Source organism: Pleurodeles waltl, chromosome 6 (assembly GCF_031143425.1).
Source record: "Pleurodeles waltl isolate 20211129_DDA chromosome 6, aPleWal1.hap1.20221129, whole genome shotgun sequence".
Classification (NCBI taxonomy): domain Eukaryota; kingdom Metazoa; phylum Chordata; class Amphibia; order Caudata; family Salamandridae; genus Pleurodeles; species Pleurodeles waltl.
In genome coordinates this window covers 1,668,690,930-1,668,835,108 of record NC_090445.1, presented here as the reverse complement: position 1 = coordinate 1,668,835,108, position 144,179 = coordinate 1,668,690,930, and the positions used below count along the sequence as shown (strand labels likewise).

The window sequence follows — 144,179 nt, the reverse complement described above, 5'->3', positions numbered from 1 at the left end:
TTCTCCTAACATTTCCCACTTTGCATGAATGCTGTACTGTACAGCACACATCCAAAGTTAGTCTAAGCATAGTATTTTTTACGGGAAGGGTGCCCTGAGACTGCAAACCCTACACTAGACTAACACAGATGACAACTTTGCACTATGGTCCAAATTGTGTGTGTGGCAGTCGGCAGCCTGATTGTGCACCATCGCTAGGGAAAAAGCTGGATACTACCGTATCTCTGTAGATATGGCACTTTCGTGCACGCTCCCTGTCATTCAATGCAGCACAGCAACTTTGCTTGCTTGTCTGTTTTGTGTGACAGTTTGGTAAATCTGGCCCTATGTTTGATGTTTTTTCCTCCCTCAATACCTACTTTTTAGGGACTTTTCATCCATAATGTTTTTCAGAGTTTGACAACTTTTTGGAGTTGTCAAGTTTTTGAAAAACTTTGCATAATTAACAACAGCCAGCTTTACAAATGTTTAACATATTTAGGTCCTCATTATGGGTGTCCTCATGGAAATCAGTTAGGGGATGCCGGTGGTTGCAACTGTGACCCCTGGCTTGCTTTATGTAACCCTTAACAATGTGCGTGTGACCCCTGGCCTCAGAATATTATAAAACACTTGCGAAATATATATTCTTGCAAGCAAAGCTAAAAAGATGTGCTAAAAAGATGTCCCTATTTCCCTGAGCATGAAAAAAGCAAGAAATACAGGTGAGAGAATCAGGGAGGAGAGGTTGTACAGGGGAGAGACGATGAGGGGAGGGACATGAGGGGAAAATGACAAATGAAGACCAGCAAGGAGACACTACAGAGAGAAGGGTGAGAGGTCAAGCCAGGTCTGTGTGGGCATGCGCGTGTGCATGTGTGTTTGTGTGTGATAGAGACAGACAGAGGTATTTAAGAGAATCAGAGACGGGTTGACAGGTGTGAGAAAGATACAGACAGCTGTATAAGAGAGTGAGACAGGTGACAGCGATAGTTGATAGGCACATAGACAAGTGAAAAAGAGACAGCTAAGAGTTAGGGAGATAGGAAGACTGGTGAGAGGACATAACATGAAGGATGTGATATAGATAGAGACAGATGAGAGGGAGATATCTAAGAGAGGAAGAGACAGAGACACAGGTAGGAGAAACTTGATGAAGAGACTGCTGGTGATAGACAACTGAGAGGCAGGGGGAGGTACGTTAGACTTGTGTGAAAGATACATCTCAGAGTGGGGAGACAGGTGAGGAGTGGAGGGACAACTGAGAAAGTCTATTCAAAGAGAAGGAGGGAAAGGGGTTGGGATGGACAGTGGAGAGTTGTGACAAAGACAATGATGCGAGAGTCAGCTCAGATAAAAGGGGAAGCGGGTGTGAGAGTGAGAAGTGTGATATAGAGATAGGTTAGAAGGACAGCTGAGAGATTTGGAGAGGTGGACACGTGAGAAAGTGACAGCTGAAACAGGGGAGACTATTGAGGAAGTGGTGATAAAGTGACAAAGCTGAATGGGAAACAGAGGGATTATAAAGTTTAGAGAAACAGAGACAGGTTAGGAACAAATGTTCTAATCTAAAAAATGGACAGAATTAAACCACTAGGCCAAGTTGGGTAATTGAGCCACGGCCCTGGTAAAAATGCTATTGCAGAAGCACAGGAGCACTGTGCACAAAGAGGACGTGAGCCCTTGTTGTATGTGTCCTGTCTAAGTTAGCGCTATTTTTACGGGCAAGCGCAAAGCGCTCTGTCCCGTGTTATAATCTCTCTTTGGGCTTCAAAACCACACCCATGTCAGGTCAGTTTCTTTCATTAGTTTGTGAGCTTGCCTTTTAAAATCTGCTTGCTTTCATCAGTAAAAGGCATGCAAACGTCATGCCTTTTCCGGTGTTTAGCCCTCCTCGAGCTCAGCGACCAAGTACTGAAAACATACGAGGCTCCATGTTTTTCATCTGGTTTCTGGACTACTTTTTCTCTTTATTCGCAGTGCGATCTTGCTGGGCAGAAGTTGATCGCTTTGCATGACATCGATCCTGTTACACAATTGCACTTTTGCCAGTTACGTAGATAATTGCGTAGATAATTGCACTTTTGCCAATAGGTTTCACTGCGAGTGAACTTTTATTTCCCTTTGGGTGTCTGCTTTGCACTGATGGTGGCTGTCAGCTCGCTTATGTGAAACTTTTACTTTTCAGTTTATGTGGCAAGAAAAGTCCGGTTAGGAGTTTGCAATGCTAATTGCTGTAGCTCAAGCAAACGCGAGACTGGTTGCATTGCAAATGCTTGTTTAAAGTGAAACCGTCCTCACGTACATACTGGGTGAGAGGACGCATTTCATGCTTAGAACAGCAAAATATGCCGGACTTGCATTTTGTATTATTTCCCATCATTGTTTTGACATTTTACATAATTTCCAGAAAGAAAATTGTGCAAATTTCGCCCACACTTAGTAGTGAGGGCCAAAAGAGACTATATAAGGTTTTGTATTGTAAGTAGTTATCTCCCTGCCAAACTCAATATTCCCCTGTCCCATTCACAGCAGGTGGCCAATGACAGGCAGCAGCCATTGGAGAGACGAAAGCCACCTTTCATTCATTGGGAGGCCTACTCTGTTTATGGAGCAGCCGGGGTCCGCCTCAGGAGGCAGCATGGTCCAGGAGAGGGTTAACCAAAAATGCCCACCACGTGCAGGGAATCAGCCACTTGCCCGTCATGATCACAGAATTTTAGTTTTTCAGAAACAAACTTCCACTTTGAAAGTTTTTTGAGACAAAAGAGGGTGTGAAAAACACCTGGCACCCGCTAGGCATTCACCTCTGTCGAAAGTGCTACCGCTGCACTACTGGGTGCACTTCTTCCACGGAGATCCCAGCGGTGCAACAGAAACTCCCACAGACCCCACAGTCCACGGAGCCCACATAACTTATAATTCACAGGCATTAAAATAAAAATAAAAATAACTGATATGTTGCTGTCGGTGACTGAGTCCTCTTTTTGATTCACACCAGATGCAGTGATTGAGGACCCTGTGACTAGTGCTCCTTGTAGCAGGGAAATGGATGAGGTACAGATGGAAGTACAGACGTCTGTTCCCTCAGGGGGGCACAGAATGAAGGGCTGTTGGAGCCTCCCTGCTTTCACTTTCATGTAAGTTGAAACACTGAGGGCCCAATTCACAAAGGTAAACTTAGACCAAAAGTCTAAACTTAGACCAAAAGTCTAGCTTTACTCGGAGTCCAAATTCAAAAAGGTAAACTTAGACCACATGTCTAAACTTAGACCAAAGCTCTAGCTTCACTACTAATATAGTTAGACTTTAGGTCTAAACTTAGCCTTTTGGTCTCAGTTCCCCTTTGTAAATGGGGCCCGAGGCTCTCCCTTTACTTCTCACATAGAAACCCTATGTGTTGCTCTTTCCTCCTTTGTAAGAAAGGATCGTCTTTGAGGAGGTGTGCTGGGTTACAGGCAAAGAGGAAGTTAGGAGGTGGGAGGAGTGTTTTGTTAATGTTATTAAAAAGTGCTGAATGAGACCGCTTGCGAAGCTTGACTGTGAGGCTTCAGGAGGCTGCACCATTCCAAAGATATCATTGAAGTTCTCTCAGTTTTTCTAACCTGCCCCTTGCAAAGAAACAAACACTGAGCTCGGCGCAGCTCTTGTAGCAGAGAGTAGTTTGTCTCCTGTTTCGGAAAAACAGCCATTTCCACACATTTTTCTGTTCTGGAAGTGCCAGAGACTTGTAGGTAAAAAAGCATTATTGCAAAACCCTCAGCATTCTTTTGAGACCTGCCAATTATACATCTGTTTGCTTTACGAAAAACTAAAGAATAATGTAGGCATCTCAAATACTTTTAAAGTGCTTTCTTTATGTTTTGCTGTTTTCGTTTTGCATTTCAACACTGGCAGAAACTGGATTTCACTGCTTTTCCTACCGTTTTTTCTGCCTGGACAAAAAAATGCAGGGCAGGCTAGTAAAGTTCTTCCCAGTTGGCAGCCCTGTTAGTGAGGTGCGCACTGAGAGTGAGCTGAGAGGTGCACTGACGTCTCACAGAGCCCCTCCACCCTGAGCTGCCTCATACAAAGCTGTCCTCGCAATGAGCCCTGAGCTGAGCTCTCATTCTGCACTTCTGTCCTGGCCTGTCCCATTTAAGGTTATCTTAAACATAGAGACGTGCACCAGGCTCTCACAATGAACCACCGTCCCCAGCTGCCCCTGCAACATTATTCTTGCAATGTGATATATCATGTGCTCTTGAAATCTACCTGTGTCCTGACCCACACTGTGGATAACCTGTCCAAATACACATCTATCCTGACCTACCCCATTCAAAGTTGTCCTATCATTGACATGCACCAAGCTTTCACAAAACGTCTGTCCTAGCCTGCCCCGTTCAAAGCTATCCTAGTAGTGAAATGAGGCCTGTCATGCACAAAGATGCCTCACAGTGCACCTTGTTTCTAGAATTGGCCATGCACAGCTATGGTAGCACCGAGGCACTGCTGTGCTCCCACAATGCACTTTTGTCCGGCCACCCCCTATTCAAAGCTGTCCTAACGTTAAGACGTGCAATGATCTTCTACGTTGCGGCCTGTCCTCACCCATCCATTGCAAAGCTAACTAGCCCCGAAACCTGCCCAAACCCCCATAATGCACTTCTATCCTGACCTGCCCCATGCAAAACCACCCTACCATGGAGACGAGCACCAAGCTCTCACTGCGCACATCTAATCCGACCTTCTCTGCGCAAAATTATTTTAGCACTGAAGTGTCCTCTGAGCGCTCCTGACCCATAAAAAAACTATCCTCACAGAGAAATATCCACAGAGCTGTCCAGAGGCAACGCTATCCTGAGCTGCTCATTGCAGGTAGCACAGGCCTTACAGAGCTCTCCACGTGCATCTAGTTACGCCTGTGGCATGCACAAATGTCTGTTTCCCTCCATCCACAGACATCTCACAATGCATCTCCATCAGAGGTCTGAGTTCTCCTGCATGTTACAGACTGCAGCCATTAATAGTTGGCCTACATGGTTAGTCTGTTTTCTACGGACATCTGTATAGCATCTGTAGACCATAGGGAGGAATTCAACAAGGTCAACACACCCTGTTATCCTTCTCTGGTTAATTTCTTTGCACCAGGTCATATTTAAAGCTATTTCAACACACCCAACATACAGACAGGATTCAGCCTAAGGGTATTTTAAAGAGTTTCTTCTTACTACTTTTCTGTAATTGATAAGGAGAAGCCTGTGTCTATTTAATCTGCCCCTCAACCTCCATCCCTCCAATTGGCAGCAATCTAAAGGATGCCTCCTAGCAATAGATAGCCTGAAGGAAGAAATAGTGGTTGGGGTGACTAAGTGAAAGAGACTCAAATCATCGGCTAGAATGTATTTTTGAAGAATGAGGTTTTAGGTTGGCCAAATAAGAGAAAATATATCCAAAATGCAGATCTAAAAATCAGGACTACCCCGTTTTAAAAAGGCAGCTGAGAAGTATGAACACATAGATATACATTTACCCATTTGAATACTAAGTACAGTGTTACTGACATGAGAAAACAATGTTATTTTCATACAAAAAAACACAGGCCGAAAGTGGTCTGGGCTGCTTGTGTTCCTGTTCAGAGGGGACTTGGCCTGGCAGTTTTGGCTACACTGAACCTACTTGAGCAGAACCGAGTTTAATGTGCATAAGGGTGGTCTGGAGTGCAGCCTGAGTAATTACCTATGGCTGAAATGAATTCAAGCATTCTCTCCATCACTTTTTTGCATTCTTCAGTACTGTATCACAGAATTCATATTATAATGACTTGACATGAAAATAACAACTTATTTGGTGTGATTTTTCTCACAATACATGGAATTAACCATTTGTGCTCTGATTCTAGATAAATACAGTTGTTTATAACTACTAAACAGACAAAGCAACACGCATTGAACCATACTTGCAGATGTGCGAAAATTAATATGCTGTTTATTATAAGTACAACTGCTGAGGGAGGGGAGGGGTATCATGACCCATATTAGCCATCTACTCTCAAGAGTGGTGGTCCCTTTGCACACTTAACAAAGGTGATAATAGAATATCACACTGATCGATAGAGATATATCTGTCTGTCTATCTATACCAAACCACACACGCATGGTCAGATAAACATATATTCATGAAACAACATCTTACAACTTGCTCACTCATGCACACAATTGACCATTTTGGTTCTCCTGCTGTAGAGGCATACCGAGCATCTTACAGTACTTGACAACTACCCACCGCTTCTGTTTGCCTCTCCCTGTCAAGGTCCTGAAAATGCAAGTCAATGTCCAACTTTCCTCCTACTTGGAAAGTCAAACTTTTCATGAGCATATGTACGCTGAATTTTGTCCTACCATGGTACTGAGACAAGGTGTGCACTTTCCCTTCATTTATACACACCTGACACCATGGTAAAAATTCTTTTAGATTTGAGAACCACTGTCTACAGTATAAATGAGGCAGACTTGTTTCCAGACTACAGGGGCTAGGAATTAGGTCCAAGGTCTTGACATGGTTTTTGTGGTTTCTTCAGAACCACTTTTAAGCTATGGCACTTAGGCCCATATTTATACTTTTTGACGCTAAACTGCGCTAACGCAGTTTAGCGTCAAAAAGTTTTGCGCCGGCTAACGCCATTCTGAAGCGCCATGCGGGCGCCGTATTTATTGAATGGCGTTAGCCGGCGCAAGCAGACCGGCGCTGCCTGGTGTGCGCGAGAAAAACCACGTACACCAGGCAGCGCCGGCGTAGGGGGAAAATGGCGCATGGGCGTCTTAAAATGGGGCAAGTCAGGTTACGTCGAAAAAATCGTCGTAACCCGACTTGCGCCATTTATTTTCGACGCCCATCCCCCATCAACATGACTCCTATCATTGTAAAGATAGGAGTCATGCCCCCTTGCCCAATGGCCATGCCCAGGGGACTTCTGTCCCCTGGGCATGGTCATTGGGCATAGTGGCATGTAGGGGGGCACAAATCAGGCCCCCCTATGCCAAAAAAAATTATTAAAAAAAAATAAAAAAATACTTACCTGAATGTCCCTGGGGTGGGTCCCTCCAGCCTTGGGTGTCCTCCTGGGGTGGGCAAGGGTGGCAGGGGGGGTCCCTGGGGGCAGGGGAGGGCACTCTGGGCTCATTTTGAGCCCACTTGTCCCTTAACGCCATGCCTGACCCAGGCGTTAAAAAGCGGCGCAAATGCGCCGTTTTTAGCCACGCCCACTCCCGGGCGTCTCTTTTGCCCGGGAGTATAAATACCACGTAAAGGCCTGGGAGTCATTTTTTAGACGGGAACGCCTCCCTTGCATATCATTAACGCAAGGAAGGGGTTCACGCTAAAAAATGACGCACATTCCGGGAACTTTGGCGCTATTCGCCTCTAACGCCATAGTATAAATATGGCGTTAGTTGGCGTTAGTTTAGCGTCGAATTTGCGTCGAAAAAAACGACGCAAATTCGGCGCAAACGGAGTATAAATACGGCCCTTACTCCCTGTCAATCTGCTGCTTGCCGACTTCACTGTGAGATCCCTCAGGACTTTTTCTCTCAGCCCTACTCTTTGTTAACATTTATGTTGCACATTTAGCGTCCTTTAATCTTACCTGCTGTTTTGTCTTCTATTACTGTGCAGATGTTACCTGGATTATATAGATAACTATTTATCAAGGATCAGTTCCACCTTCGTGTGACCTCCAGTGCTACATGGATGAGGAGCAACATTTTGAAGCTGAACTGTTTCTTTAACTGTGCAGGTGGTATAAGGCGCTGGCTATTTGTACTTGTATCTGACAGGGAGAGTACAAGCAGTTCCAGGCATGATTGCATTACTTCCAGTGAGAGAGTGGCAGCACGTCACAGTATGAAGCAGGCCCTCTCTGCATCTTTCTTTCTCTACATTTCAGAAACTGATGTCAGCACACACATGACTGAAGTTCCGGTCTTGCATGGCTTTGCATCAGTTTGGCCATTCACTTGGTGATCTAATGCTCTTGAAGTCCTCTTTAGACAACAGGCACAGTGATCAGTTTAGAGTCCTGATTGACAACTACATGCATTAAAGAATCTGGTTAACTCTGTGGTCTCACCTGCTGCCTTTAATTACGACTCTTGGAGCCTTAATGCTTGAGGCCATCTTCTCCTTCTGCCTGGATCATGCAGATGCTCTCTATCTTGTATCCCCAATTCTCCAATTGCCCGGCTCACTTTTGGCTTGGCTTGCAGAGCATTCCCATCTTCCTATCTTGCCACAGTGCAGTTGCTTTCAGATAAGAAGCTGGTCCTCTTTTAATCTCTGTGCATCTGTTGACCTGCCATCTAAGGCACTAGCACTGCTTTACTCTGATCAGATTTCTTGCCCTATGTTCGTAAGCACACTCTTCATTCATCATCGTTTCACTTACTTCATACTCCCCGGATCAACTGGGCCAAGGTTGGACTGATTTGCATATGGCTGGGTCCAAACTGGGGTGGCGTGGTGAGCAAAAGTATTGATGGATTAAACCCAGATCTGTGACTGTGGGTGAATGTTTGATTGGTTCCACATTCCGTCCATAATTTGTGTTTGTGTGCCAAGGCAAGCAGTCATTCTGTTTTCCACCAGGTACCTCAACTCTGAGAAGATCTTTCTCTTACCCTCCAAAGTGATATAGTCATGTTTGGGAACCTTCTCAAGAATGGACAGGTTCCATATAAATCACCTTTTGCTTGTACCCAGACATTAATTTGACTAGAACTAGGACACCCTTTCTATGTCATAAGCTCTACAAACAATGATCCTACACTAAATATACCTAATTACCTGTATTTTGTCAGGGTGAACACCCAGTAAAAGGCACAAACATGCTTTCCAGATGGTCGAGGGGGTTACAATGCCAAACTAACAGAAGTCATTTGCCAGAGGCGTGTCTGTCGTAAGGACAGGAGGGCTGGGCAAGTGTCCTATTTTTAGGATGACTGTATAAACTAGTTTCATTGGATTTACTCTATGCACATTTATCTTTTGTGGTTGTGCCAATGATACAGCATGAATTCACTCCTTCTGGACACACATTGGACACCCCTGGGGGTGGTTGGAAGTGTACTTACTACAGACCTACCCTTATAATATTACAGCTCAGTGCTGGGCGGTGCGGGAATGTCCCTGTGCAGAGAACAGCGTGGTGGATGCTTTCTTTATTTTCAGACGTACCTCACCCTACCATGATCCATGGCTGTCCCCTAGGGCGGGGATGCTCAGGCAGTCCTGCCACGTCTCTGAAGCGGCCTGGGCTGATGCTGGAGTCTGATTGTATAAAACAAGACTCACGTGTATGCAAAGGCCTTGTGGTGAGAAAATAATGTAGAATACTAGGTTTTCATTACATTATTTAATTGTGTTTAATACTATTGTTTTCCGTGAATTGTGGCATGTTGCTGGGTGGTGGGAAGGCTTTGTCCACAAGGGAATAAGGACCCCCCTCACCTTACCTTTCAGGGCCCCTCCACATAGGTTTTGTTGTGCCACTGTGAAATCCCACACTAAGCAGGCGAGGTGGCTAAATATGGTGGCTGGTTCTACAGTGATTCCAGGGCCTGGAGAGCACCTGGCACAATGTAAATGACCCTGATAGTTTTACACCCTGAAGTCCTTGAGCAGTTTTACCCCACCATAATTTCTGGAAGCATATGTGCATTCCAGGTCACTGTTACGTGAGCATTTGTCAAATAATTACACGTGGGTGGCACTGAAAGTGGAATCAAAGTGCTGTGAGCTTTTAAAGAAAGTCCGCAGTGACTTGCAATATCCTTAAACGTGTGTTGGGGTGGGGTGGGGTCTTTAACCCTCCAGAGGTTAATTGTACACATATTTGTATGTTATACAAAGTTATGTATCTACATACACATTCCAACTAATCAGTCACTGCTATCATAACTTACATATGTGTGTATTAAAACGGATTATAACTGTTCCACGTCCCTCCAGTTGCGTCCTTCTTGCCAAAAGATGTATGTACACATCACAGCACGCACCCCGGATCCTGCACGCAGGCCATGTGTCCCTCCTGCTACGTATAGCGCTGTGAGCCATCTTGGACCAGGTCACCGCTACATAATTATCCCCAATTTCAATTTTAAAAAATACTTTTCAAAACTGAACTCGAGCAAGTCACGTAAGACAACACAATGCCACATGGTATTCACCCTTCTTAACCAGTGCCCGGGCTGTTCACTACCCCCTCGCCTTCCCTTACTGAACTCCGAGCGGTGCTAAACTCTTCCGGGTTCATGTACAGCTGGAAACGGTAATGACGTTAGTGACCAAAACGGTTACAATACTCAGGTGCTGCAATAACATCACTTATTTGAATCTATGCATATGTGTGTGTATTTATGCTTTCTTACCGTCACAGCCCCCCCCCCCACACACACACTTCATTCATAATAATCTATATCCATCAGGACTGCCCCAATCTGCCCCAATCCTGCTCCAATTTATAAAAAAGCTGGACACAACCCTGAGTCTAAAACACCGCATCCTGGTGCAGTAAGGCCCACTTTTACAAACCAGCTACCCCTCCGATCACACGTCAACTCTGTCTTTGCTGTGATGTTCTTAATGGTATGCAAATGATGATCTGCATGCTTGTGTGTATATATGCACGTTATATATATATATATATATATATATATATATATATATATATATATATATATATATATATATATATATATATATACATATGTATATCTATAGAGAGAGAGAGGGAGAGACCTATTTATCTATCAATTTATGTATATATGCATTGTTATACTATGTAGATAGATAGATAGATAGATAGATAGATAGATAGATAGATAGATAAATAAATATATACTGTCTGTGTGTACTGTGAGAGTATTTGATTACACATGTGTATGGAATAAGCATTAACATCGTAAATCATACAATATATATAAATCGGCTCTGTTACCTGCATCGCAGAATCAGCAGTGGGGTATCACTGCGTGCCCTCAGGTCCTGAGAAGGCGCTCCGTCATTGCCTGCCACCGCAAGGACCACAGCCAGCTCTCCTTCGCCTCACCTTTCACAAGCCCAGCACAGGTAACAGGACCCACGCCGGTTGCTAAGAGCCTCTGTCTGAAGAAACACAACAAGTCATCCAAGGTTCTTCCATTATTGACATTTGTTGGTAAATAAATTATCATTTCTTATTCAGAACATGCAGTCAAGAGCTGGTGCTTTGCACCTCGCTGAGCACAAACAAGTAGGACATGGAGACATTGATGGTGAAACTGACTCCACAGATGTGAGCTTGGCAGGTCTTCACACATTTCTTATCATATTTTTTGAGTAAAGATAGATGTCAATAGATCAAATAATGGTTCTCATATGAAAAATCAAGCAGGTACGTAACATACCCTCCCGTTCCCCCCAAACGCACAGGTTGCCAAATGTTAGCACGTGCTTGCAGTGAAGTGGGTGAACAGCGATAAGTTCCTTTATTCACTAATGTGCAATTCGTCCATCTGCACCTCAAATAAAGTTCACTTATGACTTGGAGGAACGGGTCAGGTAATTTTAAGTCACAGAGGGATACAGATGGCATTTCAATATGCATCAACGCCAGAATTTGTGTCACCAAGATGCCAGGGGCATTGGCAGAGACATCAGAGGGCTGATCCTAGTTCTACCCTTTGCAAATCAAATGCCCCCAGTCAGGGCTGGACTGAGAAGCATAGCAGCGGTCCCTTCCGCGCCCCTCCGCCACATCCCCCTCAACCTCCCTCTCTTCCTCTCCCCTTCCCTTTCTTTTGCTCTCTCTCCTACCCCCCCCACTCTCCCATCTATCCATCCACCCATCACCCCATATGTCTCTCTCGTCCTTTTTTTCCAGTCTGCTCTCCCCACGTTCCCTTGACTCTCTGTTTCACCCTTGCCTCCTGTAATTAAACTCCAGAAGCTGGAGAAAGTCCTTAACAGCATCCTTTGGACTTCAGGGACCGGCTTCAGCCTACCATGGAAATGCCTAGTGGGGTGTGGCATGTGAATACCCAGTCCAAGATATCGTGAAACAATAATATTATGGACAAAATATTGAGGGACAACATATTGAAAGGTAAAAGCGTTGGATTTTTCTATACCTAAGTCCACATCTACTCACCTTGATGATACACATATCAAGGTTAAAAAATGTGGAATTAAGAAGAGTCTACCTGTAGTTCCTGGGTACACTTACCTTTCGATATTGTGTCCCTTAATATACTGTCCAATATATTAGTGAGCCACAATATTCTTGTACTTGGTATTCAAGAGTAGACATACCCAGTGGGATAAACGGCCAGTTCAGCCCTGCCTCCAGCTACAGGCTAAGGGAGTGAAAACTTTAAAAAGTACACTGGTCTCTGCAAGCTTGTGGTCAGTGCCTTTGGGGCCCCTAAAACCACGGGTAACAGTGCCAGGGTGTTGGAAAATGGGTTATTGGTAAGAGCAGGTAGGTACCTACACTTAGCAATAGGCCACTAACCTCCACTTAGGTCCAGTTAGGTCTCAGTAAATTAAACCCAGCTCAACCCTTGGTAGCTTGGCAACAAGCAACAAGGCTTAACTTAGGAGACAGAGTGTAAAGCATTCAAATATCACAAAACAGTAATTAAATAAAACACAGGAAACAGTTTAATAATCCAAAACCAATCTATAATAATAGATTATATTTTTATCTTTAAAATGACACAAAAACGAATAAAATCGGATAAGGGGAACCGGAGATATGAATTTTTAAAGAATGATTGTTTTCTAGAACCTAGAAACAAAATGCGCCAATCTGGTCACATGGTCGCACCTCGACTGGGGCAAAGTCAAAGTTTAAGGCCGACCTCGATGGAGCCCGGTTCGGCTACAGCCCGCCAGAGGCCTCGGTCAAAAGTTTACCTTCGCACTTAGTCGTTTTTCTGAAGATTTTCTACAGCGGGACGAAGCTGCCAGTCCAATCCGACCTCCTGGAACTCTTCTCCGGATACAAGTTGCGAGAGCTCTCGGTGGAGATTTTTACCTTCAGACTTAGTTGTTTTTTCGAGGTGAAAATCCTTCGACCGGGGCAAACCTGGATCGTGATCTGACGCCCTTGGAGCCCTCCTCGGATACGCTGGCTGGGAGGTCCCGGTCAACTTCCTACATTCAGACTTAGGCCCTCATTTCAACCTTGGCGGGCAGCAACCACTGCCCACCAAGTTGAAACCGCCGGGCGGCCGCCAATGCAGCCACACTCCCGCAGGGCCTATTTAGGGATCTAAGCTGGGCCGGCGGGCGGAAACCCGGGATCTCGGCCACAACACAGGAGCTGGATCCAAATGGAGCAGGCGGTGTTGCGGCTGTGCGATGGGTGCAGAGCAGACAGTGAAAAGCTGCATTGCACTGCCCATGCCAGTGGCATGGGCAGTGCAGGGGCCCCCAGGGGCCCCACAACTCCCCTTTCTGCCAGCCTTTTCATGGTGGTTCAAACTGCCATGAAAAGGCTGGTGGGAGGGGGACTCATAATCCCCTGGGCAGTGCTGCAAGCAGCTCTGCCCTGGGGGATTTAAACCGCCGGTACAAAAGTGGCGGGAAACTGCTGGTCCCGGCGGTGCGTCCCAAGGAAGCACCGCCAGCCTGTTGGCGGTACTTACGACAAAACAGCCCTGACGGTCAAAGACCGCCAGGGTTGTAATGACCCCCTCAGTCTCTTTTTTGGAGATTTTCATCACCGGGACGAACCTGCAAATCAGGCCAGGTTGCGGTTGAGGCAAGCCAGCTAGAGTTGCCGCGGCGGGTCGGTCCCTCTATGGAGCTTTTTTTCAAAAGTTCTCCATACTTCTCCAAACTTCTGTATCTTCTTCCAGATGTTCCTTAGAGGTTCTTTTGGGGACCACAGCTCACCCCAAGGTTCCAGAAGCTCTGAGATGATCCTTGGGGGTGTGGACTACAACTCCCATAATGCGCCTGGCGCAAACTCCTTTTTGGGCACTGTACAGTGGTCAGCTGGTTGAGTTCTTCAGGAGTTGGTGCAGGGGACTCTGGTTAACAATTTTTCACCTGTAGCAAACAGAGAGTCCCTCCATGAACCAGTTGAAGCCAGGCAAAGTCCTTCTTGTGATGAAGCCCAAGTGTGCAGCTGGTGCAGTCCTTCAGAGTGCAGGGTCCAGGTGCAGGCCAGGGGTCCAGCAGGGCAGTCCTTCTTCTCCTTTGGTTCTTCCTTGTTGGAATATGTTGGGTATCTGAGGTGTGGGTGCAGGTCTGCCAGTTTTATCATTGCTCCTGGGTGAAAAACAGGTGGGTCCTGATTCTCCAATCAGGGGCAGGGTTCTTCCCCCTGTGATGACCACTTCCTGAGAAGTGTGGCAAAAATCAATCCAAGGAGGCAACATTCCTCAAAAATCCATCATGGCTGAAAGTGATTTTTGGAGGTTACATCTGGCTGAGCCCACCCAGTGGTATGGCTAAAAATCATAAACACACCCCTCTCATGCCCTTTCCTAATCTAATCAAGGGGGCACCTAGTTGTCTGGGTTTGCAGGATGTGGGGGTGTTGCTGGGTTGCTCCAAATGCCCCTCTCTGCCTTTGAAGACCAGTTTGGCAACCCTCCCCCTTCCTGCCTCACCATCTGCTGAGGGGAGATCTCCTCCCACAGGCACATCTCTTTGTGTGAAGCCAGGCCACTTCACACCTCATCAAGGCAGCCTGGCCAGGCTGCCAGAGGCTGGCCAATCAGAGCACAGCAGCAAAAACAATGCAGGGCTGAAGTTGGCAACTTTTCAGGTAAAGTTTAAAACTCTTTACCTGAACAAGTTATATTAAATCCAACAATTGGAAGTTGTGGGATTTATTATAACAATTAATTTGATACCAAACTCTTTGTATCTGTCACTTAAGGGGACTTTTAAAATGTAAATAAAGTCTCCCCATTCTAGCCTATAAAGTCCATTCACTAATATGAAGGAAAAACGAATTGGGCTGCTTTTACCTCACCAGGGCTTATACAATTGTTTTTATAAGGTCCCTGCTTATAGTTACAAGGCACCCAGCCCTAGTGGCACATAGGGTACACCTTAGGGGTGACTTATATGTAAAAATAAGGTAGTTTAAGACTTTGGAACAACTTTTAATTCCAAAGTCGAATTTGCATATAACTTTAATTTAAAAGCAACCAGCAAGGCAGGCCTGACTTTAAAATGACACTGGGTACCTCAGCAGTGCACCTGTGGGTGCACTACCTATGCTGTGGTCCCTAAACCTACATGCCCTACAATATACTAGTGACTTATAGGTAGGTTGACTTAGCCAATTATAATTAGCCTAATTTGCATATCCACTTTACACAGAGCACTGGCCCTGGGACTGGTAAGCAGTACCCAGGGCACAGCCAAGAGTCAGTAACCACCAGTACCTGTCCAAAACGTGTATGGGTGACCAGGGCAAAAAGGAGGACTTTCCTACACAGGGGATTACAGCTGTTTCCCTAACACTTTGAGGGCTGCACAGAGCGATGATAAATTGTCAGCAGTTTTAAACTATTCTGTGCTATCCAATACATACCACAATGTTTAAACGTGTGCCCTCCTATAATACTTTGTACGTGATGAAGCCTGAGAGCCAAGCTGCAGCCTTGTCCTTTGATTTAAAGGGTCCATACATGGCGTTCACAATTAATGCAAAACATCAACTGACGTTATCAAACGAAGCAGCCATTGTAGATCAGTAAGGCCCACATTTATACTTTTTTTCAGCGCCGCATTTGCGTCATTTTTTTACCCTAAATTGGCGCAAACTTACAAAATACAATTTTATTTTGTAAGTTTGCGCCGCTTTTGTATTAAAAAACAGCGCAAATGCGGCGCAAAAAAAGTATAAATATGGGCCTTACTGTTGGTGATTGTTAGGGGTGCAGGGCTTGGGAAAGAGGCTGTTTTTTAAAAATTCTATGTCAGGACCGGAGGCTCAGATTATGCTTCTCTTTCCATGCTTTATTTTAACACCAGCCAATGAAAACATGGAAAAACTAAAAACTACATATCCCAACACTCGTAATATCACGTGATGACCAGAGAGGAGGAAGCCTATAAAGTGTTGAACCACACCCAGCCACTCCTCTTTCTTTGCTGCTTCGCAGCCAGTTAAGTGGTTTTTCCCTTTTTTCATATTTACGTATGTTTAATTATATTGTATATAGGAGCGGTTTTCCCTCCTTATAAAGCGTCCTTTTGGATCGCTTTTACTTCGGTGGAGTGGGAGCAGGGGAGCGAGGACTCACGTGTCTCAGCGCAGTCCTCTGTTTATAGCCGGTGTGGTGCCCGTTTTATTATTTATATTGTTTTATGACTCGCGCTCTGCGTGAGCGCGTTGCCCGGAGCTGTACAACACATGTGCACGCTCTCCGGAGCTTCATTCTGCCTCGGAGTCCCTGCGTAGCCGCGTGTTGCTCATCTCTGCCCCGGGGGCCTGAAATTCACTCGCGTCCCGAGCGCTTACAGCCGTGCCGAGTTCTAAGTGTTTCCTTTGCCCCAGGGAGTCCCCTGCATTAGCGCTCGCGGCGGAGCACGTGCCTGGAAATATTTAAGCCTTTTCAAGGCGATTTCTCGCTCGTTTGAGCGTTTATCCTCCAGAGTTTCCCCATTTGTTCTATTTAAGCGTGGGAGCGCTGTTAATTAATTTATTTCCGTTTCTTTCACCGGCTCAGCTCCCCACCTACACCCCAGTGCCTGTACACTGGGGTTGAAATAAATTGTTATTCAGGCTGGGCCTGCTACAAGATTATAATTAACTCTTTACAGGGCAGCTCCCTCCACATCCTAATTGTTTTGTATTTCTGCCCTGATTTTTTAACCTGTCTATACTGCTCCTTTGGAGCCCTTTCTGCTGTTCAACAGTATGGCTGGCTACGATGACCAAGCCGAGGAATTGTATTATCTAGATGACAATACTGGTTCTTTTGACCAAAATTTAGTGTATGCTCTTGACGCAGGAGTGCATCACTCAGTCAATCAGGCTTTAGCTCAAGCCATTCAACCCATCAAACACCATCTCTTGGGTTTGGTAGAACAACAGGGCTGGGTTGCCCCACCTGGCCCCCAACCCATTGGGGAATCTTCCCTTCCAACGAACACCCAGGCTTCTAAGCAGGTTACTAACCCGCATGCTGCAGACTTTGAATCCCTTCTAAGAAATATGGCAAGGGAGCATGACTATAATGCGGGATTGCAAAAGAAAGCTGTTGGTGACCCAGCTTCCTCTTCTTCTGAGTACTCATCCGAGCAGGGGGATGACCCCCCTCGTAAGCGCAAAAAGAAAGTTCATCACCAGGAGGCACCTGCCCCTAAGGTTCTGACATTCGAACCAGAGGACATTATCCACCCCAGATCTTCGCTTTGGTTACCACCCCCGGAGGTGGCGGATTATGTGGAAGCCCACATTAAACACAGCTTCGATAAGGATATTCACTCTAGGTTAAGGTCTGAGTGCCCCAGACCAGATTTTCCCTCCAAAGTTACAGAGACCCCCGAATTAGATCCTACTCTGGTCACTTTCCTCAAGAAATCCGCAAAGGACCCAAAGAAGGGTATAGATCGTGCCTGGCGCGGATGCCAAGATAAGCTGTTGGACATTTCCGGTCCCTTAACAAAAATCTTAGAGTTAGCCTTTCAGGCCACGGAGTCAGGTGAACCGATCAACCCGGAAATTTTAGTAGGTTGGGCTCAGAGAGCTCTTTGCTTCTTGGGCAATGCCAATTGCGCCATATCTTCTGAACGTCGCAGATCTGTGCTGAGGAAGCTAGACCCCAAGTTGGCAGACCTCGCTACATCTGAATCTGGCCCTGTGGCTCAGGGTTTACTGTTTGGGTCCCCCTTTATGAAAGAACTGACCTACGCCAGTTTGGACAAAGATCCATCAGGAGAGTGCTGCGTCCACTTTTTAGAGGGGCCGGACGCTACAGAAGGCGTGCCTTCGGCTGCTTCAACCAACAAGGCCCTCAACGTGGCTTCTACCAGCAAGGAAGAGGAGGTTTTCAGGAGTACGACTCCTCTTCTGCTACCTTTTACCCGTTGAGACCAAGATCTGGTCGAGGCAGATTCCGCAGGGGGAGATCCAAAGGCCATCAATCTTTCTCCCAGGAGTCGGGAGGCACAGGTGAGCTTGATTGTAAGTTCAGAGGTAATGTTGGGGGGCAGAACTCAGTTATTTTTGGAGGCTTGGTGCCTGATTTCTTCAGATGTTTGGGTCTTAGAGACTGTGCAGGGGTTCAAGCTAGAATTTTACGAGTCCCCGCACCAACAATGTCTTCCCAGGCAAGTATATTTTTCCCTTCAAGAACACAGTCACATTTCCGCAGAAATTTCAGCCCTAGTAAAGAAGGGCGCCGTTGTCAGGGTTCCTCGTCACCCTTCAGGTTTTGTCAGCCCAGTGTTCCTAGTGGACAAGAAAGGTGGCGGTTCTCGCCTGGTTCTAAACTTAAAAGACTTCAACGGTTTTTTACTATATCGTCATTTCAAGATGGAGGGTATCCATTTGCTGAGAGACGTTCTCCAAGAGAGAGACTGGCTGGTCCGCTTAGATCTAAAGGACGTTTACCTGACCATTCCTATTTTTCCTCCACACCGGAGATTTCTCCAGTTCTATTGGGAGACCGAGTATTACGAGTACAAAGTTCTCCCCTTTGGTCTGTCTTCTGCCCCTTGGTGTTTCACAAAGGTAATGCGTCCAGTCGTGGAATTCCTTTGCTCCCAAGGGGTCCGGTTAATAATTTATCTAGACGACATTCTGATCATGGCTCAAGATCGAGACCTTCTGTTGTCCCATCTGGAATGTTCAGTGTCTCTACTTCAGAGTCTGGGTTTTATAATCAATGCCCAAAAATCCATTCTTGTTCCCTCTCAACGGATAGACTTTCTGGGTTTCCAGATAGACTCGATACAATCTCTATTGATTCTTCCCCCCGGGAAGATTCATTCAATCAAGAGTGAGTTGAGGTCTCTATTATCCAAACAGACTGTATCACTGAGGGCAATTGCCCGCATGGTGGGCTTGCTTTCTTCTTCGATTCAGGCGATTTTTCCGGGTCCCTTGCATTACCGAGCCCTTCAACGTTTGAAGATATCTCATCTTCAGAAAGGTCTCAGTTATGCGGATCAGGTTCCCCTATCAGAGGAGTCTCGTGCAGAGATGAATTGGTGGTTGGATCATATCTAAGCCTGGAACGGCAGGGCCATCTTCAGCCCTTACCCAGACGTAGTGATAGAGTCCGACGCCAGTCGTTGGGGCTGGGGAGCCCGGTGCGGATCAGTGTCCACGGGAGGCAGATGGTCCAGCACGGAGTTAGTTCTGCACATCAATTGTTTGGAACTCCTAGCCGGCTCATTTGCAATCAAGAGTTTTTCTCACCATCAGGGCGAACTGCTGTATTCTCCTTCGCATGGACAATATCTCGGCGGTGAGATATGTCAACAAGTTGGGGGGAACTCGTTCCCTCATTTTAGCGGAGATAGCCAAGGAGTTTTGCCACTTTTGCCTTCAACACAGGATTTCAGTTGTGGCAGAATACCTTCTTGGAGCCAACAACTTGGTGGCGGACTGGAACTCTCGTCACCTGAGAGACTTCAGCGATTGGAGGTTACATCCCAGAGTTTTCAGAACTCTTTCTGCACAGTGGGGTCCTTTTTCCTTAGACCAGTTTGCGACTCGCCTCAACCGGCAGATAAAAAGTTTTTTCAGTTGGAGACCAGATCCAGAAGCATCGAAGACGGATGCCTTTCTTCAGGACTGGTCTCAAGAACAGAGTTACGCTTTTCCTCCCTTCTTAATGATACCCAGGGTCTTGGCTAAGATCAGACGTCAGCAAGCGGAGTTGGTCCTGGTGACTCCTCTTTGGAGGTCCCAGGCTTGGTTTCCGTTGGCAATGGAGTTGAGTTGGGATCATCCGATCCTTCTTCCCTTCCGGGAGAATCTTCTCCGGGACCCTCTGGGTCTGTGGCATCCATTAATCCTTTCGCGCCAGCTATCCCTGGTGGCTTGGCATCTTTCAGGGAAAGATGGAGCATCCCAGGGCTTTTGCAAGAGTCTTCCAAGTTCATTGCAGGTTCCTGGTCCTCCAGTACTCACAAGAGATATGCTTCGGCTTGGAAGCAATGGAGTTCTTGGTGTAGTTCTCGGAGTGCGGATCCTTCTTCAGCAGGTTGCTGTCTGGTCCTAAATCTCCTATCTTCTCTAGCGGCATCAGGTCTGGCTTATCGCTCTATTAATAATTATCGGTCTGCTATTTCGGCAGGCCATTCTCCAGTGGAGGGTAAACCCATTGGGAGTCTCCAATTGTGTGCAAATTAATGAGGGGTATCAAATTGGCTAACCCCCCTCGTCCTCATTATTCTTCCCTTTGGGATGTTAATATTGTACTTCAATTTTTAGAATCTTGGCCGTATAATAGATTTTTGTCTAGAAAACAGCTGTCTGCTAAACTCACTATGTTATTATGTTTAATTTCTTGCAAGAGATTCTCAGATGTCAGGGCTCTGGATTTGGCTGGGAGAGTTTTTTCCCCAGATGGGGTCTCCTTTTCTATTTCACGTAGAACTAAATGCAATCTGAAGACTGTTTCTTATCCCTGTTTTGTGGACAACCCCAATCTTTGTGTGGTGCAGTGCCTTAGAGCTTACGAGGTGAGTACAGAAGAGTTTTGTTCTGATATGGGAGGGCAATTGCTTATTTCATTAGTTAAACCTTATCATCCCGTTTTGTCAGCCACCCTCGCTAAATGGATGCGTTGGTTACTGAAGGAAGCAGGCATTGATATCTCTAGGTTTGGTGCTCACTCTGCCAGAGGCGCTATGGCTTCTAAGTCTTTAGCTTTGGGTTCTCGTTTAGAGGACATTTTAAAGGCAGCAGACTGGTCTTCTCCTTCGACTTTTAAAACGTTCTTCTTATTTTTTTTATTTTTTTTATTTGGAAAGGAATAATACAATGTACTCTTACATCACTTTATACTGCATGAAAGAAATTCAAACCAAAAAGACAAAAAACATTAGAAGAGAGGCACCACCTAAATCTATACTGGGAAGCACAGCAGCCCGACTAATCCAGACGGAGAGAGATTTCCCAAATGTTTAAATTGAGTTAAAATTGGGGGAGGATAATCTGGTTTCAGTTTAAACATTAATCATTATGAGCCAGGATCCAGTCCTGAAGTGACCCACAAATTGCCTTCCCTTTCCTTCTACCCCGTTTCCCCTTGCGTTCGTACAGTGCCATCTCCAAATAATATACAGAGAACAATCTAGCCAACCATTGCTGCCAGGACGGAGGTCGTACATTCAGCCACGCAGCTGATGTACATATTCGATACACTGCCATGGCCACAAAAATAAATGCTCTATGTGGACCCCCCACTTCTCCAGCGACTCCTAAAACCATAATCTCTGGGGTAAGGACCAGATCATATCCCAGAACACCTTTCAAGGCAGCTTGAATACCCTCCCTCAAAGCCATTAGTTCCCCACATGTAGCCATCATGTGTACAATGTCTGTTCCATGCATCCCACACCTTGGACAATTTATTCCTGACAAACTCCCCCATTTGACAAGATGAGCTGGGGTGTGGTACAGGTCAAATATGGTTTTATAATGTTGTGCTTGCAGGGACGAGGAAAGTAAAATAGTGTATCCCAGCTCTAATGACCTTATAAAATTATTACTTCCGTCCACAAGCTTCTTTCTCCACCTCTCCTTGTTCTTCTCTAAATCATCAGGCAGTTCTGCCAGCAGTAGCGCGTAAATTGATCTAATTGCTATAATGGGGTTAACCAGGATACCATTCAACAGTTGATTACTTCTAAATCCCTGCACACCTCCTGTTTTCTGTGTAAGAAAATCTCGTATCTGTAGGTATTTAAAGAAGTCCCTTCGTTCTAAACCATACTGCTCCTGTAGATCCCCAAACGATTTGACCCCAAAATTGTCAAAAAAAATCCCTAACCTCACTATACCTAGGGAGGCCCATCTTGCCATACACCTATCCTTAAATATTTCGGGGAGCAATGGATTCTTCTCAATCACGGTGTAATAATTATATCTTCCAAGTCCTTTCTTTTTATACCATAATCGCCAACACTTATAGGCCGCTTCCATTACCTTAAATCGGGTTTTCTTATAATATCCGGGCTCATGAAATGTTACCAAACACCCATTGGCTGCTGCTCCTATCTGCAACTCGTATATATTAGGGCAATCTTCTTCCGCGGTCCCCTCTCTCTTAGGACCCCAGAATGGACGCATATACTGAAAAGCTGCAGCCATTTGATATTATTTTATATTCGGTAGGGACCACCCCCCTCTTTCTTGAGGAAGAGACATAAATTTACTTGCTCTTCTACACTTACAGAAGCCCAGATAAATCTCATAACCAATCTATCTATCTCCTTGAATCTTAGATTTGTGAAACTCAGTGGTATAACACGAAACAGATACAACAGCTTAGGGAGGAAAATCATTTTCACCATATTACACCTCCCCATAATAGTCAGATGTAAATTATTCCATCTGCACATATCTTTTCTGGCTTTCGAAAGTATGGGATCCAGATTCAAACTAACAATTTCTCCTACTTTTGGTGTAAGATTTATACCCAGATATACTGCATGGTCCACCCTCCGCGTATCCTGGGTGCTTGTATATTGATTAGCCAGTAACTGCGTTTTAGCTCTATTTAGCAGATACCCTGAAAATCTTCCAAATTTCGTCAGCACCTCTTCAACCTCTCTCAATGACGAATCAGGGGTGGGAGTTAATAAAGCTATATCATCTGCATATGCTAGGACTTTTGTATCCCATCCCTGCCTGTGAATCGGCGGAATCTTGCAGTTCTCTTCCAACTGCCTAAGCAAGGGATCTATATATAAAGCAAACAGGAGCGGACAACATGGGCATCCCTGCCTAGTGCCTCTCCTGACCTGGATACACTCAGACTGTCCTCCCATTAGTTGTATTTTCACTACTGGTGATATATATAGCGCCCTTACTGCTACAATAAATGTCTTCCCTAACCCATAATACTCCATTACATACCACAGGTAGTTCCAGTTGACCCGGTCAAACGCCTTCTCTGCATCTAATAATGTGACTGCCATAGGTTCCTCTGCTACTTCCGTAGCATCAAAGAGTGCGAGAACTCTTTGAATATGATCAGTAGTATCCCTTCCCGGGACAAATCCCATGCTACCTAGGGGAAACTAGCTTCCTAATTACCAGAGATAATCGAGCAGCCAATATTTTCGAATATATTTTAACATCACTGTTAATTAATGTGATCGGCCGATAGGAGGCCGGGTTTAATGGGGGTTTCCCTTTTTTCAAAAACATTACCATATTGGCCATATCCCATGATGGGGGGGTTTCCCCTCCACTCTATACCTGGATAAATAGCTCTCTCATTACCGGGAATAATAATACTTTAAAAGTTTTATAAAACTCTAAGGGGATCGAGTCAGGGCCCGTGGCTTTTCCAGAGGCAAGATCACTCATTGCCTTGTCAATTTCCGAAATATCTATCTGTTCTCCCATATATAGATTATAGTGATAATATATCTACCCTTATGGGGTATAGAAATTCCGCCATTTCTCCCTCCGGATACACTGATGTATTGTTATATAGTTCCGTATAGTATCTGTGAAACACCTTCCTAATTCCATCCACTTCAGATACTATCTGTCCTTGCCAATCTCTAATCTCTCTAATGACCCCGGATGCTATCTTCTGACTTGCCCTTATTGCTAGCAAGCGCCCAGATTTTTCTCCATACTCATACCCTTGTGAGCGCTGCGCTAAATATTTCTCCGCTATTCTTTGAGCCATAGCCTCATTCATTGCTGCTTTGACTATAGCGACTTCTTCCTGAGCCCTCTTTACACCCACCTCAGTTTCTATAGCTATGACCAATTGTCTTTCTGCTACCCTCAGCTTCGTTTGGAAGTCTTTTATTCTGCCTTGGGAGTTTTTCTGCCTTCTAAAACTGAAACTCAAAGTTTCACCTCGAATTCCTGCTTTTAAGGTATCCCAGACTATCTCTACTGGAGCTGATCCCTGGTTAAACCCTAAGAATTCGACTATCCACTTTCTCATATATTCACAATATTCCGGGTCCTTAAGGAGCCCTCTTTCAAATGTCCATCTCCTGACTTTTGATTCAAGCCCATCCAATTCCAGATCGAATACCAGGGGATTATGATCTGATATAGCCTGTGGATATGACTCCATCCTACCCTGCTTTAACAGTACAGGAGATATAAAAAAATAATCAAGTCGTGCTAATTTCGCATGGGGGGCCGAATAGTAAGTATATCCATGGTCTGGCTTACATAGTTTCACCCAAGCGTCCACTAGTCCTAATTCTTTCTGAATGGCGACCATTGCCTTATATACCCGAGGTTTACGCCCCTGATATTTCTTAGATGTGGGTGCTAATAAATCCTGTAGTCCCTCCCAGGAGCCATTGAAGTTAAAATCACCACATAGAATATAAGGAGGGGCGCATCCTGTTAGCTCAATAGCGAGGGTATCTAAAACTATTTGGTCATCCGTGACTGCCCCATATAAAGAACATAATGTAAAGCTGCTATGGCCATAACTGCACTCTACAATTACCCATCTCCCACCTCTGTCCGCCTTCAGCCTGGTGAAATTTAATTTATTAGTCCAATCTAATATTGCCACCCCTTTAGTTCTAACCTCTTGTTCTGACCGGTCGATCACTTCCAACCCAAGCGAGGCAATAATTCCAGAATTTTTATATTCCACATGTGTCTCCTGTAGGCAATAAAAATCTGCCTTAAAAATCTTTAATTCTTCAACCACTCTCCTTCTTTTACGAGGGTCGTTTAGTCCGCATATGTTAATTGAGGCAATTCGAAGTCTAACCATTTACTATTTTTTTTCCCCCTTTCCCCCCCCTCCTGTTTTATTTATTTTCTCTTTCTGTTATCCAACTGCACACCCTCTTGAATTCTCTTCTCTATTTGTTCCCCTCTTCTATTCTTTCCATTTCCCTTGCTTCCCTTGATCCTTTCCTTTCCATTTTTTTCCCCTGTTTTCCTATCCCTTCCCTCCATATCCTACCCTTCTCCCCTATCCCACTCCTCCTCCCCTTCCCCTCCCCCCCTCCTCCACCCCAGACCAGTCTCCTCCATCCCCCTCCCATGCTTCCTCCCTCCCTGGGACTGGCCCCCCATCCTGTTGAGCAATCAGACCACCAATGGCCTGAATATTGGCGTCGTGTATATGTGCGAGCCCACCCACCCACCAGTCTCCCGAACACCTTTGCCTTCTATGTATCTCTGCCCTTTGCTGCTCGACCCCCATCAGGTATTCTTTTGCTTTAATTTCTGAAGTGAATACTTTTACTTTTCCATTCATTACTATTTAAATCGAGCAGGGGCCAACAGATACGCCTCCCCGCCTTTGTCTGAAAATGGTCTAATAAGCTGTCGAAGCCGCCATCTCCACTTGACAGTGGCATGACAAAAATCAGGGCGAGTGAAGAAGGTAACCCCATCCACGGTGCGAGGAGTGTTAGGACGAGCTTTATCAGATATCTCCTGTCGCAGTGAGTAATTTCCAAAATAAACTAGAATAGCTGTTGGGTATTTAGAATCTGCCCGTTGACCCCCATCTCGCCGGGTTACCGGAAACCTGTGAACTCGCTGCAGCTCATTCTCCCAGTCCCAATTCCCCAGTTCCGGGAAAGCCCCGCGCAGGAGGTTAACCATGTACATCCGTATATTACTTCCTTCTAGCCCTTCCGGTATACCCAAAAATCGAAGATTACTCCTTCTCTGCCTATTCTCAAAATCTTCCAATTTCCACATTACATTAGTCAATTGTTCGTCTCTCGTAGCACTCTGCTCTTTAAGAGTATCAACATCCTCCTCGACTGCCACTATCCTTTCTTCCATTGAACATAGCTTAGTCTCAATTTCCGTGCATGATTTTGCAACCTTGCGGACCGTTCCCTGCAATCTCTTTGTAGCGATTCTTGCACGTCGGCTTTCAATCCTAGTCTCTGTTTGCAGCTCTTTAATTGAACTATATATTGACTGCAGCATTCCTGCCTCGGTGCCCATCGTAGACGAATTATAAGTAGGGGGCCCTGTGTCTGTTTCCTTATTGCCATTAACTGGGCCCTGGTTGCTTATAGAGGGAGAGTCTGCTCATCCAATACCGGAATAGTCCCACTTTAGAGTCCTACCACCCGTGGATGTCAAGTTTTCAAGACCCTCCCGAGAGCAGGGTCGTGTTTTTACAGATTTCCGCTGTCGGCGCAGCTGCCGCACTGTGGGTTTGTTACTTGATGATTTATTTTCAGCCTCAGATGTCTCGCTATCATCAGATCCACCAAAGCTGTGATCGCCGCTACTGAGATCGGACTCTTGTGTCAAAGAGTAGAATTTATCGCTATTATCTTTGCCCCAATCCACAAATTGGGGGTCTTTTCCAGTTATTTTACCCCACCTTTTGGGGCTTGCTGAAGACTTATGTAGGATCTCTCCTTCCGTTGCAGGTCTTAATATACTTGTAGCTCCTTCCCCGCTCTGATGCTCGAGTTGCTCAAGCTGGTCAAATTGTTGTACTTGAGACTGCTTGTTCCCAGCAGGAGGGCTGAACTCCTTCTCTCTTGTCTCCCTATTATTGTCTTCGGTCTCTGACACAATCTCAGTGCCTTGTCTTCGATTAATAAAGGGCTCCTTGTTTTCAATACACACCTTCTTGATGCTGGTACTCGGGAGAGTAGGTTCTTTCCCTAGTATGTTAATTTCAGAGGGGGGGGGGTTATATGTGCAGACAGGCTGTCTTGCATCCCACCTGCAAGAAAAGTCTTAATAGTAGATTGACTTTTGCCTTTTACCTTAATGTCCAGCGGGGGAGTAGTAGTACTATCGCTCATCTTAGCATCTTTCCCCAAACTCAGCATGTTTTTCCCAGCTGGTTTGCCTGCTATTGACGTCAGGCGTTTGTTTACTCCCGCTAGCTCTCCTTTATCTCTACCAACACGCGTCAAATGATCAACATATTTAGGGAATTTGCCTATCTTGTACATACTTCCTAAAATCCACAAAAATGAAAGCAATCCTCCGGGACGCCCAATTGTATCCTCGTGTGGTAGTGTGATTGAAAATGTCTCTAAATATGTTGATCATTTCCTAAGGGAATTTGTTACCAATTTACCCTCGTATGTCCGTAGTACAAAGGACTTTTTAGGCAAATTGGAGGGTATTGTCTGGGAAGATGACTTTTTGTTGTTGACGTTGGATGTCAACTCGTTGTACACCATTATAGATCATGACAAAGGTATTACTGCATGTAAACATTTTCTGCGTGCTAGATCGTTGAAATATTTGGCCCATACTGAGATGATAGTAGATATGATCAAATACTGTCTAACTAACAATTTCTTTTTGTTTAATGGGATTTTGTATCAACAGACCCTTGGGACTGCTATGGGTACTTGCTTCGCTCCAAGTTTTGCTTGCCTTTTTCTTGGCTGGTGGGAGGAGACTATTTTTAGAAATGAAGAATTATACCCTGAAGCCAATCAGGCAATCCTTTGGCTTAGATATATTGATGACCTTTTCATTATTTGGAAAGGAACGAAAGAAGAGGCTACTCAGTTTGTGGACAAATTGAATAAAAATGATTTGAATATTGGTTTGACCTGAAATATGAGTAGTTCTTCCATCGAATTTTGGGATATTCTGATTAAGATTAAGGAACAGAATATCACAACTGAACTATTCCGGAAACATACAGCAGGTAATAGTTTATTACATGCCTCAAGTGGCCACCCAGATAGTTTAAAATGGAGTATCCCCTTTGGTGAATTATTGAGAGCAAAACGAATCAGTAGTACTGATGAAGCTTTTGAGGCTGAACAAAGGGAGATGACTATAAGGTTCAAACAGCTTAGTTATCCAGATTGGGTAATCAAAAGAGCAATTGACAAGACTAAGGGAATTAAAAGATCTGATACCCTTTTTGATAATACTATTAAACAAGAGGAAGATGATGACAATGATGTGACGAGATTTTTTATGACATATACTGAGGATACGAGACAGATTAACAACATTTTTTCAAAAAATTTGAATATCTTAAAAAGTGATCCTGTAATTGGGGGTACAATTCAGCAAAGACCCCGGATCACTTATAGAAGAGGACGAAGTTTACATAACTTTTTGAGGTCCAATGATATTGCTACAGTTCCCCAACTGAGACAAATCAATCTGCAAGGCTTCTTTCCCTGTGGCCATTGCAAAGCATGTCGTAATAGCATTATGCGGAAACAATATGTTTTACGTAGACCTGGGAAGACCAGATTGATCTCTCAATTTATAACATGCAGTACCCCCTTTGTGATCTATGTTTTAGAATGTCTCTGCTTGAGTTGGTATGTCGGAAGCACCAAACACAGTGTGAAGAAACGGATTTTAGAACACATGCGAGCTATTACATCCAATGATGAGCATTATCCGGTAGCAAGGCATTTCAAAGAAAAACATAACTCAGATTGTACTAAACTTTCCTATTTTGGTATTGAACATGTTCCTCCATACCATCGAGGAGGTAACAGAGAATTAATGTTAAGGAAAAAAGAGTCAATATATATTTTAGATTTGGAGACCAAGACCCCGACAGGTTTGAATATGGGGGAAGAACTAAATACTCACCTGTATGAGAATCATTAGGGTGTGGATAAAAATGCAGAATATGCCCAGGGATTTATTTTTTGAAGTCAAATTTTACTGTGGAGATGACTTTTTATGAAATGTGTACCGTGTATTGTGTTATGTGTTCTTTATTCAGTTAGCATTTATTAATTTGCTCTTTAAGCTTTTTGTGGTATTTATTTAATCTTGATATTCCTTTCAGATACTCTGGGTCGGATGAAGATCAATCAAACTCCATTCTACCTGTTTTTCTTCCATTCATTCTCCTTAATCTTTTCATAAAACACCGTTGGGTGAACCGCTTCACAATTGTTCAGATAAGAATTTCTAATAATTTATTATTGTAGATCAAAACATTTTTTTACCCTGATTGAGCCTTTGATGATATATTAGCAGTGTATATTTTTACTATCTAGTTGATTTTCTATTTTTCTAAAAACTTATAACAATATTTTATTATAGACATTATGTTTTAGAAAGAAATATGAATTCTATTATGTAATAACACTGTTCCCTGATGTGTTTGTTCCCCCTTTAACAGATTATAAAAGAATGAATTTATGGAAGAAAAGACAAAAAATATGTATTTAGGAAAAGTTGTGGAACTGCAAATGATGGTTTTTAATCATATAGTTTATATTTGGGGTACTAATGTATTATATTAATGTATTTATTATTAGTTTTGGTTGTATAATGGTAATTGCAAAGTAGTTGTGGTTTGGTACTTAATTCACAGGGTGATAGTCCTATTTTTATGTTTAATTTAGGAGGGTATTTAAATGTATCCTATTGGTGATACTTATCACATGACCAAGGCTGCTGTGTCAGTCGAAACGTGTTGTGTGTATGGATTAAACTGATTTTTCTTGCTCCTGATACCTGAGTGTGCGAATACTATTTTTCTCTGTTTGCTTCATTTATTACCGGTTTATATATATATATATATCTCAGAGGTCTACCTATAGTGTCTAGTGTCTTTGATTTACATCCAATCAATCATGCATTTGTATAGCACACTCTATCACCCCATGGAGTATCTGGGCGCTGTGCCTAGTCGAAGACCCAGGTCTTAAGCTTCTCCCTGAAGGGGATGTCCGGAGGTGGGGTAGCAGGTCGTTCCAGGCTCTTACAGTGATGTATGAGAAGGCCCGGCCGCCACCGTGGGTACGATGTATGCAGGGGTGTGTGCGAGGGCAAGAGAGGCTGAGCGGAGGTATCTGGAGGGTTGGTGGAATTTGAGACGTTGGTTAATGTAAAAGGGTCTGTGGTCGTGGAGGGCCTTGTAGGCAAGGTTGAGGATCTTGAATTGGCATCTCTTCTGGACGGGGAGCCAGTGGTGGTTCCTCAGGCTAGGGATGATGTCAGTACATCTAGGGAGGTCCAGGACGAGACGGGCTGCCGTGTTCTGGACGGTCTGCAGTCTTCCGAGTAGCTGGGTGGAGATGCCAGCATAGAGGTCATTGCAGTAGTCTAGGTGGCTGGTGACGAGGGCTTGAGTGATGGTCTTCCTGGTTTCAGTGTCGCAGAGGTCTTGGGAGGGATGAATGGTGTTCTATGTGGCTGTCGGTTTGGACAAATATTTGACTATCTTGAAAAGTTCCTTGGTGCGCTAGGCTGCTGAGTCGATGCGGGTAGCGAGGGCTGCTTTCTTGGCCTCTTTGATGTGCTGGTGGTAGGAGTGGAGGGATGCTTTGTAGGTGGCTCTGTCGCCATCACTTCTCAAGTTGGTAACATTTGTGCTTCGCAGTTAGGAGCTCTGTGGTGAACCAACTGGCTCGTTTGGAGGTCCTGTTGGTTTTTGCTGGTTTCAGTGGGCCACCTGTTGGTGCAGTCGGTGATCCATGAGATGAGGTTCTGCACTGCTTGGTTGAGGTCAGCAGTGGCTTCTGGGTGGGAGGAAGAGGGGGCCTACGTTCATTGTGTATCGGTGACCTTGGTCCATGTTCTGTGGGAGGGGATCTGTTGCTAGGAGGTGGTGTGCTGGGCTTCTGCGATGTTGAAGTACATGATGGCGTGGTCAGTCCAGGTGAGTTCGGTGGTGTGGCTGAACTTGATTCCGTCACTGGAGGTGAAGATGGTGTTGAATGTGTGTCTGGTGTTGTGAGTGGGTTCGGTGACCAGTTGGGTGAGGCCAATGTTATTGAGGCTTTCCAGAAGGGTGGTGGCATTGGTGTCACTGAGGTAGTCGATGTGGAGGTTGAGGTCGCCGAGTAGGATGTAGTGTTGGGAGTCGATGGCTAGGGGAACAATGAGGTTGGGGATGGTGTTCCAGAAGGTGGTGCTAGGTCCAGGAGGTCTGTATGGAAGGGTGCCTTTTATTGTGGTTTTTGGGTCAGGTTGGAGAAGGAAGTTGAGGTATTCCATGAGTAACGTGTGGTCCTTGTTAATGATGGAGCATCTGATGGTGTCTTTGAAAATTATGGCGATTCCTCCGCCCTGTTTGCTGGCGCGGTCATGGTGTATCATCTTGTAGCCATTGGGGGTTGTGGTGGCGATATCAGGGTTTTCAGATGGTTTGAGCCACGTTTTGGTGATGAAGGCGATGTCCATGGAGTGGCTTGTGATGGTGTCCCAGACTTCTAAGGTGTGTTTGCGAGGGAGCGGGCGTTGAGCAGGATGCAATGTAGCAGGTGCTTGGCTGTGTTGGGCTTCTTGATTGGAGTAGCAGGGAGCTTCTTGTTGGTGGTGTCGCAGGCGAAGAGACAGTGATGGCAGTAGAAAGGTCCTTTAGTGGAGCGTGGGGTGGCAGCGGTGCAGCTGCTGTGATGTCCGGGGACCAGGTCCAGGAGTTCCTTGGTGGAGTAATGGAGGCTTGTGGTGGGTCCAGAGGTCTGCCTGGAGGTGCGTCGGCGATGAAATCTTTGATTGTGACTCTTGCATGGTGTGTCAGCCTCCATGGAGGTTCTGAGTGGTTGCAGCACACGGCAGGCATCGTAAGGGAGAATACGGGCAGCGATGGGCAAGGGCGGGCCAGCATCATGCAGGAATGGCGCAGGGGTAAGGAGCAGCGCAGTGGCAGGGGAGGCGCAGGGACTGGGCAGGCACAGGGGCAGGGATCAATGCAGAGGCTGGGAGTGATGCAGGGGCTGGGAGTGACGGAGGGGCAAGGTTTGGCACAGGGGCAAGGAGCAATGCAGGGGCAAACAGTGACGCAGGGGCCTGGAGCGACACAGGGTCAGGGAGCAGCTCAGGGGCAAGGAGAGGTGCATGGTCGGTGCAGGGACAAGGAGTGACACAGGGGCAGGGAGCGGCTATGGGGCGGGGGTGATGCAGTGGCTGGGGAAGCGCAGCAGCAGGGGAGGCGCAGTAGCAGCAAGAGGGGAAATGCAGGGACAAAGAGCAACTCAGCAACAGGGGAGGCACAGGGGCAGGGCAGGCGCAGGGGCAAGGAGCGATGCAACAGCAGGGGAGGCGCAGCAGCAGGAGAGGTGGAGGGGAAAGGTCGGTGGAAGCACAGGGGTAAGGAGCGACACAGGGGCAAGGAACGAAACACAGGGCAGGGAGAGACTTTGGATCCAGGAGTGACGCAGAGGCCGGGAGCGACACAGGGGCAAGGAGCAGCACAGGGTCAAGGAGCGATGCAGGGGGTGCTGCAGGTGCAAGAAGTGATGTAGGCACAGGTGGGGCACAAGAGCAGGTAAGGCACAGGGACAAGGAGCGATGCAGGGCAAGAAGCAGCTGCAGGTCAGGGGGCAACGCAGGGGCAGAGAGTGACATAGTGGCCAAGGAGGCGCAGCAGCAGGGGAGGTGCAGAAGCAAGGAGCGAAGCCAGGGAGAGGAATGACGCAGGGCAGGTAAGGCACAGGGGTGGCGCAGGTAGCTGAGGGCAAGATAAAAGAGGGGTGGCCCAGCCTCCTCCGGGCTCCGATGGGGTGGATGGGCCCGCCCTTGGCTGTGCCCGGGCACATCTCATGCTGCAGGACCTTTCTGGTGGCTTTAAACTGTGGGAGGTGGGAGTGGCAAAAGTTGGCCCCTCTCCCAGTGGTGAAGGCTCCTGGGGGTTGTAGTCAGGAGGCTGGCAGCGGCGATGTCTGGAGGTCCTGGGAGGCGGTGCTCAGAGAGCAGTGAGAGGGTTTCCTGGGAATCCAGTCAGTTTTCTTAAAGGGTTGTAGCACTCTTTTATAATGAAACTGGAGAGCAAATAATAATGCATTGACATCATAATGCGTTAACATATGAACCTTTGAATTATGCCTCCCAAGTATGAATAAATGAATGTGAAATAACTATTATTGACATGTAGGAGGAAATGTACGAAGAATGCATCCTACTTAATAGTGATATGACTCTTGTTATAGTCCCAAAGGTCAACCAGAACATGAATGGCTTCAACATACACCAATCAACTGCGACGAGATGCACAAGTCAAATAAGTATTATACGCAAGAAAATCCTTTAGAATAAACACTAGCGTGCAAGGTACGTTAACCAGCAGCAGTTCAGAAGTAACTTAAGAATTCTTCCTTGTTGATTTTTATAGGTTAACCAGTGATGACAACTCCCAAGGGATGAGGATGCAGCAGAGAGTCCGGTACAGCAACACAAAGACTGAGGAATGCAGAAAACTCCTGACACAATGAATAATGCCGCTGGGGGATTCGAAGACATGAGGGGATCAGGTAGGTGAGGTGGGGGGGGGGGGGAGGGAGTGACGTGATGCCTTGAAGATGAAACTGAAAGACTAGACTGGCAAGCAGCTTCCTGTGGGGCGGCGCATGTCTTATGGACTGCATGTCCTGCTGCATGCAAAATCCCCAGCCAAGCGCATGCAAGCCCGCAGGGCATTGGCAAAGACTACTGGCTTCCAGGAATTGTCATATATGTCATATCCTTCCAAGCTGCCATATATTAAAGTTGCCCTTTATTATATAGTGAGTCTAAGATACCCTCTACTTCGTAATTAGGTGTTCCATCATCTAAGGTAGGGGTAGCAGTGACTGGAGAGGAGATAGCCTCCCTAACTGTTCAAATATAAAATACATGGTGAATCATCCAATGGCAAGACACTTTCTGCTCTAGTGCAGATCATCCTACCAATTTTACAGTAGGAAAGGGACCCACATATCTTGGAGGGTACTTGATATGTGACCCCAGAGCAGGCAAATAAGTGGCGGACCAAACCTTTTCTCCCACCTTGAATACTGACCCTGGACTATGCCTTTTATCTGCAAATATTCGGTACCTAGCCATTGCAGGTCCTTAATGCAATTAAGCTGAATTCTGAATATTGTGTATGTCTTAAGCAGTGATTGTACAGAAGGAACTGGGGAGAAGAAGAATGTAGGTGGCCAAATGTGATGAAGGGATCCAGATGAACAATGGGAAGGAGTGTGCCCCAAGGATGTGTTTAAAGTGTTGTTGTATGAAAATTCCACAACAGAAATCCATTGCACTGCTGATATTGACTGGTGTAGGTAATGGAATCTTGTGACAATTGTCGAAGTGTCAGAAACCCAGTACGCGCTATTGGATTTGTTTGTTTGCTTAAATAGATAGCTCTACATTGTTTAATAAATATTAGTTAGAAAACCAGGGACTCTGCTTTGATTAACCTTAAGGTAATTGCCAGGATAAAGCGCAAATACAATAAAGATAACCTTGGCCTGATCTGTGCCAAACTGTTGCGGTTTGCCCACAAAATGAAGTTTGCCCTAAAAGATTTAAACTGATATGGAACTCATTCCTGGAAGAGGTTCAGGTGGGGCTATTCCTTGTATGGCAAATATGTAAAAGGTATTTCCTGGTAAGGAATGTACCAATCTGACATCCTACGTGCTTGCAGTACAGTTGGAATGGGCTGGGAATATTCCCTGCTGCTATCTCTTTTTTTTAGTTAATTTTTTATTGAAGAATCAAAACAGTAAATCATAACATAAGCCAGTATGTAATACATGTCATACAGTCAATAACATATTACGATGTGACCAATATATCAAAATAAAGAGAAATAAAAAAAAAAATATTACCAAAATGACAATATACTGAGTTATATGATGATAGAAAAGAAGAAGGAAAGGTAAAAAAAAAGCAGAAGGAAAAAGAAGGGAGTGTAAAGAAGAAATTATGAAGGCTATCAAGTACAGATTGTGACAAAATTATAATATAGTAAAAGTCAGAAAAGTATGAAGCAGCATGTGCATCACAACACCAACAAGTATCTTATTAAATGAGTTTAGTTTAAAAAGAAAAACTGGAATGTAAAATAATTGATTATAGAAAAAAACAGAGTTTGTGTTACAGTAGAAGCAACTCCAAATCCCACAAAGCTTCATTAGGAAATGTAGGTCTGTCCATAATGGGTGGTTGTAGCAATTTGCATATGACAGCAGATTTTGAGAACAAATTCTTAGAAATATGACTATTTTACACAAGAGGAGCTGATAGGCTAGAAGAGTGAAATGTGGAGGAGACCTTTAAGCTCATTATAATGTGTACATATATTATTTGAGATATTTTTTGTGCTGGACAGTTTTAAAAAAGAACAATAGAGTCATCCTTTAATAATCGTGAAATGGTGAAAATTAACTTATCTGTCCACTTTTTCCAAATTTGGTTTCACAATTTTTCTTAATCTGATTTATTATATCAGATGGGACTGCTACCAAACTGATCAAAAGTCGATAAGTGTGAAACAATAGGTGATTTCAATAGGGAACGAGAGTGTGATACAGTAGTTGGCAACCAAAACCTAGTGGGATGAGACATATAAACAATATTTTTGTGAGAAAAAGGGAAAACCAAAGCCCACGCTAGATGGATGATAACTTGCCAATATTGCAGACGGGAACCTCTAAATGGACCTGAATTTGTTTGATTCCAAACTCCATGTGATCAGTGGAGAAACCCAGAAAATAACATCGCCAGACACTTTGTCATTTTTGCATCTATTTAGAGAAATTTTAGAATTCTTCCCATGCCAAAGAAACTTAGATAATTTGCTATGCAAGATAGGAAAAAACCTTTAAACACTTTTAACTGGCATCATCATAACAAAGTTTACAACGGGGGAATCATCCACTTGATTGTGTCAATGCGACCCCACTAAGATAAAAATAAAGGAGACCATTTTTTATTAAAGTGACAGACTTTAATAACTATTTAATCCATATTCATTTTAAGAATATCCCTAATATCCCCAAGCATTTGATATTAGTCATATTCCAGGATAAACCTGCTGCAACAAATGGCTATATCACGCAATATTCATTAAGAGGCATAACGTCTGATTTTTCTACATTAGGTTTATAACCTGAAACCTTGCAATAGAGTTTCAGTTCTGTGAGGATAGTTGGCATAGAGAATTCGAGCTTTTGACACAAACAAAAGAACATCATCTGCAGAACAATTCTCTGACTGTTTTAGCTGAAAAATAAATCACTCTAATGCTATAGTAAAGAGTAAAGGAGTCAGAGGACATTCCTGTCTAGTACCCCTATTAAAAGGAGAGAATAAGGGATTGGGCACCATTTAATATTACTGATGACTTCGGAGAAGCATACAGTAGTGGAATAAGCTCGAAAATTTTGGGAACTCAATCATGCCAATTCAGTGCTTCCATAAGAGACTGACAGTTAACTCTGTCAAAAGCTTTCTCTGCATTGATAGTAAGTACAGCAATAGGGATTGCTATTTTAAAAAGTATGAGAATTATCAAATATGTTTCTATTTTTAATAAAACCAGACTGTTCCAGACCGATTACATCTGGTATAAAATTGATTAGTCTAAAGGCCAGCACTTTGGCAAATATTTTACAATCAGTATTAATGAGAACAAGCATTTGCAATGCAATGGGTCTTGCGTTTGCTCGAGTTAGAGCTATTTGCGTTGGAAATTCCTAACTGGACTTTTCTTGCCATACAAACTGAAAATAAAAAGTAAAACAGTTGGCATAAGTGAGCCGATTCAAAGCACCACCGCCGCCATTAGTGAGAGAGACACAACAGAAAAATAAGTTTTCTTGCAGTCAGAGGTATCGGCAATAGTGCAATTATCCATGTAACAGGGTCGATGGCCAAGGCGGTAACAAAACCGCCCCAAGGAAGGACAAACGTAAAGCATTTACCAATAAAAACAAATATTTTTTTTAAAGGCAAGCCCGAAGTGATGTGATAGTGATAGGTGTGGTTAAAAGCCCAGATACATACCAACATGTCGGAAAAGCAACGCTTGCTCACTGCTATGCCTTGACCTGAAAATAGGTCTGTAGTTTTTGCAGAAAGAGAGATCTTGATTTTTTATTAGGTTAATACAAACCATAGCCACTGTAAAAGAACCCGCAGAACCATTCAAAGAAGAGAAGTGATTAATCAGTTTAAACAGCATAGGAAAAACAAGTTTTAAAATTTGCGAATAGAATTCTACTGTGAATCCGTCTGGACCAAGTGCTTTCATTGTTGGGAGAACTTTAACAGCAGAGTAGAACTATTCCATTTTTAACAAGTGTTCTAGAGGTGACAAATCTATATTATCTTTATTCCTTTGCTTTAGTCTACAGAAGTATGTATTAATGAGTTCCTCAGAAGGACTAGTCTCAGGAGAGCATAAATGTTGGTAGTAGTTAGCTTAGCAACCAGCAATATCAGAATCTATGAACATTTTCTCGACCAAGTCATTTACAATAATTTCACAACCGACTTCTCCCTTTTGCACTGCAGGTAATTAGCCAACAAAGAACCAACTAAATTCCTCCAAACATAATACCTAGCATTAATTTTAAGAAGAGAACCCAAAAGCTTTTTCATTAGTGTATTTGATAAACAGTATTTTAGCTTCCATTAACACATCCAGATCAGCTTTATTATGTTTTGAAGTATGGTATTTATGTTCTAACCTCTCACTGTTGTCAAGAATTCATGCAGCTTGCTTTTCAGCATTTTTCTGTTTGAATGAAAAATAACTAATTTTAAAATCTCTGGGGCGCTGCTTTAAATGCAACCCCGACAAAGTGGAAAGGAGTGTCCCCAGTATTATTTATTATTAAAATATTATTTGAAAAACGTTTTTGTAGGTCGCAATGAAAGTCTCATCTGAAAGCAGTGAATTATTAAATCTCCATTAGGATTTCCAATTATTGCTCTGCAAATTATCTATGCCTGTCTAAACCGGGGCATTGTCAAAAATCAGAACGGAGCCAATTTGCGAATGTTGAACCATACTTTTACTTTAAAAAAATAGTCAATTCTAGTTTAGTAATTATGAGTGATCGAGTATTGGGGTGGGCAAAATATTCAGTTCTGCCCATGGAATTGGTGGAACTTTGGCCACTCCGTGTTGCTCTTTAACATGGAGTTCTAGTCAAATTTCATCAACCGCCACATGGTGAAATTTTTCTCCTGCAAGGCTCCTGAATATGTGAGTGGGATCTGGCTCTCCCTAGGTTGATTTTGTAACACTGGCGGTCGCTGCCATTCATAAATGGTCATAGTCGGAGGTCTGCCGCTCAAGTAGATTTGCTGCTGCTCAAGTAGATTTTCTACTCGAGTGGCACCAAAATAAAATCCAATGGCCGCGCTCTCTTGCACAATGCATGGTGCTGTTTGCACTGATTTTCGACACTGCTCGCTCTACCAGGCTTAATTTGTAGCATGACTTACATATTTTCTGCCCATTAGTGGAGTTTAACTGAATTTCATAGAGTTTTTCGTAACTCCATGGAATTACGCAGTGTGAAACTCCACGTGTTCTGCCTACCCCTAGTCGAGTATAAAATGAACTCTTGAAGACATGGGTTAAACAATCCTCAGGGGTCAGATAGGGAGCTCGGTGAATTGATATTGTTAAATGCCTTATGAGCATTGTTAAGAACAAATCTAGCTGCTGAATGCCATTCAAGAAAGGGTTCTTTAATTGATTACAATTACAATCAGCACCTAGTAGGAAATACCCCCAGAATGCTCAAGTATTTTCTGTGAAATTAGTTCCCAAAAATGTGGATCTGGCCGAGCAGAGCCATTTACATTCATTATTGGAAGGATATTATCCTCTATTTTGAGTTTAACCAAAATCCACCATCCTTCAAAATCAGTTTCGTGTGAGATAAAAGAAATAGGCAAATTCTTAGTGAAAAAGTAGAGCCACACCACTCCCTTTAGAGATAGAGAAGGAGAAAAATACTTCATCGACCCATTACTTCTTTAGTTTAACAACCTGAATATCAGAAAATGTGTTTCTTGTAATAAAAATTAGCTGACGCCTGATCCTAACCAAATGTGAATCTTTGTTTCTTAATAGGGTTTTTAAACACCTTACATGCCTCGTAAGAATCCTAAGATTCATTACAAATAACGCGATTGACAAACACTTGACTTAATAAATGTATTTTATGTAACACTCCGAGAAAGAAAAGGAAGAAGAAAGATAAACAGGAAGGAGTAAATGGAAAGAAAGAAAACAGGAATGGAAATAATTGCCATAAGACTAACAAAGACATGAATGATGACAAAGAGTAAAAGAAAATTCCCTAGCCATAGTTGAAACAATACCAACATGAACTGAAACACCCGGAAGAATGTGACAGTGTTGTAACTCCTAAATGCAGACATGCAGATCGTGACTCCAATGGATGAAGAGAAAATAATATGAAAAAAAACCCAAATAAAATAAAAATATCAGGAAAAGCAAGGAAAGCTCAATAGTGAATAGTAGAAACATAGAAAACAACATATTGACAATTTTGTGAAAGTCTCTGAATTTACCAATAATGACATAACTATAGATCAGAAAGGGACCAGGAGATGGAAACAAAAGAAGGAACTATACAAAAATGCAGTCTGAGATATAACAAAATGAGACAGAGATTATGAATAGTCATACGATCACCTAAAACCAGGAAAGAAAAATGTTAGATGCAATCAAACATTTCTTAAGCTGACAAAAGAACAACAAAAAAATCATGAAGTAACAGAAGAACTCAGTTCTGTAGCTTCAGATCTGCGCTTTCTGATAAAATCTCTGAGCTTGTTGAGGTCATCAAATGTAAGAGTCTTATCTTTGTACATGACCTTCAAAAAGCAGGGAGGTAGAAAACCATACCACGCAAAATGCAAAAGTTGTTTCCTTCTAAGTGCTGCGGTGTTGGAGACATCTCTCCTGTTTCTGTTTTCCAAGTCTTCTGCCATTTTATAAGTTGTTTAATTTCCTTGACCATATGGGAAACATCTAATATGGAACATTCACATCACTCACTCTCTGTTCAATGGCAGATATTGTCTTATCCTGAAAAGAAAAATTTTCCTCAATTCTTTGAAGAGCTGCAATGGCTTCAACAGCAAAAGGTTTTAGAGTGCTAATCTGTTCAATGAGATCTTCCAAGGTCAAGGGTTAAGGTAATTTGGAAGTAATTTGCATCCTTTATGGGTCTTTTAACAGAGGCAGAGGTGCTAGGCGTTTGTGAAGCTGCCCTAGAAATGCTGGGAGAAGCAGGTCACCTTTGTGAAAATTCAGTTCCCTCCTCCATGCTTGCCCCAAGAAATATGTTACCAAGATCCTTCTGATGCTTTGTAGTCTCGATAAGGGATGGAGACTTGAAGGAAAAAAATGTAGGTTTTGTGCCAGCCTTCTCCCTTTGTGATCTCCCCACACAGTCACAGGAAAGAACAGCATCTACCAAACCACTCAAGCAATAACAGGCTAAGTGAGGCCAAAAAGATTCAAGGTAAGGGCTTCCAACCTGGATTTGATAACCACACCAATAGAAGAGACAGGATCTATGTTATGGAGGAGTGGTATCCAGCAACGTAGAGGGCCATCAATGACTGTGCAATCCAGAAATAAAACTGCAGCAAAGTAGGCACAAATATTCCTCAACCTGTTGCTGGTGGGTGAAGGAGCAAATAACCCCACACCCTGGTGAAAAAATTAAACCAGAGCATTAAAGAGAGTGCATGTCGAGCCAGGCCTGAGGAAAAACCACACAATTGCAAGAGCTTCATTGAAAATAATAAATAACCAAAAAATTCCCGAGGAGAAAAACAAACTAGCTACAATATTGTTTTCCCATGCATCAAATGTCCTTATCCAAAATATGCTGTAAACATAAATGTTCTTGTATTTTTCAGAATTTTTTCAGGGTGTTCCTGTAAATAATAGCATCTTCTGGTACCAGGAAAAGATCTTTACATTCATTTGAATCATTTAGCCGATGCACTGACTTGAAAGGGAGAGCAGTATTATTTTAAGTCATTATCATTCCTGTCTTGCTATACTGCAAGATTAAAACTGTGTTAAAAAAGCCTTTGACAGGAATAGAGGCAGAGTGTGAAAAGCTCGTAAATCACCTCAGCACATCTCTAAAAAGATGCCAGGCATGACACACTCATAAAAAGAAACACATGGCTTCTCCCCCAAATAATTAACACATTTATGTTCAATAGATAAACATACTCACCCTTTAATAAATCTGCCTCTACATGTTTCTTTTATTTGTCAAGTCATAAATCTCCTCTGCAGAACTTGAAAAACTGCCTGGATCAAAGTGTGTGCTGCTTATTAAAACAAACACAATTGTCTGTCTCTTATTACATGTCAACTGACAGACTGGCAAGAGAGAGAGAGAGAGAGAGACTGAGACTGAGACTGAGACTGAGACTGAGACTGGGACTGGGACTGGGATTGGGACTGGGACTAGTTCTAGCAGGATGAGTTGTGGGAGACCTGGACTGAACTCTGAGTTATGAGATGGCACCGCATCACAGAAGTGAGACATGGACCCAGCTTATCTGTAAAAAAAGAGGGACAGAAAACAGTAAGTCGCTGTTGATAAACAAGGGCCTCACACGTCATGGAGATTACTAATAAACACATTGACGACTTACCTGGTGAAGTGACTTAGCTTACAGGCACACCTGGAACACCGCTGGTGAACCATTGTAAATAACTTTTAAAACGTGTTCAGACCTCTGGTTTTGATTCCATCTAGTCTAATAAGTGAAGATCCCTGTTACTTTGGTCTATTTTGGTGTAATAATTTTGTAACTATAATGATGTGTCAGCTTTGTCTGGTTTACTCTTAGATTCACCTCAGTCCACCTCAGGTTTTCCTACCATAAATTGGTGGTTCTCTTGTAATATCCCCCAACTTGATTTTGTCCAAGGGTTTTTCTTTGTAGTTCTCGTAAACTTTGGCCTATATCACTGGAATAATAGTTTTATGTCTGAAAGTTTGTTTTGTAACACTGTTTGATTAACCCCTTAATTACATTGGGCCCTAATGCACATTTGTACATTTATTACTCACATGATACATTAAGAATCAGAACTTCACAGACAGCTGCAGCTTTATTTAAAAGAACAGGTCACAAGAGGCAGAAGAGAAGTTTGAGGCTGTGTCACGAGGGATACTTGTATGGAGTTGATGTATCAATGTAGTTTTTCTATAAATATGCCCTATGTCAAACCTGTTTGTGTTGACACAGACAGGATTTTATGACCGAAAAATTGGTATGGACTTGATCATTGTATCAAGCTTGAGATATTGTAAAGCAAGTTTCATGATTTATATTAGGTTTTGTTTTCACAATCTCGTCTGCCAGACTCTGAACAAATGTTCAAACCACTAAAATGCTGGGAGATCATTGGTGGACCAGACACAAAGAGAGGAACAGTAGGGTTCAGTTGATATGCAATAAAAGCGTGAAAACTACTGAAAGATTGGCTAAGGGCAACCCTCAGTTTTCAATTGCATCTCTCTTAAATTGTATGCAACATACCAAGATCAACTGGCACCACAACTACATTGCATTTATTCCACAAAAAAGTGGGATGACTGTTAGAATAGGGGATTTGATAGTAGCCATGATACTGAAACAAGGAAAGGACCTTTAAAAAAAGAACTAAGATTATTGACCCCTTTGAATGATGAACCCAGATTCTCTGTAAGACCATGACTAATATCAGATGGATAATGATCCATTGAACCTTATGTAATACAGGCTATACTAATCATAGTATCAGGAATTGCCACAGGAGTGTTGCTAGATGCTGCAGCAGGGGAACTAGAGAAGCCTGTCGCAGTGTTGTCACTGCACCTCCACTAGCATCTACACATTAGTGTTAATTCAATATATAATTAATTTAAATATATTACATTAAATTAAATTTATGTTTGAAAGATTTAATAAGAAAATCACACGTAAAGTAAGAATGTTTATATTTATTTGTTATATATTAAAAACTACAAAATGCTATGTTTAGAATTAATGTAATCATTTAAAAAATAGATAGATTTATTTTTAAATGTAAAAAATGTTATTAAAATATTTATCATAAAATAACATGCATTGCTTTAATCTGGTCTGCCTTAAAAGTGACAATACTACTGAAGTGACAGGTTCGATGACTGACAGAAGTGAGAGTGATGTGTGAGAGGGCAGCTCAAACGTGCAACAGGAAACTGATCCTCAGAGACTAGAAATATTTTGGGAGGAACTATGTATACCCCAACAAGAAATGAACTTACAAAGTTGGAAAATAGAGGAAAGAACAAAGGTAGGGGCAGAGGAAGAGGAGGAGAAGGACGAGGAAGAGGCAGAGGGAGAAAAGGACGAGGAGAAGAGGATACAAGCAGGACAGCAAATACCCCTGTGGGAATGAAAACAAGGGGTAAGGAGAAAGGATAATGATGTCAAGCAGTGTGGTAAATTTGTCTGATCAGCCCCTCAACCTTACGAAATTGAAGGTTCTAGGACTTTCCTTCTGCCCAACTGGTGAACTTAACTATGCTCAAATTAGGTTGGATTTTTTCCACTTTACCAGAAAATTGAAACTATTTTAGGCCACTGAAAGCTGTAATAGTGGCACGAGCGGCAGGTATTGTTCTTTTTAAATTTCTATTGACTTCTAAAACACTGTTGTTTTCTCATCTCAAAATTCGACAGACAGTGCCACCATGTGGTGGACTGTCACTAGAGCTGGTGCTGATAATTATGTGCCAGTGCTGAGCACAGGAAATCACCAGCTCAAATTAAGCACTGACCTAACCAAAAAGCAGCAGAGCGCTGTATATGGCCAAAGACAAGAAAAATACAATGTGTAATAGGAGAGGAAACTGAGTTACGGGTGGTTATAGGCAGTTAATACATTATGATTTAGTGTTCTATGTACTGTGACCACGTGGCATGGAGGCACATTCTGGCCAGTGACTGTAAAAGTTCAGGACAATGGGTCAAAATTCAGGTCAGAAATTTGGGACAAAAAGTCTGTTTTATAGACACATCAGAGTAGGTCAAAAAATTATATAAAAGGAAGTAAATAAATGAGCAACATAAGTACAGGTCAAAATAGATTCATGTTCTTTGGTTTGTATAACAAATAACAGTACAGAGCAAACACTCACATGTTCTTATTTAGAGTAAAAAACTGGCAGACGTATGCACACAAAAGAAGATTTGACAGCCACCATAACGTACAGTAGCATCTAGGTAATGGCCACTTACCACTATTGATGGTGCTGAAACAAAATAAATCAAACCATTTTTCCAATTGGTTTATACAACACTTCACAAACTTTACAAAATCAATCTGCATTCTTGTGCTTAAATGAGACTCCAGGGAAATAAGGTAAATCTGCATTGGAAAGCCAAAGAACTGGTTTTACGCTCTGTCCTTCAAATTAGTCCTCAATATTAAGAGGATTAAAAGAACCTGAGGGGTACTCAACTCATCCTTCTCAAGCTGTAAGATAGTGCTATTGCTCACCAAACTCTGCATTTCACAGTAAATTGCCTACTTCTTTCCTCTGTTAAATTCTGGCAGGACTGACCTGCTGAAATATAACTTCAGACACAAACACCATCTTTTCTGATGACTACTGGCTGAGGTCCACACTATTCAGAATTCCAAACCTTGCACAAACACAAAGATATCTGCAACCAATGCAGAAATTCACTGAGCTGTTTTAATAAAATACAAATGTATGACTCGCATGTTATGCTTTCTGCTTTGTAGTAGGCACATTACCTCTATGCTTGATGAGCCAAACCTGTAATCAAAATGAGCATTGCACACAAATTACTCCAGCAAATGCATTAACAAAAGAATTTTTGTACCCTGAAACATTTGCGATATACAATGATCTCTCCAGCAGGTGCATTACCCATCCTAAGATGGGCAGCAATGCATTTCTGTTCACACAAAAGCAGGGGCAGCTTGTGCTTTAAAAGCCCCAAGGACCATGATGACTGTGTGCATTGGTGACCTTGGGGCCTCTGAGACACTAAACCGTTCAGCAGCAAATGAAAGCACCCTGCACTTCAACACACCTAAAATTCTTGATGAGCTGTCACTTGAACTGAATCTGAAACCACAATTAATCCAGAGTGGCATGCTTCTACAACAGAGGCTTGCCAGAAGGGATCAAGGCATGGACACATCCAGGAAAGCTTTAAAATGATGGACAATTGCTGCAAATTATAAAAACAACTATGGACAATGTGCATTTGTCCAAAATAAGGGAAGGTCCATGAAATTATTGAACCGGAGATGAGTCTTCACTGATTTCCTAAATTGGAGATGCACTGGGACAGTCCTGATGGATATGGGTGCGTACATGATGGCCTGCTCCCTTGTTTTTTGTTTTCTACACTTTTTAGTCTGCAGTCTGATGGTGTCTGGCTACGGGTGTACCAGATGTGGTGAGCTTGTTTACATGCTTAGCAGGGGTGCAGGTGATAATGGCTTTTTAAACAATGCAGCTAGTTTTGAGGATGGTATGGGCTGTTACAAATGGTAAACTACAGAGAAAAGTAAACAGGATGTATTAAACATGGGAAAAAATGTAAAAAATATTTTTATGTTAAAATATTTAAGTATATTAATGTTATGTATTATTTTAACTGTAGAATAAAATTAAAAAAAGACTAAAGCACTATTAAATTAATTTTTATTTTATTTGACATTATTTCCTATTGAGTTCTAAGTCCCTTCCTCCATTATTTTCTACAGGAGCGTGTTGCAGTATTTCAGCATTAGTGATTGATCATGCGTGGTCCTGGACGAACTCCTGCTTCTTTATGGCAGTAATTTATTGCACTCATAACTTTGGCTCCACCCCTTTTCAAGGGGTGGAAATGTGTATGTCTACACTTTTGAGTACTTTTATGCTCATAAATGATTAATAGCAAAAGTATCAACGTAATCAAAGTAAAGCCTGGGCGAACTCGCTATGCATATGTGACAGATTTTTGTTTTCTCTTCTGTTTTTCTATTGCCAGAAAATCCATATAATTTGTTTTGAAAAAATCTTACTTAAAAATGTAAAAGTAAACTTACATCTGTAAAATACTCGTAGGTGTAAATTACCTTTATGAATAGTCAAGGTAGTTCCTAAAATTATGAGTTAAAACCATCGGAATGTGAAAAAAAATCTGTGGGGAATCGAAATCATCAACTGAAATGCTGTACATTATTCCCTTTTCTGTGAATGTTTAACCCACACATTTAGCGTGTTCGGGTAGTCGATGTAAGGCAGATGTGGGGTGATGGGGATTGTATGGGAGGAAGGAATGTTGGATGTCAGCAGGAGCACTACAGGCTGCTCTACACCTTATCTAAAGGTTTGCTGGGGGTCAGGGAATGTGAACAGGCTGCAAAGCATCCCTTTCTAAATGTGATTTTATCAGCAGGTTTTTACCGCATGTGAAATAGGATCAGGTGTTCCTGAATCCGTCAAATTTGCATTCAGAAACATTATCCCACCCATGCGTGAGTGAATTTGGTCCTTATTAATATACCAGCCTCTTCATGCTTATGTTAAAGACCTCAGAAAGTTAACAAGCCCCATGTTTACAAGCCCCTTGCGCTACCGTAGCATCAGTATTTTTAAGCAGCAGTGGCACAAGGCAGTCCCCTCCAGTGCGTCACATTTACAAACTGGCACAATGGGACCATTGCACCAGTTTGTAAAGCCTTGCGCCACATTATACCCGCAATAGGTATAATGTATGCAAGGTGGGCATTCCCCTGTTAAAAGCCAGGCATAACTGGTGCAGTGAAATTTACAAGACTTCATTGAGGTATTCTGCGACTTCACTGTGTCAAACATTTAACACCTGTTCAGAGCAGGCACTAAACTGATGCAGGGCATTTGTCTATGGGGGCCTCCTCTCATTGCTGGAGTAGTGTCATATAATTTTATGCTAGTCCAGGTATGCATGACTTTAGCGCCACAGATGCGTCAAAAAGTCTGACGCATCTGTGGAAATGTGTGCCATGGAGCTCTGTATTGTAGAAACAGCGCATCCATAGCTTTGTTAGGGGGCGCAGGGCAACGTAAGAAATCCGCTGCATCGAAGCAGATGCATCAGATTCTTGTAAATGAGACCCTCAGTTTTTGTTGTTGCGAGTCAAACCAATACTTTGTGAGTCACACATTCATCTTTGCAGCAAGTGACTGGGCTACCTTATCCAGCAGTAGTCACAGTAATATATCAAACATATTGATCATTTTCATTTGTTTCTTTTGGACATAACACAAATGTGGGTTATATTGCTGTCTGCATGCTAATATGACACCCTGGCTTGAGCCCATTAGCATGAGGTGGGTGTAAGGTTGTACCAGTCATTGTGCAGCTCTGTTTTGAGGCTTGCCTGTGGGCTCTAAAAATAAAAAAAGTACTCACTATCTTACAAGTGCTTCCATCTTCTCTTCACTGGTGACGAGCGGTTTCTACCAGACCCGGACTGCATGTTTTTTAGGTCTGGCAGTAGCCAAGACCTTGTCATTTAAAAAAAAATATATGTCCAGCATACTTACTTAAAGGGGCTTTCAGCCAGCTTTCTTTATTCATTGGTATATCGGTGTATCATTCATGCTTTTCTCCCGCCCACAAAAGCAGACAGCATGGGGTAAGGGATCAGCCCACTTCAGCCACTGGATAAATTCACTTTAAGTGACTGCATTTTCCTCTTTCAGAAGGAGCACATTCACACACAAGCTTATTCCCTTTTGTGCCTGTTAGAAATGGGGTCATTGGTTGACAGTCAGGTTATCCCCTGTTCAAGCAAGGACCCTCACTCCAGTCAGGGTAAAAGAGAATCACCCTCAGCTAACCCCGCTTGGTAGCTTGGCAGAGCAGTAGGCCTAACTTCAGAGTGCTAGGTGTAAAGTATTTGTACCAACACACAGAGTAACTTAATGAAAACACTACAAAATGTCACAACACCAGGTTAGAAAAATAGGAAATATTTATCTAAACAACACAAGACCAAAATGACAAAAATCCGACATACACAAGTCAAGTTATGAATTTTTAAAGATTAAACTCAAAAATAGCGTTTAGAAACACAAAATGCTTCGATGAGGGGTTAACAAGGCGTCATGACGGAGTCAATCCCAATAATCCGACACCAGTGGCGCCGGCCACGGAGTCACTTAGACCCCCAGGTACAGTACCTTGGTGAAGAATGGAAACAAGCCGATGTGCGAAGTCAGGGATTGCGGCGTCTGTGCGAAACGTTGAATTCGCGCACTTCGAGCGGCATCGGTCACGACGTGGTGTGGCGACTTCCACAGAGTGGCGTATTTCGGCCGGGCTACAGCGATGTCGGGCCTGCGAAGGTCGTCGCATTCCAGCAATGATCACAGAGTCGGTTGCAGGCGCATCACCTGATTCAGCAGCGGCGTCGGTCCGGAGGGCACCACTTGCCAGGGCAGGAGTCTCAGCAGAGAGTCCAGGTGCTGGTAAGGTAAGTCTTTGATGGCCCTGGGACTTCAGAACAGGGGGCAAGCTCAGTCCAAGCCCTTGGAGAGTCGTTCTCAAGCAGGCACATACCACAAAGTCCAGTATTTGTCCCCTTGCACAGGCAGAAGCAGCTACTGCAGGATAGCTCCACAAAGCACAGTCACAGGCAGGGCAGCACTTCTCCGCAGCTCTTCAGCTCTTCTCCAGGCAGAGTTTCCTCTTGATGTCCAAAAGTGATCTAAAGTCTGTGGTTTTGGGTGCCGTTCTCATACCCAATTTCTCCTTTGATGTAGGCCTATTTCAAAGTAAAGTCTCTTTGGAATGTGAAATCCTGCCTTGCCCAGCCCAGGCCCCAGACACTCACCAGGGGGAGACTGCATTGTGTGAGGATAGACACAGCCTTTTCAGGTGTAAGTGGCCACTCCTCCCCTCCCTCCAAGCACAGATGGCTCATCAGGAAATGCAGACTACACCCCAGCTCCCTTTGTGTCACTATCTAGTGTGAAGTGCAACCAGCCCAACTGTCAAACGGACCCAGACAGGGAATCCACAAACAGGCAGAGTCACAGAAATGGTATACACAAGACAATGCTCACTTTCTAAAAGTGGCATTTTCAAACACACAATCTTAAAATCAACTTTATTAAAAGATGTATTTTTAAATTGTGAGCTCAGAGACCCCAAACTCCACATGTCCATCCGCTCCCATAGGGAATCTACACTTTAATCAGATTTAAAGGTAGCCCCGATGTTAACCTATGAGAGGTACAGGCCTTGCACCAGTACAGTGAAAAACGAATTTAGCAATATTTCACTGTCAGCTACCTAGGGCCTACCTTAGGGGTGCCTTACATGTAAGAAAAGGGAAGGTTTAGGCCTGGCAAGTGGGTACACTTGCCAAGTCGAATTTACAGTTAAAAGTGCTCAGACAGACACTGCAGTGGCAGGTCTGAGACATGATCACAGAGCTACTTATGTGGGTGTCACAACCAGAGCTGCAGGCCCACTACTAGCATATGATTTACAGGCCCTGGCACCTCTACTGCACCTTACTAGGGACTTACTAGTAAATCGAATGTGCCAATCATGGATAAACCAATCAACCATACAATTTACACAGAGAGCATACGCACTTTAGCACTGGTTAGCAGTGGTAAAGTGTTCAGAGTTCAAACGCCAACAGCAACAGGTCAGAAAAAATAGGAGGCAGGAGGCAAAAATATTGGGGATGACCCTGCATAAGCAAAAAAGTCGAACAGTGCCAAATTTTATTTTTTTATTTTATTACTTTGATGTTGCCTATGCTATACCAGTTGTCTGCACAGGTCACATTCCACATGTTATCAGTTACTGTCTTCTGCCAATGTTGTTGTGAATTCCTTTTGGAGTGTTCTTTGTTTACTGTTTGACTGCTGGTAGTTCACAGTATCAAATACTGCGTCCATTTGAAACTGTTCTGTATTAATTTATTGAAAGCTTCAATAATATACATGTGAATTCAAAAGAGAACGTTTCTTCAGAACACGTTTATTATGGACTCTGTTTAACCAATAGTGTTTTAATAGATTTTTCCCAGGAAAGTGCTTCATTTTCAGGACTTGTAACACTTGATTTTTAGTTCTTTCTTTCTTTCTTTTTTTGTTTGTTTCTTCTTTTTCTTTCTTTTTTCCTTCTTTCCTTCTTTTTATCCTGTTTTTTCATTCTTTCATTTCTTCCTTTCGTTTTCTTTCATTCATACTTTCTTTTTCCTTTTTCTTTCTTTCTTGATTTCCTTTCTTTGTTCTTTCCTTTCATTTTTTCATTCTGTCTTTCTTGTTTTCTTTTTACTTTCATTTCTTCTTTCATGCTTTCTTTTTTGCCTTCCTTCTTTCCTTACTTCTTCCTTCATCCTTATTTCTTTCTTGCTTTCATTCTTAGTTGCCTTCGTTCCTACCTTCTTTCTTGCTTTCATTTCTTGTTTCTTTAATTCTTTCTTTCTTGCTTTCATTGTCTCTCTTTTGCAATCTGGTTTGTTCTTTCTTTTTCTTTCTTTCTCTCTTGTTTTTATTCCTTATTTCCTTCTTTCTTGCTTTCATTCCTTCTTTCATTGTTTCTTGCTCACTGTCTTTCTATCATTATTGCTTGCTGTCCATGCCAGATTTTTAGCATATCCACATTTAGAAAAATGTAGATTTCTGAAACATCTTTTTTCTAAATGTGGATATGCTAAAAATCTGGCATGGACCCGGCTCTCCAGGACCGACTTTGCAGAACCCTGGCCTGGTGCATCATGCCATGAGGAGGAGGAGGGACTCAATGTTTCTGTGTAACAATTGAATTTAAGTAAACAGCATAGCCATATCCGGGATGAGCTCTCCACAACAACTCCCTTCTCCTGGGCACACCTCACGCTATTGCTCATGAACCAAAACTCTGCTACAGTGCCTCATCGCACATAGGCACTATCTTCAAGGTAATATGTGGCAATTGTGTTTTAGAGCAGCGATGTGGACACCATCACTAAAATGCATTACAGTAATATGTGTGATGTGGCTGGGTTGCACTATGAACTGTGTGGCTTCTATTTGCAGTTAACCTCCTATCTTGGCTTGAATTAACCATTTGCAAGCCTCGGTTTAGATAATCAGAAGTGCTTTACCTTCCATCTAGAGTGTTTTCAGGTGACCTAGGGCCTTATGTACAAATCATTTTTACAGTCAAAAATGGCCTGACTTGCAGAATCCAAACACAAAAGTGCTTTTACATATGTATAAATCACAGACTATGATTCGGTAATATGTTACTGAATCACAATTTGTGTTTGTGATGCGGTACTTGGAAGAGGCATGTTAAAGATGTCCCTTCAAAATAAAGAATTGCAGTGGTATGTATGAATGTTTTGTGACCGAATTACAGTCACAAAACATTAATTTTGGAGGTGGTAACCATTTTTAAATGGGAAGGGCTGGGACTCCTTCCTCTGTGTGAATATTGACACAAATATTTTTAAGAGCAGGCAACAGTCCCACCTCTGCTCACTCTTAAAAACTGAAGTTTAAAAGTTTAATTTTCTTTTTTTTTAAGCACATTCCATAGTCCTATAAAGATTGCTTTGTAAAAAAAAAAACAGTCACAGACATGGTGGTCTGGTCACCCCAACAGACCACCATTCCTGTCATGGCTGCTGTTCCTAATGGGTCGCAAATTGCAGCCTACCGCATTGATATTCATGAGGTAGGTCTAATTGCAAACCTATTGGGAATCACTATTTTATACATTTAAAATGTTTATTTTTTACATTAGTAATTGCAGTTTCCTAATTGCGATTAGGAAATTGCAATTCCCATTTTGTGTACGAATGGCCCCAAATTCTTCTTATCTTGAGCAATTCGACTTCTGCGTCAGGTTTCCAAATGCATTAATTACTACTGCTTTGTTAGGTATTAATCTGTTAAATAAAAGTGCATTTTTATTCTTCTGTGGTAACCTTGCCTACTTACCAGTGTTTAACTTGTAGAAGAGTGAGTGCCGGTGCCCAAACTGCAGCCCAGAAGTCCACGTTATGCGCTAATAAATGTCAGCGCACTGAATACCAAGGCTACTCAGTCTTCATTCCACCTCATGCCCTTATCTCACTCTTGATGGTCCTTGCTTTCGCCCCTTATGACGGTTTCTGTGTCTTTCTCTTCCTCCATCTTACCCATTTGTGGGGTTTTCCCTCTTTTGCTGTCCAGAAATGTCCAATCGGCCAAAATAAATTCCAGTCCTCAAACATGAGTGCTGATGGCCCCCACTGGCTCTAATAAGGCCCTGCTATTTGCTTTGTTTACAGTTTGTTGAGTTTTTTCATTCGCCCTACTGAGTGTCAATCCTCGTATTTCCTTTATGCAAGAGACTGGGGAGACCATCCTGAATAGGGATAAATAATATTCAATGTTTAAAATGCTCAGTCTTGCTCATGAATCATTAAGTGCTTGGTGTAAAAAGTGTTATGGCTCAATTTGATGGGTGTTGTTTGCGCAATCACCGCCAATCACTCCTCCTATAGCGGGAGACTTTTAGGTAAACACAAAGGGGGTCATTATGAACCGCGGTGAAAAGACCGCCACCGTCATTGCGGGCTGAACCGCCATATAATGAACACATGGAGGGCCGCCATAGGCGGTCCTCCTCCACTGCCAGGCTGCCTCCGACAGGCAGCCTGACGGTGGAAGGAATCATTATCCGACAGGGCAGCGCTGCTGCCCCTCGGATAATGATCCCTACTGCCCCCAGCCTTTCCTTGGCGGGTTCGTCCACTTAATCTCATCTTGGCTGTGATCACTGAAATGGCAAAGAGTGTTGAATATTCTATTGAGTCATTCAAATCACACAGTAAGGATAACATTTGAAACCATGTCAGTGGCTTAGTGAGCCTCTGTATCAAATAAAAGAGAGTTTCAAACAATTTGCACTGAAAAGAATAAAACAAGACTACTTCTGACTACAGACACAGATGTTCTAACTCTAGTTCAAGAAATCAGAGTGTAAACCTATTGGAAAAGGATGTTTTAAATGTTACAATGTCTGTCATTTTGCTAATCTGTATTTTAGCAAAAGGGTCTCGACGGCTTATGGGGGGGGTGCTTCAAAAGAGAATTCCATTTTGAATATTAGTAAAAGTCTTTTTGAGAGTGGCATGCAAAAGACATTACGCCTTTACGTGCTATTGATGAAACAATTATGGATGTTCTTGCAAATTCTGGGTCACCAATCACTATAACATCACATAACTACTTGTATGAGCTTTAATAGCATTCCAATAGTTTTACAGAGAAGGCACATTTTAAGAAAAATGTATGTGCTCAAACATGGCAAATATGTCCTTGGTAGGTATAATCAGGGTAAATTCAGCGATAGAAGTGAGCCTGGCTCAGCTGCTCCAGTATACTGTTTGTGTATTGGAGAACTTAGAGTGCTTGAGTGAACAGTATTCTCAACAAGTACAGCTTATGGGTAGACTTCATTTCTGCTTTAATCAAAGGCTGTAACCCATTAAGTCAAAGACATAATTCATAAAGGAAACCATTGTTGTTTGAAGTAATCTATTTGTAAAATAATTTATGTTTACTGGTCCAAGTTCTTCACTTACCGTATGTGTAATCTGATGTTTCTGGTGAAGTTAAACTTGCAATAAGTGATGAGGATTGGGAACTTGGTATGTGCAGGAACAACAGTTACAGGAAAGTAAGAATGTTTTGAGGTAGGTTGGCCAAGTGAAAGATTTCTGATTCCTGAGCTATGCAATTTCTGGATAATGAGAAAGGAGCTGTCTGTGGGACTGGCTTACACTTCCCAGCTATCTCCGAGACTGTATCATTAAGACAGCACACAAAAGACATTGATGAGAAGCATCAACAAAAAAAAAGTTCAAATGATGGACTGGCGGCAGTTTATTAACAACTGTGGTGTAGATTTTGTCAAATATTGTGCATGTTGTAAGAAGGTTGGTAAAATTAGTAAAGAATATATGCATCAAACTGAACAAAGAATGTTTGCCTCGGAGGGCATCACAACAAGTTGCTCTGGACTCTTTATGCTATTTGAGTCTCTTACTAGAGATACAAATAGGTTCTGGTCGTTGTGGATTACTTTTCTAGGAGAGTTAACTTTAAATGTTTGTAGAGCCTTTCTACTGTTAAGTTAATAGATTTTTTGGGGATGTGTTCTTCAGAGAAGGTTTCACTCTTTCGTGTACCACTGACAATGGTGTACGACTTAATTCTTTTAAAATTAAACAATTTTTAGAAACAAGAAATAGCATGCATAAAACATCCCATTGTAGAAACAAGAGAGAGCATGAATAAAACAATTCTGTTGTCCTCACCAGATATTATTGGTTTGGTGAAAAGACTTAATAGTGTGGACTTTGTTCAACTTGCTTTGTCCTCCAGCTTGGGCAATGAAGAAGAATTGAGAAACAAAGGGGCATATTTAAGAGCCCTTGCACCACTTAAGCACTGCCTAAGCGTAATCTGTTTTATGTTAAGGCGGCGCTAAGGTGGCCTTTTCCCCATGCCATATTTACAAAGTGGCGCGATGCATGCATTGCGCCACTTTGTAACCCGTTGCGCCACATTTTACCTGCACCAGGCATAATGTATGCAAGGGGGGGCGTTCCCCCATTAGGAGGCCTGAAAAAATGGCACAGTGAAATTTAAAAGATTTCACTGCGCCTTTTTTTCTGTCATTTTTAACGCCTGCTCATAGCAGGCATTAAAATGACACACCCATTTAAATCAATGGGCCTCCTTGCACTTTGCTACACTAGCGTCAACATTTTTGATGCTAGTAAATTTTGATGCTATTGTTCTACCGCCATGGTACACTGTATCTTAAATACGGCACACACATGGTGGCATTAGGGGTGAGGGGCGCAAGAAGAGTGCATTGAATGCAGCACCACTTTTCTTAAAATCGGCCCAAAGTTTGGTCATATCGTCGATTGCCAAAAAGTATCAGAGTCGTTCCTCCTTTCAGACTTCTTCGTGGTTGAAGAGCAATGAATCACCTTAGTCGAGGGCATTTGAGCAAGGAAAGGGGTAACGTACTCCACTGCGTGAGCTGTAAAACCAAGCCAGGAGTAGTATAGAACCAAAACAAGGCAAACTGAGGAACATATTTGTTCTGAAATGTGGTGAAGCAAAAAGGAAAAGAACAGTGAAACTGGAAGATTTTGTCACAACCCCACGTGGATCAAGAAGGTTTGAAATGTTCTTTTGTCAAAACAATCAGAAATGCAGGTCGAACTTTAGATATGCTGGAAATGGATCAAAGTGGAGATTAAATAGAGTTGTTAAAGCTGAAGATTGAAAAACGGAATATAATTAAATTAGGTTGATTGTGATTTCCATTTTCTACATGTAAGTCTGTTCAGGAGAGGGTCAGTGAAGAAGTCTTCATTGACAGAGAAGAGTCTAACGCAAGGACAACCAGAGAGCTCAGTCTCTGGCAATATTTTTTTTCATCCTGGGGATTCTACAATGACAATGTTTTGCTTGGAAAAAAGTTAGAAGTTTTTTTTACGACAAACATTTGACCATTAAAGTTAAAAGATTTTGTTTAAAGTTCAGTTTTTTAAGTACTTCTATTCTCTTCCTCTTTTTTCTGGGTGAAGTAATGGGTAACTGATTATAGTCATTAAAAGGGGCTCATTCTGAGTCCGGCGGGCGGCGGGTGCCGCCCGCCGGGCGGAAACCACCGAAAGACCGCACCGCGGTCAATAGACCACGGGGGTCATTTTGACTTTCCCGCTGGGCCGGCGGGCGATCGCCAGAAGATCGCCCGCCGGCCCAGCGGGAAAGCCCCTGCAACGAGGAAGCCGGCTCCGAATGGAGCCGGCGGAGTTGCAGGGGTGCGACGGGTGCAGTAGCTCCCGTCGCGATTTTCACTGTCTGCATAGCAGACAGTGAAAATCTTTGTGGGGCCCCCAGGGACCCCACGACACCCGTTCCCGCCATCCTGTTCCTGGCGGGTTTTACCGCCAGGAACAGGATGGCGGGAAGGGGGTCGGAATCCCCATGGCGGAGGATTCTCTGTCCCAGGGGGAATCTGGCGGGAAACCGCCGGATCCTCTTTTCTGACCGCAGTAGAATGGGCACTGAAGCACCGCCAGCCTGTTGGCGGTGCTTCCGTTGCCCGTGACCCTGGCGGTTTAGGACCGCCAGGGTCAGAATGAGGGCCTAAGTTTGCTTTTGCATATATATTTTTTAAAAGGTGTGAAGTTGTGTTGTACTTTTATTTGCCATCAGCATCCTTATGGGTCACTGTGGCTAAAGGACATTCGCAATTATGATACCACAGCACCGCTTGTTGATACATTTGGTGGGTTGGCAAGTATTTGAATCAGTTATGGTGTAACTCAGGTGCTGAGACATAGTTAATGTGAGCTTTTTACTAATGTGAGAAGTGGTTCCATCTTCTCTACCACAAAAATTTCTTGGCAGCTTTAGTATAGACTTAAAGCTCGCCAAAGCGGGCTATACTGCCTGTTAAAGGCCACCTCCTGCGTTAAAGGCTTGAGCTGAAGGTGAGGCCCTTTAACAAGGGAGCTGGACTTTAATTGTCAGTATAGCCCAGCTATGAAGGGCTCTAAGGCTATTAGAACATTCCAAAACTAGATGGCAGAATGTTCTAATGAAACAAACCCCTCACTGGCCCTGTGAGGCCTTTGTTAACAGCTGTTGCTGTGAACAAAGAACATTGGAATGTTGAGGCTCCAGACATTTACCAGCCATTAGAAGCCCGGAGCACTCCATTGTCTCCAATGGAGCTCCAAACATTCCAATGTTTTAGTAGATATGGCCTTTTACCTTTACAGGAAACATTGACTTTATGTTAACTTTTACTCACCTGAAAATTACTTTATCCTCTTCCTGTCTCACCACAAATTGTGGTACTATAGCACGCAAGCATGGATTTGCAAAGGTATAAATTATGGAGGGACACGTGGTGTACTCTTGAAATAAAGGCCCTTTGATAAAATGGCTCCAAGTGAGATTATTCTTTTTATTTTTATTTCAACAAGGGTGGGTAAAATATAACACTTTATTAAAGAAAAGCAGTGCTTTGAAACAAACCTCCCTGCATAACACCTCTTTTCTTTTATCTCTTCTCTGCCTTCTCTTTCGTGGGGGTTGCTGACCTTGGAGTCCTGTGCTCTTCCCTGCACCCTGCCCCCCATTCCCACCTTGTTCACTTCTCCTAGGGCCAATGAAGACACCCCATGTCACTCTGATCACATAAGAGCCTCCCATACTCTGGTTTCCCTGCGCTTACCTCAGTTCTTCTTAAACTATAATAAGCGAAATGGCAACAGTGGAATATTAATAATAATACTGTAAATTGTGACCATTTCTGTAGTACACACTAGAAGATGAAGTGCCTCTTAGCAGTAAGGACAGGTGTTATTACCAGTATTAATGACATTCACTTGAAAAACTGGGAAGTGTGAAAAGCTTAGTCATTCCACCATAATGCCTACTTATGACCTTGAGGCTTAGGATGAAAGCACTCCACAAGAATGCAAATACTAATGTTCTCATTCGAAGACCTTTTGCACAGCATGTCCACTATCCCAAGCACCTATCCTGTTCTGTACTGAAAATTAACCATGTAAATTAGGCAAATGCGCGCTTGTATCAGGGACTCATTGAAAGAATTACCACATATTAGCAATACTTTCAAATCATATGGTCAGTTCATTTTCCTAAGCTTGATAAGTTCTTTGAATCATTCTTTGAAACCTTTTCATCCTGAATGTGCCCATCTTCCTCTCTTCACTGAAAGAACACGCCTCTGCAAGAACGAACAATGAAAATGCTAGAAATGTGGGTAGAGTGCAAGGCCAACTACTGAGAAGTGAAGCCTTACTTTGTGAAAGAAGAGAGATCCTTTCTGATGTTGTCCAGGTTCAAATGTTTGATCTTGTCCAGGTAGGTCCAGACTTTGCAAGACACCAGTCCATAGTAGGTCTCCAGCAGAGAGCAGTCATTGCCTTTGTCCAGATCCCTCCACTCTGCTGCGGGTCTCTCCTCTTTTGTATTAGCCGACGTGAAGATGAACCTGTAGCAGCAGCGGTTGTACTGGATGTGCTTCCGTCCTGAGAACCTGGAGCTGTGGATGGGCACAATGCCCACTCTTTTAGCACACATGCCCACAAACACATCAGGGGGCACCTGGGTGGGAACATCTTCCGATGCAACGTAGACCTTTCGAGCCACATCCTGGGAGATGATAAAAGCAGCCCCGCTGCAGTAGTCAGGATAGTACTTTTCTGGGAAGAGGCTGAAGGGGACAAAGTCAGGTCTCTCTGGGCTTCGGACAGGGGTCTCTTGATGAATGACTCTTCCAATGTAGATGTCTTCAGGGTGTGTCCTCAGGTGTATAAGGTAGTCAACAATGCTCATGAGGTTGACAAACATGTCTTCTTCTACTTTTAGGAGAAACCTTGTGTTGGGGCAAAAGGTGACCATCCACTGCATCGACATGATTAGCTTCAGGGTCTGATACTGAATAGAATCCTCAAAACTTCCTTGAATTATATCTCCGTGCTCTTCTGATTCCTTAATGATTTCTAATTGGACTGTTTCAGATTTGGGTTTTCCCAAAGCAAACAGAGTTAAGACTGTATAACCCTTGACTTGGGTCACATTAGCCCATGTCTGTCTAATAAGATCCCGCTTGGTCTTGTTCTCTGGGCTACTGGAGATGATTAATAGCAGCAGAATGTCTTTGTGTGAACATGCTTCTGAGTCACTGATTACATAGGACCTTGAGATGTTGTCTTTCATAGGCACCAAATCTAATTTTCGGGCTTTTTCTCGCAGTTCCAGAACACTGGCATCGCTATAAGTAACCGGCAGAGATTGCATGAAGTATTCTTCAATGAAGTCCGCACCAAAAAGCAAAGCATGGAACAAGATGATGTTAAAGATAATAAAACACCACTGGTGCGTGCGAAATCTGCAGAGTGCCACCTGGAAAAGAAAAAAACAATGAGTTTGATTGAGAAGTTGTGGTTACCTAACACAGAGTTTGTTCAATGACTAGGCTTATCAACCCACTGAATAGTTAAATCCAGTCCCGCTTTCAGGATCACCACCAAGACAATATTTGTTAAATTTACATTTTCAGATTGTTGAGAATGTACCATTAGGTCAGTTAATAAAAAAGTGAAATTAGATTGATTCACAATCTTTATTATTGATTAGGTTGGTCACAAATTGTGTTGTTATGCGGTTCCTACGAATTAAGTAGGACAGCGTATTAGGTCAACATGAACTTCAGGAAGTAGGGACTGAGTCCATCTATACTATCAGGAAATGTTGACACCATTCCTAGCTAGCTCACAGCGCTCCATCTGAACCCCTAACCAGTGTACCTGGTGGTAACAGCACACTCGAACATGACCACACTTATTACCAAGGAATTTGTGGAAACAGATCTAATCTTTCCTTGTTAATTTGCATGCCCAAGGTAAACACAAGAAAGATACGAAATGGATTTTCAAACATTTATTGAAACAATCATATTCTTGCATATCAAGAATGAGCTGTGAGTATTAGGCAAGTTAAACAAAGCAATGTAACCAGCATTATGAGAATGACGAAAAAGATAAACAATTCAACCATGGTTATGTTACTATGTTGTTACTATGTTGTTACACTCCAACCTACTTCAATCTACACTATCGAGAGCATAGTGGGAGTACCCTCTGCCAGATCCATAGGGATAGCTTAACCCCCTATACCTGGGTATGATGTGCCAGAAAGCCGGTCTAATGTAGAGTAGGCTACAGCCTTTGCAGGATGAAGGTCAGAGTCAGCAGTGCTGCATCTCAGTCACAGTGCACCACATTCCAGGATTATATCAGCATTAGTGCTCTTCTACCGAATGTAGCACAGAGGCAGTTTATTTAATCAAATCACTGTTCATATCATACTGTGTCAAAGGAGCAGAGCTGATGCGATGGTTCATTTGTAGCCTCAGAGCTGTTGCCAACTGACAACAGAATACAAGGGCATTGCTTTCCATGCGCCTAACCTTGGACAGAGTGTACGACAACGCTTACAAGGAATTAACTCCATGTACAGTGTCTTCTCAGTACATTACAGCATAAATTTAGAATATGTAAAAAGTCATCTTCAGAAAAGATGTCTGTAAGGAAATGCCTTCCTTGGCATGGTTACCCCCTGCCTTTTTGCCTTTTGTTGATGCCAGTTATGATTGAAAGTGTGCTGGGACCCTGCTAACCAGGCCCCGGCACCAGTCTTCTTTCACCAAAATGGACCTTTGTTCCCTCAATTGGCACAGCCCTGGCACACAGATACGTCCCTTGTAACTGGTACCCCTGGTACCAAGGGCCCTGTTGCCAGGGAAGGTCTCTAAGGGCTGCAGCATGTCTTATGCCACCCTGGGGACCTCTCACTCAGCACATGCACACTGCCTCACAGCTTGTGTGTGATGGTGGGGAGAAAATAACTAAGTCGACATGGCACTCCCCTCAGAATGCCATGCCCACCTCACACTGCCTGTGGCATAGGTAAGTCACTCCTCTAGCAGGCCTTACAGCCCTAAGGCAGGGTGCACTATACCACAGGTGAGGGCATATGTGCATGAGCACTATGCCCCTACAGTGTCCAAGCAAAACCTTAGACATTGTAAGTGCAGGATAGCCATAAAGAGTATATAGTCTGGGAGTTTGTCAAACACGAACTCCACCGTTCCATAATGGCTACACTGAAATCTGGGAAGTTTGGTATCAAACTTCTCAGCACAATAAATGCACACTGATGCCAGTGTGGGATTTATTGTAAAATGCACCCAGAGGGCATCTTAGAGATGCCCCCTGAATACCAGTCCGACTCCTAGTGCTAGGCTGACCAGTTTCTGCCAGCCTGCCACAACCAGACAAGTTTCTGGCCACATGGGGAGAGTGCCTTTGTCACTCTGTGGCCAAGGAACAAAGCCTGTACTGGGTGGAGGTGCTTCTCACCTCCCCCTGCAGGAACTGTAACACCTGGTGGTGAGCCTCAAAGGCTCATGCCTTTTGTTACAGCACCCCAGGGCATCCCAGCTAGTGGAGATGCCCGCCCCTCCGGCCACTGCCCCCACTTTTGGTGATAATGAGAAAAACAAGGAGGAGTCAACCAACAGTCAGGACAGCCCTTAAGGTGTCCTGAGATGAGGTGACCCCTGCCTTTAGGAATCCTCCATCTTGAGTTTGGAGGATTCCCCCAATAGGATTAGGGATGTGTCCCCCTCCCCTCAGGGAGGAGGCACAAAGAGTGTGTAGCCACCCTCCAGGACAGTAGCCATTGGCTACTGCCCTTCTGACATAAACACACCCCTAAATTTAGTATTTAGAGGCGACCCAGAACCCAGGAAATCAGATTCCTGCAACCTACACAAAGAAGAAGGACTGCTGACCTGAAAGCCCTGCAGAGATGACGGAGTCGACAGCTGACTTGGCCCCAGCCCTACCGGCCTGTCTCCCGACTCAAAGAACCTGCACACCGATGCATCCGACAGGGACCAGCGACCTCTGAGGACTCAGAGGACTGGCCTGAACCCGAAGTACCAAGAAACTCCAGAGAACAGCGGCACGGTTCAACAACAGCAACATCTTTGCAACAAAGAAGCAACTTTTAAAGAACTCACTCTTCCCGCCGGAAGCGTGAGACTTCACACTCTGCACCCGACGCTCCCGGCTCGAGCTCCAGAGAACTAACACCGCAGAGAGGACTCCCAGGCGACTGCAACTTCGTGAGTAACCTGAGGCGACCCCCCTGCACCCCTACAGCGACGCCTGCAGAGAGGATCCAGAGGCTCCCCCTGACCGCGACTACCTAGTAACAAAGAACCTGACACCTGGACCAAGAACTGCAGGATCGAAAGGAACCAACCTCCAGTGCAGGAGTGACCAGCAGGCGGCCCTCTTCCTAGCCCAGTCAGTGGCTGGCCCGAGAATCCCCACCCTGTGCCCTGCCTGCATCGCCTAAGTGACCCCCTGGTCACTCCATTGCTTTTTATAGCAAACCCGATGCCAACTTTGTACACTGCACCCGTCCGCCCCTGTGCCGCTGAGTGTGTGTTTTGTGTGCCTGTTTATGTCCCCCACAGTGCTCTACAAAAAAACCCTGGTCTGCTCCCCGAGGACGCAGGTACTTACCTGCCAGCAAACAGGAACTGGAGCACCCCTGTTCTCCATAGGCGCCTGTGTGTTTTGGGCCCTCCTTTGACCTCTGCACCTGACCGGCCCTGTGTTGCTGGTGTGGTGACTTTGGGGTTGCCTTGAACTCCCAATGGTGGGCTGTCTATGCCCAGGAGACTGACTGTGTAAGTGGTTTACTTACCTGCAAAAACTAACCAAACTTACCTCCCCCAGGAACTGTTGATTTTTGCAGTGTCCACTCTTAAAATAGCTTATTGCCACTTTAACATATACTGTGTGTACTACTGCTTCAATTCAAAGTTCCTTACTTACCTGTGTGGAGTACCTTGCATTTTATGTATTTACTTCAAATCTTGAATCTTGTGGTTCCAAAATAAATTAAGAAAAGATATTTTTCTATATAAAAAATATTGGCCTGGACTTAAGTCTGTGAGTGTATGTTCCTCATTTATTGCCTGTGTGTGTACAACAAATGCTTAACACTACCCACTGATAAACCTACTGCTCGACCACACTACCACAAAATAGAGCATTAGAATTATCTAATTTTGCCACTGTCAGCCTCTAAGGGGAACCCTTGGACTCTGTGCACACTATCTCTCACTTTGAGATAGTATATACAGAGCCGACTTCCTACAATGTCAAGCTAAAATGTGCCCAGGCCCTAATGTGCTTCACCACAGTATATCAATCCCATTAGCCACAATCACATACTGAACCGGTATTGATTCAGAATCCCATTTTAGCAGTTTGAAAAATGTTTATAACTCCTAAAATGGGATCAGTACCTAGGAAAAACCATTTTAAAAGTCACAAATGCCTAATCAGACTATTTAAGACTGTTAAAATGTTTAATGCACCTGGGCCAGAGGTTTCTGCATACATGTATTTCTCAAATATAAAATGAAAAGTGCATCATGTTTTCAATTTCTTGGCTCATGCATCTTTTCTAGTAAATTATTCAGCGGAAACAACAGGGAACCATGTATTGTGGACCAATGATCCCAAAAGGAAGTTCTTTTTGTCAGAACTATGGTTTAGAAGGTGAGATACTACGTTAGAAAAACTTCATGAAGAATATGATCTAAATATGTAAGTTAATTAATGCACTATGGGGCATATTTATACTCTGTTTGCGCCGGAATTGCGTCGTTTTTTTCGACGCAATTCCGACGCAAAACTAACTCCATATTTATACTTTGGCGTTAGACGCGTCTACCGCCAAAGTCCATGGAGTTTGCGTCATTTTTTAGCGTGGACACCTACTTTGCGTTAATGATATGCAAGGTAGGGGTTCCCGTCTAAAAAATTGACTCCGAGGCATGTGCGCCGTATTTACACTCCCCGGCAAAATTCACGCCCGGGAGTGGGCGGGTCAAAAAAAATGACGTACGGCCGCTTTTGCGCCGTTTTTTAGCGCCTGGTCAGGGCAGGCGTTAAGGGACCTGTGGGCTCGGAAGGAGCCCAGAGGTGCCCTCCCATGCCCCCAGGGACCCCCCTGTCACCCTTGCCCACCCCAGGAGGACGCCTAAGGATGGAGGGACCCGTCCCAGGGACATTAAGGTAAGTTCAGGTAAGTGTTTTTTTTTGTTTTTTTTTGTGGCATAGGGGGGCCTGATTTGTGCCCCCCTACATGCCACTATGCCCAATGACCATGCCCAGGGGACAGAAGTCCCCTGGGCATGGCCATTGGGCAAGGGGGCATGACTCCTGTCTTTCGTAAGACAGGAGTAATTTCTATGGGGGTTGGGAGTCGAAAAAAATGGCGCAAATCGGGTTGAGGCGAAAAATTTGCCTCAGCCTGACTTGCCCCATTTTTTGGCGCCCAAGCTCCATATCCCTCTACGCCGGCGCTGCCTGGTGTACGTCGTTTTTTTTCACGCACACCAGGCAGCGCCGGCGGCTAACGCCGGCTAACGTCATTGAATAAATACGGCGCCCGCATGGCGCTTCAGAATGGCGTTAGCCGGCGCTAATTTTTTTGACGCAAAACTGCGTTAGCGCAGTTTTGCGTCAAAAAGTATAAATATGGCCCTAAGTATGTTTTATCCAAATCAACGCAGAAATGCACATTGACCTACGACTTAAGTAGCAACAATATCCTTTATACTGTGTTTTCAAAACCAAATGTGAAAAGAGAGATATGAATATACTTTGACAACAAAAATGCTTTTGCATCCAAGGACAGAGACTTTAAAAAAAGGCGGATCACAGAGTTGTAAGCTACACATTTCCACAAGTTATGTCATTGAAACGCAGCACAAGAAAAATGATTGTGAATCTTGGTAGGCAGTATTAGAATTCTTTCATTGTCACATACAAAAAGGTTTTAAAGGAAAGAACATTGCAATGCAAACTCTTTTGTGTTTGTGAAAAAAACTGTATGCTGTCAATGGAAACGTCAAGGGTATGAACTGTGAACTGATGCACTTTTGAAAGTGTAACTATGTGCCAGTATATTAAAGTTAAACAACGTTGTGTGTGAGTTGTCTACAGCACAATAATCATCTAAGAAACAAACACTTTTTTACTGTGAAAAGGAGCTGTTTGTACACTGCGAAGCAAATGCATGGTACAAAGGTAAAGTATATGTTTTAAGACTTACATTTAATACTTTGAATTTACAATGTGCATTAGTGTCAAACCTAGCTTAAATCCTATAATTTATTATTTAATGTAGGTAAAGGCGTGTTTTCTCGAAGTAAGCTATACCATGAGCAGATAAAAGAACATTTCTCATGAGGGAGAAGGTAAGCCTTGACAGAAAAAAGTGTTCTTTTCTATGCTAGATCGAGAAAGGCAGAAAGTGATTGTGAAAGACAGTCCCACAGCGCCATCTATTGGAAATTGGGAACGCAATTATCCTGCAACGTTGATGCAAAAACAGTTTGGTTCAATAGCATGGGTCACATTTACCGTTTGTTTGACGACTAGGCCCAGGACATGCAGTGCTTAATTTGTGCTTGTTGTTTCCGGTGCTGAGCACCGGCACTTATTTTTGATGGCCGGGGCTTATTCTTCTGCCTAAAGCATTTGCTGCGTGCAAAAGACACTTATGGGAAATACGGAGGAAGGGAAATACTAAAAAGCGTCACAAAGGGAGAAAGTAGAAAGCTGCTAGAGTTTGCTGAAGGGGCAGGGAGTGGCTGTAAACGGATGGAAGAGGCCCGAGATGACTTCAGGATTACGCCTCATCAGTATTCCGTGTTCTCACATTTAATTGCAGAAGCCGTTTTTATTTACAAATTAAGCATTGAGGACATGTGTACTCACAAACATTTTCCCAGGAGCCAAATGGTTTTGTCTGAACTGTGACCGAGGTCAGCATTAATAATAGCTGGGTGGCGGTTGGGGGGAAATGCCCAGTGCCTAATTTGAGCCGGTGGTTTCCGGTGCGGAGCACCAGCACTTATTTTTTAGGGCAGGCAGGTAGTTTTCTGCAACAGGCAATTAATGCGAACAAAAAACGCAGAAGGCGGAAAAAGAGTAAAACGAAAAAGCATCACAAAGGGAGAAAGCAGAAAGCTGCAAGAGTGTGCTGAAGGGGCAGGGACTGGCTGTAGATGGATTAAAGAGGTCTGTGATGGCTTTAGGATTAGCTGCCTCAGTATTATGGGCTCACACATTTAAAAGCAGCAAGTGCGTGTTTCAAAGTAGAACTTTGGGCACCGGTATGTTTATATTTACATATTAAGCACTGGGCATATGTGGCAAGGGGAGCAGTGCCGATAAGGTGGGTGTAGGTAGGGGAAGCGAAGCATATACATCCAGTGGCTGACCTGCATAATGTGAAACCAGAAAACCTGGGATTAGTCCCGGCTTCTCCGAATTGTGCGATCCTAGGCAATTGTTTAATTTCACTTTCCTTCCTTATTCTTCATTATCATATATAAAAGGACATTGAAATACAAGACTTCTGGATGTTCATTGTACAAAACCTTCTCCTGTGTTTGATTTAATAAACTGTAATATTTTTCATGTATTATAGGATCCCAGCCCAAAATGTGCTCTTAACAACTAACTGACTTGCATTATTTTCAGGGTGAGAATGAATGTTTGTAAATTTATGTTTGAAAACTATTGCTTTAAAAAAATACTTCTTAGTGCACTGATATAATGTGATGTACTAAGGGGAAACGGTTCTTCATGTTAATGAACTACACTCTATGAATTTTTAAAAGACCTTATCATATTTTTACACTTTTGCTGCAAGATGTCTTTAAAAATGAAGGTATTTCTTAAAGTTAGGGTGTGCAGGATAACCTAGTTACTCCTTTTCATGAACTTCAATTAAACTTGAAATAAAGGACTGCCAATTTATTGAACTTCTTTTTCAATGTTAGTGCTTATGGAGAATACAGCAGCCCAGTGCTGCTCTTGACCTGGAGGCCCCATGGAAAGGTCAGGAGGCTGCATGCGCACTTGGAGTATCACTGGCCTAGGATGAAGAGAGGAGTTAAGGGTAGATTCTATCTTGTTACTGTTATTCCTGGTGTCTGGAGATCTGGGCATACATTGCTACCATTGTTAATTCGCTCCTGACTGTATAGTACTAGACATGATTTATTGCCTTGCTGGAGACGTTATGTTATTAATGTAGAACTTAAAAAAAATGACCCAGTTTTATGTGGGCCTAGCCCTCTTCAAACGCCATATTAGTGTCATTTATTTTACGCTAATGTGGTGTTGGAAGGCCAAAAACGCTGTGTCATATTTAATGCTTGCATTGCGCCACTTTGTAACCCCTTGTGCCACATTATGCCTGCGCCAGACATAATGTATGCAAGGGGGTGTTCCCTCGATAGGGGAGCCAAAAAATGACGCAAAGAAATCTAAGAGATTTTTTTGTGTCATTTTTATCAGCATTTTTTAACACCTACTAAGAGCAGACGTTTTAAAGTGGCTCCCATTGTTTTCAATGGGCCTCTCGGTGCTTTGATGGATTAGCATCAACATTTTTTACAGTAATCCTGCAAAGCACCGGACTGGCATCAAAAATGTTGACGCTAATCCCCCTGACTACCGCCATGGTGCGCTGTATTTTTAATACGGCTCACACATGGTGGCGTTAGGGGGGCGTTAAGGTGCGCAAGAAAAGTGGCGCTGCACTACGTGCAGCGTCACTTTTCATAAATCTACACTGAAGCTTAATCACGGAAAGTCAGCTACACCCACATGGTCTGTGGCTGAACACCTACATCTGAATTACAGGGAAACTAAAGACCCATTAAATTAAGGTTTTGCATCCAAGGTCTCAACGGATGATACCAGTTAAGTATTGTGCAATGCATTCAGGCACCGAGCCACAAATGGTATGATGAAAAAGAAGGAGTACTTTTAAATGATTCGAGCTTTAATAAGAAGTCAGTATAATCATTTCAAGATTGGAATGGTAAGGCAAAGCCTGGGAGCGGATGTTACTAAGCGAGCAGCTTCGAATTTAATAGACTGGAGGCTGCTCATCAACAACAATTCCATGCCTAGGTGAAGACCATTACAGTAATTCAGCCTGAAGCCAGTGAGGGGCACGATGACCTCACGACGACCATCAGAAGAGAAGAAACGGTGGCTGGGTCCTGTTTCCCTTAAATAAAAAAGTAGAGGAAGAAGTAACGGTGGCAGCCTAGTGCAATTTTAGTAATTTCAGCAGTTACATTACAGCACGATTTACATGATTCGGAAAGGTGTCATGGAACGCAGCAGCCAAACATTCTGCACTGCGTTGCGAGACAGAGAGAGAGCAGAAAAGGGCGGTATTCACATAGATATGGCGCTCTCCTCCTCTCTTCCTAAAGCCGTCACTGATTTCATCTGCCGAGCACCATGCACACACCTTAGCCCCACAGTGCTAGGGTGTGTGCGTGAGTTTAGCATAGTTTTTGTACAGAAAGGTATCCTCCCTGTACAAAATACTACGCCTAGTCAAGTTAAAAACCTTTTCCTACTATGAATGTGTGCTGTACAGTGTAGCACACATGCAAAGTCAGAAAAGAATGGAGAAATGAAAACATTTCTCCGTTTAACACTTGCTTTTTACCAGCGAAAACCCTGTCTACTGATGCTAGTGAATAGGGTTTAGCATAAAAAAACATGAGTGGTTGCATGGGAACACCCATGTAACACCTCCTTGATGCAAAGTAAGGCAAAGCAGTGTTTCACGCTGCTTTTCGTTACTTTTGGGTACTTTCCAGTGCAAAACAAGTTTTGCACTGGAAAGTGAATCAGGAAAAAAACATTTTGTGCTGGTTAGCATCACTTTTGTGACACTAAGCCAGCACAAACTGGTTGAGAATCTCCCCCTCAGTCTTCGGTCTCGGTGTTGACTTGCTGTAATGTCTGTGTATTTCAACGGTTGATGTTACATCCTGAGTTTGAGTGAAAGGGTAGCATTCATAATGTTGTCAGGCATTAGACCCTGAGGAAAGAAATGATGTTATGAAAGATCACTGAAAGCAGTTGGCTCAGATGCTGCTGATGGATGGTTGTGCTGTGGAGGTTATGCTGAATAAATCTTACTTTCATCATTTCAATGTTTGCACTCATCATTCTAAAAAGAAATTACAACATTTGGCTCACTACTATTCTAGTTGTAAAATTAAGCAATGCCTTTTTATAGTATGTGTGCTGATCAAATGCACAATGCTCAGAAACAAAATAAAATGTAACAAATGTGCACCATCAACACGACTGGTCCCATCAAAAAGGTTACTATCAGTGTTAACCCCAATATCCTGACAAGTGATATCATAAACGGCACCTTGGCCGCCATCATTTCCAGCATCATCCTAAATGTTTTCACCACTAGCAGTGTTTTTACCAATTTTACATCATTACACTCCTGTCACCACACCCACCACTACAAATATCACCATAATGAATGCCATCATGGCTACCACCTCCACCGCCATCATCTCAGTAATCACCACCATCACCACCATTACAACTACCATCCTAATACTTTTAAAGAGTAAATATCAGCTCCAACCTACAACTAAATGCTTATCTTTTATTTAATATGTATTAAAAGTTACTAAAATTGATATGAATAGAATACATGTAATTTATTCTATTATTATTAACTTCTACAGCAATAAATATAATAATAATGCATTAATTATAATGTGCATTAATTATACTATGCATTTGTAAACACACATATGTATATGCATTTTTTTAAAACCTAAACTAATTTTATTTAGTTAGCATAGTTATTTTAATTCCCTGCCCCCAGTTAACCAATGAAGGTGTAACTATCTTAAATCCACACCATGGCAGTCCAGGTTTTTTGCTTCAATCTATAGCACCTTTTTTATTTAACTCACATCACAATCATGTTTAAATATTACAAGACAGGGGTCTCTTCTATCTCATAGTGTTTTCATTTGTATAGAAGAGGCTCTTTTATGTTGCATAAAAACAGAATTGTGCACCACCCTAGACACTTTAATGAACATACTTGGACTGCGTGTGCCAGCAAGCTGCCATATTTCCTCGGTTATCGGGACGCCTGCACAATGGTCTGGAAGATGCTTAACTGGTGCCCAATGAACAGGTGATGGGCATGTGACTGCTCAAAGCTGCACCTCTTCCCCCAAAACACAAACCACATTGTAATTATAATTGCATTTATATGGCACCCTGATGAGGTGTTGAAGCGTTTAACATTGGACAGCACGCTGCTCCGGAACTGAAGGTCAGTGGTTAGTAGGTATTGTTGGGTTGCACAGGTTTGACTATCAGAGGAAAGAGGAGAGTTTGTGATTTTGTAAATGAGTTGTGGGCAATTTGCAGAAATACAATAATAGAGAATAGCCAGACATGCATGTATCAGAGTAGGTTGTGCTCAGAGAGAAGAGACATACAGAGGATGGAAGAGAAGAAGAGGGACATTAGAAAGAGAAATGAAAAAAAGGAGAGGTGACAAACCGACATTTTTATTAAAGGTCTGTTTTTAATGCCAGATTTAAGGAAGTAGAGAAAATCGTTGAGACAGCCATCAGTTTGAGGATGCAAGAATGTAGAATGTAACAACATTATTTAGTTGCAACGATTGTGCTACATTAGAGTGCAGATGTATATGCCACCATCAGATAGACTTACAACTCCCTCGCGCCTGTCCAAAGCACACAGCCCTAAAATTCAAATTTGAGAGACAAAAGGCAGGACATAAGAACCTTACACATGGAGTCTAGGCGCAGTCCATCCAAACTTCAGTGGGGCAGTAACATCTGGTCTTCCTCCAAAGTACCTCAAACCTCAATGCAACCGCTAGGGGCCCACACCAAATCCGTCACTGGCCCACACTCCAAAGAACAAAACAAATGCACCTCACCAAATTCATTGTGGCACCTCAAATGGTTAAACAGTCTTCTTTCCTACTCCCAGACTTCTTTCTCACTACCTGTGACAGATGCAGAGGTGTACAGGAAGCCCCTGCAGCCCCGGTGGTGCAGGGGGGTGGCACCCGGGGTTCCATCTTTCGGAGGGGGCTCTCTCATCCTTGCGGAATGCGTGCAATGGCATGGAATAAGAAATAGTTAAACACTTTGGAAAGTCACCCTGCTTTCCTTTCCTGAGCCACCCCCTACAGTGTGAGAGGGGGCAAGACTTCAGGGGCCCCCACTAAGCCCAATCTGTGCCATCTGGGAGACGCTTGGGTCCCCCATCACATTCTGCAGGGGCTCCCCATCATTTTGCGTTACACCACTGGACAGACATGATTTAAGACCCAGCCTTCATTAAATGTCAACAACCAAGACAAATCCAAATTGAATCTGCTGGAATTATGGTGCACACCTCATAGTCAATGAGAAAACAATATGATAATCCAACAATCAATCAATCACCAAGGGCTGGATGAAGGAAGGAAACCGAATTGCTGGTTGTCCGGAATCCTTACTTAGCCAGCCAACATAATGCATGATATGAAAGTTAATTCGCACACTATCCGAGACGGTTCAAAGAGTTCATCAAACTTCATATTTCCATGATGCCATTCTTAAATAGATAATACGTGTTCTTTCCATTTTCAAATTGTTTTCTTCATGTGAGGATTGAAATGCTTCTTGCCAACAGAACTCCTTCGGCAATACATGTTTCGTTCTGGTAGAAATAGCCTGTGGACCTTCATCAGGGCTACGAGCAATAAAGGCAGATACACATATGTTACATCTAATGAGAAGTGCTGACCACCCAACCACTTACAGTGCTCAAGGACCCAAGAGTGAGCACCACTTAAAAGATACACTAAAATGTGTATTTGAAACCCAGGGAACTCAAAGATTTGATAAACGTCGAAAGTGGACTCAGATAGCATGCAGATAAATCTTCCTACTTTGTAAAATGTCTCTTGTTACCCTTCATCTGAAGCTCTTTGTCAACGTAAACTTATATCTGAATAAAATGTCTCTTAATGGTCCTGAATGTTGACTTGTGCCTTCTTCCAGGTCGGCACACTTGCAAAACATTTTTGCCATAGAAGTCTATCGGTTTGTGTCTCCTGGACATGCTGCCTTGTGTACACACTCTGTCACATTGAGATCAACACACTTGCCCCACAACATTTCCTCACTTTCTGTCTGGCTTGTGTCTTATCCTGGACAAACTTACTGGTGTCTATTGGAAGACGCACTAAGGTCAACACCTTCTTTGTCTCTCTTCTGTAGATAACTTTAACAGCATTTGCCTCTACAATTCACCAGCTTGTGCCTCCTCTTGAACTCAATTAAATTGTTGACCTCACATTACAATTGAGGCTTGCCTTGGTCTGGGCAGCACTCATTGCAACATTCTCCTCAACAGTTCTCCAGCTCATATGTACTCCTGGACATCCCCAGGACATCACCTCTTGCAACATTTGGCACAAGTTTCATGCATGTTAGTCCCTTCTCCGAGACGTGATGTCACTGCCCTTAATTAGATACCATCTGGCATACTGCAGGCTTAAGTTACTCTTTGGATTTTATTTTTCCAGGCTAAACCCTGGTTGGCACCACTGGCTAAATCATACTTCTTTCCTGCTATCAAACCCTCCTCCTGACTGAACACACGCTCCAATAGATCTTTCACAGGCTCATGGTCTTTGGAAGACTACTACCCATTGCAGTGATGTTTACAGCGTTTGCAGCGTAAGGACATTTATGTTGTGTGCCATAGAGTTGTTTGCACGGTATTCTGTTTGTGGAAAAGGTATCATCACGTACACTCACACAAGCTTTAATTTGCGGAGATGTCAGGACTCTTAGGGGTGTTGTTGAGCCGCGACTTACAATATTACAAATTATTCAAAGCAGTAAAGGACAGTTTGGATGAGGTCCTAGATCTTCCAGAGCAGCCACCTACTCTCTAACCATTGAGTGGTGTGGGAAGCTATCCAGGGCACTAACAGAAGATAGCTCCTTGGACATTAATTAGGAGTGGCTGGGTATAGAAGCTATTACCCTTAGCTTGCAGTGTTATACCTTCTGACACTGACCTTGCTACCCTTCGGAGAGGAAGGAATAGAAAATAAATGGGGCTGCATTTGGTTTCTACAGATTCCACTCCTGGGCTAGCCATGGCCTCTCAAATAAAAATAGGGGCCTATTGAAGGTCTAAGGGTGGGGAAAGGACAAGGGTGTTCCTTAGTCGGTGAGAATTGGGGCCAGTGATTCTCAAACTTCTCAACTAAAAAAGCAGTGAGCTGCAAGGTGATCGTGCAAGACAACCAAGGTTCAGGATGGACTGGTCCCATGAGGAGCAGGGCCAGAACTGAACTGCATTAGGTGGGTCTCTAAGGCTGATTTAGAGTTTGCCAGACTGGGTGCTCTGCCAGAACAGTGACATAGTACCCTGTCCACCAAACTACCAGTCCTCCCACCTGACTTTGAGTCAGGCAGACAACAACTTTTATGCCAATGGAATTAAGTTTAATTCATCTGTGTTCCTCTGATGGCCCGACAGTGAATCGGCCCTCAGAGGAAAACCATCTGACTGTCCAATCTAATTAGAGTGGACGGTTGGATTGCATTTCTTTTTTAAACTTCATTAGTGCCAGACAAGTACATCCTGTTGGTGATGGCAGTAAAAATAAAGAACAATAATTACCCCCTCCACCATAGTAATTCCAATGGTGTGTGGGTTGTTAGTTGTTTTTTAGTTTTCAAAAACAAACTCCTGCTTTGGGAGTTTTATCTCTAAAAATAAAAAAAATACTTTGCAAAAGTTTGATGCCGGCCATTATGTTTGACTGAGCCAACCGTCAAACTTTTCCTACATTGATGGAAACCACTGAGACTGCAGTTCCTGCCATTGTGTAGAGATGTCGGTGGGGCCAATAGACATCTCTACATTTTGCAGTCACAGTAAAGGTAGGGTAGCTGATTGAAAGTCCTCTGCCAATTTGTCTGCCTTTACTCCGTCCACCAAACCCTAAATCAAGCCCTCAGTCTAGAGTGGCAGGATGGGCAAACAGCTATGATTTGGAATGCTACCCCGAATGAGTTCCAGTAGTTAGAATATTTGCAATCATTCATCCCATCACCTTTTGGGTGTTAGATCAGCAGTAGAATGCCTAGAAACATGAGACTGCACAGCTTCCCAGCCTACTACTGCCAATGTTTGTGAATTAAACAAAAATGCAGATTTATCACTTTTTTTGTAAATTGTCTATATACATATTTAGGTTCCAGATCCAAAAAATGAACAAGTTAAAACATGTTATTGAAAACAGGACAATGAGAAAAAACATCACACAAACGACCCAACTCAGTGCCCCATCCCAACTGCAGAGCCATGAATGCATTTATTAGGGGAGTGTTAGGACTGTCAGCCTCAGGGTGGTCTTCTGCCAAACGTTTTACCTATTTGCGTCACATTTTTGCTTATTTCTTTAGGTTGGCCTTAGGACTCTGAGCACTTCACCACTGCTGACCAGTGCTAAAGTGCATGTGCTCTCTCTCCCCTAAATCTGGTTTGATTGATACAGCCACAATTGGTATATTTACTTTACTTATAAGTCCCTAGTAAAGTGTACTATATGTGCACAGGGCCTGTAAATTAAATGTATTAGTGAGACTACAGCACTGCTTGTGCCACCCACTGAAGTAGCTCGTAAACATGTCTCATGCCTGCCACCTCTGATCCTGTATGTGCAGTTATGGTGCCTTGCAATGTTACAACTCTTACAAGCTGTAAACTCCCCTTTTGTGACTTATAGGACATCCCTAAGGTAGACCCTAAGTAGCCCATAGGGCAGGGTGCTATGTAACTAAAAGGTAAGACATGTACAGTACTTTTAAGTTTTACATGTCTTGGTGGTGAAACCCCCCCAAATATGTATTTCACTACTGTGAGGCCTACCCCTCATGTAGGTTCACATTAGGGATTCCTTATTGCATTTAATAAGATGCAATTCCTATTGAGACGGAGTAGGTATGTCATGTTTGGTATCTATGGAATTGTAATAATAAATCATCTTTAATGGTAAAGTCGGATTTATTGATACAATTTTGAAAATACCACTTTTAAAAAGTTGGCATTTTTCTGCTTTTAAGCCCTGTGTGCCTGCAGCCTGTCTCCAATACATTTCTGGGCAGGGCCGACAGCTGGGATTGTGCATTTCCTCTAGACAGTCACAAACAAAGGACTCTTAGGTGTGACTGATGGGCCATCAACATTCTGATGTGTCATCCTGGGCAGGATGGGATGGAGGAGCTGACACTTACATCTGAATAGGCGGTGTCCTGCTTCAACACAAAGGGCTGCATACCTCCTGTAGTGAGTTTGGAGCCAGCCAGGAAAAAATGACCTCTGTGCACTTCAAAGGCCCTTCTGTGAAGTCACCCCCACTTCAAAGGCACAACTGGCTATATGTACGTACCTCGGGCTCTAACAACTCAGTACACTACTGGACCTGTGAAGAACTCTGCCGGGGGAAGGACTGCTGCGCTGCTACAAGGACTGCTACTCTGGATGTGCAAGAACTATTTTCTGCTGTGCTGGCCTGCTGCCTGCTGCCTTCTGCCCTGGTGAGGAAGGACTGACCCCATCTGACTTGAACCCAGAGTGACTCCAAAGTCATGTTGGCTTGCCCCCTGTTCTAAGTCTCAGGAACATCAAAGACTTCTTATCATCCTGTTACAGCAGCTGGACTTTTTTTTGCTGCCAGTCTTGCACTGCCAAGTAATGCCAATCCAGTCCTGGGCCCTTGGAAGTGGGTAGAAAGTGCTGCAACTGCCAGACCCTTGCATCAACACTGTTGCACCAATCGGAACCAGCATTTCTCCATCAACGCCGACTCATCAAAGTTGCTGCGAGGTTTGAGGACACCGCATCACCGTCGATGTGGCGTATTGCCGCTGCTGCGAGGCTCAGGAGCACCTCATTGCCAACTGTGCAATGCATCACCTCCATTTCCGATGCATCTCTTACTTTGCGCGCATCGGAGCCGAAACATCACATACATCTTCAGTATCAACGCCAACAAATTGCCCCCTTTGACCCTCACATCTTGGTCTCAACGTTGACACAACTCTGAACCAAGGTACTGTTTCAGTAAGCCAAGGGTGGTCCCTGTATCTGACCCACGCTCCATCGTGGTTGGCCTGACTTTAGACATTTGACCCGGTTTAGCACATTAAAATAGCCCCGTTGTTGCTTTATGCTTCTAAGCATTACAACTAAGTTTATTCTTTAAAAATTCAACCTCAACTTCTACTTATTGAATTTTTGCCATTTTGTCTTGTTTTGTTCAAAAAAATATAATCTATTGTTCTAAAATGTGTGGAGTCTTTTTGCACTGTTTTCACGGTGTTACTGTGGTAAAAATCTAACCTATTTTTCTTAACGGGTGTGGAGTTTTTTTGTGGTGCTTTTACTGTGTGAACTTGCTGCACTGTGCTGCATCATAGAGAAAAGGCAGGAATGTTTTGTATTTAAAAGACTTTGGTGCATTCCTGCTTTTGTCCCTGCTCTGGCACCATTTTGGCCAGTGCACGCTCCACTGCATCATGGTGCAATGGTGCCTGTGCTGTGAGCATTATTGGTTTTGTGCCAGAAGGGGAACCTTCTGGCACAAAAACAATCCCCGGTGGTGTTTTCCTCTTTAAATCTAAGCCACAGAATGCAGCACACATAGAAATAGGAAATAACAAGGAGAACTAAAGATATTTCTCCTCGTCAAGCCTCACCTGAGAAGGCGTAGCATTCTGGCACATTCTAAGGTCTACCAAATCTAGGAATGTGCCAAAATCCATGGGTTTTGCATGGAAACACTCACGCAACACCCACAGAACGCCTCCCTGGGGTATAGTAATCCAACCCAATGATTTGCACTCCATTGCGTTATTCCAGATATATCAAGTCACTCAGGGCCACGTAAGGTGGCCTTGCCTGGCTTGATAAATTGCGTTCTGGGATAGCGTCGTGCATGCAGCACATTGCGTGCTGCAAGAGCGACGCAACTCCACTGAATTACACCCCTCAATTACTGATGCCGCTATGTGCGGCCTTGTATCATGTTGCATTGTGCTGGTGCCAGAGCAAACCCTAGTAAATAGGTGGATTATCATACCCTATTCATACCTAGGGTTTGGTAATATCCCCTGTTTCAGGCACTCTAGAACATAGCCACAGTAGAAGTGTAGGAATTGAGAGTGTCAGCTAAAAGGAATCTGTGCTATCTACGCTATGTCTACTGGGACTGTTTCCTAAGGAGAACAAAAGATAAATGAATAATTAAATTGATAACACTAGCAGCATTTTAACTCCAAAAAAGGAAGCAAAGAACTATATAGCAAGAAGGCTGCAAAACAGCAAATTGCTGTAAGGAGTTTAAAATCCCAGCTGCAGGGGAAGGGAAAGCAAAGAGGAAGATGAACCGTGTAGGAAACTCTCATTGAAGCTGTTATCACCATCACAAAAGAGGCCATCTCAAAATACCACCAGGAATGTCATAGAAGTAAGAGGCCCTGATTACAAGTTAGGCACAGTTCCATGCGGAGTTTACCAGTGGCTGGAATTATTGTTACTGGCCGGTAGCTCCTCATGGAATGACCCCTATCATGAAGCTGACCCCTTGGAATGGGGAATAACTGGGTGGCCACAGATCTACAGTGCTGAGTTGCACATGGTATTTCCTATTCAGGAAGGCTTAACACTCATCTTTATCAACTGCTCTGAACAGGTGGTTAGTGGGAGCAGTGGCTTTCCCCTGGGTAGAGGCTGGAGGCAAAAGTGAGGAATAGCTTTTGGAAACAGGAATTAAAAGTGAAAAGTGAATGTATGTTTTCGGAGGGTGCGTTACAAATACCAATAGATAACTGTGTTATGTAACCACCAACATTTTATTTTTCTCTTTGTTGCTTTTCCAGTTTAAGACAAGATTTAATAAAAAAGAGTTTTAAAAAAAAACCTTCAAATGTCCTATTTTAAAACGATGCATTTTACCACCACAAAACTGAAGCTGGATACAACTATAAAACATAATTAACTTCATCTAAGCTGGATTTTGTTCTACTCCAAGTGGTCCTTTTACCTTTCACATATACCTTATGCATGTTAAATTATACCCTCCCAGGATTTAATTATATTATTACATATGCTTTTTGGTGATGTTTAATTGCTAATAATTAACTCATTAACTAGCCTGATTGTTCTGTCTTATTCTACGTTATTAGATAACTTAATAAAGCTCCTTAGCAAGATATTGGTTAGCAACTACATCAGGCTCGAGACAAAATAATGCAGAACTAGTAGATAAAACATCAAGGGCATATTTACAAGAAAGTGGCGCATCAGTCCTGATGCGCTAGTTTTCTTGCATCGCTCTGTGACCCCCTAACAACACTATGTGTGGGCCGTATTTACAATACGGAGCACCATGGCAAACAGTAGGACAATGGCGTAAAACATTTTGATGCTATTGTGGCGTTTTGCAGATTAGTGCCAAAAATTATGGCGCTAATCCTGCAAAGTCAAGGGAGTCTCATTGAAAACAATGGCAGCGTCACTTGAATTTCTGCTTCAAACAGACGTTAAAAATGAAGCTAAAAATGGAGCAGTGAAAGCTTGTAAACTTTTTCGGGCCTCCCTATGTGGGAACGCCCCACTAGCGTACATTATGCCTGGTGCAGACATAATGAGGCTCAAGGGGTTCCAAAGTCGTGCAATGCGTGCATTGTGTCACTTTGTAAATATAGTGCGGGGAAATGTCATCCTTAACGTCACATTAGTGTAAAAAATGACACTAGTGTGACACAAGGAGGCGCAAGAGGCTTGTAAATATGCCCCTAAGACCTACACTCTTCCGAACCCCATTCCAACTTATCAAGTTCCATCACTCCAACTCTTCATAAAGGAGTGAATGATCCTCACCTTGAAGCAAACCTTCACAGACGTGTAACCCGTGGCATGATGGACCTCTGTCCTGTGTGCATCCTCACCCTCTTCCGTCTCCTCCGTACCCCCCTCCTCAGCTCCCACCTTTGGATAAAACTCTTGCTTAGAAGCTAGGTTACACACTGTGAATCTTAAATGATAATATTAGGAAAAGTTGGGGAGTGAAAACAGAACCACTCACCTGCATGGTGCAACCAATTGTAGTTGAGGATCCCGGGATCTACTTCTTATAGCCCAGAGGACATATAACATCGATATCTTGATTCTTCAGCTTGCCATCTATGGTGTAGATACTGACTGCCGTAGTGCAGCGATGGCTGCAGGCGACGCCTCTTTCCATTCAACCTGAGCCGGCTGCTCACCTGAGCGCAGAGAGGGAAACCTGATAGGGAGCTCGATCGGGTTTCAGGAGATGGAATTCCAAATGATTGCCATAGTTCAAAGCCACTTTACTGACATTTCAGATCCACCTGAAAAAAGCTAAAGCTGTTATTTTGTTTTTAATACTCTGCCTCAGTGTCTGATACAGAAGTCTCACGCAGCACGTGCCCCCTATGCCGCGCAAACCACTGTTAGGGCCAAGTGTACGAAGCATTTTTCCAGACCTGAAAAATGCTTTCTTCTATGTACCAAAATAAAATGTGACTCTGTAACTTGTTTACCAAATTGCATTTTGCTTTTGCAATTCAGTATTTGGAAGGGGCATGCTTAGGGCGTCCCTTCCTAATACTGAAGCGCACTGGCATGTAGGAATGTTTTGCGACCATGAATTTAGTTGCAACTCAAACGGAATGGGTCCCAGGGGACCTTTTCCCTTTGAGAATGGTAGCGAAAACGTTTTTTAAGAGCAGGCAGTGGTCCCAGGGACCACTGCCTGCTCCAAAAATGAAAGAAAACTTTTCATTTTTCTTTTTTAAATGCATCCCATTTTCCAAAACAGGCTGCATTTAAAAAAACAAAAAGATTGCTTTATTTAAAAGCAATCACAGACTTGGTGGTCTGCTACCCCCAGCAGGCCACCATACCTGTGATTGTGGCCAATCCCAAATGGGTCGCAAATTGTGACCTGCCCCATGAATATTATTGTAATTGTAATTTTAATAGTATTTATATAGCGCTTACTACCCCTGGCGAGGCATCAAAGCGCTTTTCGGTGAGTAGCACTCTACTCCAGAACCCAAAAGGAATTAGTGGTACATTAGTAAAGGGAAATATGAGTACAGTATTAGTATTATTATGAGTTAATTTGAGCAGAGGATATGTGAGTTTGTTAGCTGGATTGACTAGAGTAATGGAGGGATAGAGGAGGGAAGAATCCAGAAGTATTAATTGGGAGTTTATAGTAATAGGATGAGGCTTGGAATGAGTAAAGGAGAGATGGAGGAGGGAAGAGTCTATGGAAAGGGGTTAGGGAGATCATAGTAGCAGGACGGGGTTTGGATGAGTCAAATGTGAGATAAATGAGGGAGAATTTAGTAAGGTTGTTTGGGAGATCATAGTTGTAAGCTGAAATTTGGGGTGAGCTAGATGTGGTAGAGGAGGGAAGAGTTTAGGCGGGTTATTTTGGAGATGAAAGTAGTAGAATGGGTTTGGGATGAGTCAGAGTGGGGATGGAGGATAGATTGATAGAGACATAGGGTGATGGAGAGACAGAGTAAATCTTACAAGAGAGTACATTTTATATATATATATATATATATATATATATATATATATATATATATATATATATATATATATATAAATTATTTGTGTTTATTGTTATTTTTCTTTTCTTTATTCTTTTATTTATGTATTATTAATATATATATTTGTTAACTTTCGTAAAGTGCAGTAATTTCCAGCCTACACCACCATCACTCCTCTCAGGAGTGAAGTGTGGAGACTTTTTGTCACTCAGCACATGCACCACATGAGATGTAACCTGCAGTAACCCCACACCTCCCACCTCTGAGGACCCAAGTGCAGGAACCTGTAGTCTGATATCTCCCACTTCCCACTGTGGAGTGAAGTGTGGTTACTTCGTGTCACACTACAAGTGCACCACATGAGATATGAACTTCAGTAACTTCCTCTCTTAGGCCACCTTCACTACCATAGTGTTGTGTTGTGCCATAGTACTAGCATGTGCAGGTACTCCCTGTCTCAGAGCTCATGCACTCCTTTCAGGAGTGAAGTACAACAGGTGCTCCCTGTCTCACCCGACACGCACCCTTCAAACCTGTGAACTATACTCAGTTACTACCCGCCTCTGAGCACGCGTCCTCCTCTATGGGGTAAAGTCCAGGTACTCACAAGAGCATCCCTCTGACGTGAAATGCAGTCCAGTCAATCCATGTCTTAGAGCACATGCCCTCCTCTGGGGAGTGAAGTGCAGGTACTCCCGGTCTCACACGACGTGCACCCCTCTAGGAGTGAAGTGCAGGTACTCGGTATCTCACAGCACATGCACCCCTGTGACGTGAAATGCAGTCCAGTCAATCCATGTCTTAGAGCACATGCCCTCCTCTGGGGAGTGAAGTGCAGGTACTCCCGGACTCACACGACGTGAGCCCCTCTAGGAGTGAAGTGCAGGTACTCCCAGTCCCACACGACGTGCACTCCTCTAGGAGTGAAGTGCAGGTACTCGGTATCTCACAGCACATGCACCCCTGTGACGTGAAATGCAGTCCAGTCAATCCATGTCTTAGAGCACATGCCCTCCTCTGGGGAGTGAAGTGCAGGTACTCCCGGACTCACACGACGTGAGCCCCTCTAGGAGTGAAGTGCAGGTACTCGGTATCTCACAGCACATGCACCCCTCTGACATGTGAACTGCAGCCCAGACACTCCTTGTCACCCGCACGCACTCGTCTAGGGAGTCAAGTGCAGGTACTCCCGGTCTCACACGACGTGCACCCCTCTAGGGAGTGAAGTGCAGGTACTCCCAGTCTCACACGACGTGCACCCCTCTAGGAGTGAAGAGGAGGTACTCCCGGTCTCACACGACGTGCACTCCTCTAGGGAGTGAAGTGCAGGTATTCCCAGTCCCACACGACGTGCACCCCTCTAGGAGTGAAGAGCAGGTACTCGGTATCTCACAGCACATGCACCCCTCTGACATGTGAACTGCAGCCCAGACACTCCTTGTCACCCCCCACGCACTCCTCTAGAGAGTGAAGTGCAGGTACTCCCAGTCTCACACGACGTGCACTCCTCTAGGAGTGAAGTGCAGGTACTCCCAGTCTCACACGACGTGCACTCCTCTAGGAGTGAAGTGCAGGTACTCCCAGTCTCACACGACGTGCACCCCTCTAGGAGTGAAGAGCAGGTACTCGGTATCTCACAGCACATGCACCCCTCTGACATGTGAACTGCAGCCCAGACACTCCTTGTCACCCCCCACGCACTCCTCTAGAGAGTGAAGTGCAGGTACTCCCAGTCTCACACGACGTGCACTCCTCTAGGAGTGAAGTGCAGGTACTCCCAGTCTCACACGACGTGCACCCCTCTAGGAGTGAAGAGCAGGTACTCGGTATCTCACAGCACATGCACCCCTCTGACATGTGAACTGCAGCCCAGACACTCCTTGTCACCCCCCACGCACTCCTCTAGAGAGTGAAGTGCAGGTACTCCCAGTCTCACACGACGTGCACTCCTCTAGGAGTGAAGTGCAGGTACTCCCAGTCTCACACGACGTGCACCCCTCTAGGAGTGAAGAGCAGGTACTCGGTATCTCACAGCACATGCACCCCTCTGACATGTGAACTGAAGTTCAGACACTCCTTGTCACCCCCCACGCACTCGTCTAGGGAGTGAAGTGGAGGTACTCCCAGTCTCACACGACGTGCACTCCTCTAGGAGTGAAGTGCAGGTACTCCCAGTCTCACTCGACATGCACTCCTCTAGGGAGTAAAGTTCAGGTACTCACCGTAAAACAGCACGTGCACCCCTCTGACATGTGAACTGCAGTCCAGTCACTCCTTGTCACCCCCCCACGCACTCCTCTAGGGAGTGAAGTGCTAGCACTTCCTGTCTCACACGACGTGCACTCCTCTAGGGAGTGAAGTACAGGTGCTCACTGTCTCAGGTCTCATGCACTCCGCTAGGAAGTGAAGTGTTGGAACTCGCTCTCTCAAAGTTCATGCCCTCCTCTAGGGAGTTAAGTGCAGGTGCTCACTACGCCTCAGAGTTCATGCTCTCCTCTAGGGAGTGAAGCGAAGGTCCCCCCTGTCTCAGAGCTCATGCACTCCTCTAGGGAGTGAACACCAGGTACTCCCTGCCTCAGAGCTCATGTCCTCCTCCAGGGTGTGATTGCAGGTACGCCTTGTCTCAGACCGCATGCGCTCCTCCAGGGAGTGAAGTGCGGGTAGTCACTCTTGCACAACTCAGGCACTCCTATAGGGAGTGGAGCGCAGGTACTCCATCTCTCAGAGCTCATGCACTCCTCCAGGGAGTGAAGCGCAGGTGCTCCCTCTCACACAGCTCATGCATTCCTCCAGGGAGTGAAGCGCAGGTACTCCATCTCACACAGCTCATGCACTTCTCTAGGGAGGGGAGTGCAGGTGCTCACTCTCACACAGTTCATGCACTCCTCCAGGGAATGGAGCGCAGGTACTCCATCTGACACAGCTCATGCACTTCTCTAGGGAGGGGAGCGCAGGTACTCCCTCTTACACAGTTCATACACTCCTCCAGGGAACGGAGCGCGGGTAGTCCATCTGACACAGCTCATGCACTTCTCTAGGGAGGGGAGCGCAGGTACTCACTCTCACACAGTTAATGCACTCCTCCAGGGAATGGAGCGCAGGTATTCCCTCTCACACAGCTCATGCACTCCTCTAGGGAGTGAAGTCCGGGTACTCCCAGTTTCAGAGCTTAAGTACTCCTCCAGGGAGTGAAGCGCAAGTACTCCCTCTCACACAGCTCATGCAGTCCTCCAGGGAATGGAGCGCATGTATTCCATCTCACACAGCTCATGCACTTCTCTAGGGAGGGGAGCGCAGGTACTCACTCTCACACAGTTCATGCACTCCTCCAGGGAATGGAGCGCAGGTAGTCCATCTGACACAGTTCATGCACTTCTCTAGGGAGGGGAGCGCAGGTACTCACTCTCACACAGTTAATGCACTCCTCCAGGGAATGGAGCGCAGGTACTCCATCTGACACAGCTCATGCACTTCTCTAGGGAGGGGAGCGCAGGTACTCACTCTCACACAGCTCATGCACTTCTCCAGGGAATGGAGCGCAGGTAGTCCATCTGACACAGCTCATGCACTTCTCTAGGGACTGGAGCACAGGTACTCCATCTCACACAGCTCATGCACTTCTCTAGGGAGTGAAGCAGAGGTACTCCATCTCACACAGCTCATGCACTTCTCTAGGGAGTGGAGCACAGGTACTCCATGTCTCAGAGCTCATGCACTTCTCTAGGGAGTGGAGCGCAGGTACTCCCTCTGACACAGCTCATGCACTTCTCTAGGGAGTGGAGCGCAGGTACTCCATGTCTCAGAGCTCATGCACTTCTCCAGGGAGTGGAGCGCAGGAACTCCCTCTCACACAGCTCATGCACTTCTCTAGGGAGGGGAGCGCAGATGCTCCCTCTCACACAGCTCATGCACTTCTCTAGGGAGTGGAGCGCAGGTACTCCATCTCACACAGCTCATGCACTTCTCTAGGGAGGGGAGCGCAGGTACTCCCTCTTACACAGTTCAGACACTCCTCTAGGGAACGGAGCGCAGGTAGTCCATCTGACACAGCTCATGCACTTCTCTAGGGAGAGGAGCGCAGGTACTCACTCTCACACAGTTAATGCACTCCTCCAGGGAATGGAGCGCAGGTATTCCCTCTCACACAGCTCATGCACTCCTCTAGGGAGTGAAGTACGGGTACTCCCAGTTTCAGAGCTTAAGTACTCCTCCAGGGAGTGAAGCGCAAGTACTCCCTCTCACACAGCTCATGCAGTCCTCCAGGTAATGGAGCGCAGGTATTCCATCTCACACAGCTCATGCACTTCTCTAGGGAGGGGAGCGCAGGTACTCACTCTCACACAGTTCATGCACTCCTCCAGGGAATGGAGCGCAGGTAGTCCATCTGACACAGTTCATGCACTTCTCTAGGGAGGGGAGCGCAGGTACTCACTCTCACACAGTTAATGCACTCCTCCAGGGAATGGAGTGCAGGTACTCCATCTGACACAGCTCATGCACTTCTCTAGGGAGGGGAGCGCGGGTACTCACTCTCACACAGTTCATGCACTTCTCCAGGGAATGGAGCGCAGGTAGTCCATCTGACACAGCTCATGCACTTCTCTAGGGAGTGGAGCACAGGTACTCCATCTCACACAGCTCATGCACTTCTCTAGGGAGTGTAGCGCAGGTACTCATTCTCACACAGCTCATGCACTTCTCTAGGGAGTGGAGCACTGGTACTCCATGTCTCAGAGCTCATGCACTTCTCTAGGGAGTGGAGCGCAGGTACTCCCTCTGACACAGCTCATGCACTTCTCTAGGGAGTGGAGCGCAGGTACTCCATGTCTCAGAGCTCATGCACTCCTCCAGGGAGTGGAGCGCAGGAACTCCCTCTCACACAGCTCATGCACTTCTCTAGGGAGGGGAGCGCAGGTGCTCCCTCTTACACCGCTCATGCACTTCTCTAGGGAGTGGAGCGCAGGTACTCCATCTCTCAGAGCTCATGCACTCCTCCAGGGAGTGAAGTGCAGGTGCTCCCTCTCACACAGCTCATGCACTCCTCCAGGGAGTGGAGCGCAGGTACTCCCTCTCACTCAGCTCATGCACTTCTCTAGGGAGGGGAGCGCAGGTACTCCCTCTCACACAGCTCATGCACTCCTCCAGGGAATGGAGTACAGATACTCACTCTCACACAGCTCATGCACTTCTCTTGGGAGGGGACCGCAGGTGCCCCCTCTCACACAGCTCATGCACTTCTCTAGGGAGCAGAGCGCAGGTAGTCCATGTCTCAGAGCTCATGCACTCCTCCAGGGAGTGGAGCGCAGGTACTCCCTCTCACACAGCTCATGCACTTCTCTAGGGAGGGGAGCGCAGGTACTCCCTCTCACACAGCTCATGCACTTCTCTAGGGAGGGGAGCGCAGTTGCTCCCTCTCACTCAGCTCATGCACTTCTCTAGGAAGTGGAACGCAGGTACTCCATGTCTCAGAGCTCATGCACTCCTCCAGGGAGTGGAGCGCAGGTACTCCCTCTCACACAGCTCATGCACTTCTCTCGGGAGGGGAGCACAGGTACTCCTTCTCACACAGCTCATGCACTCCTCCAGGGAATGGAGCGCAGGTACTCCATCTCACACAGCTCATGCACTTCTCTAGGGAGTGTAGCGCAGGTACTCATTCTCACACAGCTCATGCACTTCTCTAGGGAGTGGAGCACTGGTACTCCATGTCTCAGAGCTCATGCACTTCTCTAGGGAGTGGAGCGCAGGTACTCCCTCTGACACAGCTCATGCACTTCTCTAGGGAGTGGAGCGCAGGTACTCCATGTCTCAGAGCTCATGCACTCCTCCAGGGAGTGGAGCGCAGGAACTCCCTCTCACACAGCTCATGCACTTCTCTAGGGAGGGGAGCGCAGGTGCTCCCTCTTACACCGCTCATGCACTTCTCTAGGGAGTGGAGCGCAGGTACTCCATCTCTCAGAGCTCATGCACTCCTCCAGGGAGTGAAGTGCAGGTGCTCCCTCTCACACAGCTCATGCACTCCTCCAGGGAGTGGAGCGCAGGTACTCCCTCTCACTCAGCTCATGCACTTCTCTAGGGAGGGGAGCGCAGGTACTCCCTCTCACACAGCTCATGCACTCCTCCAGGGAATGGAGTGCAGATACTCACTCTCACACAGCTCATGCACTTCTCTTGGGAGGGGACCGCAGGTGCCCCCTCTCACACAGCTCATGCACTTCTCTAGGGAGCAGAGCGCAGGTAGTCCATGTCTCAGAGCTCATGCACTCCTCCAGGGAGTGGAGCGCAGGTACTCCCTCTCACACAGCTCATGCACTTCTCTAGGGAGGGGAGCGCAGGTACTCCCTCTCACACAGCTCATGCACTTCTCTAGGGAGGGGAGCGCAGTTGCTCCCTCTCACTCAGCTCATGCACTTCTCTAGGAAGTGGAACGCAGGTACTCCATGTCTCAGAGCTCATGCACTCCTCCAGGGAGTGGAGCGCAGGTACTCCCTCTCACACAGCTCATGCACTTCTCTAGGGAGGGGAGCGCAGGTACTCCCTCTCACACAGCTCATGCACTTCTCTCGGGAGGGGAGCGCAGGTACTCCTTCTCACACAGCTCATGCACTCCTCCAGGGAATGGAGCGCAGGTACTCCATCTCACACAGCTCATGCACTTCTCTAGGGAGGGGAACGCAGGTGCTCCCTCTCACACAGCTCATGCACTTCTCTAGGGAGTAGAGCACAGGTACTCTATGTCTCAGAGCTCATGCACTCCTCTAGGGAGTGGAGCGCAGGTACTCCCTCTCACACAGCTCATGCCCTTCTGCGGGGAGTGGAGCACAGGTACTCCATGTCTCAGAGCTCATGCACTTCTCTAGGGAGTGGAGCGCAGGTGCTCCCTCTCCCACAGCTCATGCACTTCTCTAGGGAGTGGAGCACAGGTGCGCCCTCTCACACAGCTCATGCACTTCTCGCAGGTACTCCCTCTGACATAGCTCATGCACTTCTCTAGGGAGTGGAACGCAGGTGCTCCCTCTCCCACAGCTCATGCACTTCCCCAGGGAATGGAGCACAGGTACTCCATCTGATACAGCTCATGCACTTCTCTAGGGAGGGGAGCACGGGTACTCCTTCTCACACAGCTCATGCACTTCTCTAGGAAGTGGAGCGCAGGTACTCCCTCTCACACAGCTCATGCACTTCTCTAGGGAGGGGAGCGCAGGTACTCCCTCTCACACAGCTCAAGCACTTCTCTAGGGTGGGGAGCGCAGGTACTCCCTCTCACACAGCTCATGCACTCCTCTGGGGAGGGGAGCGCAGGTACTCCATCTGACACAGCTCATGCACTTCTCTAGGGAGTGGAGCGCAGGTGCTCCCTCTCACGCAGCTCATGCACTTCTCTAGGGGGTGGAGCGCAGGTACTCCATGTCTCAGAGCTCATGCCCTCCTTCAGGGTGTAAAGTGAAGATACTCCCTGCCTCACAGCACCTGCACCCCTCTAATACGCTAACTACAGTCCAGTCACTCCCTGTCTCACAGACCACCCACTCCTGTAGAGATCAGGACTCCGCTGCCACCCAGAGCTCATCCACCGACCGCCTGCAGATATTAACCCCGGGATGAACCAGCTGTGAGGTGGGTTCCTGCGGCTGGTGACATTGGCAGCGTTACAGCTCTTCGGTGAGAGGAGAGGCCTTTGAATAATGGATGCGGCAGTGGCACCGACGCAGCTGTGTGCGTCTGCCCGCACTCTGTCCCTGCCACCCCGGCCCTCTCTGCCTCTTTATTCTGCTTCTTCGCCCACACCCTTCCCTTTTCGGCTCTACACCCATTTTCATGTAGATAAAGCTTTTTTCGTTTTTTTAGGCGAATGACAAGAAACAAGCAGAGAATTGTCACTTTTAGCATTTCAATGTGCTCTTCCTAACTCGAGGTTTTCACATCTTCGTCACGAGCACTTTTTTATACTTTTTTTGCGCCGCATTTGCGTCGTTTTTTGATGCAAAACGGCGCAAACTTGCAAAATGCCATTGTATTTTGTAGGTTTGCGCCGTTTTGCGCCAAAAAGCGGCGCAAATGCGGCGCTAAAAAAGTATAAATACGGTTTATGTCCAGTGAAAGAGACGCTGCCAGTGCTATCATTAGCATTAGGGAATCGTTTTATCGGTACCTCATAGGACCAGCTTCTCCATCTGTAAGAAAAAAAAATGAATGCCAAATAAATTGTTCTGTGTTCCATTATAAACTATTGTACTGGGAAAAACGGGGGCATCGTTGCACCACAGGCAGCTCTAGGCCTTTGTGGCGGCACAGTGAGGGGCACGTGATGTGAACGTCGCCTGAGGCTCTACTCAGGGGGAGAGTGAGGCAACCACCTTAAAGCGCCACCAAGTGGCAGCACTGAATTACTGCACAAAGCCAGTTTCAGTGTTCATGACATGTCTCAGTGGTGGCTAGCAAGCACAGCTGTGCTGCCAATTTCCTGATGATTTTCTAAATTGTTTGAGTTTTTCCAAATTAGCATGGATGTCAATTCACCAAAATGCCAGGGGTACCGGAAGTGACATTAAGCGCTCTTTGACCTCCATTTTCACTCATACACACATAATTACAGATTCACACTTACACACACTGATGAAGCAGAAAATGAAGGTTTTGATTTATTAACGCATAAACGTAGTGTGAAACAATCATGTGTGATATTAACCGAACTAATAAAGATTGTACGGGGACAAAATGTGCCCTCAGAGTAGTTTGCCATCATTTATACGCGTGCTTTATATAACGTGGTGTGGTAGAATTGTACTAATCCGACATAATCATAAACGTGTGCTACGATTTGTTTATTTGAAATGCCTTAGCTTAGCATTATTTTAGCGGAGGCTTTGGCCTAGTTGCCTGGTCTCACGGTTTAGATGTTCGTATTTTTCCACTGTGCTATTAAACGTGTATTTCTGCTTGAAGCTGTACTTTTCCACAGAGACTGTTCACATGCTTATCTTAAAGTTGGTGCCCGCATGGCATATTTTCTCCTTAATTCAAGGTCGGCTTGCAGGTGCGGACAATGGAGGCTCTGAGAGTAAGCTAATGGAGAAACAATGTTGCAACTTGCGTACCCATCTCCAAGGATAATGTATGCTTAAGTAAAAGCTTGAGAACTGTCGTTTTTGATTGGTCAATTTGAAGCTAACCTATGAACCCACCAATGGAGACCCTACTGGACTTGAACGGTTGTCTATAAAACCCAGGTGCACGAGAGGAAAGCTCTCTCGCTATCTTCGGACATCCCGCCATTTTGACTTCGTAGCTACTATGACCCATTTTGCTGCGACGCCATTTTGAGAAACTTTGATGCTTTCTCTAGTCGAGAGAAAGAGACTTTAATGATTCTTGCCCTAGAGACTTTAACTTTATTTACCCTTTGCATGAAGTAGTAATCTTATCTTGCCGCCGTGAGGCAATTGCCCCGTTCACCCCTGCCCCTTTTGTCCCGGCCCTATGCTGATTGAGAAACGGTACCTGTGAGACGAAGACTTCATTGATTGCTGATCAGAATTGGTAATTATGAAAGGAAACTGTAAAATTGCATTGTGTTTCTTTTAGGTAACCAACTGCTGATTTTGAGAAGGACCCTAGCTAGGAGTTTTCTAAATTGATGTTGCCAAATTTGTTTTTTGCATGAAGTCCCACATGCTGATGCTAATTTGAGGTTAGATGAGGATTCCATATGTCGCACGATGCAATTTGAGATCTTGTTATGCTGACTAAATGTACGCAATTAGCTCATTACAGATTATCGTATTAGTGCTTTGCATTGCCATTATCGAATGCCTTGTGATTCAAATGCTACATAGATTACACTTGTTTCGACGATATGGACAGCTATTAATGTTCATTTATGTTTATCATTTGGTGTTGAGACACATTTATATTGTGCTAGCTTTGTTAATATAGGGAAATAAATTCACTAACTTTGCAATAAACTGGTGTGGTTATTCCTGACTGAAAGGTCAGGGTTCGCCGAAATGTATTCTGGACTAATAGTTAAGTGTTATGTTGTTCAAGGTGTTGCTTATGTTCGTTATTGATAATCGATTTGATGAGACTGTTCGATTAATAGTACAGAGAGTTCCCACCTAGTCAAAAGATTCATCGACCTAAAGAGCGTCCGAACGCAGATAAATTGTTACCACGTTCCGCTCTATCAGTTGATAGTAGCAGAGGACGGTTACGTCTTTTGGGACCCTGTATCAGTAGAGTACATGGTGTTGAATTAACGGTTACGCATTTTGAGGCCTCATTCGAGAAGTTGAATTAGATTTTCTTGGATAAAACTGATTGACAAGATGATGATGGGCTAGGTCCACCGCGACTTTCCCGGGATCTCGGAGCTTGCGAATGGAGAGAAAGGAGATGTGGAAACAGCGTTGGCGGTACTAGTGATGGTATGAGTGAAGTTAGGGTTTTGCGCTTGCACAGCTTATTGCCGCAGAGTGTGTGAAAAGGTTGCGAGGATTTTCTTTTAAGGATAGCGGAGGTGCGACTCCGAGTGTAGAAGTAGAGAGGTCGTCGAACTTCATAGAGATAGCGGAGGTGCGGCTCCGAGTACGAGAGTAGGGAAGTCGTCGAACTTCATGTGCGTCTGGCGCTTTGTGCATAAAAAGGTCCACGTGGTTGTTGTTGTTGAGACGGGCCCTGCGAGGTCAAGAGACTCCGGAGTATGTTGATCCATGTTGTGGTCTGGGCGGTTTAGTAGGTTGATCGGGCGTGGTCAACGAGTGGGTACGTGTGTTAGGGAGTGAAAGAAACTTCGACTTCGGGCTTTGACAAGATTCTAAGTGCACTAGAACAGATCATTGACAAGTTGAGAGTAGGTCTGCGGGTCAGATTTGCTTGCGCATGTGGGGACTGAGAAAGACCGAATAGCGGCCGAGGCTGGTGAAAGAGATCGAATAGTGGCCGAGGTTAGTGAAAAGTCCCTAAGGTCCTGAAGCAATTATGTTACCCTTCCTGTAGTAAACCGACAGATCTGTTTTAGTTTTTTTTGGTAGCTCGCGATACATGCAAATAGTTGTTACGGGAGGAACTGAGTGAAGGAGGATTAGCCGCGAGGCTTTGTCAGCCGCAGTGTGTGTGAGTGTGACGTCACTAAGAGCTGCGCTGGGATAGGTTGATTGAAGAGAAGGGTCGCGCACGGATTGGACGCAGTCCGTGGGACTCGATTGGAAGGGGAAAGGCAGGTGAAGAGTATTCCGGGAATTAAAGTCACCTATTGATTACAAATCTTGTGGAATAGCAGTGATCTATTGATTATAAACTTTGTGAATTAAAAGACGAGAAAATTAAATTCCTTAAAGCATTTAGGAGTGCGATGAAGGGGGAGACTTACATTAAAGCGAGCGTGGGAGAGGAAACGCCGCCCGAGGGTACACCAGCTTACATTGTAATGGAGGAAAAAGGGGTAGCTCCGTGTCTTTGGCTAAAGCAATGGCACAAGTGGACAGAGAAACATGGGAGCGTAGCATTCCCGATACATGGGACATTCAATATAAGGGTCCTAGAGAATTTGAGATTCACGATGTATGACATGAAGGTGCCTCCAAGGCCAGCACAGTTTGAGGCCCTAGCAATCTGGGAACTCATGGCTAGACAGCAACAGAAAAACAAGTTTGAAACAAGGATGAGGAAGGTAGAAAAGACACTAGCGGATGCTAGGTGGGATAATGCGCAGAAGGTGTGGAGGTCAGATGTATTGCAGGGAATAAAATTGTTCCCCGCAATTACCAAAGATGAAGAGGAGACAGGTAAGAAAGCTACCTGTAAGACGGACAGGAAATGTTCCAAGGATAGAGAGAACGAGGAAAAGTTGAGAAGAGAAGAGGAGTTAGAGGATGAGGAGTTGATAATGCAATTGCTGAACGACCGTCCACCGCCTTATGCAGAGAATGGACAAGGTCCAAGTACCAGTTCTGCCCCTCCGGCATCGGTACAGAACAGTGAAACGCAGAATCCAGAAGCACCATCGGGATCTAAGGATCCGAGTTTACTGCTCACCCCACAGATACCGCAGGTTAGGAGAATGTATCCAGATGTGCCCGTGTTGAAACCAGCAGAAAATTATCAGCCGCAGATGCCAGGGTACTACAGCAGTGACAACAGTGGAAGAATGATTATAGACCCAACCGTAAGGGGCGTACAGAATGGTTACAACCCAACAATGGCACAAGCTGAATCAACTCAGTTTATGATGCCTCAAAAGCAGATGCAGGGAGGAAATGTTCATGCTCAAATGACGGGGAGTCAGATGGGCATGCTGGCAATGATGGCCCATAATATGGGGATGAACATGCCTCAGAATATGGGAAATGGACAAAATCCAGATGCGATATCACTGCCCATTACTGTAGGTCCGGTGGTACCTTTGTATAGTCAGCCTAACTTAGGTATGAGCAGTCAGGGACCAATGCTGCAAAATGGGACAGAAAGAAGGTGCATAGAAAACATTCCAGGGATACCTCCGATAGCGACTCAGCCAACTGGGTGTGGGTCCTTGATGGAGTTTAGTCCCGTATGCGCTCAGTCAACACTGGTGAGGTCGAGCCCCCCACTGATAATACCATTAACATCGAACACTGAAAAGTTGCCGCAACCATCGATGGCAGTCGATGTGAATGCTACACTGATGGGGGTAAATGCGCAACAGCTGACACAGTGGTTCAACAGTCTAAATTCCACACAAAGTTCAGACAGTGGGAAAGGAGATGACTACTTGAGCAGGATGAGGCTGAACATGGAAGCACACGAATTGGTGGAAGGGAATATGGGTGTGAACAGGTTAGAATCCTACACGGAAGAGGAATTGAGGTATCTATGTCCAAAGATCACGAAAGAGGTAAACAAGGTACATAAAAGTTTGCAGGAAGTAGCAGACAGGAACGGGATTGACATAGGCAAGACGAAGCACTTGAGCAGGAGCTATAGGTTGGATTTTGGGACCACAGATTTTGAACACATGAGATCAGCAGGCATGAAGGCACACCTTAGAGAATTGTTGCAGAGTGCCCAAGTGTGGAGGTGCTTAGACAAGTGGGAAAGCAGATGGGTAAAGAGGAAGGATAAGGGGAGGGACAGTGCCACAGAGCACAATGAGAAAGGACCGCAGAGTAGTGATACAGTAACTATGTTACCAATGAGGGAGACAGCAGGGGGAAAATTAGTACATGTACCATGGCACAGGAGCGATATTCAGTCTTTTACGAATGATTTTCCCAAACTGAGAGAGAAGCCGATTGAATGGTATCAACAGACTGATAGGTTTGTGAAGCTTGCCAAATGTCTCTGGGAAGACCTGAACACTCTATTCGAGATTGTGGTTCCGGCAGATTTGTGGGAGGATTGCAAAAAAGCTGTAGGTTGGCCGACAAGTGAACCAGAGAGAGACAGAGAGACGGGCGCACCATCACCTATGGTGATGTGTCTGTACTATAAGGTGGTTGAGCATTTGAAGACAAAGGTTGCCGCGAAAAATGTGGATTGGCAGAAAATTGATCGAACTGCCCAAGAGGCTAAAGAATCGATTCATAGTTACTATGAGAGGTTGTTGAAGGCGTTCAAGAATTACAGTGGCACGGAAGCAATCGAGGCGAAGGATATGCTTCATTTTGTGTTCAGATTTGTGGAAGGGCTGAGACCAGAGATAAGTCAGATGATAAAATCGCATTTGATCTGCTGGCAGTCGAAACCGATTGATGAAGTCTTGACTTATGCGAAATACTGTAGCGACGAAATTGAGGTGAAACAGAAAAAGCTGAAAGAGAAGGTGATGATGATGCAGCTTAAGGCGGCTCAGACAGGCTTGCAAGGTTTGCAAGGACTGCAAGGGTTGCCAGGGATGCAAGGGTTCCAACAGCAGGTACCGCAACAGCAGCCGCAGTTGCAGGGAAACATGGTGTTTCAGCAACAGCAGCCGCAGTTGCAAGGAAACATGGCATTTCAGCCACAGGCCAGAGGCAGAGGTAGAGGAGGTTTTGTGAATAATGGTCCGGATTTGAACACTGTTGTGACGGGTGTGCAGGCAATGAAAAAGGTGATGCCGTGTCACGTGTGCGGAAACGTAGATCATTGGAAACGCGAGTGCCCGATGGTGGTGCAGGAAGGTGCAGGTGCAGGTGTAGGTGTTGGTCAGCAAAACAATGATGTCAATGCATTTCAGACAATGAGAGGACCGAAAATGAGAGGTCTAAACCCAAATTTTCAGACCATAAATCAATTGCAGGGATTACAACCTATGCAGCCGCAGCAGATGCAGATGCCCCGTGTGCAGATGACGCAGATGCAGCCGATGCAACAGCAGTTACCTATGGTACCTAATCAGCAAATGCAAATACCTTTGGCACCAATGAGTCAGCAGCAAATGATGGTTCCTCCACAGGTAACGGGTCAGGTAATGAGTACAAACGGCACAGTACAACAGTTCCCATTACACAGTGAGAGTGGAATAAACAACGTATGGGAGAGTGAAAGTTCAGGAGAAGAAGGAGACTGTGTGCTTGCGGCATCCTTGGAAGTTGATCAAAGGGGTCCGTACGTAGAGGGAAGAGTAATGGGTCATCGTGTTTCATTCTTGGTTGACACGGGAGCCACACGTTCAACTGTTAAGAGCAGTGAAGTACCAAATTTGCCACTCTCAGGGAGGACAGTTCAAGTGGTGGGAGTAGCAAACAGGCATCTAACGAACCCAATAACAGATCCGATACCAGTCAACATTGGTAACTATCAAGGGGTACATCAGTTTGTGGTGTGTGACTCAAGCCCGATAGCACTGTTAGGAAGAGACCTATTGTGTAAATTGGGTTGCTCGATCATGTGTTCAAACGAAGGAATAACAATAGAGACGAGGAATGATGGGGAAGACGAGGACAGTGTAGAGGGGGATGAGATAGAAACAGTTGACGAAGAGTATCCTCTGATTTGTCTTTTACCAATGATAACTGAAGAAGATATCCCAGCAGAATTACGGGAAACAGTCGGAAAGGAAGTGTGGGACATGACAGGGAAAGAGGTGGGATTGATGAAAGGAGTAGAACCAGTAAAAGTGATGGTAAAGCCCAATGCGATCTTTCCCCAGACCCCACAATACCACATGCCACAAGATACCCTCATGAAAGTTGCCCAACTTATTGACGAATTCGTAAAGCAGGGAGTACTAAAAGAAGTATTAAACAGCCCATGTAATTCACCGATAATGGGACTAATAAAGCCAAGTGGGAAAGTCCGACTTGTGCAGGATTTGAGGAAAATAAATGACATCATAATAAAGTGCTGCCCTGTCGTACCGAATCCAGCAGTGATAATGTTTCAGATCCCTTGTGAAGCTGAGTGGTTCTCAGTCATCGATTTGTCACAAGCATTCTTTTCTGTGCCTCTTCATGAGAACAGCCAATTCCTCTTTTGTTTCAAATTCCTAGACAGAGTGTACAGTTGGTGTCGAATTCCTCAGGGGTTTTCTGAGTCACCGTCGATATTCAATCAAGTCCTAAAGAAAGATTTGGAAGGATTAGAGTTGCCATTCGAGTCAACCCTAGTACAGTACATTGATGACTTACTGGTTGCATCGAAGACAGAAAGTGGCTGCACAGCTGATACCATTGCTCTGTTGAACCATTTGGGAGGGAATGGACACAAGGTGTCTCCTTCCAAACTGCAGTTCTGTCAGAAGAAAGTGAAATACTTGGGTCACCAGATAGAGAAAGGATCACGGAGAATAATGAAGGAAAGAATTACAAGTGTACTTCAAATGAGTCCACCAAAGACAAGGAAGGAGGTGAGGAAGTTTTTGGGAATGGTGGGATACTGTCGCCAGTGGATTCCCAACTTCTCGTCTCTAGCAAAGCCTCTACTGAAATTGACCCAGAAGGATGCCTTGGATCAGATCGAACTGAAAGGGGATGAGATGGATGCTTTTGTTAAATTAAAGGAGTGCATGTGCAGGGCTCCAGCTTTAGGTATGCCTGATTACACGAAGCCTTTCACATTGTTTTGTCATGAACGTGATGCATGTTCTTTGTCTGTCTTGACTCAAGCCCATGGTGGCGTAAACAGACCAGTAGCGTATTTTTCAGCTACTCTGGATCCGGTTGCAGCAGCACTCCCAGGGTGTTTGCGCGCCGTAGCAGCAGTTGGTATCAGCCTCACTCAGAGTGAAGGAATAGTGATGGGACACCCAGTAACAGTCATGGTCCCTCACTCAGTTGAGATACTTTTGACCCGATCCCGAACGCAGCACATGACTGGAGCAAGACTCACAAGGTATGAAACGACTATTCTGGGCTCACCGAATGTGCAGCTGAAAAGGTGCACTACGTTGAATCCAGCTACCTTGCTTCCTGGAGAACATGCTGAAATTGAGAACGCTGAAGACGTCGAGCATGACTGCCTTCAGGTGACTGAATTTTGCACAAAACCCCGACCGGACATCAAGGATACAAAACTTGATGAAAATGATCAAATTCTTTTTGTTGATGGTTCATGTCTAAGAGATGGGGTGGGAATTTTGAAAGCAGGATATGCTGTATGTACTGTGACAGGGGTCTTGGAAGCGGGATGGCTCCAAGGAGTCTATTCTGCACAAGTAGCAGAACTTGTAGCCCTTACTAGAGCATGTCAATTGTCTGCATTGATGAAAGTCACCATTTACACTGATAGCCAATACGGGTTTGGGATTGTGCATGACTTTGGACAACTATGGTCACAGAGAGGTTTCCTGACTTCTTCAGGATCCCCAGTGAAAAATGGGGAGAGAATAAGGGAATTGTTACATGCCATTCAAGTGCCAGCTGAAGTTGCAGTGGTAAAGTGCAGTGCTCACACGAAAGGACAGGACTATGGGGGTCATTCTGACCCTGGCGGTCTTTGACCGCCAGGGCGGAGGACCGCGGGAGCACCGCCGACAGGCCGGCGGTGCTCCAATGGGGATTCCGACCGCGGCGGTAAAGCCGCGGTCGGACCGGCACCACTGGCGGGGTCCCGCCAGTGTACCGCGGCCCCATTGAATCCTCCGCGGCGGCGCAGCTTGCTGCACCGCCGCGGGGATTCCGACCCCCCCTACCGCCATCCAGATCCCGGCGGTCGGACCGCCGAGATCCGGATGGCGGTAGGGGGGGTCGCGGGGCCCCTGGGCCCCCCTGCAGTGCCCATGCCACTGGCATGGGCATTGCAGGGGCCCCCGTAAGAGGGCCCCTACATGTATTTCACTGTCTGCTGCGCAGACAGTGAAATACGCGACGGGTGCAACTGCACCCGTCGCACAGCTTCCACTCCGCCGGCTCGATTCCGAGCCGGCTTCATCGTGGAAGCCTCTTTCCCGCTGGGCTGGCGGGCGGTCTGAAGGCGACCGCCCGCCAGCCCAGCGGGAAAGTCAGAATTACCGCCGCGGTCTTTCGACCGCGGAACGGTAATCTGACGGCGGGACTTTGGCGGGCGGCCTCCGCCGCCCGCCAAGGTCAGAATGAGGGCCTATGTGTCTCTGGGAAACGCCTATGCAGATCAAGTCGCAAGATTTTGCGCTTTGAACTGTATATTGCTAAGGGATGATTGGAATACAATAAGTGAACCAGAACTCGAACCAGCTGAAGCATTTGCCTTGAAGGTCGTAGATACAATAGAAGAACTAAAAGCACTACAAAGTAATGTCAGGGAGGATGAAAGAGATTCCTGGATTAAATCACAATGTATAAAGAGACAAGACGAGCTATGGGTTTCACATGAGGGAAAATTTGTTCTGCCAAATAGTCTCTTATCACAGCTTGCGCGGTTCTATCATGGGCAAGCTCACCTAGGGAGAGATGCCATGATAAGATTGTTCAAAACTGATTGGTTTAACCCCAGATTTCGTCAAGCTGCAGAAGCAGTTTGCCATCGATGTGTCACTTGCCAACAGATGAACCCAGGAAAGGGAACAGTTGTGAACGCGAGCCACATTGGTAGGGCAAGCGGTCCTTTTAGTCGTATGCAGATGGACTTCATTGAGATGCCTGTGCATGGAGGTTTGAAATATGTGTTGGTGATTGTGTGCATTTTTAGTCATTGGATTGAGGCATACCCTACACGTAGAAATGACAGTCTTACAGTTGCCAAGCTATTATTGAGGGAGTTAATACCACGTTTCGGATTCCCGATCTCTTTAGAATCAGATAGGGGAAGTCACTTCAATAACGAGGTGATGAAGTTACTTTGCGAAGCACTGAACATTGAGCAAAAGCTGCACTGTAGCTATCGCCCTGAGGCATCAGGACTGGTGGAGCAGATGAATGGTACGCTGAAGTCGAGAATGGCAAAAATATGTGCATCAACAAATTTGAAATGGCCTGACGCATTGCCCTTAGTGCTAATGTCAATGAGAAACACTCCGGATAGAAAAACTGGATTGTCTCCGCACGAAATTCTCATGGGCAGGGCTATGAGACTTCCTGCAGTTCCCGCAAACATGCTTTTGAATATTACAGATGATATGGTGTTAGACTACTGCAAAGGTCTGGCTGACGTGGTTCGCTCTTTCTCTCACCAGGTGGAAGTGACCACCTTGCCACCGATCCAAGGTCCAGGACACTCACTGAAAGCAGGTGACTGGGTCGTGATAAAGAAGCACGTGAGGAAGTCGTGTCTGGAACCCCGTTGGAAAGGCCCTTTCCAAGTGATCCTGACGACAACTACTGCTGTGAAGTGCGCGGGGGTTCCCAACTGGATTCACGCCAGTCATACAAAGAAGGTGTTGTGTCCCACAGATGAGGAAGTTGAAGCGCTGAAACTACCAGTGCCTGATAAAACGGTGTCGAGTGCTGAGACAGAACAAAAGCGAACTGAAAGCGGACAAGCAACAGCAGAAGAAAAGGAGATATTATTGGAGAACGAAGAGTCCGACTCACTTGGGGAAGACCAAGGAGAAAGTTCAGACAGCGACGACGAAGCTGCAGGTGACAAAGAGCCTGAAGCAGCTGAGGGTAGCAAAAAGCCTGAAGCAGCTGAAGGTGACAAGGAACCTGAAGCAGCTGAAAGTGATACTGAGCCTGAAGAAAGTAACGGTGACGAAGGGCTCGAAGAGAGTGAGAAGGCAGGAGAGCCTGAGCAGAAGGGGGCTTTCCCAGAAACAGACGATACAGAAAAAGAAAAGGAAAACGTGACTGATTCCCCTGAAGGTGGGGACAAAGAGGAGCAGAACGAAAGAGTTCAAACCTCTACAGAAAAGGGTGCAGGTCCATCAAACGGACACAGTGCAAAAAGAAGACTAAGTATCTCACCGATAAAAGAAAAGGGTAAAGAAGGTTTGAACGACGGAGGAAGGCCGAAAGTGAAAGAGAAAAGAAAGGAAGTGACTGTCGTGGAACAATCGTCAAGTGAAGAAAAAGATTTGGCGAAGGAGGAGAGTGCCAGCGAAGCAGAATCAAAGAGAGAAGCAAAATTGAAAAGGAAAAGGATACCAAACAAGAGGTATTCCGGTCCTGAATGGGCATATGCGGTAAATGATGATTGGACTGATGAGTTTGTATCTCTAAGCATCGAGAACGAAGAAGAAGAAGAGATACCAATAGAAAAGAAAAGTTTCATAGACTCTGTTGATTGAAAAGGTAGTAAATGGTATTGCTTGCTGCAATCTAACGTGAGACAAACAACCAGCTGAGACATTGCTAAACCGAATTGAGACAAATGCTGCTAACCGATAAGTGACTGGCCTTTTGAAGAAGACGGTGTGAACATTGTGCTCGTTCAGCTTTGTAACTGAATTGCTAAGTAGTTTCATTTATAAGTGCTTCTAGCTCTCTGATTCTATACAGATCATGCCTGGGTACGCTATGCAAAACAATAGAAAGAAGTATTGTAAATACGTTTGTATAGGCTTGGTACTAACATGTGTACTAATAATAATGGCAATTGTATTTGGAATGCATGGGAAGGGTGAGAAGGAAACTATTGCTGCTTCTACTATTGTTCCTATTACTGTCACTGAACTAACACCATTGAAAAGACTAGCAATAGATGAGAGGCTCTTGCATGATAAGAAAGAGCTTTCGTATAACGTTTTCTATCACCTACTAACAGAATATGTTGAGACTATGGATGCGAAAGATTGTTATGTGTGTACCCAGATACCGACATCAGTAAAGGAAGGGGTGACTTATCACCACATGCCCCTTACATATGGTATTACATGTAGTATAGTAATGTCTAGGTTTTATGGTCAATCTAACATACAGTATTTTTTCTCAAATTATGATGTTACCTTTGCTTATGTTCCTATAATAGCGCAGCTAAGCGAGACTGCAAAATATTGGGATTACAAAATCATGAGGGACTTTTTCGAGCCAATGCAACCTTTTGAAACAGCTCATGCTCATAGGGAGAACCTTACTTGCTCCGTCTCTGCTGTAGAAATAAGCTTTTTAGATCGCACAGATGATAGAAGGGCTCAAATGAAGGCGAAATTAGAAAAAGAACTACATAAGAGGACTTCGGTAGATAACTATGACTTTGCTGCTATAAAGACACAAGGGAAAATTGCTTTAGATGCTTGGCATGTAGGGAAATTTTGTATATATCGAGGTGAATCTTACTATGACAATATTTTTGTAGGAGCGAGTGAATGCAAACATACGTTTATCTTTAAGGCCAAATGGACATTCATGATGGACGGACTTGACCCTGTCATTCCAGGGGTGTATTACATTTGTGGGCATAATGCCTATTATCGTCTTCCAAAGGGATGGTGGGGAAGATGTTATTTGGGTATAGTGTTTCCAAAGGTTTATCAACTGGATGACATATCGATGATTGAAAAGACACCTGGATCCCATTGTATCCAGAAAAGAGAGACCGCAGCTGCTGTGGTAGGTGATATATTTGGAGCCATGATTCCTTCATTGGGAGTTGTGTTGAATTCCATCAAAATAAGAAAGTTGTCTACTATAGTGGATAACATGTTGACAAAGTTTTCAGGTGCTATAATCCTAATGGATGCTGAACTTGCAGCGGAAAGAGCTATGACTCTTCAAAATAGGCTTGCTTTAGACATCCTTTTAGCAAAGGATGGAGGCGTTTGCAAAATGATTGGTGCACTTCACTGCTGCACCTATATACCTGATAATAGTGTGAAAATTAAAACTATGCTTGCTAATCTAACAAAAGAAAGTGCAGATTTGAAAGAACTGAAAGAACCAGGAGTGTGGGAGAAGGTTGGAAAGGGACTTGCTTCAGTGGGACATTGGATTGGGGGAATTTGGAATGGGATATTATTGAAAATAATAGAAGGAATATTAATAGTGATAATTTGTGTATTTGGAATTTGGGGAATAAAAAGGGGAATAATAATGATCATGGAGAAAATTAAAAGAAGAAAGGAGGAGAAAATAATGAAAAGAATGGCAGAAGAATACAAAGCGCAAACTAGGGGAACTAAAAGGAAAAGGGAGCTGACAGAATTTTAATGGGATAAAATTTGTGGGCTAAATTTGTGTGATGACAAGTAGTCATCAGAGGAGGGATTGATGAAGCAGAAAATGAAGGTTTTGATTTATTAACGCATAAACGTAGTGTGAAACAATCATGTGTGATATTAACCGAACTAATAAAGATTGTACGGGGACAAAATGTGCCCTCAGAGTAGTTTGCCATCATTTATACGCGTGCTTTATATAACGTGGTGTGGTAGAATTGTACTAATCCGACATAATCATAAACGTGTGCTACGATTTGTTTATTTGAAATGCCTTAGCTTAGCATTATTTTAGCGGAGGCTTTGGCCTAGTTGCCTGGTCTCACGGTTTAGATGTTCGTATTTTTCCACTGTGCTATTAAACGTGTATTTCTGCTTGAAGCTGTACTTTTCCACAGAGACTGTTCACATGCTTATCTTAAAGTTGGTGCCCGCATGGCATATTTTCTCCTTAATTCAAGGTCGGCTTGCAGGTGCGGACAATGGAGGCTCTGAGAGTAAGCTAATGGAGAAACAATGTTGCAACTTGCGTACCCATCTCCAAGGATAATGTATGCTTAAGTAAAAGCTTGAGAACTGTCGTTTTTGATTGGTCAATTTGAAGCTAACCTATGAACCCACCAATGGAGACCCTACTGGACTTGAACGGTTGTCTATAAAACCCAGGTGCACGAGAGGAAAGCTCTCTCGCTATCTTCGGACATCCCGCCATTTTGACTTCGTAGCTACTATGACCCATTTTGCTGCGACGCCATTTTGAGAAACTTTGATGCTTTCTCTAGTCGAGAGAAAGAGACTTTAATGATTCTTGCCCTAGAGACTTTAACTTTATTTACCCTTTGCATGAAGTAGTAATCTTATCTTGCCGCCGTGAGGCAATTGCCCCGTTCACCCCTGCCCCTTTTGTCCCGGCCCTATGCTGATTGAGAAACGGTACCTGTGAGACGAAGACTTCATTGATTGCTGATCAGAATTGGTAATTATGAAAGGAAACTGTAAAATTGCATTGTGTTTCTTTTAGGTAACCAACTGCTGATTTTGAGAAGGACCCTAGCTAGGAGTTTTCTAAATTGATGTTGCCAAATTTGTTTTTTGCATGAAGTCCCACATGCTGATGCTAATTTGAGGTTAGATGAGGATTCCATATGTCGCACGATGCAATTTGAGATCTTGTTATGCTGACTAAATGTACGCAATTAGCTCATTACAGATTATCGTATTAGTGCTTTGCATTGCCATTATCGAATGCCTTGTGATTCAAATGCTACATAGATTACACTTGTTTCGACGATATGGACAGCTATTAATGTTCATTTATGTTTATCATTTGGTGTTGAGACACATTTATATTGTGCTAGCTTTGTTAATATAGGGAAATAAATTCACTAACTTTGCAATAAACTGGTGTGGTTATTCCTGACTGAAAGGTCAGGGTTCGCCGAAATGTATTCTGGACTAATAGTTAAGTGTTATGTTGTTCAAGGTGTTGCTTATGTTCGTTATTGATAATCGATTTGATGAGACTGTTCGATTAATAGTACAGAGAGTTCCCACCTAGTCAAAAGATTCATCGACCTAAAGAGCGTCCGAACGCAGGTAAATTGTTACCACGTTCCGCTCTATCACACACACACTCTCTCACATTAACAGACTCTCATCCAGTCAAGGCTTGCGGAGGGAGTAGGGGAGGGGTGGTGCTGCATTGCGCAGGGGTGGCGGGGTGGTGAGAAGCGCGACCAAAAAATAAATAAATGTAAAAAAAAATACCTGCTTTGCCACGCCGTGCCACCTCTGTACCCCTCCTCATCTGTGGGGACTGGCTCAGGCTCCCAGCCTTCCCTGCGTCCAATCCTACTGCTGCTTTCATGCAAAGCAGTGGTAGGATTGGACAGAGCTCCCTGACTGGGTGCTCCGAGGCAGAGTGGGAGCCTCTGCCTGCTCTCTCCAATCTGGCACTGAGTAGCCGGGTTGGACAGAGCCTAAAGCTCATGTATGTTTGGCTGGCCCGAGACGGCAGGCCAAACATACATACGCACTGAGGGGGAGTGCTGTGTAGTCCTCCTCAGTCGCTGTCACGCCCGTGGCCCTGCTCCTTTTGCAGTAAAAATATAATAAACATAGTTTATTATGCTTTTACTATAAATGTTTTGCAGCTGCTGCTGCCGGCGGCAGGGCAACGCTCGTAGCCGCCCCTCCGCCATGGCGGTGGAGCCACTCCTGCCCGCAAGCATACACACAACATACATTTAAAAGTATTTTAACTTACCTCAGCTGCCGTGGAAGGGCATGTTCCAGCTAATTGAACCCATTTTTATTACTCCAATACTGACTCATATGTTGTTATTCACTATTAGTGTAACATAAATTAACAGAAACATAGAGTGGAGCCCCAGCTGACATCCATAAGGATGCTGACACTATGTTCCTCACAATGAATTTGCCATCTCTGTAGCCAGGGTGGCACTGCCAGGGGTCGCAGCTGCGGTCCCTGGTGACCCCTAATGACGTCCATGAGAAAGGGCTGGTGGCAACGCAGGGCGGCAGCAGTACCCTATCCACCCATCATGCAGAAGCCAACCTCCTGGTGTGGCCTTCCTTCACCAAAACATAGCAGAGGAAGTGATATCACATGACATGACCTGTAACACCCAAAAAATTATGTCCCACAGTTACTGACCTCTACCCACAGTTACATCAAAGCAAATTAATATCACATCACCATTGACTGTAACAACAACAGTAAGTAAATTACATACTTTAAGTGTAAGAAGACCAATAGAAGAAAAATAACAACAGAAGTACCTAAAGCAGGTAACTGTCTACTTTTGTTACCACTCCAACATTAGGGTGCCACCCTGTTATGTCTGTGGTACAGCCATGTCAGATACTCAGGTAAAGATACTCTGCGACCAAGGCAAAGCTCATATGACAATTTACTGCCTCAAATGTCCACTTGTAGCCTCAAGTGTGCGGCTGCAGCCTTACTGTCCCCAAGTATGGACTCAGGCGACAAGTCATGAAAGTTCAGGAAATGAGAGATGACAATGTGGGCAGGTTCAACCTTCTTTATTTTATAATGGTGGAGAGTACCTCATTCACGTGTCTTTCCTTAGGCTGCTCTACTTTAATCCGCCCTCCTCTCATCAACTCCTCCTCTTCCTGTCCCTGGCTCCGCCCTATCAGGGTTCCTTCTGCTGCAGGGTCCTGGTGTCCTGATAATTACTAAACTAGTCACAAGGCTACATCTCTCCCCTTTTACAGAAGTTGTTCTTCCCCTTTTGAATTGAGACCTTAAATTTCTTCAATGAGTCTGGTAGGCATCCGGACAGTTCGCTTTGATCATCGCAGTGGTGTAGGTGCTGTAGGCATCAGCGAGAGAGGCGTGTCTGCAGAGTCTTGGTCTCTGGATTGCTCTGGGTTTGCCACAGAGACATCACCACTGATGAGGGTCCCACGCCCATTGGCTCCTGCAGCACACTTCTTGAAGTGAGCTAAGTTTATGGTGGTTTTCCTTGTTCCCGGAGGCAGCAGTGACCATGGTTCCCTTTATATTGGTCACTTACATTGGTTCAGCCTTCTTTATTTTATAATGTTGGGGAGCACCTCGTTCACGTGACATTCCTTAGGCGGCTGTACTCAAATCTGTCCTCCTCTCCTCGACTCCTCCTCTTCCCTTGCTTCGCCCTGTCAAGATACCTTTCCCTGCAGGGTACTAGTGTCCTGACACTTGCTAAACTAGTCACATCACTATACCAGGCGCCCAGGCACAACCTCTGGGTTTGAAATATAGAAAGCAAAGTTGTGTCTCGGGTTATACAGCTGTTACAGGCTTATGGTTTGACAGCACAGCTATCCCTTAGGTAAGACAGACTTTATTTGCTCAGGTATCAACAGGAGAGTTGTCCCTGCCATCAAACAGATGATAATGGCTCAAACCTCAGACAGCAGAAGTATCCCTTTCTTTAATATACAAATCCCAAAGACTGTAGCTTCAGACAGCAGAGCTGTCCTTCATGTTGCACACATCTTACATTTCAGACAGCAGATGGATCCAGCTGATGATGCAGACCAAGGTTTAGGACAGTAGAGGCTCCACAAGCTATACAAATCACGTAGGTTTCAGACATTGTCTACACCGCATGCTCAGCTACTGAGAAACAACCTCATGTCATCACGTCGAGCTCAGCCAGCGTCAGTCTTTTGTCCGATAGTGCTTTCCAACATGGTGCTTTTAGGAATATCCTTTTATTGGAAAAACATTAAACTACAAGTTCCAGACTGCAGAGTGTTGTTAACTAAAAACAGCATACCTGTCTGAATGCTTCACACATGCCACGGTACTGATGTGTGGCTGCATAAGGGTACATCAGGTTGTGAAGAAAAAGTTTAAGTAGAAATAAGAATTTCACCCCTGTCTCTGTTTGTCCTACTGTTAGAAATGGGGTCTTTGTTTGGCAGTCAGGTTACCCCCTGTCCAAGCATGGGCCCTCACTCTAGTCAGGGTAAAAGAGAATCACCCTCAGCTAACCTCTGCTTACCCCCTTGGTAGCTTGGCATGAGCAGTAGGCTTAACTTCAGAGTGCTAGGTGTAAAGTATTTGTACCAACACACACAGTAACTTAATGAAAACACTACAAAATGACACAACACCGGATAAGAAAAATAGAGGATATTTATCGACACAAAACAAGACCAAAACAACAAAAATCCACAATACACAAGTCAAGTTATCAATTAAAAAGCAAAAAGAGTCTTCCTGTAGTTTTAAACACACACTAACACTGTTAGTTTGAAAATGTACCTTAGGTGCGTTAAAAAATAGCCCTGCACGGGTGAGGTTGTGTCAAAAAAGGGTTTGTGATGCGTCGATTCCACTCATGAGCGAGACCTTGCGTCGTTTCGCCTTTCGTTGGGCGCGGAATTTCTTCTCTCCGCAGGAGAGCAATGCGTCGATCCAGTCCGCACTCTCGGGTCCGGGCAGGTCTTGCGTTGTTTTTACACGCCCAGCGGTGTTTGCCTAAAAAAATCCAGCCGCACGATGATCCGAAAACCACGCAGCGCGGGTTGCGGTCTCCCAGCCTCCTTCAACGATGCTGCACATCGTTTCTCCAGCTCCGTGCATCGATTCTTCGGTCGCCTTGCAGACGAGCATCGATTTTCAGCCCTGAAGCCGTCGGCGCAACGATTTTTCATCGGCAGATCTGAGTTGCATCAATCTTTTCCCCTCACGGCGTTCTGTGCGTGGATTTCTTCCTATTAGGCTGCCAGCTTCTCCTTTCGGGGTCCCAGGAACTGGATGGGCACCACAGGGCAGAATAGGAGTCTCTCCAGAGACTCCAGGTGCTGACAGAGAGAAGTCTTTGATGTCCCTGAGACTTCAAACAACAGGAGGCAAGCCCTAAATCAAACCCTTGGAGATCTTCACAAGATGAAATGCACACAAAGTCCAGTCCATTCCCTCTTACTCTGGCAGAAGCAGCAACTGCAGGATATCTCCACAAAGCACAGTCACAGGCAGGGCAGCTCTTCTTCCTCAGCTCTTCTCCAGGCAGAGGTTCCTCTTGGTTTCCGGAAGTGTTCTAAAGTCTGTGGTTTTGGGTGCCCTTCTTATACCCAATTTCTCCTTTGAAGTAGGCCTACTTCAAAGTAAAGTCTCTCTTGAATGTGAAATCCTGCCTTGCCCAGGCCAGGCCCCAGACACTCACAAGGGGGTTGGAGATTGCTTTGTGTGAGGGCAAGCACAGCCCTTTCAGGTGTGAGTGACCACTCCTCCACTCCCTCCTAGCACAGGAAATGCAGACTACACCCAGCTCCCTTTGTGTCACTGTCTAGTGTGAGGTGCAACAGCCCAACAGTCAAACTGACCCAGACAGGGAATTCACAAACAAGGCAGAGTCACAGAAATGGTATAAGCAAGAAAATGCTCACTTTCTAAAAGTGGCATTTTCAAACACACAATCTTAAAATCAACTTCACTAAAAGATGTATTTTTAAATTTTGAGCTCAGAGATCCCAAACTCCACATGTCCATCCGCTCCCAAAGGGAGTCTACACTTTAATCATATTTAAAGGTAGCCCCATGTTAACCTATGAGAGGGACAGGCCTTGCAACAGTGAAAAACGAATTATTTCACTGTTAAGACATGTAAAACACATTAGTATATGTCCTACCTTAACTATACACTGCACCCTGCCCATGGGGCTACCTAGGGCCTACCTTAGGGGTGCCTTACATGTAAGAAAAGGGAAGGTTTAGGCCTGGCAAGTGAGTACACTTGCCAAGTTGAATTTACAGTAAAAACTGCACACACTGACACTTCAGTGGCAGGTCTGAGACATGATTACAGAGCTACTTATGTGGGTGGCTCAACCAGTGCTGCAGGCCCAGTAGTAGCATTTGACTTACAGGCCCTGGCACCTCCAGTGCACTTTAATAGGAACTTACTAATAAATAAAATATGCCAATTATGGATAAGCCAATTACGTACACATTTTGTAAAGGAGCCCTTGCACTTTAGCACTGCTTAGCAGTGGTAAAGTGCCCAGAGTAACAAAAACAGCAAAATCAGAGTCCAGCACACATCAACAACCTGGGGAACAGAGGCAAAAAGTTATGGGAGACCACGCCAAGGATGAAAACGTCTAACACCTACCGAAACTAGAGCTATGAAGCCTTTCTGCTGACTCAATACACTAAAGGCGTTTTTGCATGACTCTTGCTTGCAGGCACAGTCCACCACACATGTCAAGTCCCAGCGAAGGGGAGCATCGTTACACCACAGGCAAATGCAGCCCTTTTGTAGCTGACCAGTGAGGGACACGCTACCTGAGACTTCCCGGAAGCTCAAGTCAAGGAAGAGTAAGGCAACCACCTTAAGGCGCCACATAGTGGCTGCACTGAATTACTGCATGTGAGAAATGGAGTTGTTGGTTGATGGGTATGAGCCCCTCTCAAGTAACAGCCACACTCCTTGTCCGGGTGATCCAGAAACAGTCACTAAATTAACCTGTGCTTAATCCTCTGGTAGCTTAGCACAAAAGAAGACTGGCTTAACTTAGAGGCAATGTGTTGAGAAGTTATGAAGCACACCAACAGTAATAAAGTGAAACACAACACAAGAAAAACCCCACACCAATTTAGGAAAATAGAGTAGAACGTATTAAATTATTTACACTAAAAACAACAAAAATCCAATCAGCAGAACTGGAGATATGCAATTTCAAAGTTTTAAGGTAAGTATAGCCCCAGCTGTGGTTATCTGGTCAAGCCGGTCCGAGGCAAAGTCACAAGTTCGTGCCGAATGCGATGGAGCATAGGCTTAATACAGATTCCAGATTACCCCCCATTGTGAAAAGTAACTAGGTCCTCGATGTGGGGCCTTGCATTGCGCTGTGTGGGTTCTGATAAGGAGCTGTGGGGGCTACATGCAAGGTCCTGCATCGAGTTGTGGTGCATCAGTTCAGATGAGGAGCTGTGAGGGCTGCATGCAAGGTCCTGCATCGAGTTGTGGTGCATCAGTTCAGATGAGGAGCTGTGAGGGCTGCATGCAAGGTCCTGCATCGAGTTGTGGTGCATCAGTTCAGATGAGGAGCTGTGAGGGCTGCATGCAAGGTCCTGCATCGAGTTGTGGTGCATCAGTTCAGATGAGGAGCTGTGAGGGCTGCATGCAAGGTCCTGCATCGAGTTGTGGTGCATCAGTTCAGATGAGGAGCTGTGAGGGCTGCATGCAAGGTCCTGCATCGAGTTGTGGTGCATCAGTTCAGATGAGGAGCTGTGAGGGCTGCATGCAAGGTCCTGCATCGAGTTGTGGTGCATCAGTTCATATGAGGAGCTGTGAGTGCTGCGATGGGAGGTCCTGTGGAGAGTTGCATCCCACTAGGTCAGTTCAGACAGGGCCGCTGACCAGGAGCTGCGAGGTGCTGAGATGAAAGGTTCTGTGTTGAGGAAGAAATATTTTACTTTGATGTACTTGCAGGTTTCCATGGTCTACAACTGAGAGCAAATGTACCCCCTTGATATATGAACATTTTTGCTGCTCGGGGCTGTGATCACTCTATAGAAATGGGCTTCAGGACCAAAAGAAACCCTCTCTTCTTGTCAAGGTGTTAGATTGCCACCTTAAACACTGCTCTTTTGCCCCCCTGGCTTGGCTCAGTTAGTATCTCGGATCATCATGTTCTCTGATCTCTATTCTTTATAACAGCCGCAAAAAGAACAGACTGCAGAGGTAGAAACTGGCAAAATAAGGTTATGCCAGAGTGTGCACTGCCTAGGGACAGCTGTTAAAAATACAATAGCACCTCTTATTCTTCTGGGCTTGAGCTGTACTGTTGTAGAGCGGTGCAGCCTGCAGTAACACATTCCTCTGTTGTAGTGTGAGCTATACAAACAGCAGTGGATAATTCAGAAGGATGGATTAAGTAGTCTTGCAGACAGGAAGTAGACATTATCATTGCAGAGGTACGATTCTGCAAATCTTTCAAACCTCTAATTTTTTTGCTTTGGATTTTTGCTTCCTAGAGCAAACTAAATAATTGTAATTCCCCACTACAAAATTAAACTTTTGAATGATTCTGTTTTAGCAAAGTAGGGACAATGGCTCAAAGTCAGTCCTTAATCCTGCATGATCCCAAAGCAGTGAAAAGTGACAATTGGGTGTTGAACTTGTAAGTAAATTAAATAAATAAAATACATAATAAGTATACGCACACGCACACACCATTACACACACACACATACACATACAGATATCATCATCGATCTTCATCATCATCATCGATCTTGGCTCTTTCCTGAAAACAGGTAAAAATGGCTGAACAGAATTACACCAAAGTAGGAAGAACGCTTGATCTTGATCCAGAAAGCAGGCTTTTTGTGACTTGGTGTAAATCCATTCATTTTAAGAAAGTAATGTTAAAAAAAAAGATATTTCATGCTGCAGAAGATCTGTGGTTCTGATCTCTAGATAAGATCTGAGTGACTGCCACCACATTAAGTAAGGCGTGGTGGCAGCCATCTTAGGTCTCGGGAACTCAGTACTGTGTCCCAGAAAAAAGAAAAAAAAATCATATGTGGGTGATGGGGCAGACATAACATCAATTAATCAGTCATTTGTAAAGCACAACACTATCACCCCTAGGGGTATCTGGGTGCTGAGTGTGTTGCGTCTGCATTGAAAAGTCAGGCCTTGAGTTGCTTTCTGAAGACTGCAAGAGACGTTGCCATTTGGGAGATGAAGGGGGAGGTCATTGCAGGCTTTGGCAGTGATGAAAGAGAAAGCGCGGCTCTCGCTGTGGGTGCGATGGATGCGCAGGACTTGTGCGAGTAAGGAAGAGTGCAGGTGTCTTGAAGGAAAATGGAAGTTCAGCCTGAGGTTGATGCAGGATGCTCCCTGTTTGTGGAGGGCTTTGTAGGTGTGTGTGAGTGTCTTGAACTGGCATCTTTTCTAGAGAGGGAGCCAGTGGAGATTCCTGAGGTGAGGAGTGATGTGTATACACTTGGAGAGGTCCAGGATGAGTCTGGCTGCCACGTTCTGTATTGTCTGGAGTCTTCTGGGGAGCTGGGAGGGGATGTCGGTGTAAAGCACATTGCCTTAGTTGAGGTGGCTGGTGACAAGGGCTTGTGCAATGATCTTTCCGGTGTTTAGTGGGATCCATCTGAAGATCTTGCAGAGCATTCGGAAGGTGTGCAAACAGGAGGAGGTGACTGTGTTGACTTGTTTTATGGTCAGTTGGCTGTCCAAGATTATGCTGTGGTTGCGCACGTGGTCAGTCAGTGTGGAAGTGGGTCCATGTTCTTCCAGCCACCATCTGTGGTCCCAAGCAGAGGTGTTCTTTTCAAAAGATCAGTACCTCGGTTTTGTCAGAGTTCAATTTGAGGCAGCTGTCTCTCATCTAGTCGCTACATCGGTCATGGCATTGCGGAAGTTGGTTTTCGCGTTAGAGAGGTTTTTGATGAGCAAGAGGATGAGCAGGGTGTCATCAGCGTATGAGATGATGTTGAGTCCATAGGCTCTGACGAGGTCCGCAAGGAGGTCATGTAGATGTTGAACAGCGTGGAGCTGAGGATGATCCTTGGGGAATGCCGCATTTGATGCTCTTGGGAGTGGAGGCGAACAGAGGTAGGCGGATGCACTGGGTGTGTCCTGCAAGGAAAGAGGTGAACCACTTGAGGGCGTGTTGTTGAATGCTGATGTTGTGGAGTCTGTCAATGAGGATGTGGTGGGTGATGGTGTTGAATGCTGATGACAGGTCAAGGAGAATCAGAGCCACTGTTTGGCCTTGGTTGAGGAGGGTTCTGATGTTGTTTGTTGGGGCGATGAGCGTAGTCTTGGTGCTATGGATGGGCCGGAAACCTGTCTGAGATGCGTCGAGTAGGTGGGTCCATTCTAGGTAGTCGGTGATGGGCTTCTTGAGTACTTTGGCTGGGTATGCAAGCAGGGAGATTGGCCTGTAGTTCTTGAGGATGCTGAGATCAGCTGAGGGCTTCTTTATGAGGAATCTGCATGTTTTCATCCATCTGGGAAGAATGCTGTGGAGATGGAAGCATTGAGGAGGTTGGTTAGTTCAGTGCTGATTATGTTGGATCCAAGGCTGAAGAGATAGTGGTGGCAGGAGTTGGTGGACGCGCCGGAGTGGATGGAAGTCTTGACTGTAGTGGTGGTTTTTTGTCAAGTGGAGACTAGGTGGCTATGGCTGGGATGGGGTTTGCCGGTAGGATGAGGTTGTCAGGTCTGGGTGAAGTAGGTTGAGGGTTAAAGTTGTTGCAGATGTTGGCAATCTTGCTGTTGAAATAGTTGGATAGTAAGTCGCAGAGTTGTTAGGAGGGGTGTACTCTGTTTTCTGTGGCAGTTGGGTTGGAGAATCCCTTGATGATCTTGAATAGTTCCTTGGTGTGGTTGGTTGTGTCTTCGATGTGGTTGGTGATGGCTGTTTTTTTGGCCTCCTTGATGCACTGGTGGTAGTCATTGAGTGCTGATTTGTGTGCGGCTCTGTTGGAGGTTTCCTTGGAGATAGGCTATTTCTCAAGTCAAAGACAGTTATGCTTGGTGGGTTTGAGCTCTGGGGTGTACCAGCTGCTTGTCCCAATGTTCTGTTGGCTTTTGCCAGTTTCAGAGGGGCAACTTTGTCAGTGCATTTGCTGATCCAGGTCGACAAGTTGTGGACGGCCTGGTCAAGGTTGGTTGATGTGTCAGGGGGTGTGGTGCTGAGAGCCTGCGTCCACTGGCTCTCAGTTACATTTCCCCAGCTGTTGTAGGGAGCGTTTTAATGCTTGGTGATTGTGTGCTGGATCTTGGAGATGGTGAAATGGACGACTGTGTGATCGGTCAAGGAGACTTCCGTGGTGTGGGTGAATTTGATTCTGTCACTGTAGGAGAAGATGGTGTTGAGAGTGTGTCCAGCTCTGTGAGTATGTCTGGAGACTAGTTGGGTGAGTATGTTGTTGCTGAGGTTCGCCAGTAGGGATGTGGAGTTGGCATCCTTAGGGTCCTCGATGTGAAGTTCAGGTCACCGAGCAGCATGTAGTAGAGGGAGGGAGGCCCCTCCTAGCATGGTGGGCGGCTCAAGATATAGCCCGGCCAAAAACAGCATTTTATTAAACTATGACTTGTGCTAAAGTAGCTATAACTTGCACCCTCACCATGCACTGCTAAATACCCACCATATTACATCACTCAGGACATTCTATGAAATCATTGATAACATCACTGAAACATCTGAAATGACATATTGATGACAACAATGCATGGAGGGGAAGTGAGTTATAGTTACTGTAGAGCACGGCTGTCGGTACCTGAGACAACTATAACTACTCCGTTTCAATGGGTTTTTTCATTTAAACCACATGTTTTAACTGATATTTTTACTTAACAATAACATCCCTTTAACCTGCGGTTCCTTCCGTTAATTTCTAGGTTTTATTTTTAATGTAACATAACATCACTTTAACCTTTGTTTTTTTCATTGATTAAGTGTGTGTGTGTGTGTGCACGCACATCTGTGGGTGGGTATGTTTCCGGGTGCACGCAGAGGGTGAATATCAAGGTAGAAGGAAGCTATACCTGCCTATAGCTTGGAGAGTGCCTAGGTAAAAGTCAATTACCAAAGCAGTGACATAGTTGCCACCATTATATGACCAAAGAGAAGAAGGACTTTTCAAGGTTTAAAAGTAATATTATCGAATCACATCACTACAAATCACATTTCACGACATTGCATGGTGTTGAGAGGCTCATTGGTGCTTGTCTTCCAGCTCCACAGTTTTAGTCTGCAGCTTCATAAAATGCAGTAGGGTGAGTCCAAGAATTCTGAATGTTCTACTGAAATAATGCCTTCCTAACTCTTAAATCAGTAGTAATAAAGCTTAATTTGTGCCAGTATTTTCCAGTGCTCGGCACCGGCAATTATTTTAAAACACTAGCAAGAATTTGTGAAGGTACACCACAAGGTGGCTCTGTGAGCCCATTTTTTTAAAGCAGAGCACGAGTGCTTAGACTTTCAATGTGTTTTCAAAATAATAAAACTATCACTGTAAGTCCATCCCTACAGCTTACAGTAGTGGAAAAATGTAGGGCGTGTTTACTTGTGATGGATAGTAGGTAATGACGGCTCAGCCGTTCGTCAGCAGTGACAGCAGCTCTGGTTGGTGCTGACGGCTGTGGAATACCTTGAGCCCTGGCAATTATATTTTCACAAATAAAGTTCTGGGTGCCAGAGTGAAACACCACCTGAAAGCCGATACTTTTGTACTCCAAAGAACAGCTTCCAAATGTAACTGGAATAAAGTCACCTGATGACTTCATGCCGTCATGGACACCAGTTGCAGTCACGTGATTTGATTAATAACCTAATATGAAGGGGTCACTGTAGTCGGGACTCATTCCCACCCAATAAAGTATAATTATACAGCTAAAAATTGATTTGTAAAAAAACAGGGATGGAACATGGCCAGGAGTTTAGCTTCCATTGGTGCAGCAGCTGTAATGGCACCAGGACCCGGAGCCCCGAGAGACCTAATGAACCCTGAATATTGCTGTATTTCGCTGTTCAAACAGCAGCCGGGGGTGCTTCTCCTTCCTTCCACAAGGGCCCAAGACAGACACTGACCACACCACGGGGCATGGAGTCATCTGGGAAACTTAAAAGTGGAATGAAATTGGATTTTCTCTATAGTAGATCATTAGCAAACCAAAAAGGCGACATGTGTAATAATATTATATTTTGTGCCATATTTACAAGAAAGTGGTGCGTCACTAGTGATGCTCCACTTTTCTTGTGGCCCCCTTGCGTCCCCTACTGCCACTATGGTAGCACTGTATTTACAATTCAGCGCACCATGACGCATGTTAGGGGCAAAGCGTCATTTTTTTTTACGCTATTGTCACACTATACTGGATTAGCATTTAAAAAATGACGCTAATCCAGTACAGCGTTAAGAGGCCCATTGAAATCAATGGGAAGCTCATTTTAACACCTGCTTCGAACAGGAGATAAAAATGATGCTAGAAATGGTGCAATGGAATCTTGTGGATCCTATTTGACCATTTTTAACGACCCTCTAACGAGGGAACGCCCCCTTTGCATACGTCATGCATATATTATGCATGATTTTACACAAAGGGGCATATTTATACTCTGTTTGCGCCGGATTTGCGTCATTTATTTGGATGCAAATCCGGCGCAAACTTAACTCCATATTTATACTTTGGTGCTGGACCCGTCCAGCGCCAAAATTATGGAGTTTACGTCATTTTCTGGACGTGAAAACCTACCTTGTGCTAATGAGATGCAAGGTAGGCGTTCCTGTGCAAAAAATGACTTTAAGGTATGTGCGCCTTATTTATTCTCCTGCATCATTTTGACGCACAGGAGTATGCGGGCCTTAAAAAATGGTGCCCAGCCTGATTTGTGCACCTGGGTGAGGGCAGGCATTAAGGGACCTGTGGGCTCATTTCCATGGTCTCTGACCATGGAAGTAGTCCACAGGTGCCCTTCCCTGCCCCCAGGGACATCCCCTTCCACCCTTGCCCACCCCTAGAGGACACCCATGGATGGGGGACCCATCCCAGGTAAGTATAGGGAAGTAGAGGTAAGTATTTTTTTTTTTTAAGTGGCATGGGGGGGCCTAACTTGGGCCCCCCTACATGCCACTGTGCCCAAGGCCATGCCCAGGGGGCGTAAGTCCCCTGGGCATGGCCATTGGGCAGGGAGGTATGACTCCTGTCTTTGCTAAGACAGGAGTCATTTCAATGGGGGTTGTGCGTCAAAAAATGGCGCAAGTCAGGTTAGAGCCAAGATTTTTGACTTGCACCATTTGTTGACGCACAACCCCCATTCTTCCCTACGCCTGCGCTGCCCGGTTAGAGTAATTTATTTTGACACTAACCAGGCGCAGTGCCGGCTAACGTCATTCCATAAATAAGGCACCCGGCTGGCGCGTTGGAATGGCGTTAGCCGGCGGTAAACTTTTTGACGCAAACCTGCGTCAAAACCTATAAATATGGGCCAAAGAGTTTACAAGGTGACACAACTAGTTTGGCGCTATGGTAGTGGCCCGTCAGCGTCACATTTGCAGCAAAATTTGCCGCGAATGTGCTGCTAATGTGCGCAAGGGCCTTATAAAGCTGGCCCATAATATTTAAAGGCAGAGGCGTTCTACAGCCATAAAGGTGAGAACTCCGCAAACCTTAATCTGCAGGGGAACTGTCTCTCCAAAAAGTACATTTTGCGTGTTCATTCGAGAGTTTTTCAATTTTTTTTTTTTTCTTTACCAGCTTCACAATTTCATGCAGTTTAAAAAAACAAAGCGTCACGAAGTTAGCAAAATGGCTTTGCAAGTTTCACACACTGCTCCTAAAACCCAATATGTCAGCGAGTGCGTCGTGCAGAAATGATTCATCACTAGTCGATGCCATTTCCACGAACTGCATTGGCCGTGTCTGCTGTCCGGGCAACAGCATTTCAAGCCATCGGGTCATTGATGCTCTTTCCAGCAGCAACGCTGAACAGGATGGGCTTCCGCACACTGCCACCGTCTCACGTGTAAAATTTGTTATTTTTGCACAGATGTTCGTAGTGCACATTTGCTGTTTCTAAGCGCCTTGCCAGGCACGTGTCCAGCTGAACATCACATGCATGTCAGCAGCAAGCTTTACGCTCCACGTGCCATCCTCCCTGCTTGTGTCGCCATTCGTTTTCTACATCGATTAGCACTCTCATTCCACTAGCAGCAAATATTCACTGATGTTTTCAGGATGCAAGCCACCTGTCTCCTTATCAGTGAAAGGCACCTACATTTCTAAAGCCAAAAATGCCTTTATTTAATTCCGTGTAAACGATCACACTCTTCAATGCAAGTTAACGTGCAAGCTATAGTTTCTTAACCTCCACATATCTGTCTGGGGCACATATTATAGAGGTACAGCCAGTGCTTAATTTGTGCTTGTTGTTTCCAGTGCTGAGCACGGCACCTATTTTTGAGGGCCGGCGCTTAGTGTTCTGCCTAAAGCATTTACTGCGAGCAAAAGACACATTTGAGAAAGACTGAGGAAGAAAAAAACGAAAAAGCGTCACAAAGAGAGAAAGTAGAAAGCGGCAAGAATGAGCCGAAGGGGCAGGGAGTGGCTTTAAATGAATTGAAGAGGCCCGAGATGCCTTCAGGATTACTCTGCCTCAGTGTTCCGTGCTCGCACATTTAATTGCAGCAGCCGCGGTTTTAAGATGAGGGCTTTGGGCACCGGCACCTTTTTAATTACAAATTAAGCACTGGGTACAGCGAGTATCCCACTGTGTATGGAACCGCGATGTGCAGTGCGTGCAATAGTCCCCAGGACGTCTGAACTCCTTCGAAGGAACGCGGCACATTCTGTAAGTCTAGCAAGCAAGTAACCCATTTAGGAAGGAGCGCGTTCCCTTTAATAACTTTCGAAATTACCCAGTTTAAAATCGTTTGACATGCATTGCAATTCCAGCACTTTCAATCACAGCTGCTCCTTTCCATCTCCCAGTCACCCACAGTGTGACATTATCCTGATGGAAAAAAACAGGACCTACTCATGCCCAAACGAATAGTGCATACCGATGATCACAGGACAGAAACAAGAAATTGCATCATAAAAATGCAAGATATATATGTCTGAAAGCAAAAAAGGCAGAATATAAAGTTGCACTCCCTTGGCACCAGAGACACCAGCACCCTGCCTCACGGAGGCCCACCAGAGGCTGACAGCCGAGGCCACCTTCGAATTCAGTGCCACTGGATTTATGTGGTAGGAGAGAGAAAACTATGCGGCAGGATTAACTAAATTATGCAGCAAGACAAGACTAATTATGTGGTGTAAAGAGACACATTTTGTAGCAATATTGTTTGAATAGTGTGTTGCTTTTACAATTCTAACACGCAATGGACAGAAGTTGCGCCTCATTAGTATCAATTTTAAACCTGAACACAGAAATCAGCAAAGAAAAATGGACATTTCTCTGCACAATAAACGGGCAGTCGCTGCGTGGCAACGTTTTTTAGTCACTTTTGATACTTATGAGCAAGAAACAAAATGTATGAACGTTTTACAATGTGCATATCATGCTGACAATGATGGATTATGCGGCAAACGCAGCAAATCCATAATAATGCGGAAAACGCCACAACCACACACTCGCATAGTTCCATTGGCCCTGGCCATCATTTAGGATTCCTCTGCAGATCCAAATCCTCAGTAACTTAAGGCTGCAGATGGCAGTGGGCATGGGGGTGCCATCCTGATGAGGGTGCATCCCCTCTACACACCAAGACTTTTACTTCAGAGCACTTCTGCGCCCCTGCAGCAACATATACAACTCTAGGGCCTTATCCTGTGAAAAATGAGCAAAAACCAATGACTAGGTCTTGCCTGTCCTTATGTTTACCAACGAATGTATGTGAAATGATTCTGGTTTCAGTGACTATGCATTTAAAGTAAGTCTGTGTTCAGATAATGGAACATCATGCAAAAGCCTATCTTCAATGGGTCAAGCATGTGAAGCAAGCCTGGACTCACAGACTAAAGTGAATGTTGTATGGTCAATGCAAGGGGGAAGTAATCCTAGACTTCCACTGTAAGATATCTATTTAGCAATTAAATATATCCAATCTTTATTGTATTCATTGATATGTATTTTATTTCTTTATCATAACTTGTTCATTTTTTGAAAAATGTACAACATATATTGCACATTTATAAAGTTACTTATGACTCTAGGTGCTCCTAATTCTCAAAACACAGTGAAGGTGAATATTGTGAAGGGGAGTGATAGTGTTATATACGATATATACAGAAGGTGCTTAAGAGCAATGTAGACTTCCAGTTTCCGTAAATCCAGGAGGCCCTGAAGTCACTTAGAATTTTTACAATTTCAATCCACATTCAATTTCATGTGGACGTTTCGACCCCATGTATAGACATAAATCAATAGTGGGTCATCATCAGGCCTGGGGATATTTTCTATTCGGTAGCACCTAAAAATTCCAGTTAATAATTATGGTCTTCTGGTCAAAGTCCTCTTCATGATTAATGGTTCAGTCTAAATCGCTAATTGGAATGAAGCCTGGACTATGGCTATCATTCGAGGGTATAATATCCTCCATTAGATTCTGTCAATGTTGTTAGTAGCGAGTCAGCCATACAATAATGGTGGCTGGGAAGTGGCTCACGTTATTTCTTTATATTCCTTTTACTGTGTCTGCTCGTGTAGCCAGGGGAAATCTGTTGAAGCCTCTCAGACTGGCACAGTGTGAAGTAAACCTGGTTTCAGAGACTGGGGCATGTGAAGCAAGCCTGGACTCACAGACTGGTACATGTGAAGCAAGCCTGGACTCAGTCTGACGCACTGTGAAGTGAGCCTGGTTTCAAAGACTGGTGCATGTGAAGTGAGCCTGTACTCACAGACTGGCACAGTGTGAAGTAAATCTGGTTTCAGAGACTGGTGCATGTGAAGTGAGCCTGGTTTCAGAGACTGGTGCACGTGAAGTGAACCTGGTTTCAGAGACTGGTGCAGGTGAAGTAAACCTGGTTTTAGAGACTGGTGCACGTGAAGTGAGCCTGGCTTCAGAGACAGGTGCATGTGAAGTGAGCCTGGCTTCAGAGACAGGTGCATGTGAAGTGAGCCTGGCTTCAGAGACTGGAGCATGTAAAGTAAACCTGGTTTCATAGGCTGGTTAATGTGAAGCAAGTCTGGTTTCCAAAACTGCTGCAATGTGACGTAAACCTGGTTTCAGACACTGGGCATATGAAGTAAACCTGGTTTCAGAGACTGGGGCACGTGAAGTGAGCCTGGTTTCAGACACTGGGGCACGTGAAGTAAACCTGGTTTCAGAGACTGGTGCACGTGAAGTGAGCCTGGTTTCAGACACTGGGGCATGTGAAGTAAACCTGGTTTCAGAGACTGGGGCACGTGAAGTGAGCCTGGTTTCAGACACTGGGGCACGTGAAGTAAACCTGGTTTCAGAGACTGGTGCACGTGAAGTGAGCCTGGTTTCAGACACTGGGGATATTGTGAAGTAAGTCTGGTTTCAGAGACTGGTGCATCTGAAGTGAGCCTGGTTTCAGACACTGGGCACGTGAAGTAAGCCTGGTTTCAGAGACTGGTGCATCTGAAGTGAGCCTGGTTTCAGACACTGGTGCATGTGAAGTGAGCCTGGTTTCAGAGACTGGTGCACGTGAAGTAATCAAAAACCAAAGAGAGGGCTAGAATTGCGGGAGATTTAAAGAAAATAAAATCTGGTCCTGTGTATAGTACTCCCATCCAAATCACAACACAAAGAATACACAGTTCCACTCAGGGATAGAAGATTCAATCCCAACAGCGAACAAAAAAAGGGGAGGAGAGAGAAGATGGTCCCTGTGAGTCTAATCAAGTCGGAACAAGAGCCCTCACTCACCAGATGGTGACATGCCTCATCATAGGGCTTTGCTCCTCGTCAGGCCGGCACTGCAATGCCTGACGGGCCCCTCATGAGGGCTCTTTGCCGGAGATCTTTTAATATAGAAAATGGCCGGTTGGTGAATGCTGAAATGTGGGATTGGTACAAAAGCGTGCTGTTAAAAATGACTAGAGGAAAAAACAAAGGGAACATTCTTATTGGAAGTTAAACCTCTGTCATGATTTAAAAAATTGTGTAGGGGAGAGAGAATAGAATGGTATCTAATCTACCCTAAACAGGTGAAGTGTCTAATAAGCATACTCCCTCTAGTCTGGGAGTGTCATGAGTGCAAGTACGGGAATCCCTATACTGCCTCAAAGTCAGATCAACATGTTCCTCGCTTTTATAGTCAACAAGGATCTAATGCGATTCGTCAGGACCAATAAACCTATCTAATCCTCATTTTTCATAAACCTAAAATTGAGAGTCTCACAGGAACCCTCCTCGTACTAAAGGATGGGCCCCACCAGGGTAGCAACAAGCTCCAATGGTCCAAACTTGTCCGGATATTTGTTGTGACGCCACTCGGTACATAAGCACCTACCCCAACTTAGTGCTCCCCGTGAAGTAAACCTGGCTTCAGAGACTGGAGCATGTGAAGTAAGCCTGGCTTCAGAGACGGACACACATGAACTAAACCTGGTTTCCAAAACTTGTCCATGACCAGCAAAACTTGGACCTCAGTTACAGGAGGTCTGTGCTGCTGGAGCGTCACTTTTAAGGATGCTCTGGTTGCGGAGGCCTCTCAATCATGTCTATGATGCGACGCAAAGCTGCCCCGTGTGGCTTTGAATGGCCTCATAGATACTGAGTAAGGCAAGGCAACGTAAAGCGCTGCCTTGCCTTACTCTATGTCAAGGAGGCATTCCATGGGAGTTGCGGTGGGTTTCCCCATGCAACACTCATGGGTATTCCCACATTCCCAGATTTACATGAATCTGTGAACCTGGGAATGCATCAAAACTGTGTGCTTCCCCAGAGGATGCGTAAGGAGGAGAAATAATTGTATTTCTCCTTGCTTGTTCCTCTTTCTATGTGGGCTGCATTGTGCATTGTACATAGAATGAGGAAAACACATCCTTTGATTGTTTTTGTGCTGGAAGAGGTCCCTTGTCAGAAATGAGCAGATCTACTTCTCTCTGTCAAGGCTGAAGGCATTTCATGTCAGATGCACTTAGCAGAAGTAAAATTACATTCCATAAACCATACTAGCAATTAAAATCACCATGAGCTGGTAAAAGTAGTTTTAGAATGTTTACTTCATCAAAGTAATAGGGTTCAGGGATTCAACAGTTTCAGCAGGCAACCATTGTGATCTGCAGTTCATGAGTTCCAATCCCGGCAGGACAAACTCAGAATTTCAGCCTTCCAGGGTTGGAAAATTGAGTACCCATAATTTGGGTGGTAGCATCAGATGTTATTTACAGGGCTTGCAGAAAATGATGACCTATATAAAATAAGTTATAATTATTGTCACTAGTATACTACTATACTTCAGAGCACTGGCATGGCTTAAAATATGCACATCTAGAAAAATGCTAGTCAATTTTTTACTTAGACAATTTTCCTATCTGCTTCTAAAGGTTAAACTGCGTTTCATAATCAAGTCTGCGGGACGACCAAATTATGCGTCAGGTTGACTGAATTGCGTGGCAGTGGAGAGGTAACTCATTCAGCTAGGAATGGAATTATGTTCTTTCCACCTCTTTTGACTGACATTCAGTTTAATGTTTAAGGCTTTGGTTTCCTTCTGCAGAGAAAAGACTTTGCCCAATTTCCCCAAGAAGGTGTTAACCATCTAGACAAAATTGTCAACTTTCTCAGAGACTGAATGCAGTCATCACAAAGCTGAAAAGGGTGTCCAATTAACTTTTGCAGATTGTCAGGTATGTGCTCCCTCGACCACCGTCTGCTTTGTTGTATTGCATTATCACATACTGCACGGCTAAATTAGGTCTCCTATTATTTCCTCCACCCCAGGCTGAGTTGACTTTTCCTTTTCATTTTACTTGATAATTGTCCTCCATTCGCCAATGTCTATATAGAGTCAGCCCCTCCTTAAGTTCAAGGAATGACTACTTGAGGGTCAGGGTCTGTTTGGTTATTCCCAGGCATAATGTATGCAAGGGGGTGTTCCAGCGCCAGGAGGCCCACAAAAATGGTGCAGTGAGCTCAGAGCAGGCATTAAAATGATGCTCCCATAGTACCATATGGGCTTTCTTGCACTTTGGATTGGACGGAGCGCCCTGGCTAGGCACTTCGAGGCAGAGTAGAAATCTCTGCCTGCTTCTCCAACCCGGCAACACAGTGCTAGGTTGGAGAAAGCCTAGTGCGCATGTGTGTTTTGCTGGCCCGAGATGGACAGCCAAACATACCTGCGCCCTGAGGGGAGTGCTATGCACTCCCCCAGGTCACGGTAACACCCCTTGGCCCCACAGCTTTTACAACAAAACCATAATAAACATCATTTTTATGGTTTTGTTGTAAAAAGTTTGCTGCTGCTGGCGGGGGAGCGATGCCATAGCGGAGGAGCCGCCCCTGCTAGGATAACTTTGACACTAGGGTTGTACTTAATTCACTGTACTTTTTGGGGAGTGTTTTCGGAAGCACTTGAGTGAGCCTGTAAAAGAAATAACTTGCTGAGTATGATGTTTTTGCACTTCCCCTTGCCTAGCTGACTCTGGGCTTGACTTTGAACTCGGTGGATGGGTTACTTCATCACAATGGTAACGGATATCCCATCTATCGAAATCTAAGTCTCATTCTGTCCTCTGGGATTAAGATTTCGGCAGACGGGATATATGTCACCATAGTGATGGAGTAACCTGCCACCGAGTTCCAAACTAGGCCCACTATTTCTTCATGGTTAACTGCCCATCACTATGTCTCATCCTCCCCAACTCTGTCTCACTGAGAAGCCGTGCATCATGTGGGTCTTCAGTACGGGTGCGGTATGTAGTGAGAAAGCCCACTTGGCTTACCACGCCTACTGCTTATCACCTTATTCCCGTAGAAAAACTTGCTTTATTCCAGTCTAGCGAGTGGAAGAACCAGGGAGGTGTGTTTTTCTTTCGTGACATGCTATTTTGTACTTTGTGTTCCTTCAAAGGAAAACACTCAGCTGTCCCTGCTCTGTTGGTGGTGTTATTGATTAGTTGGGGATTTGACATTTGGGTTACAAATGTGGGCACAGCATGCTGCGAGACAGGATAAAAAAATAAAAAAAAATAAAAAACATTTATAAAGCACGCTAATCACCCGTGAGGGTCTCAAGGTGCTAGGGGGAAGGGGTTACTGCTGCTCGAAGAGCCAGGTCTTGAGTTGCCTCCGGAATGCGAGGTGGTCCTGGGTGGTCCTGAGGTTGGTGGGGAGGGAATTCCATGTCTTGGCCGCCAGGTAGGAGAAGGATTTCCCACCTGCCGTGGTGCGGCGGATGCGAGGGACGGCGGCGAGTGCGAGGTTGGCGGAGCGAAGCTGACAGGTGGGCGTGTAGAAACTGAGGCGACGGTTGAGGTATTCAGGTCCCTTATTGTGGAGGGCTTTGTGTGCGTGGGTGAGGAGCCGGAAGGTGATCCTTTTGTTGACAGGAAGCCAGTGCAGGTGTCTCAGGTGGGCGGAGACGTGGCTGTTGCGGGGTATGTCGAGGACGAGGCGGGCGGAGGCGTTTTGAATTCGCTGCAGGCATTTCTGGAGTTTAGCCGTGGTTCCTGCGTATAGGGTGTTGCCGTAGTCCAGGCGGCTCGTGACAAGGGCGTGGGTCACGGTCTTTCTGGTGTCGGCGGGGCCACACTTGTCAACATTATGGACAGGTTAGGTTTATCAATGTTACAATGTAGGAAAAATTCTAAGCATCTGATGGACTGGTTGGATGGGACTGATACCTCGTCCTTCTGTTGCAGTATTTAAAGCAGGCATAAGAGATACTTCTAACATGGAATGTCTGCAGTGCTGACAGCTGCGTCAGATTACCCCAAACTACACCCTACATTAGGTGGCTGTGGGTCTATATTTGGTGCTCTAGGAGACTCATATGATCTGATCGCAGACTCCTGGGTTGGATATCATCACAGTATTATCCCTTGCTCCCTCGTGGGTTAGTGTTAGACTTGCCTGTAGGACAGTCAAGCAGGGCCAGAAGGGATGGTCTGACTGGGTAGTCTGTTGGCTGTTTTTTGGGTGTTTGTGGGCCGGTGTTATGGTCTGATGAGTCATTTTTTACTGTTGATTTCCCTCATATTAAAACAACGCTGAATTCATTAATCTCAAATTCATGCAGTCTTCCATACCTTGCAAAACACTTATATAGCATGCCTTTACAAGTTAGACAATGTCCCAATTTGCAAATATAGGACACTTTTTAGCTTTGTAGCTCATTAATGGGCGTCATGTTTATTTTGGTGCTGAGGCCTATTTTCTGTCCTAGTCTGACCCTTTTGTGGGATCTCATTCTTCCAGAGTAATCTTGTCCTGTTGTTCTTTCTATTTAAGATAGATTCTCAGAGCGTCAAGGTGTGTTGGTGCAGTATTTTTTGGATTCAGCACCACTAATTATTTGTAACATATGTGCACCTAGTAGTAATCTGTTTTTGATAAGCACGTAAGTCTTCCTGATATGTTTCTCATAGTCAGTCCAACCTTTCCTTGAGGCCCAGCTCCATTGGCCAATTGAAATGGGCTATGTTGTTGCACAATTTACTTTATTTTAATGGCTTTCTTGGTGTGTGATGTACCAGGCTCTTTAGTACGTCTAACATTCTGGCAGGGTAAGTCCTCTTCGCTGCCACATCTGGTCTTTTGCACAAGTGTGGCAGACCATGTCAGGCAGCATTTAAAGACTGATGAAACGTCTGAGCTTACATTGGCCATTATATGTGATGCTGGCAAGGCTTAACTGAGAGAGATCAGTGTATCTTTGGATGGTGGATTTCTCATTGAAAGCTCTCAGTGGACTTTAGTGGTTCCCACAATACTCAAATCCTGAGCAAGATCAGAAAGAAAAAGCTTTAGTGGTATGTACCAAATTGGATTATTAGTTGGTGTAGATGGTAGTGCACCACAACTAATAATGTCACTATTCTTCCTAAGTCTAGTAAATGTTTCAATAATTTAAACCTGAGGTCAACCCTGGCAGCTATGGCACAGAGGAAAATGTGTAAAAATGACCAAATCAGTTTAAAAATCAAAAGCATAACATAATAAAAATCCAGCTCCAGTTTATAAAATAAGAGAATAATTTAATGAAGAAAACAACACTAAAACTACAAATATCCTGAATGACACTGTGACTGTTCTCGAAATGTCTGCTGGAGGAAACCCTTTTGCTAAAATATCCTGCCTGCACGCTGTATTGCATTCATTAACAATGGATCACTGCTGTTTATGTAACTAGTTTGTTCTAACACCTGTGGCTGATATTGGATCAGAATGGGTGAATCAATAGAATCAATATTCATGTAGTAGATTAGTGCTAAGGTGATAGGGTTATGTGACATTTTACATGTTAAAATGGGATTCTTTGGAGCAATGATCATGTCATGCTGACTTTGCAGTGCAATTTCTATGCAAAAAAGCTGTATATAAAACCTTGAATTTAGGGGTGAGCCAGAACTTTTGAGAGACCTTTCCTGAACTTCTATGGATGCTTCTGATTTTTTACTGATTTGCTGTACAATAGAGAGTTAGCATTGTCCTGGTTTTTGAACTCCATTTGAAAACCTGCATTGAAAATGATTTCTATATATTTAATAGACTTAGGCCCTCATTCCGACCCTGGCGGTCATAGACCGCCAGGGCAGCGGGTGACGGAAGCACCGCCAACAGGCTGGCGGTGCTTCCTGGGCCATTCTGACCGCGGCGGTAAAGCCACGGTCAGAAAACCGGGTCCGGCGGTTTCCCACCGGATTTCCCCCGGTTGCCAAAATCTGCCATGGCGGCGCTGCAAGCAGCGCCGCCATGGGGATTCTGACCCCCTTCCTGCCACCTTGTTTCTGGCGGTTTTTACCGCCAGGAACAGGATGGCGGGAACGGGTGTCCTGGGGCCCCTGGGGGCCACTGCACTGCCCATGCCAGTGGCATGGGCAGTGCAGGGGCCCCCTAACAGGGCCCCAGCATGCTTTTCACTGTTTGCCTAGCATACAGTGAAAAGCGCGACGGGTGCTACTGCACCCGTCGCACACCTGCAACACCGCCGGCTCCATTCGGAGCCGGCTTCAGTGTTGCAGGCCCCTTTCCCGCTGGGCCGGCGGGAGCTACCTTAGGTAGCGCCCGCCGGCCCAGCAGGAAAGTTGGAATGGCCCCAGCGGTCTTTTGACCGTGGGGCGGCCAAATGGCCGTTCCCTCCAGGCAGGCGGCTACCGCCGCCCGCCGGGGTCAGAATGACCCCCATAGTGCTTCATTTATGTTTTTATTAGTTTCTGTATTTTGTTTTATAAAGAGTTTTTATTGATTTTACAAGAAAATGAAAACAGTGATACATACTTCAAACACAATGCCAACGGGCATCCAACAATGGTCGAACCCAATATCCCAGGCAACACATTATATTGGGGATTGCACGTTGTTCAGGAGCCTAGTGCGGCTCCCATTTCCCCCATATCTTATTGTACTTATTCGGACATCCTCTAGCCTCGTATACAAGTTTTTCGCTCTGCGCGCACCAGTCCACTCCCCGTCTCCATTTAGCCAGTGTTGGGGCATTCTTGGCCTTCCAGTCCGCCACTATATCCCTCTTGGCCACCAGGCTAGCCACCCCAAGGAAAGTTCGGTCTGGTCTCCTTAGCTCGGTGTCGCCCATGATCCCAAGGAGGAGGGACAGGGGCTCTCACTCTATATCCTCCTGAGACCTCCCGCAAGACAGCCTCCCAATATGTCACCATGGCTGGGCAGGTTCATACCATGTGGAAGAAGTCAGCTGCAGGGTTCCTGCATCGGGGGCACTCCGCTGTGGGGCAGAGGCCCGCTCTGTGTAGTTTGGCGGGTGTGAGGTACGCTGTGTGCAGATAGTAAGTTTGTATCAGTCGAAGGCGGGTAGCGATCGCTAGGGTGCGCGGGGCCATTAGTGCTTCGCCCCATTCCATCTCCTCCATGGGGCCTACCCACCCCTCCCATCTCTGGCAGAGCCCCCCCAGGCAACCGGAGGTGTCGGTGATTAGGGTGCGATATATCTGAGAAACACCCCCCTTCTACCCAGGCCCCCCATCAGTGCCCTGGCCTCCATGGGACTATATTCGGGTATGACATCTCCCACTCGGATGTGTACTAGTAAGGCATGGCGGAGCTGGAGGTACCTATGAAACTGTGTCTTATTTAATGAAAAGTTTTTCTGGAGATCCTCGAAGGACCGCATGTGCGACCCGTTCCAAACATCGCCCAGTGTGGAAATACCTATGTTATCCCAGTTCTGAAAACCCTACAGGCCCGCCACCTCCACCAAGTGCTTCCCATGCCACAGCGGGGTCTGCTGGGTAAGACGTCCCCACCACCCCGTCGACCTCTGAGCCGTCCGCCATCCCTGCAAAACCACCCTGGTCACTTCCGGGACATCTCGTGAGATCGGGCCCCCATAGAGGGTGTCAAAAATCCGTGGGTAGCCCATCGTCTGGAGTTCTAGTCGGTAAGCCGGGTCTGTCCATCCACCCCCCATCCAGTCATTAATCACCAGCACATGTGTCGCGAGGTGGTAGTAATGGATTTTGGAAATGCCCGAACCCCCGTCATATACATCTCTCTGGCAAGTTTTGAGCGCCAGCCGTGGACGGGCTCCGCTCCGTATAAATTGGCGTGCCAATGAGTCCATTTCCCCAAACCATTTCTTGGGGATGGGAAGGGGAAAATTTTGCAGTAGATAAAGGAGCCTAGGGAGGATCATCATCTTGTAGAGTGCTATTCTACCAAGCAGGTTAAGAGGGAGAGTCCTCCAGCGCAGGAGATCACCTCTGATTTTCTAGTTAGCGGTGTGATATTAAGTTCCCATGTCAGCTCGGGGAGAAGTGAAATGTATATTCCCAAGTATTTAAAGCTATTTCTTCGTATTGGAATGCTCCGCTGCCAGTCCACACACTCTCTGGAGCGGTGCAGGGGGAGCAACAGGGACTTGGCGGGGTTCAAGGTCGGTCCCGAGGCCTCCGCGAAGAGGCCTAAGATTTCCAACACGCCTGGGCCGCTTTTAGCCGGGTTGGAGATATATAGAAGGACATCGTTGGCGTACAACGCCACGCGGTCCTCTGCACAGGTGGGCCAGGACCAACCCTCGATCAGAGGGTCTCCTCGCAGCAATATCGCCAGGGGCTCTATCATTAACGCGAAGAGCAGGGGGGATAACGGGCATCCCTGCTGAGTTCCACGGCCAATAGGGAACGGGTCGGAGACCACTTCGTTCACCCTGACTCGAGCTGTCGGCTTGGAGTATAGGAGTCTCACTAGGCCTCGGAATCTAGGGCCGAGCCCGTTTTTCTGTAGAACCAGCTCAAGGTAGGATCAATCCACAGTGTCAAAGGCTTTTTCAAAGTCGAGTAGGAGTAATGCCAAGGGTGTATGCGACAGAGTCCTGCGGTGTGCCAGGGCCAGGTGTAACCGCCTAATGCAGTGCCTGGTACTACGAGTGGGCATGAAGCCACATTGGTCAGGGTGCACTAGTGTGGGCATTACCTCTTTCAATCTAGAGGCAAGGATCGAGGAAAACACTTTGATCTCAATATTTAGAAGCAAGATGGGCCGGTATGCCGAACAGTGCCACGACGGGGGTTGGGTTTTGGGGAGCACTACAATTGTAGCTTGGTCGATCTCGGTGGGGAATCGGCCCAGTTTCTCGGCCTCTTCGTACATGCTGAGCAAGTGGGGACCCAGTATGTCACTGCATTTACTGTATAACTCCGCTGGGAGTCAGTCGGGGCCTGGGGTCTTGCCTGATGCTAGGTTGGAAATTGCACTGGTGATCTCTGCGAGGCTAATGGTTTCGTCCAGCCTGTCCCTTGTCCCTGGGGAGACCCTGGGTAGAGTGATTTCATTTAAGAGGGGCATCTCTCTCTCAATATCAGGGCGGGGGTGCATTGCATAGAGGCAGGCGTAGTAGGAGACAAAGCTTTGCAGGATTTCAGTAGGTGTTTTGGAGAGGGAGCCCGAGGACTCTAAAATCTCAGGTATAACCCTGTTGGCCAGAGGGCGGGTGGCTAGCCAATGCAGGAGTTTCCCATTCTTGTCCCCCCAGCCATATATTCGGGATACTGAGGCTCTCCAAATGCGCTTTGCCGAGTCTAGCATTATGTGTTTAATTTCTTCTCTAACCATCATCAGCTGCCTCATGGTGGCGGCAGACAATGAAGTCATTTGTTGGCGCTCCAGTCTCAAGGCCCTGGCCTCTAGGTCGGAGACCTGGGAGTCCCGGTCTCGCTTGCGGGAACGGAGAAGGTGTTTGGCGTGCCCTCTGAGGGTAGCCTTACAGGCGGCCCATATTGTTCCTGGGGACTGGACCGATCCCAGATTCAGGTCAAAATATTGAGTGAGATGGTCTCTGACCTCTTGGTTATAGTCTTTGTCCTGTAAGTACCATGCATTCAGGCACCACACCGGGCGCTTAGAGGGATCTGTTCCGCCCAGGCGGACCCGCACTGGTGCGTGGTCCGAGACTCCTCGGGGGAGTATCTCCGCCCCTGTGACGCTCGATAGGTCCAAAGCGGGCATGAACACAAGATCTATTCTGGATTGCATCTGGTGGGCGGCCGACGTGTGAGTGTATTGACGATCTCTGGGGTGCCAAGTTCTCCACACCTCACAAAGGCCAAGGCTCTCAGCCCAGCTATTGAGGGCCGACGCCCTGGCGGATCTACCGGCAGTAGTCCCGCCGGATACATCCAGGTTGGGGTCGAGAACCGCGTTGAAGTCTCCTCCCAGCAGGATGGCCTCCTGGGGCAGTCCCACTACCACTTGGTGGAGCGAGAACAAAAAGGCATCAAGTCTCGCCGGGGGGCGTACGCACATATAAGATTTATCGGTGACCCAGGAAGAGTCCCCGTGGCCACTACAAATCTGCCCTGTGGGTCGGATTGTGTGGCGGTAATCACCATAGGTAGGGAGCGGTGGAGTAAAATGGGCACCCCCCTAGAGCCCCTGGAGAAGCCCGCGTGATATACTCTGTCGTATCCTCCTCGCGCGAGCATGGGGCACCTATACCCGAGGAGGTGAGTTTCATGCAAGAGGACTACTGAGGGGGAGTATCTGCGGAGAGTGCTAAATACTGCTGACCTCTTGATCTTGTCTAACAGGCCATTTACGTTCCAGGAGAGGACCTGAGTCAATGAGTGCCAAGCATGGGTTGCATAGTAGCTACACAAAGCTGAGTGTCTGGCTGTGGACCTAGGGACGACCATTTCAAACATAACAGTGAAATAATAAAACAACAAATGAAGCTAACCAGCTTGTTACTTTCTAAGCTAGTTTCAAACTCCCTCCCCCCCAACCGCCCCCCTCCCCATACTCCCACCCCGGAAGCATCTGTCACCCAAATACCCAACCAAAACCAGCCAGCCAGCAGGACTGTCGATGGGGTGGAGTGGTGGACCCCTCCATTTAGCCGGATCAATTACAATTAGTGGTCACGTGCCAAGTTCCAGGCGCCATGAAATAGGAAGGCGTAGCGCCCTCAATAGTGACCCTTATAGGGTCCACATATGCAAGTCGGACATCTCGGGTCCCTCGGGTTCCCATCCGCGGGTACCAAGTGTACCATATTAATCGAGAGCCGGGGACTGGCTCAGACGGCTGTCGTCTGTCGTTTGAATTGAGGTCTGAGGCCCAGAAGGGTCCGCCGGTTTTCTCTCTGTTTGTGAGCCAGAGTCTCGGGTTGTCTCATTGTTTGCCAGAGTGTCTGTGTCCTTTGGTCTCCCCCTCTGAGATCTGGTACGCCTCCGGCTCCTCCGGGGTCCCCCCGGGAGGGGGGGTCCGACACGAGTGGTCCTCCCCGCGTGTTCCAAGGGCCCCCCTCGGGCCCCGCCGCCCTCCTCCGTTAGCCAGTCCCATGCCTCTTCGGGTGTTTCAAAAAAATGTGCTTGCCCGGCCATAAGGACTTTGAGCCGTGTGGGGAAGAGGAGCATGTAAGAGAGTTGCATTGCTCTAAGTTTCTGTTTAACGTGCTCATATGACCAGCGGCGGATCTGGACCTCACGGGTGTAGTCCGGGAAGATTAGGATTTTGTGGTTCTCCCATTGAAGGTCTTCCGATCGTCTAGCTTCCTTAAGGATATTGTCTCTATCTTTGAAGTTAAAGAAGCGCACAATTATCGGGCGTTTTGGGCCACCTGGTGGGGGGCGGGGGCCAATGCCCTATGGGCTTGTTCGATCGCAAACCAGGGCGAAAGGGACTGGTCCGGCATCCAGGTTTTGATCCACTTCTCTAGAAACTCAGAGGCCCCGCCATCCTCTATACCCTCTGGAAATCCGATGAAGCGCAGGTTATTGCGTCTTGACCGGTTTTCTGCGTCCTCCGCACGACGGTGTAGCTCACCGGTTCGAGTCTGCAGCTGGGCCACTTTAATTCTAAGGTCGGCTAGGTCATTTTCAGTCTGGGAGACCCTGGTTTCAACCTCCGTGATTTGGTTCACCGCGTTTCTGAGGTCCTGCCTAACAAGGTCCACGTCTTCTCGTACTTCCCCGATTTTAATCTCTACGGCAGACTGTGACGCTTGAATGGCCTGAAGGATGGCATTCACTCCGTCTGGCGCCGGGCCCCCACTAGTCACGTCTCCCTCTCCTCGCTGGCCCGTCGGCGTCGTGAACTGGTCAATCTTTTGCTGGGAGGGTGGAGGTTGTTTGTTCGCCTTGTCTCTCCCCATCGCGTAACAGGGGACGGGAGTCAGATAAATTGCTTCCTGTAGTGCTTCGGATCAAGTCTAGGTCCCCTGCGCACTTGCTATTACCACGGATGCAAAGAGGGTGGGGGGAGAGGCACTTAGGTCCAGGATCTAGCCTTCTCCACCTCCGGGATCCAGTAATGCTGCGACAGGTCCAGTCTCACCGTGGCTAAGCTGCTACTTGCGCTGCACTATCGTTGTTATGGGGTGGTTCAGGGCAGCCGCCCTCCGTTAGGTCAGATCGCGGCCTGTTCCCCGCTGTGGTCGTGGTCCACGACGGGCCCGACCCAGCTAAGGGCTCAGGAAGGGCGGGCCTGAGCCCCTCTTTTCAATTGTCAAGGGGGGGAGGGTGCCTTTCCCCTCCAAGCTCCCGTCCTCTCCCCCCCTCCACCATCGGGTCGCGTTGGTACCTTTAGTAGGGCCTCGCCCGGCCCTGGGTATCGCCCAGGCACTTCGCGTGTCTTTAGTGCGCTTCTCCCAATCGGGGCACCGGGGGGCCCCACCGAGGCTGCCCCTTCGCCACTCCGGTCCTAGTCAGTGGGGTCCCGCTCTGACGCAGCAGGGCCTCGCTGCTCCTTTCGGCCGGCACTCTCGAGCCAGTGCGCGGATGCGGCTCCGCCTGCCCGGCGTCTTCCACCCGGGTCGGGGCAGCGCCGCCCTCACAAGCCGCGAGGTCCGCGTATGGAGCGCGGCCTCAATTACTTCCAGGGTCCTCTCCTCACCTAATCACACCTCCGATCCAGCGCGGCCGCGCCAGAAGGGGCCGCCGATCCGGCATCAGCTCGGTCGCGAGAGCCCAGCCCCGGCCGCCATTTTGTTTTCGGGGGTCGGTCGGGCCGCAGCACGGGAACGGGGCCTGCCTTCCTTAATTGCTCACCACCGCAGACTCCCCCGGGTCCAAGGGTCACAAGGACTGCTAGAACGGCGTCTTCTACTCGGCCAGACCATGCTAGCTACGGGCGGATGACGGAGGGGTCCAGAGCACTCTCAGAGTGCGACCGCCATCTTGACGCCCGAAGCCACGCCCCCTCTGTATTTAGTTTTAAAATGTTGTACTAAATCTTCATGGTTTCTTAACTCAAACTCCCTTTTTGAGTCAGTCTTTTCTTATGGATTGTACTTTGAAATTCTGTTTTGAATCTTGTCTCGAAGGTCACATTGCCTCATACACGTTGAGGTTGACACCATCCCCAATCCACCCAATATTTGGGCTCACCACTGTAATGTACATTCCCTAGTGCCCTAAGCACCCTCTGGTTGCTCACATATGGATCCTTACAACAGATCCCATATCTGTGAATTTTAGTGGATAGGGTTAGAGAGGAGACAATGGGCCTGATTACAACTTTGGAGGAGGTGTTAATCCGTCCCAAAAGTGACGGTAAAGTGACGGATATACCACCAGCCGTATTACGAGTCCATTATATCCTATGGAACTCGTAATACGGCTGGTGGTATATCCGTCACATTTGGGACGGATTAACACCTCCTCCAAAGTTGTAATCAGGCCCAATATCCCTTAAATTGTATAACGCTTTGACATTGTTCCAGGTGATATTGATTGGTGAGTTCAACTTAAAACTTAAGGGGTCACTTAAAATATCAAAAACAGCATGAGTAAGTCTTGCTAAAATGCAGATAGTGCCTAAATGTTAATGTAATTTTCCCAATCTACTCTTTATTCGCACTGTAGGACATTTTGCTCCCTGCTCTTTAGATTGGTTTAAGAGTTGGGGGGAGGCAGCTCGAGGATAATCTATGAAATGCTAAAACGGTCGTAGGCAGCTGGTGGAATCAAAGGCCCTAGTCTTAAAAAATGAATAGTTACTAGAGTTGAAATGAGCATATTTTAAAATGGTAAAATGAAGAGCTCAGATTTACTGAGGCAACTCTTAGGGGTTGATGTGGTGGATGTCTCTAGTCTGTGTAGATGCGTTTCCCAGGAAGGCGCTTATATTTTTATGTTGAATTTCCAGCGAGTATTGGTGCTTTTTCATGTGAGTCAGTGAATTTCAATGCAGCTGCATTTGAATATATAGTTTAAAAATAAATATCATTCTCTTAACTTTGCAAGCCTTCGTTTATCAATAGGCAAGTTTATGGAGGAAGAACACAAGAACAAAAGTAGAAACCCCCATGGTACGATACAATAGGAAGTGCGTCACCTTTTCAAAAAACAAACAAAAGAAAAGAAATGGTGCAGATCCTGACCTACGTCAAATCACAGCAGCAGCACCAAGAAAGAAGGTAAACGTGCTCACTCCTTCCCTTTCACGCTGTGTAATCGCTAATAATAAAGGACGCGGCTTTTATATTCTGTGTACGGGCACAGAAGGCGCAGAAGTGTTTGTGCATCAGAGAAGAATTAGTGCTACTGAGGCCAACCACAGGCCCAAATGAGGATAACAACAAAAGGCACACACTCATGAGAACAGAGTACTGATAAAGCAGTACCCTTCGCACCACCTTGGTGAATTATCAGTTTTTGACAACTATGAAATGAAGCATTTATGTTTTATACATGGAAACATCTATTTGTGGAAAGGAATAGAAAACTAACAGGCATTTGCAATGAAATGGGTCTCGCATTTGCTCGAGTTTGATCTATTAGCATTGTAAATTCCTAACTGGACTTTTCTTGCCACTTAAATTGAAAATGAAAAGTAAAACATTTGCCATAAGCGAGCTTTTTTTGAAGCGCCACAGCTGCCAAGAGCATCAGCGCGAAGAAGAGACACAAAATGAAAACGAAGTTCGCTCACAGTCAAACGTATCAGCAACCGTGCAATTATCCATGGAACATTGACAGTCTGCAAGGCCGTAACAAAACTGCCCCAAGGAGGGACAAACGTCAAGCATCTACCAACGATAATAAAGGATTTTTGAAAGGCAAGCTCACGAACAAGTGAAAGTGATGGGCGTTCGGTGGGCGTGGTTAAAAGCTTGCGCACTTGACCTAAAAATAGTGGTCAGTAAGTTTTTTTTAGCTGTTTTTCACATAATGCAGTAGTGTGCACTAGGGATGGTATCCATAGAATACAGCAAAGATTTGAAGAGAATATCCTGGCTAATGAAATTCATGACAGAGTGAGATAGACAGTTTTACTATTTTCTCCTGCTAACTCGTGGGAGTGACTTATGAATGGGATTCAACAGATAGACACATAATATATAGATATTCAGAGGGTGACCATGTGTTCCAGCGATGTAATCTGGCTATTTAACATCCCCTTTGAATTTGCTTATGTAGAACTTCAAAATAATCAACGAAATGTGCACAACTTACACTCAATCACACAGATGGTCAGTAAGTAGGGCTTAGCGAATTAATAAAAAAGAATGCTAACATATGGCGAAGATGTGTGGAATGAAGAGCTGACGATTATTTGTTCAATTAATTTAATCCAAAATGTACAATTACACATACAATAGAGAGAAACAAAGGATGATTGTGAGAACAGCAAAGTGGTTGCTGCAAATCAAAACTTGGATGTCAGAAAAAAAGGCAAAAAAGAATCACGATGAACACAATGGGGGTCATTACGACCTTGGCGGTCTTTTTGCAAGACCGCTGAGGGACCGCCGTGCGGAAGACCGCCTGTGCAGGCGGTTTGCCGCTCGGCGTATTATGACTGTTGGCTGCTCTCCGTCGTTATTCCGATGGAGAGCCGCCAACAGCCATACTTGCGGGCGGCGGGGAAGTGGAGGTTGCTCCACCTCCACCGCCACGCCAACAGAACACCGCCCAGCGAATCACGTCCTGTGATTCGCTGTGGCGGTGTTCTGTTGGCATGGCGGTGTCGGCAGAGCTGCCCCCATGGCTCCCGTCCCCTCGCGGAGGATCGACGGAACAGGTAAGTCGATTGTCCGTTAGGGGAGTGGGGTGGGGGGTGTTGTGTGTTGTGTGCGTGCATGGGGGTGTGCGTGTGTGTATGTAGGGGGGGTGTGTGAGTGCATGTATGCTGGCGGGGGTGTTGTGTGTTTAGGAATGAGTGCGTGTATGGCTGTGGGTATGTCTGTATGGATGTGTGCGTGTATGTTTGAATGTGGGTGTGCGTGCCTGACTGTGTGTGTGGCTGTGGGCATGTATGTCGGGGTGTGTGCGTGTGTGTGTTGGTGGTGCCTGCATGCGTGTCGGGTGTGTGTCAGTAATGTTATGTTGGGGGTCGGGGTGGGGAGGGGGGCCCTGCCACCTTTGGGGGGTGGCAGGGGTGGTGGTGATAGTGCTTACCGCCATGGATTTCATGGCGGTTCAAACCGCAGGAAATCCACGGCGGTAAGCCGGGTCCAAATACCGCCGGCGGTATACTGACGGCCGCAGGGCTGGAGACCCAGGTCTCCGGCCCGGCGGTCGTTTCTGCCCTGGCGGGCGGGACGGAGAACCGGCGGATGACCATGGTCATAATTCACCTAGTTAAGACCGCCAGCCTGTTGGCGGTCTTACCGCCGGTTCTCCGCCATCCGCCAGGGTTGTAATGACCCACAATATTTTTACAAAAGCAGGAGTTAAAGCTGTAACACAAATAACTTTCTAGTCAGCATCTTGTTATGTCAATAGCGTCTCAATCTCATTAGCATAAATGAATTGGGTCTTTCGCAGGATAGTGAGTGTTTCAAGAATGTTGGAGTCATTGATGAAGTTACAGAGTGAGACATGAATAAAACATTGCAAAAATGTGAATTTGGTTAGACGATGGGTACTCGCAAAGATTTCTCCAGGGGCCAAAATGTTTGCTCCGTGGTGTGACTGAGGGCCACACTGGTGCCGGTATGGTGATCAGGGGGTCGAGAGGGGGTTGCTAAAGTGGGTGTAGGGGAATCGAAGCATGTACATATAGGGGCTGAATTGAATTGCACAATGTGGAACCAGAAAACCTAGGATCAATCCTGGCTTCCCTATTTGGTAAAATTGTGTGATCCTAGGCTATTTTTTATTTCACGTTCCCTCCTTTTTCTTCATTATCATATAGGAGGACCTCGAAATACAGTACTTATCATCTGTTTGATTTAATAAACTATCATGTTGCATTATGTATCATAGCAATCACGGCCACACCAAGGGTGCAAATAGTAACTGACTTGCCTCTTGGTTCACTATTGGCATTGTTGTCAGAGTGAGTAGGGAAGCATAAATGTTTCTAAATTCATGTTTGAAAACTATCACTTAAAACTTCTCAATGCACTGATCTAATCTGATTTACTATAATGAAATAGTTCTGCTTGTTAACAAAATACATTTTTAAAATTTTGAATCAACTTTACCATATTTTTACACGTTTGCTGCAAAATTTCTTTATAAATCAAGGTGTTCCTACATTTAAGCGGTGCAAGGTATCCTAGTTACTTCCTTTCTTTAACTGTAATTAACATTTAAATAAAATAAATGCTTCTCAGTTTATAAAACACATTTTAATGTTAGTGCTGAGTCCAGTAAACACCAGCCCAGAGCTGCTGTTGACCAGGGGGCCACACATAAAGGTGAGGAGGGCCGCATGCTCCCAGATAGCTCTTAGTAATTCACTCATCCCTGTTTTGTGCCACCACATCTTTTGAACACACTTGATCTTCTGGATCTTTCAGATCCACTGCCCTTAATTCTCAACAAGCCTAATTATCTGGTTCAGGTGGAAATCAAATTTATCTCAATGCAACTTTGGGCGTAATTGTACTTTCTTTGCTATGCTTTATTGTCATCTGCTTGTGCATTTAGGGTAAGATACTTCCCAGCCATTCCCTTCTTCACTAGCAAAGAAATAGTGCCTCAGTTTGTGCCGCCTATGCAGAGCTCATCACATTTTTACCTTTGCCACCCAGTTTATACTCCTGCACCAATTCATGAAATAGTCTAGGCGCTTACACTAGCTTACTTTCTTTGACATGTATTCGAAGGAGCTCCAAGAGATTTTATTTGTGATATGTGATGTGATGGGATGTGCTTACTCAGGTGGTGTTTTGACATCCTCAGCTTATCCAAGTATGGCTGATCTTTCATTATCTTCTTCTTTGACCTGTCGGTGGGGTAGTGAGATGATTTCCTGGGCCCTTCGCTCACATTCCTCTGCTAAGGCAAGGAAGAAGCTGAAAAAGGGTGGTATTAGTCATTGGTACTATGCTAAGCAAAGACTGTTGCAAAGGCAGACATGGAACATTGCAAGAGTGCTGGGTGGTGTTAATAAACCCAAAATACATGCAGAGGTGAGCCAATATTGAGAAACAAAACCTTTAGTGTGCAAACATTATTTTAAAGGTATGATTTTACTAAGGCTCTTTCCTTCGTTTTGCTTATTTCCATTGCTACTCCTTCTTCTAGCTCTTCCACATAGCCTTCTCTCTGAGTAAATGGTGAGCTCAGCCACTCTATGAAAGAGTGAGGTGTGGATTTTGATGGAGTCTTGGGTTTGTTTCTGCAAGGTCCCTCTCTCAAGGCTGTTGTCAGAGCTTTGGCGCAGCACCTATTCCTCCTTAACCAGCTAGGAGCCATTGATTTGTAAATCTATCCATTCACCCAGCCATCCATCCGTCCGTCCATCCACCCATTCATCCATCTGTCCAGCTGTTTGTCAGTCTATCTAATGCTCAATCTATCTATAAATGTATTTTCGCCTGTCTTTCTGTTAGCATTTGTCCATGTGCCTGAATTTGTGTGTCTACATATCTGTCTCTTTTGCCAACCTCTGCTTTCATGTTTATATATCTATCAGAACGTGTGTTTATCTCTCTGCATCTATTTCCTTTTCCACATCTTTAAGCCTGTGCTTTTATCTTTCTGCTTATGAATGTCTACATATCTGTCTTTATATGTATTTGTCTGTCTGACTGCATTCACAACTCTGTGTCTCTGCATCTGTCTACATTTATCTGTGTCTCTTTATCCATCTGTCTCTGTCTGTCTGTCATTCTTTTTCTCTGTCTGTCTGTCTCCACCTATCTGCCTGAATGCCTGTTTCCCCATCTGTTTATCTGTATTCTGTCAGTAAGGCTATCTGCCAGTCTTTCAGTTTTCTGCCTGTTGGTTCATCTACCTTCCAATCTGACCTCTTCTTCCTGTCTCTATCAGCCTGTATTGTATGTTAAAGCATTATATTTTTCTAAGAGGAACTGATGATTCCAGGGCTCAGCTGGCAGATTTTATTATGGTTTTCAAATAGGTTTCAATTTTCTTTAAAAATAGACATTCAGTCGGAGATGTGGCCTTCAGTCAGCAAGCTGGACTCCTCTGAAATTTCTGTTAATTTTACTTTAATATCAGGTCATTTCACAAAGCTGACACACTTTTGTCTCAGTGACACAGACCTTGTATAATAACATTCACATTATAAATGCCCTTAAAATGCTAGTTAAAATGACATTAACAATAAATCAACAGGAAGAGCTTATGAAATGCAAGAGCTGCTTTGGATTCTCAGGTGTAAAGCTCGGATAGCCCCTTTCACCTATGCATGAATCTCCTCACCTTCTTGGAATTGTTCACTGGGCCTTAGATCAACCAAGAAGACAAAGAAACATCTGCGATTGGTCGGAGAGCTTGTTGTACATGGACAGACACACAGGAAGGCCACTGAGATGCTTTCACCCATGCATGTGTTGATGCTTTAATTAAGAAATTGAGGGGTCACGGGGGGGAATGTCTCATAAAGTTAGTCCAAGGCTATTAATAAAACCTAGACTTGACAAGGTTCTAAAGTCAGTACTCTTGTGGTATTATGAAAAATAGTACATTACAGAAACCGAAAATATCAATTATTAAATCAAAAGAATTAGCATAATTAAAAGAATGTAAATAAAGCTGCAACTTAGATTGACATAGAGTTTGTCTCCAAAGAAAGCCCAAGCGAACACAGGGTCTCCTCCAAAATAGCAAGTATTGTGTAATGCTTTTGGGATAGAAGTCACACACTTTTTCATATCATGATATTATGAAAAAAGGGTTGGATTTAAAATGTTTGATCCATGACAATCAATCAATCCTTTAGTTGCTAGAAGATCCGTAGAAACTCCTACTACCTAAAGCATTTGATAGGTTTCGCCTGTACATATCTACTGAAGGAGATGAAATCCTACTTTGTGAAACACAGGGATACAATAGATTGTTCAACTGCAGATGAGCTCGTCCAAGTAACCTTGATCTTTTAACATAAACACATCCTTCACTCCAAAGAGGAGTACAGATATTGTACACTTGCATCAGGACAGACCATGGCTGAGGATGTATTTTTATTGATTTTCTGGAAGAAAGGCACAAGCATGTGGAACACTCGTACATTTAAAATAATCAAGTACTTCTTTGCAGCATTTCATGAATGATTGTCAATGCAGCCTTGTGTGGCCTAGTTATGACAACTAAATTAAACATTATTTTCTAGCATATTAAAACGTGTTAACGCATGTGTGTGACAGGTAGCAAGACTGAAGTTGCTTGTGGCCAAGTTGGGTTAATCAAGACACTGCAAGTCATGTGGGAGTTCAGCGACCACATACAAGTTCAACACTGCAGCCCAAGTGCCTTTATCTTATGGCAATGTCTATATATTATGGAGGAGCTGTAAGTGTACTTGAAGTCGCCTTGTTATGAACAGCTGTGGGCACTTTATTCCTTATAATACAAAATGCCCCATTGGTATAGAGTACCAGCACATCTGTCACTCTCTAACCTCAGGTGTCATATTGTAAGCCCAAACATCATATTTCACTATTTACTTCTACACTGGTATTTTCAGGTTCACCCCAAAATCTATGAGTTAATTGTGGTTACATATACACAGCTCTGAACCAGTTAAAATAAAGACAGTTTAATATTAAAATGAACACCTTTCTTTTTAATGCTTCCACGTGTGGGTTGTGGGGATGTGGTAAAGGCTCAGTTTGGGGGCAGTAACTCAAAACAGTTCCTGTGTGGTGGAAGGATATATAAGTAGGGTGAGAGCATGCAGGTGCACTCAAATGCACAACCACCCCTCCAACCCCTCAGCTAGTAACCCTTCACTTGCTTCACGATTAAAAAAAAATCACAATTAAAAGTAATGGGTGTGCATGCTAGCATGAAGGAACAGGCAAATGTGGGAAATGATAAAGAGGTTGGCGGATGGCTACTCCCTCACAAGCTTGCTGGATATTGTGTCTGCCTTATGACAAGTGCTATAGGCTATAACGCACTTGCAATAAGGGAACTGGATATCCATCATGTTGTGATGGAATATCCCTTCTGTCAAACTCTAAATCAGGCCCCAGGTAAATAAGAGAATCCACTACCCTCAAATGTTCCTATATAAAAACTAAAATTAATTATTAAGATGGGGGCACATGTACAAAGCACAGACAGTGCTATTAACTATTTGCGAAATATTGCGAATTGCAAAGAGGTAATCACAATTAGGGCTGTAGGTAGGTCTGGTGTGTTGAATGTGCAACTCACAAAACATGCGAGTCGCAATTTCAGGAATGACAATTTGTGATTTCCTATTTATCGAATACATTCACAAATTGCAAATGCAATTCAAAATACTGAGACATACTTTCTGGAACAAGGGCCACACCCTAAAGCCAAAACACCTGAACCAGGACGTGCTCCTCAGTGGCTGCCAGAGAAGGAGAGAGACAGAGAGAAGATGTGGCAGGCTGCTCTGACCTGCAGATAGCTGTGAGCCTTTGGAAATCAATACCCCTACCCCAGCCAACATAGTAAGCCAAGAAAGAGAGGAGACGGGGGCTGGAAGAGAAAATTTTAATTTACTGAAAAAGAGAATAAAATCCTCACAGATGAATCCTCACCATGACACCCTGTTTGGTAAGGCCTCCATTACTTTCCCTGAGGCCCAAAAAAAGAAAATCTGGACTGACATGCAGCCAAAAATCAATGCTGTTGAGGTCATTCAGCGCTTTGCAGAGGAAATACATAAGAGGTGATGCGACCCCAGGTCGAGGACCAAGGAAAAGTTTGCCAACCAGTTTTGGCCATCAGAATAGAACAGAAACATGTTGACAATCTGAGGATCATTGTATTCCTTGACTGCCCCTCCCCATAGTTATCATTAGCATAATTATTTTATAGTGCCCATCCACCTCGCTAATAAAGGGATATTTGTGCATCAATGAGTCATTATGGGCTAGCACAAAGTGCTCCATCCATTCTGTAATCTCTCTTTGGGCTTGAAACCACACCCATGCCACGTCAGTCACTTACATTGGTTTGTGGGCTTGACTTTTAAAATCGGCTTGCTTTCATTTGTGAAAGGCATGCATACGTCATGCCTTTTCCGGTGTTTAGCCCACCTACACAGCACCGGTAAAGTACCAAAAACATACGAGGCTCGATACTTTCAGCTTGGAGTCTGGACTACTGTATCTGTTTATTTTCCACACAGCGCGATCGCGCTGCATTTTACATAGCGCGAACGCGCTGTGTTTTTTTTTTTTTGCTTTACAATGCTAATAGCTCTAACTCGAACAAATGCGAGACCAGTTGCATTGAAAATGCTTGTTTTTAATATTGTATATGAAAAGAAAACCTTTTTTCCCCCTGAATCCCAAGACCCTCAACAACGTAATTTCGGTTCTGTGGGTTTCTGTTGCATTGGCAGACAGGTACTCTGTTGGTTTGATGTTCACGTTCTGAGAGAATGTATTCATTCTTCCTTAACTGTTTAGAAGGTCTTCCCTCCCTTCTAGGTGGTCTTTTTCCCCTGAAGGAGACCCCACCTTTTTGTGATAGTGACCCTGATGTGTATGCCTCTCCGGGTGTCAATATAGTGGAGGATGGCACACGTTGCTATTATCTTGCAAGCTATTTTGGGTGCATATTGTTACGCACACACCCACTTTTGTGCAGGCACCTGAAACGTGATTTCAGTAGGCCAAATGTCTGCTCATTGACACTCCTGGTGCAACGATGTGCATTGTTACATTGGTTCTCATTTTGCGAGGTGGGAAAAAGGTATGGTGTGAGGGTCAATAGATGTAGGGCATACGCACTGTCACCTGTAAAACATACATGGTTGTGAGGCTACACGACGTATTGAATCGTTGACCACACAAACACGCATATCCCTTAGTAAATTTCTATTCTGTTCCTAATAGATATCCACCATCAAATTCCCTGCGTTCCAGCCATCTGTTTATTTTGCTGTGTCTAAACATGAAGGAGTCATTGGTGCTTCCTAGATATTGCAATACAATATCAGTTATGATACTGTGGGCATTGCATGCCACCTGAATGCTGAGGGAATATGTATTTTTCCTGTTTCTGAAAATGTATTCCAGATGGCATGGGAGCATATGGGCACATATGTCTCACCTACACACCTTATGACATGGGGAAAGTTTCCAAACATGTAAAAATCTAATTTGGTACTATGCATTTCCAGGGCATTCCTGGGTAGGTATATGTGTTGGTGAATGTAGATCAGCATGCCATCTAGGAATGCAAGAAAGAACCGTGAAAGTGCACTTTGTGACACCTCCGCTGCTACTGCACTCACACCCTGGTAACTGCCAGAGGCAAACAGGTGTAATGAGCACAACACCTGCACATGAGTAGGGATTGCACTACTGCGCAGGCTCCTGCTTTCAGGATGTGGGTGCAAGAGTGGCATTATCTCCAATATGACAGTGCTACTTAGTCTATATTTCTTCCTCAATTTGTTGAAAAAGGGTCTGCCTGACTCTAAAAATCCTTTCTTGTCACTCCTAATCCTCTGCTGAGCAGCCAGTACTCGCATACTCCTTGCAACAAGGTAAAAAGCATCCATTTTGGTAAACCCTGATGCAT

The 144,179-nt window shown here is 45.1% G+C and overlaps 1 protein-coding gene across 1 annotated transcript; it reads right to left on the bottom strand.

Annotated features, from left to right (window-relative positions):
• Positions 1-56,981: 56,981 nt before the first annotated feature.
• On the bottom strand, positions 56,982-129,396 carry B3GALT9 (beta-1,3-galactosyltransferase 9). The gene is made up of 2 exons (XM_069242308.1): positions 129,220-129,396; positions 56,982-58,887 (listed from the first exon to the last, which is right to left on the bottom strand). Exons 1-2 carry the CDS (start codon positions 129,394-129,396, stop codon positions 57,778-57,780), a joined length of 1,287 nt encoding a protein of 428 aa, XP_069098409.1. The 3' UTR covers positions 56,982-57,777.
• Positions 129,397-144,179: the final 14,783 nt, after the last annotated feature.

Bases quoted from the DNA above. Each gene is read 5' to 3' on its own strand.
- B3GALT9 (XM_069242308.1), bottom strand. From the start codon at position 129,396: ATGTACGAAGAGGCCGAGAAACTGGGCCGATTCCCCACCGAGATCGAC. The intron at 58,888-129,219 runs GTAATGCCCACA...TTTCTTTTCCAG, and splicing joins TTGCCTCTAGATTGAAAGAG to GTGGCACTCTGCAGATTTCG.